Genomic DNA, 144,179 nt, shown 5'->3' on the forward strand with positions numbered 1-144,179 from the left:
GAGGCTGCCACAGCAGGAGTGAGTCACATATGCCTCGGAGAACTGTGGGTCCAATGCCCGAAAGTAGGTCCTCTCTGGTGGCTTACCATCATTAAAGGAGCCTAGGCTGGCTCCATTTTCAGCAGGGCCTACCTTACCCACCTCTGGCCTCTATAGGATTAAATGTCAGATTGGCAGCAACTCCCCAACCTCTTGTCCAAAGTGGAGGAGTGGGGAGACAGGAGGGGAAAGAGGCCAACTCCTACTGGTCTTAGCCCCAGTTGCTAGAAAAGTTCCACTGAAGCTGTTTGTGGTATGAGACAGGAGTTCTGAAATGACTTGAGACTGTAATGCTAATAACCCGATTAGACCACAAAATGGTGAACTGAAATAAATTTAACAGACGAGACTGGGGTTCACTGCCCCTAGTTCCTTCATGAGTTAGTTGGGAGTAGAAGATAGAATATCCCAGGTGGCATATATCAGGGAGTTTCTTTCACTTCATCAACAGTTAGAGCCCACAGGTAAGTGGAGACAGAAACACAGGTAGGTCCTGTGTCACTAACTCAAAACATAATATAATGACATTTTTACAGGCCAAGTTCCAGATGACAAAGTTTCAGAACTATATGTTAAGCAATCATAAACTAAGGAGAACTACTATGGAAAAAGTGCATGGGCAAATTTACTATATGGACTGTAGCAAATTCTTTTTGGCTACACAGGCGGCTTTCTCTATTACTCCCTACTTATGTGGGTTTTAGAAATAGGCACAGTCACTGCATACCTAAGTTTCATATAAGGAAAACTATCCCTAGAGACAGAACAACAAAGATAGAGCTCTAGCCTTTGAGAGGCAGATTTCCATTTCTGCACCAATCCTCTACATAAAGGGCATGGCCCACCTTGAGGGCACAGTTAGTAAATGGAGACTGCTTTTACTATGCTTTCATATTCAGATCTATTGATTTTTTTCAGGGGTTTTCCTGAGTTATTGTTAATTAGTGGTTTATTTCACCATGACTAGCCAAAGTAATGGATGAACAAATGTAAACATGCAAAGGTTTAGAAAAATAAATTAGGTTGGAGAGGAATTGTGTATTTACTTCTGCACATTTTCAAACTGCAAATGACATTCTGTATTTCCTAAGAGTGCAATCTGACAGTTTATCACCTCTTTTAGTTCCTGTGCATCTATTTCATCTCTAATGATACTATTAACGGGGGACTTATTTGTACTTACCAAAAATTATGACAATCATATCTATCCATTGACATTTAGGTGACTGCAGACAAATGGAGCTATAAAAAGCTTCAATTGCACAGTGCCTCATTGCCTAAGGGTAATTTCTGCTTTATTAGGCAGAGGTGCAAATGTGATGAAGAGGGTACTACAGACAATCTGTTAGGTTTCAAACTTGGGGAAAGTCCCAAGGGAATAGCTAAAATAGAAGCTTCTTTGATTCAATGAGGAAAGTCTTTACTAAACCTCTACTGTATGCCCAAATGATGGGAAAAAAAAAAAAAAGTTGAGTTAAATATTAAGCATGGACTTTACCCTACATGAACAGATAATACTTTATAGAAGAAAATGTCTACACATAAAACCATTAAAAATGAAAAACAGGATACGGTATAGGGATAAATGTCATATTGTGTAAATACACATGTATATATTTAAAACTAATTGATAATAACCAAAATGGAAATGGTCACTCTTTACCTGGCCTCATATCTGTGATATTACATAAACTTAAAAGTAGTGACAAATTAATGCAACTGCCTTCTTGAAATGTTATAAATACTGAGTTAAAATCAATTTTTCTATCCTCTGTGCTTTACATATACAATATACTTCTAAACTAGTCCAATCAGCCTAAAACCTCCAGAAGCAAACCTGTAGTCTGATAAAATCAAGTTTTCTGACTATGAAGGAGACTGCATATGAAGGAACTGTGGAAAGTGAAAGATTGGAGGGAATGGTGAAATTTAAATGAATTAGCATTTTGGTAGCATTAAATGTGAAATGTTGTATCTAAAAACCCTTCCTCTGAAGTTCTGCATTTCTTTTGGAAATCAAGACCACTTCTCAAAGTGAACTACATAAAAGAGGGATGTTTTGATTTTGCTTATACGATTTCACGAGAGTAAAAATTTTGAGAGTCCACAATTTTAAAGAATATTATTTCTCAGTGAATAAAAAAGCAGTAGTCACTCAAAGGGGTGGCAAGCTGCAGTTGTTTCTGGATAACTTTGTAGCCAGTTTTATCTGATGAAAGACAATCCAGACTCACACTTTCTCAGTCTGAGCTAATTTTTACTTTCTCACCTTTAGGAATGGAAACACACACTGCCCTGCATTTTGTTTTGTAATGCTTAGGTCTATCTCCAAAAGAGGCTACGAAGTGCTCTGTATCTCAGGTGTAGCACCAAGTATCTAGCACAGTATCTCCCACTGTTACGATTAAAAAAAAAAAAATTACCAAGAGCGAGCAATATTTCAAGTTTGTCAAAGAAGGTATACTGGGCCCAAGAAAACTAGGATTAGGCCAAGTCAAGTGGCAGATCAGGGAGTTCTACAACAAAAAAATGTTTCCCATGTGCAAAACTGAAGGCATGTCATTCTTCCTCAACTGGAAGAAACATTCTTTTAACAGGATCTCAATAGAAATTTATTAAACACAGTTATGCCTACAAAAGGAATTCTTCAAAGGAAGTAGACCACTATATAACAGGAGAGTTTTCTGTGTTTTTTCCATTACATGAATAATATGGTATTTTAAAACTTGCATCTTGCAGATTATGCTCTTTTTATGAAGGGTGACAATTAAGGCTTTCTTTCTGTGTTATCCTACCCTAAGGCATACATTAATTGCCTAAAAAGGCATAGCCTATTGAGTTCTTATTGCTCAAATAATATTCAATTATTTCAACTCAAATCTGTCATCATTAAACAATCACACCCATTATGGAGAACATAATGAAACCATTTGGAGTGGAAACCATTCTTAACCCCACAGTACCCCTTAAGTAAAGGGTTTTTGTGTCATAGAACACTTTCTACTTCATCTCATAATAAAATGTTAACACACTGTAAGAGTTATTTGTACATTGGCCTGGTGGGTATAAGCCATAGAATATATAATACAAGAAGTGGCTGTTCACAAGATTGAAAGACATGGAACTAGTCACTCAATGCACTTAATAATTCTAGGGTAAATTGCTCATTTGATAAAGCAGTTCTCTGCACCAAATCATAATGAAGAGTTCATCAGTCAACATTTAGAGTACTAGAAAAAAACATTCCTAAAGAGTGTCCACCATGTCCTATTTATCAGCCACACCTGCTAAACAGGACCTTATCTCTCAGGCATTATACACAAGACACACAAGGCAGCAGTAATGACAAATGTCAGTGAGGTCCCTCCATGTAAAAGATTATTTTACATGTGGTGCTCCCTCTTGAGGCTGGGAGCAAAATCACACACCATCTGCCTCCAAAGCCAGGGTTTCAAGTCAGATGTCAGAGGGTAAATTTGTCTTTGGGACATTGTGAGATGCAGGTGGTTAGTTGTCATTCCAAATATGCAAGACTATCTAAAATACTTCTGTACTGTCAGAAAAAAACATATTCTTTTCAGTTTTGAAAATACTTAAGTGTCCTCATTGGCATTTAACCTCAGACAGCTTTTACCTCAATCTGAAGTGCCATTCCTCAAACTGACAAAAGCCTCGGAGGGGATATTTTCTAAGTGTTAGCTTTAGGCTTCTGCTATTTAAGTTCATTTTGTAAATTTGACAAGGACACCCTGAGAGGATATAACTGCACAGAGAGGAAAGAAAAATACTTGTTTTTTGAATAAAGTATAACTTTGTCTCATTCTTTTGCTTGCTATGTAAGCTGAAATGGGCCCACATCCACTTACCTAAAGAAGTTGAAGCACTTCCTTCTACTATTGTTGCTCATTTCTGAGCTTAATAATGAGCCCAAGCAGGAGAGTTGCTTGGGGGAGGAAAATGAGCTACCTAAAGATGTAAACAACAAACAGCATACAATGCTTGGGTCCCACACACCATAAAGTCCTAGTCAGTTCTTCATACAATTTTATGACTGATCAGTTAAGAAAAAATGTTATTGAAATTTTCTGTGGGAAAATAACAAATTTAAATTATTAGAACACTGAGGAAGGTATATCTTGATTTAGGACTTCAATGCTCAGGTCTGTGCTAAAACCGTAACAGCCACTGACTAAACACATCTGGCAACCACCTAGGAGTCAGTCTGAGACATATAAAATACAATATTCATGCAGTTCTAGTTCATATTGCAAGTATGAAAATAAATAGTTCCTAGGCTTTCTTTTCTGGGAAAGAAACCTTCATATATTATCAATAAAACATTATGTGGTCCAGCTTGTGGATGTCTCAAATCTGCATGACGAATTAAGGGCTATTATATCAACATCATTTAACTTAAAGAGAAATATGTCTTACATTTACTTGGCAATTACCCTTTCATCTTTTCAATTATCTATATCATTAAAGAGAAAATGTGTACAAAATCCAACCTTAAAAAAATGTAGAGGGCTAGGAACATAGCTCAATGATAGTGCGCTTGTGTAGCATGCACAAGTCCCTGTGTTCAATCCTGAGTACTGTAAAAAAAATTATTCAGTTAACTAAAATATGTAGCAAATACTACCAAGTACTGTAAAAACAGAACTATAAGGATGAAAAAAGTCTTAGAATGTTATCTATTCCCTTAAGTTCCTGGTTTTCTTTAATGCAATAAATTGTTTCAATTCTCATTTTCAAAGTTTAACATTTTGCTGTTTCTTGAAAACCCTTTTAAAATTACAAAACATCAGTTTGTTCAGTATTATATCCCTAGCATCTTGAAGAGCATTTATCATATAGGATATTACAAGCTGATAACTCTGATCAACAAATCTCTCCGTAAATTACTGTCACAGCATAAGCAACATCCTTGTTTTCACTTAAGTCATGGGTATATGGCATCCTTTAAGTGAGAAAAGGAAATGTTATTTCCATAATTCAGATCCAGTTTGCTTGTAGCAAACGTAACTGAAGTACACTCATCTACAGATAAGGGAGCAGAGAGACATCTAGTGGATGGACTGAAGGACTAAGCTCAGAAACCACAACTGCTATTCCTACCTCTTGTCAAATGTCTTTGAAAAAAGTCATTTATCTTTTTGTGAAATCGGTCAAAGGGAAATAGTCACTTCGATTTCAAGAATACTACGATCCTAGTGATTAAATGAAAAATCTCCTAGTTGGGATCTAAGAAGTCATTTCCTTCTTAAAACAAATGTACAACTACTTTATTTATGCTTTCAGTACCTAAGAAATAATGTCTTAGTTTCAACTTTCCATTTTATAAGAAAAATAAGCAGAAGATAGTATTGCTCAGATCAAATAACCATATTTGAGATATACCAGGGGCAAGTGAATTCTTAGTCATACAACTAAAATGTAACCTGGACATGAAATCACTAGCAAATTATTTATCTTGAGGTTAAGATATAAAAGGGCTGACCCATTTTTTCTGAGGATCATCTTGAAAGTGATGAATTTTAAGACAGTTATAAATAGGTATGTAACTAGGATTATTTGCATTAAATGTGTGAACTATTTAAAAAATAGATGTACCCCTGCCTGTGTGTGTGTGTGTGTATATATATATACACACACACATATATACATATATATACACACACACATATATACATATATATACACACACAAAAAAAAAAGGTTTTTTTTTTTTTTTACATGTGTACACATTTTTTTAACAGGACTGTTAGAATCAGAAATACCAACTTTTTCCAGTTTTTTTTTTTTTTTTTTTTAAACAATACTGAGGACTCAACCCAGGACCTTGCCTTAACTAGGCAAGTGCTCTACCACTGAGCCACTGAGCTACATTCACAGTCTCCAAAAGGTCCTTACTAATCCAGATAACTTTATTTAAAACATTATATATTTTTATATATTTATATATATTATATATATGAGTATCTGCCAAATTCCAAGCATTGTATTTTCTAACATTATCACAAGCTGCATTTTTATTTGTAGCCTAAGAAAATGCTTTCCAGTTGTATTTTCTAACTTATTCACTGGAAAGTTATGCTTTCTGTATTCGTGAGATATTAAAAGAGGTACATAAATTCAGCAACAATTTGAAGATACATAGCCAAAATGTAAGACTCAAATATGCCCCTTGGCAGTTTGAGGTCCTACTGTCTGTTCTGTCAAGTGAATGTCCTTTATTAAGAGATCTGAGTCGCACAGGTCCAATCCAATCTCAGGCTCATTCACTCTTGGGCTCTGCTATTAATTAGTTCAGCACTTCAGCCTAGAACTATTGCATCACTTGTAACTTGATACCTCCTTTTAAGCAGCATCAAGTAAAATGTTATTAGCTCTCCCAAAAGAATAGCAAGAGACTAAGAAATGTTGCAAAACCAATTTTGGAAAAAAAATAAACATATGCTATCTGGAATAAATAAAACATAAAAATAATAGCCAATAAATACTATTCTGCCATTACTTATGTGGCCTTCAGCAAGTCACTTAAAATGTTGAGTGTCCCAACTGTAAAATGTGAGTTGGACTAGATGAAACTCTCAAAATTCTACAATGCTGTTTGTGTCAACTGTGTACACCTCATTTCAACTTTAAGTGAATCAATTTTAGTCTTTCAGACAATGTTTGAGGGTAGGAGATAGCCTCCAACCTTATCTCACACTCATTTTGAACTTCTTACTTCAAATGCTCATGTCTCCTCCAATTATTGTTATTCAGACTTATTTTTCCATACCTAAAACATCTTTTCTACCTATTTGCCATCTATCAAAACATTCATATTTCAAATAAGACATCAATCTTTTCCAGTAGAAACTTCCCTGTGAAGTGTTATAGTCATCTCATGAATAGATATGATATTCCAACTGTGCATTATGATGTGCATAAAAAAACTACACAAAATAAAGTTATTAACAAAAAAAAGTCAGGATGACCTAATAATCCTCCATTAATTTATATAGAATGTCAATGTTCTAAGGCAAAAAAGAAAAATTTGTAATAATTTAACTTTTTTATCAATGGGGCAACTTTAAGGAAATAAAGTACATTCAGAAAATTAAAAGTTTTAATTTCAATAAGAAAATTTTATTTTCTTCATCTATTCATTTGTCCAACACAGTAACTGAAATACTACTCTATATCAGGTAATATGTAAGGCATTTAAAAAAGCAAAGTAGATTTACTTTCTTCATCTACTGTTGGGGATAGTTAACGTTACTATTAAATTAGTAAAAATTTTGGAAGCACATAAAATGCTAATTTTAAACTATAGTCCCACTTTGTAACTTTCACCTTACCTCACTGGGTTTCTAACTGAAAACAACCACTATCGCCACCATTTTTATGAAGAGAAATTCTAAGCCTAGTAAGATATCTTAAAGACTATCTGCAAAATATTCTTCATTCCTGTGAGCGTCTTTTCTATTACATTAGCCTCTAAGCTCAGCAGCACATGTTTATTCATCTCATCTTCAATCTTCATGCCTGGATGTTTAAACCACAGTAGAAAGTCAATAAATGCCTCTGGGATTGGAAGCCTAAAACTTGATGCAAAATATAGACAGTATTATTGAGTTTTAGTGTTTTCATAAAAGTGAAATTTAACTTTCGTTCTACATTTTAATGTAATGTATAAAAATTAGTCACTAAAAAATGCAAAACAGTAAAAAATAATCATTTGCTAAATTAGGTAAAATAATACTTTTCTTCTAATTTGATTATTTTTAGTTTTTAGTTGCCTTTTTTCCTAAATCATTTTTTCTACTCCTGTTCCTCCTTTACTCCTCCTATGACCACTAAGTTATTACAATCCTAAACAAAAATATGCTTTAATTTTAGCTACCAAGTTTCAAATACATCAGTTAAACTAGATTATAGCATGAAGAAAACCTCAATCACCTATTTTAACTTTTTAAAAGATTTTATCAAGACCAAAAGAAACTATAGTAAAAATTCTAAAAAATCATGAGGAAGAGAGAGAAACATTTATAGAGTATTAAAGAATTATCAACAATTAGCAGCAAAAATTTTTCTCAAGTCTAAAAACTTCCTCTGGCCTCTAGCATATCTAAAAAGTCTTCATAAAGGTTAACTCAGATATGATACAGACCTAATACAAACACAAAATATTTTCAGGATTTGGTGTGAAAGTTCTATATAACTTCTTGATAACAACTGTCATTTGTCAACTATATACTAAGCGCTTTTACACCAATATATTCTTTTTAAAAAATTTCATTTATTTTTATTGTTACAGACTGTATTCTGATTCATTGTACATAAATGGGGTACAACTTTTCGTTTCTATGGTTGTACGTGATGTAGATTCATACCATTCATGTAATCATACATTGACATAGGGTAATGTCTGTCTCATTACACCAATATATTCTAAGACAGAACTTCAGTTTGAATGGGAGAATGTTTTACTCCTAGAATTTGCATTTATTTTAGGTTGTATTATTCTAGCTAATATATTTAGTGCCCAATAACCAACCTGAGGTGGAAATCTGGGTGCTAAAAGTTAAAGAAGAGACTTTAGAGAGCTAACCAAAGTACTGGTGCCCAGCAATTAACAACAACATAAGTTCAGGAAGCAGGGGTCACAGCAGACAAAATCAGAATAAGAAAAGCAGGAAGATGCTGCACTTTATTACTGGCAGATTAACCCAGAAGGAAGAGGAAGAAAAACATTCTTTACAATACTACAAATAAACAACTACTATACAAATAATTTCCTCAATAATTTAACAAAATATTCTTGGTACTCTTTTCAGTATTATCTGAAATAAAGTTCCTATTTATATAGATATATTCTCTAGGACTTCTGTGTAGCACTTAATCAATAAAGAACATAATGCCTTATTATCTCTACATGTCATATTATGTCTAAAGATATTTCTAGAAACATCTCCAAAAGCAGTTGTTATGATCTGTTTACATAGCTTTAAAAACAAACCAATAAGTCAAACTGGGAAACTAGAATAGACAACTGCTTTATCTCTTACCAGAAAAAAGGACAGATCAGAGTGATCACCTGCAAGATATGTCACGTATTAATTAGTGTTTAAGGGTTAAATGTAAAACTTGCTTACTTTTTTAAAAGCAGGCATCAAGTTTGAAAATAAGCATCTATTCAATTTCCCACTTGCTCAAAATTCTGCTGACTTAAAAAGAAGAAATTAATAACATCTTTACCACCACAAACGAAGCAATAGAGAAAGCTAGGTTATACTAGGTTATATTCTTACAACTCATAGAAACTATAACATAATCCAGAATAAAACTTCTATATATAAAAAGTCCCAGGAGTTCAAAGAATGTGTCCAAGATGATACAAATGTATTTGCCATGTTTTAAAACTCTCAATGTTAAAGGAGCTACATCATCAGTGAGTTTAATCAGAATAAAAATTCTGAAAAAAAATAAAAATTCTGATCACTGTCCTGTTTGGTGTTTTTCTAATGTCCCATGGCCATGAGGCTAGAAAATCAATCAGTATCATAGATTTTAGTTTATCTTAGCCGAACCTCTACAAATTTACAACTGAAGCTTCTGTAAGTTTAAGAGATTGTATACAATCATAGGGGAGATATTAAAACACACACACTAACACACAAACACATGAATACTGCTTTCTATCATTCTGTAGCTTACTCCTCTTTAAGAGCATAGCAAAGGAGACAACAAATAGGAAAGAAACAGGAAAGGTTGGGGTTTTCTTGTTCCTGCAAATAAGTTGAAGCCTAAAGGCAAGTTTTTGACCTTCAAGTTTTCATGTCAGTTAAAGACATCTGGTTTTGTAAACATGTCTTTCTAGCTTGAAATTACCTAACCATCCTAAGTAAAAATATTTATGACAATGCTAACAATAATTTACTGGGCCAGAAGACGAAATCTTAACTACTTATCATACTGTTCTGTATCAAAAGATTGCTGAAAAAGCAAAGTGTGAAACACTGTATACATTAAGTTCCTATTTGTGTAAAATAAACTATATTTATTTCTACATGCAAGAAAATTGTAAGGAAACAACATATTCCTAACAGTATAAGTAATGATAAGAAAATGACAGACTAGGGTGCGAAAGAAATTTATTTTCACTATCTACTCTGGTACTATTTCAATAGTGTTTTATGATGTCCATGAGATAATTTTTCAAGTAAAACAAAAATCTTTGATGCTAATTATGCTACAACTACTCTAAGACATATAGTCTATCCTTTACTCCTACAATGGTGAAAAAAATCAAGATTCAAATAAATGACTAATAAGATTTTAAAATTCAAGACTTATTCTAAATAAAAACTAGTGTCTATTCCCCAAGTCTGTTTTCATACTAAAAACAAGCAATAAAAACACTTTGTTCTTTAACTTTTGACAGAGGTATTCTAATCCTTTGTGTTTTATGAATAGTGGCATTCAATATTCACTGATATTGCTGCTTAAATTCTAAAAAAAGATTATTATAAATCTCCCATTTTACCCTTTTACAAATAAATGATAAACTTAAAATTCCCACAAAATTTTCTACCATATACATGACAGATATTTAAATGAAGCCCACTATTTCTATAGAAATAAAAAATTATATCAAATATTTAAACTCCAAGTACAATCACATTGTTTAAGGGAGGGAAAAAAAACATTAGAAAAGGTAATTCGATTTTAATTTATTTTCATCACTTTTTCTTCATGATCCAGATATTTTAAAATGCAAAGAAAATTAACTTTCCATGGTATATCAGGGACTGGCACTAAAAAAAAATTCAAACTGCAAATGAGTTATACAAATGAAAATATCAAATGGAGATCCAGTTATCAAAATGAAAGCATTCAACATATTAAAAGTTCACAATTATTTGTACAGAGCACATTAAAAAAGTCAGCTTGCTAATCAACTGTCGTGATTTTTAAAGAACTATCGCAGGTCTGAAGAAAATAGATTTATTAGTTAACTTATAAAGAGATTAAAGAGCCTGAAACAAGTATTAAAAAGAAATCTGTGCCTTTATTAGAATGTTATTGGCTTTAAATATACCAATTTTGGTAATCAAATTATTGTTTGGTTTTTTTCCTTTTTCCTTTAATAACAAATGACACTAGAGAATTGCAACACTGGTCCAACAGCCTTGTCTTTACTTTTCTTTTAAAGCAAGAAACAGAATGCGAGTAATCAGAAAGCACTAGCAGGCATCAGTTAATCCAAGATACTAGCTTCTTAGTTCCAAAAGCACTTGCAAAGAAAACCATTGGTGGGGGAAAGGGGGAAAGGGGGATGGAAGCAATTCATAATAACTGGAATCCCTGCATACACCAAGTCTTACGAGGCTTTTTGAATTTATCCTTTACTTGGTCATTTTTTCTTCCTCAAATACTACAGTTTTTCTTTGACTTTTTTCCTCAAAGTATAAAAAGTATGAAATATAAACAAGCTCTTGCATTGCACACTTGGAAGTGTACAATTCAAGCATTATAGAGCTATCTACATACCGATAAATCCCATCGAATCTTGGATAATTCAATAATATACAAAATATCAGGGCACAGAAAGAACTAAAACCCACTTCTTTTTGTTACACATAAGATTCAAATATTCAGTCTAAAGAAAAACAATCATTTTGGCTCTCTTCTACATCTGCATGTTGATACATTTATTAAAATATTCCTGTGTAATCATGTTTGGTCTTACTATTTCAAGTCAGGTTTAAAACCACAAAACCAGTCATCCAGACAAAACAGGTAATGAGAAAGATTATCTCTTCTCCACTTCCCTAACCCCAATAACAATGAAGCCAATTTTATGACATGACTCCAAACACTGGATTGTGACGACAAATGCTAGGTCCAATTTCTTCATAATCTTTTTTGGTGTGGCATACTTGGTAGAACTCAGGCTGAAAACAAAACAAAACAAAAAATGTTTAAAAAAAAATTAAAAATATACTAGTTTTCAATATGCTTTAAAATAGATGTTAAATCTAAAATGTTTATTAGTTCACAAATTCTAGAAATCTTGACTTAAAATCAGCTATAAGTCTATATCAAAATGGGAAGGGGGCATATAATACATGTTCTCCCATCATCCTAACACCTATTCCTCCTAGGACTTTCAAATTTCGGGGAACGGAAAGTTGATTCTCAAATGTCCAGTCTGCTCTGTTGAAGCTTTCTCACATTGTATTGAACCAACAGTTTAAAGCAGCAGTATCCACCTTCAGTATAAACTATTTCTAGTCATGCTATAAAAAGTTCGAGATCATCTTGCCTTTCTCACCCACAGTATGATAAAGAAAAATTGTTCCATGTTCTGTATTACTACTTTGCCAGTTACAAACCCAAATAGATCACATGGCATAACTGAAGATGAGTAAAATTAAGAAAGAAAATAACTGTTACCTCCTAATTTTAAATGGTTTTAAGTTCAAAGTTGTATAATTCTTCAATAATTTGGATGAAAACTCCTTCATTTTAATAGTTCATATACTACCAGTACAAAGCACCAATATATACTATGATATGAAATTAGAATAATTTTCAGGGAGCTTTAAAGACATTTTGATTTGAGGACAGGATTCTTAAAATAATTCTCTTTATTAAATTTAGAACATCATAATACCTAAGCAATGAAACAATGTCTACCTTATGTTTTTAAATATATCTTAAAAAAAAAAAAAATGACCTTCTAATGACTGAGGTTTAAAAGACTTCCCCTATGGATAAATCTTAAAATACAAGATAAAATGCTCACTTTAAAATAACATCAAGCAAGTTTAAAAAAAAAAAAACATTAAACTGAAATGACTTCCAGTTTTAAAAATACTATGTAACTATGTATACAATTTTTTAAATTTTCTGTTATATTTAGATAAAATTTAAAGGAATTTGCTTTGTTCTTAGGTTCGTCTATCTAAAAAAATTTATAAGTAAGCTTCATCTCACTCACCGTGGAAGCCAGCATTGATCCTCCAAACCAAACTGCATATCGCTGCATGTGGTGTGTGATAACTTGTACATCAATAGGTTTTGGCTAAAAAAACATAGCGAGATCATTTCAATAGAAAATTCAAGAAAGAATTTCTGTGTCATTTAACCTTAAATGTGCTATACAAAAATAATACTAAATTCAAGTTATACCTTATAAACCAGAAAAGAATAGATTAGTTATAAAAGGGAATAGATGAAAACACTGGTAAGAAACAAGGATGAAAACAGGATAGACTGGATGGAGAGGAAATAACAGTACACATTCTATACATTGTTTTTGAGCTCTTAATCATATATTTTATTTTTCTGAGTTATGTATTTTTGAAAAAATAATTAGGGTTAATAAAATGACTTTGTAAAAATCAAATAAATTCATTAATAGACATCAATATCTGTATCAACCTATATTCAGTAAATGAACCAATACTGACTTTAAGGTCACCTTTACAGCAACTTATTATACATTTTTTGAAGCACCCTTCTAGAAGAGTAGGGAGGTTTCAAACACAAAGAAATGATATATATTTTAAGAGATGGAAATGCTAATTCCCTGGATTTGATCTTATGCATTGCCCACATGTACTATATTGTCACAATGATATGTCCAATTCTTATCTTTCAATTAAAACTAAGACTTTAAATTACAATTAAAAAAACTGAAACTTTAAGAGGAGTGAAATTCATGGTGCACAACAAAGTATAACAGAAACAAATCAAGTCATTTTTAAAAACCAATCACACTGAAGTAAGGGAAAGAACAAACTCAAGTAACTTGTGAACATGGTATTTTATTCTATATCCTCAAGGTGGGGAGGGGGGAGCAAATATTGAACTCCAGTGAGAGTTTATGTTTCATAGTGGTATGGATGAACAATTTGGAAATTATTATATACATATTCCATATTTGAGCAAAAACATAAAATGTATTGTAGGTAACAGAAGTTAGGTTTTCCACTATCAGGGAAAGGTCTTACAAATGTGGAAAAGTAGAAAGAATAAACCCATTGGTATTCTGGAACTGAAGGACACATGAGGACACACACACACTAGTTCAGTCACTGAGGTTTAGATGTGACACCCTGGTAGCAGTGAGCATGCCCAGTGTTCATAGTTGGTTTCATAATAACATCCACTAAATAAGGGTGTCCTGCAGGAGGTAGGGAAGAGCTGATTTCAAGGCCAGAAAGAGAAACCATAAAAGGAAGGAAGGAAGGATGTGCACAAAACGTGGTGGGGCTATAACAAAAAAACAATAGTGTCATTTGACTGGCTCCTATTGTTTCAAACTGAGAAAATTTGAACATAAACATTAATGAACTAGTGATATGGTTTCATAATGCTATTAATGATAAAGTAATAAAGGGAGAAATCCAGTGTTCATACAAGTGGGGGTGGGCTCCTCCTTACAATAAAGTGGGACTAAAAAACAGAAGGAATGACAGAATTTGTGAAACACCATATAGCAACTGCCTCAGTAAAAACAATTTAGGAAAGAATCACAATGGATGCTAAAACCAGTCATTGAAAACTGGACGCAAAACAGGATAATTATATAGTCTGAAAGTGTCTCCCCATAAGATTATTGACTCATTAACTACCAAGTTTTCAATTCTGTACACATAATAAATATTTATACATTATTTCAAAGTTACCATAGGGGTATATTTGTTGCTCAATGTAAGTTTTTATAGGTGTTCCACATCCGGAACAATGGGACACAAAGGGTTTTAAATGGAGAGGAATAATAATAACTTCATACTAGAAACCTGGCAGACACAACTTTAACAAAATGACCAAACTTAACATATAGGACAAATAAATTCATGTGTCTACTGATACACTAAAAATGATACAATATCACCTCTGAAGTATTATTGCCAAAATCATGGGAAAACATCAAATAAACCCAAATTGAGGAACAATGTACAAAATAAATAAGTCTAGTCTTTAAAATTTTTAAGGTCATGAAAAACAACAAACACTAACTATTACACATCTAGAAGGGCATGATAATTAGTAAGACAATTTGTGAAACTTGCTTCATGTCTACATCTCGACTGTTCTTAGTATGATTCTCATGATTCTCAGTACAGAAAATTAAAAATATGCCCAAAAATTCATCAACCTTTATATAGTAGGTAGGCAGGCAGATAGATAGATAGATAGATAGATAGATAGATAGATAGATAGATAGATAGATAGATAGACAGACAGACAGACAGACAGACAGACATGCATGCATGCATGTTGAAGAGCAGGCAGATGGATGGATTGGTTGGTTGAGAAAGGGATGCAAAAACAAAATCAACATTTTAAAAATATATTATATGAGCAGACTGCCTGAACAGTAAAGTCATGCCATTATGGTGATGAAGCTCAAAACATACCTTTTACTATACTATAAGGGATAGGTTTATTGAAGATAATCCAAAGTTTAGGTGTTGAAAACAGCTGTTATGCAATTTTTCAATTAGGAGCAAACTTTAGAGTATTATATTTTACTTTTAAGTCATTTTTAATGTTTGTGATACTCTCAGATGAAATCCTCATTCTTGGTATTTGTCCACGTAGAATAAAGTATGTTTTATATAGCACCTTATCCTCTGAATCAATGTTCTGCTTCAATATTTAACAAGGACAACCAAAAATATTTACTGAAAACTTGTCTCAGAAATATAGAAAGCAGACATCTGAGAATTAAAAATTAACCTTTGATATTTTTACATCAATCCCAAAGGTCCAAAACAGGTAACAGAAAGTAAGTTGGGGGGAATCACTGATTTGATTGTACACTATAAGCTTGCTATGCAGAAACTAAAGTCAGTTTGTAAAAGTAAGCTTGACCACTCAAATAAGCATGTCTTGTAGCCTGCTACAAAGATATTTAAAATTCTCTGTGGCCAGGGATTTGGCTAAGTGGTAGAACTCTTGCTTAGCATGTGTGAGGTTTTGACTGGATTGCCACACTGTTCCTCTCTCCTCAAAATGTGGATCCATAATAAATTTAATTATGTTTGAAATATATATATGTATGTATATGTATTTCAAAGCTATAATTAAGAATATTTTCCAGAATTGCAGATAATATCCCAAAATAATCAAATAATCAAATCATATCAGAGACATGAATCTGTAGCATTAAATCCGTTACAATACCAGATACATTCCTCTTATCTTTCAAACTAAGAACAAAAGTTGGCAAGCCTTTACCATCCCCATTACAAAAATCAAAGTACCCACAAGCTTTCCACCATTGATTGAGAAAACTAACCTTTAATCTACCACCACTCAACTCCTCGCTTAATTTCAGCCTGGCATCTACAGTTCTTTTCAAATCTCTTTGCAAGCGACGTCCAAAGTCCCTGAACATGGTTGAACCTCCAGAGAGGACAATATTCTAAATTAGAAACAAATAAAAGGCCTTTATTAAACAAGAAAGCTAAAGATAAATGTTACTAAAATTCAACTGTATTCATTTTAAGAGAGGTGTTTAATATTCAACAATGAACAGAAAATTTAAAGTTTTTTAAAAATATGACTTTAAATATCAATTTTGCTATAAATACTGACCTTGTAGAGAGGACGTCTGACATCAATAGGACAATTCTGAATTACTTCATCTACAACTTCTGAGATAGGCTGCGTAAAGTCTGGATTAGCAAACTAAAAAATAAGTAAATTTGGATATATGAGAGAGATCAGATTATTACTGTAAATGTCACAACAAAAAAAGTATACCATTCAAAAACAAAGTCTTAGAAACTATAAATTCTGTTCTATAACAGATTCAAATAAACATGTTTAAAACAGATCACAGAAGAAATGCAAATAAATTAATGGCATTATATATCATTTCGTAACTATATTAAATATGTAAAAAGACGTACATACACAAAATGGTAAACCAAAGGGTAATTGGAACTCTTACATACTGTTAAAATACATACATCAATGTAAACACTATGCAAAACAATTTGGTAATAGCTAATAAAATTTTAAATGCACATAACTGCACTTCTTGGAACAAACCCTGGAGAAACTCCCACATGGACACTATTACCCAAGAACAGATTCACTGCAGACTTGCTTACAAAAGTGAAAACTGTTAAGTCCATCAACAGTAATGAAATAAATTGACAGTCTATTCTCATTATTTACAGATTGTGTATTTTTTAATTGGTCAACTTGCTAAAATTTACTTGTAACTCCAAAATCAATACATGAAGAGCTGTCATAATCATCTGTGCACAAGCACATGTGTAAAGCAGTTCAACTCAGCTGGCTCTAAATGTCATTTAAAGACAAGCTCACATGCAGGCAGAGAATGGTTTAGTTAATGATTACATGGAATGAGCAGAATCTTATTTTCCATGACTACATTTGTGACCTTGGACCACCTTTACTAACTTTTAGACTATGAAATCTTAAAGAGCTTTCAGTTTTTAAAACATTATGCTTTAATGATCCCATAGTGATATGTTAACAAGAGTACCTGGCATTTGTTCTAGTTTTAAAAAAAAAAGATATAAACAAATTATCAACAAATTTTAAAATTCTTATTGGTACATATTAATTATTCAAGAAAATATCAACAATCTGACAGAAAATGCTCTCTATGCTATTCATTTTAAAAATTTTATCCTATCAACTTATTAATACAGAACTTATAAATTCTCCACATTGCCCTATTCATCACACTCTTCAGTATTTACCTAAAATAGTGACACAAATACATACACAAACACAAATCAACCTTCCCAGAATTCTTTCCCTTCCTATAAGATAGTTTATGTGCCATACTATGAGCAAGTAAAAGGCAAAAATAGGACCCTCCATTCCTCTGACATACCTGCATATCCTTTCCAGTTTTTAATAAGGAATAAACATATGAAACAAAAACTTTACAGACCCTTTTAATATTCACATATCCTAGATCCACCCACAGAAAGTCTGATACAGAAAGAAATGAAGTGTGACTTGAGCATATCTTCAGAAAAAATTCAGTGTTGTGTTGCAGAAGCCCAAGAAAGAATCAGAACGGTATGTAATAAGGAAGCAATGAATATTTAAGTAAATAAAGGGAGGAAAACAATAAACCTATTGATAACAAATTTTTAGCTGTTATTCAATACTTAAATAAGCTCAACCTAGGGTCTCTAAAATATTTTTAGGCCTTTTCTTCCATCTTCAATGAAAGGGATCAGTCCTCCCCACAACTACTCCCTGAGCAGGTATAAAAAATTGCTGTTGAGAACATAAGAGGCTGCTAAGGAAGAAATATCTGTTCTCTCTAAAAAATTGTGAAGAATAGTGAACAAACACAAATAAACATAGTAGTACAACTATTTCCTATACTAAGAGAATTTAAAAGTTTAAAACTTGAGAATTTTAAAAGTTTAAAACTTTAAAAATTTTATTTCCTTTAAAAAAAAAATTAGGGCAGGCATGGTGATACACACCTGTAATCCCAGCAGCCTGGGAGGCTGAGGCAGGAGTACCACAAGTTCCAAGCCAGTCTTAGCAACTTAGCAAGACCCTAAGCAAATTAGCAAGATCCTCTCTCAAAAAATATTTTTTAAAAGGGTTAGGGATGTGGCAGTTCAGTGGTTAAGTGACTCTGGGTTTGATTTCTGGTACAAAGCGGCAGGCGGGGGGGGGGGGGGGGGGGGGGGGGGGGAAATGCCAAACCCATTCTTCCTTTTAGTATTTGTGATGAACTAAGCAGATTGAAGGTAAATGTCTAACTCTTTCATAATTTTATCTTCAGTGTACAAGTCCTGGACAGTTCACATGCCAGTACTTCCTTATAACCCAAAGAAAATACCAAATGAATCCTTTAAGTGATAAGGAAACTAGAATATAGAAGTATCTAAAATTATAAGAAAAAGAATCTTAAAACTCACTTGGGAAGTGACACAGTTCGTGTGATACAAAAAAATAGGTCTATTCTGGGAAAACAGAAAACTAAACATATATATCTAATTTTCTCTCTCAAAACTCTAGGAAAAAGAACTAGTAATTTTTATGAAGGCCAAAATCTAAATAGTATAAACAGAACAAAAAAATAGGAAATAGAGCAACAAAATTTGGTAAGCTGGGAAGCAGATGGACAAGATGTTGCATATCCTCCAAAACACTTAATAAACCATCAGTGATGTAAAAGAAGTCAAGGAGACATCATCAGTGATGTGAAACAAGAACTAAGCCATTTCACATCACAAATTCCTCCAAAGAACTGACAGCACCTGGTAGCCAGTGAAGTGAGGTGGTAGATGAAAGGCAGGGATAAAAATTGGGTTGAAAGTCTCTCTGAGAGATCATTAAAATCCCAGATTCTCTTAAAATAAGCTCACTAAATGCCTCCTCCTCATTCAAGGAAAAAAACTTAATTCTATTCTCTAAAGGGAAGAAAACTTTACCTTTAGAAGTATGTCTCACAACAGATGGGGTGGGTTTAAGTGAAGATATGCAGCCTACTGGGCGTGTGTACACACACACACACACACACACACACACACACACACACACACACAAGCTCTTTTCCTCTCTGTCTGCCAACTATTACCCTCTAGACAGGAGACTTCCCTGGGAACCCAGAAAGATTTAAACACACATACGGCATTCCCCTAAAGAAAAGGTTATAGTTGACAAGTACTACCTATATAGATAGCTCAGGTCTCCAGTCAAGACTTTAGTGTCCCTTCCTAAGTCAGTGTCATGCAAATGTCTCTACCACAAAAATAAGGTAACTGAAATAGAGAAAAAGTAACTTCGACATAAACTACGCAAAATGACAACTTGAAAAAAAGAACAACTGTGATTAATAGCCTCAGAGTGTCAGAACATGAATACCATGAAACAGGAACAAAGGAGCATAAAACAGTAGCAATAGTGGGGGCTGGGGAGGCTCTGAGAATTAAAATTGTTGCCAGAAAGGGGAGGAAAAAAAAAAAATCACTGGAAGGCTGAGTAGGTAAAGTTGTAGAAATCAACTTCAAAATGCTAGGGTACAATGGAAAGAGCCTACAAGTATATGCAGAAAAAAAAAATATTAAAAAATAAGTCCTATACAAAGCAATCAGAATTTTTTAACTTCAGGTCATACTAAAAAGCAATTACTCAATGGCTTCCTGAATCCTGAAGGAAAATTAGTTTCAATCTAGAATTCTATGCCCAAGCTATCAAGCAAGTATGAAGACAAAATAAATGCATATTAGACACGTAAGGTGTCTTAAAATTTTTCCTCTCCCATCCTCCTTTATCCGATACCTTTACTGGCAGAAAAATCTCTACCCAGAAAGTGAGAGTATGAATGAAAAAGACACAGGATGTAGAAAAAAGGGATCCAAAGAGAGAGAGGAAAAGGAATACTGGAGGAATGGTGAAGGAATATGAGGCTTTGTATCAACTGCAGAAGGAAGCAGGTTCAGACTGGGTTATAGCATGTATTCCAGAAACTAGATGAAAAAAACTCTGCTTCTGAATAGCCTGAGAAGATATTTCAAATCAAATGCAAAATGCCTAAAACCAAAAGTATTTGAATTGTAAAATAATCAAGCAGTTCACAGTATAGAGGCAATCACCAAAATAATCTCAATTAGGAAAGTTTAAAGTGGTTATTTCTAAGAATGAAAAATAAACATGCAAGGCGCTCCTAGTTTATGCTAAAATTAACTTAAGTAAGAATTAGGACTTATTTAAACAACAAGCATACACATAACTTATTTTAAAAAACAACTTCAGAAAAAGAGAAAAACATTTCTTATAGAAGAAATTACTTTTAGGCAAAGTAAAGCTATGGAGAATAAAATGTTTTAAAGTTTATTAAAAATTTAATGAAGGGAAAATGTATACCAAACAATATGGATTATTTAAATTAATGGGAAAATGATTAAGAAACCTTAGCAGCATGATAATCCAGTTAACTATCTGATTCCTAAACAACATGATACAACTAAAACACCTCATTTACATACCTAATGTTTCAAGGTTTTTAAGATAGTCAATATATTGTGTGCCATGTATAAATATGCAACAATGTATCCCACTAATCTATCCCACTATTATAATGCATCAATAAAAAATTAAATCTTAAAACTTTTAAAAAAGAGCCAAGACATTAAGCAAAGCTGATCTGTCAAAAGCAGTCCACTTAAATGCTTCATCCTTTGAAGCCCAGATTATCTCCTATCTTCTATACTGTTATCTATTTTTGTCATAATCCTATTCATCTGAGACTCTGACTCAGGACCTTCTGCAATTCTCTAATCCTTACCCTCAAGCTGAGGTTTTAGTATTTCTCCAACACGTCAACTATAACACAATCAATTTTTCTTAATTCAAGTGACCTTGAATCCACTTCTATTTTAAACACTCATATAGGAAAATGTGCCCTAACTTCCAACTCCATATACCTTCTTGAATCCCCCATAAAATAACAAGAGAATTAAAAGGAAAGGTCAATGTCCAAAGATAAAAGAGGAGGCAAAGAAACAAGGAATAAAACATTTCAATCTTTTTTAAAGTACAAAAAGGGAATGTTACAGCCTAATTGCTACTATGGAGGCAAAGTGATAAGAAGTGAACGGATTCACTAAAGCTCAGGAACTGAAGGTATAAGAAACCATACAAGCCAAGTGCAATGGCGCACACCTATATATCTTGTGAGGCTGAATCAGGAAGATTACAGGTTCAAAGCCAACATCAGCAATTTAGTGAGGCCCTAAGCAATTCAGCGAGAACCTGTCTCTAAATAAAACATTAAAAAGGACTGGCTCACTGGCAAAGCACCCCTGGGGTTCAATCCCTGGAACAAAAAATAAATAAATAGATAGATAGATAGATAGATAGATAGATAGATAGATAGATAGATAGATAGATAGATACAAAACAAAACAAAAAACCATACAAGTGAGACTTTTAAGAAAATTTAAAAATAAAAATTAATGAGTAGTAGTTTTCATATTACCAAAATAAAGACACTCAAGTCCTCTTCCAGACTTTGTATAACTAGGTACTGAAGTTCAACTTCAATGAATGAATGAATGAATGAATGAATGAATGAATGAACAGTAATAATAAGGCAAAAATTTGGAAAAAAGCTGAATTTTAAGAGATAGTCACATTTTACTACTTGGCTCAAAAGTGAAAAATTCAGATATAATACTATAAATACTATAAAATTATTTATTTACCTAATAACAATAATCTAACACAAGGAAGAGACTGAGGGAAAAAGAAAATCTACATAGAAATTAACTCACACAAAAGGAAACTAATAACCAATTAACACTGGTATATTAAAAAACAGAAATACTAGCAAAATATTTGGAAAATTGGAGGTAATTACCAAGAGTAATAGTTAAGTAAGCACTACTGAATATTCTGCAGAACACAAAGGAGTTAGACCAGCTTAAAATAGTTTTGGTTTAAACTTGTCAGTGTTACCTGACCTTTGAAACTACGTGCATACATCTTTTTAATTATTTTTTTTTAAGAAACTGCAAAGAAAATGTGTCATCTGAAACCTTAAAGCTCCAGTATACCAGTTTGAGAACAATTCCTTATCATTTTAGTGTTCACTCATTTGCTATCAATTTATAATTACGTCCGTCCATCATGATCTCTAATTCCTGCATGCATCCTTTATTACCTCTAATTCTATCTTCTAGATTCACTGTCATTCACTCTAACTCTGTCTTTCCTTTTGCTCTGTTTCCATACTGGCCCAGGAGAAAGGAACTATTACATGACTACAAGTCTGGGGTACCTAATCTCACTACAGTCAGTTTAAAAAAAAGGGGGGCGGGGCACCCTACTACTATTAATATGCATTCAAGTCACCCCACCCTCTCAATTCCCCTAAAAAGTGATTATGAACATTATTATTCTCTATAATCTCCAATTTTATGTCCAATCTCTTCTCCCAATCCATCATCTTGATTCCACTTCATGGAAAAAAATAAAACTATGAACTATAAATGATGTAATTCCTCAACAACCTACCACTCCTCTGAAGATCCCATTTCCACATTTTCCTGTACTCATATTTACTCCTTACCTCCTATTAATGGAGTAACCCCTTTTAAAACTCAAAACTATCCTCAGATTTATTTTTACAACTGACTTCTATACTAGTTCCCAGTAGCCACTATCCTTTTTGTTCAGTCACCTGCTCCCCAGAAAGTCCACACTGTTGATTTCTAAACCTTTATTAACTCTTAAGATGCAACAAGCTGACTCTCTCACACCACTTCACTGAAACTGCTCCTCTGGCATCACCAATAACCCAGATGCTGAAAAACGCAACATGCATTTCACAAGTGTCCTCTAACATTACTTCATGGAAACAAATGGCACTATTCAATCCCCCTCCTTAAAATATTCTCATTTTTATAACTATCATCCTCTCTGTCAATATTCTTTGAAGGTTCCTCTTACTCTACCTATCCATAAAGTGCTGGATTCAATAAGGTCAGATTCTTCACCTTTCAACTTTGCACCTCTCCTTGGCTAATCTCTTCCTTTGTGCCACATGTAGTGATAACTTCACCTCTATCCTCACCCCAAGACAATCACACCAATTCAAAACCTTTAGAATTCAAGTGCCAATTTTTAACACCTCTTTAAAGATGTGTATAATAAATTCATCTGTTTCTACTTCACCTACTTTTCCTCTTCAGCATTCGCAATTTCTTTGGATGGTACATCTAGCTGCTCAAGTTGGAAACCTCATAATCATCAAATTCTTCATATTCTTTCTCCTCTCACATCTAAGCGATTATTAAGTCATATTGACTCTTCTCTCACCTCTTTTCTCATTTTAATTGACCTACAGTCATTATTCATCTGAAAAACTGCAATAAACTCACCTTTTAACACAACTCATACCTCTGTTCCAATTCATCTAACCCAGTGCTGCCAGAGTAACCTTTCTCATATTGTACATTAATCTATGTAACTTCCATGCTGAAGATTTCTACATAACTATGAATTGAACAAACTCCCTTGAAGAATGTATTTGTCATTCACAATCTAGTCCACAAAATAGCTATCTGGATCCATCTCCTACCACTCTGTTCCTTTATACTTATTATTATCCAGCTTTTTCATATCCTAGGCCTCTGCTCAGCTTATCACCTCTGCCAGAAATATACATTCCTAACACATATGCCTGTTGAAATATCCATTCAACTGTTTAGCTGAATTCAATCAATTGTTACCTTTGAGAAATTGCCCTGAGTTTCCCAAGCAAACTTGGATACTCTCTACTCCTACACCCTCAAGACACATGCATTCATTAAAGCAACTATACCTATTTAAATAATTTATCTCATTCTTTGACTTAAATAAGTACAAAATAAATAATTTTTCATCTTTGAATACTCAATGATTAATGTCAGACCATAAAACTATATCCACTTAATATTGGCTAAGTGAATAAACACTTAAAATAATTATTCTTGATGCTGAATAAGCACTGTAGATAATATTAGTAGTTTTAATAAAGTTAAATTTCAGATACCAAATTATTAAATTTTTTTTTAACTATTAAAAGCACCTATTTCATTTTCTTAAGATAGTCTTTATGTTGTTAAGCATTCATGGAGAGAGACTTGCTACTAGTTAAATACTTCATGATAGTCAAGTGAAGATTCTTTGTATAACGGTCATTTTACCTTGGGGCAGTGTTTTCTAGAATCTCTCCCAACATTTTAAATGATTATAAATAATTTAAGAGCCTCCCCATTTCCTGTGTTCTTCCTTGAATCCCATAAGAGACAGAAGTTTTACTTTTCCAAATGTGTTTCAGAAAAAATAATTTTTTCCTTGAAAAATATTACTCACTATATTTTAGTATAGTAAACAAAGTTTCTGAGATTAATGCTCTCTGAATATCTTCCAGTTGATTTTCTGCTGAATATTTCAAAGCAATTCCATCTTCCAAAAAAACCTTACCTCTGGATGAAAAAAGATTTCAGGTCCCAAGAATCTCTCATAACCAACATCAATGGAAAATTCTTTCTTTGAAATAGCATTGATTCCAGTATACTGTTTAATCCACTTTGATCCATCTGTGTCATACTTGTTAAACTCTTTTACCAAATCTGGGCAGACATAACTATAGCGTTCCTTAAAAAAGCAAATAAAGAAACAAAATTAAGTCTTTTTCTATCGCTTTAGAGAAAGTAGAAAAGGATGGCATTTTATCAGTAAATGAAACTCAAATGAAAAAATAATTTCAGAAAATAAAATTAAGGAGTAGAAAAACTTTTGTTAGATTATTAGATGTGTAGTACTTTTAAACAGCTCATCTATATTTAATGACTTTACATATAAAAAGAATTAAGATTTGAAAGACTAAAGAGTCAAACTCTACTATATTAATGTTATCTCCTGAAAACATGCATTAAAGTCGCTCAACATTTTCTATTTCAATAATCAACTATGTTCTAGAAAACAAAACAAAGTATACAAAGAGAAAAATAACTAATAATTGCTACCATACAAATCAGTATAGATCTCTAATACCTATCTGGAACAAAACTGATTCTAAGTAAATGAACAAAGAAAAAAGGATGGAAATATGAATTACTGTTTTGCTATTATCTGCAAGACTGAATTATTGAATATTTGGTTATATGTCTTAAGTAAGTTTCCATCAAAAATATCTCATTTGAAATTAATAAACTCCTGACTAACAGCTTCATACTGTGATGGTTACTTTTAGGTGTCAACTCGACTGGATTTAATGATAAGCAGAGAATGGGTAAAGCATTGTTTCTTCATATCCATCTATGAGAGTATTTCCAGAGAAGACTGCTGTGTGAGCTGATAAACTGTGGGGAAGGTCTCTCCTCAGTGTGTCTGTGTTTGGGAAGTGGGTAGGGGTGCCACCATTCAGTTGGCAAGGGGCCCAGACAGAACTTAAAAGCAACGGAAAGGCAATTTCCCGTCTCTCCTCTTTCACCAGGACCCTATTCTCTTGCCTGAAGATATCAGACTCCAGGCTTTGGACTCCAGAACTTGCATTAGCAGCTTTTCTAGGTTTCCAAGGCTTTGAACTGGACTAAGAGTTACACCATCAGCTACTACGGTTCTGAGGCCTTTGGACTTGAACTGAGCCACACAACCAGCATCTAAGAGAACCCAGTTTGCAAATAGCCTGCTGTGGTACTTCTCAGGCTTCATAATCATGTGAGCTAATTCCATTAATAAATCCCCTCTCATGTTATCTGTATCCTATTGGTTTTCTCTAAAAAATCCTGAGTAATATTCATACATTTCAAATAATTTTACATATCAAGGATTCTATCAAAGACACAAACATTATTGTTAATAATTAAAAGACAAGTGAAAGAATACCACAAAAAGAAGGAAAACTTGATAATCTTATAGATGAAGTCTTTCTCCAAAACCTCAAGTGGGAATTAAAAGGTAATTATGCTCCTTAAAAAATATCCAGACTGAACATCAGTCTTCCCTGGGATAAACTTAAATCTCTAGTGGCTTTTTGTTTTGCTTTATTTTAATGTCACAGATTTTCCAAAGAAGTTGAAACAGTAGTTTTCACATTAATTTTTTTTATATATTAAGTTACCAACTCAGAGTAACTTTTGGAAGCCATTTAGTAATTTCTTTACAACCTAGGAAGCGGTTCATTCATCTTCATTTCTAAAATTTAAAAAGCAAGGAAAACTCTATAAACACACAAAGAGGCAAATAAATGAAGTTGTTTTTGTGAAGGCAGTTTTGCTTTTACATATTCAAACCACGTGACAGACTGAAATTTTATAGTTATATTGGCAAAGGAGAAATTTGAAAAGCAATGCTAAGTAATTTTTGATGGTATGCATGAAACACTGATATAATAAAGAATTATATACAAAGAAAATTAACAAAATACCTTACACAGCCTTCACATTTTTCTTCTGTTTTATACCTCTTGAGTCCAACAATGCATTTCATGTTGTAGCCCAAATCAATGACATCAAAATAATTTTAATAGTAGAAAACCATCAGGATTAAACCAAAGAATTCAGTGAATAAACTGAGATGTAACAACTTGAGTGAAATAATTATTCACTTTTAATAAAAGGAATAATCACAAAACTGTATGCTTAAGTCATTGGTTAAACATCTTACGTTAGTCCTCTCAAATGTGAAATAGGGAAATAATATGCAAAGAGTTGATAATCCTTAAAAATGTTCCTTGCATGAAATACAGGGAAAACAAATATAATTAAGAGTACTCATAACTGATTACAAAAAATTTGTTAAAGTACTGTTCCTCACTGAGAATTTCTTTCATGCTGTCATACACGTGATTTTAATTTTTAACCATATTATACTTCTGTTACTACAGGTTACCTTTACTGCCTTTGCAGTTTCCAGGGATTGCTCTGGAGGGATGCCTACTTCTCGGTCTCTCAGCAGCTGCTGAATAAAATATGTTATATCTCGTCCTGCGATTGGAATGTGTTTAATACAGCTGCCAATCACATACCCTTCAGCCTAGATGGGGGTGGAAAGATACCAAGTTTACTTTCAATGTCTTGAGAATTATTATAATCTAAAAAACAAACCATTAAAGACCAATTTCTCAAGTTAGTATATTTGCATTCTCAAGAAATGCTTTACCACAGAATTCTTCATCTAAGTATTCCTCAACTGCATTCATCCCACTATATCATAGAATTTATAATACTACACAGAAATTATGTGTACAAATGGGCAGAAACTTAGATTTATTCAATTGACAGTAGTTTATAATCATGATTTGAAATGAGTCAACATGGTTTAAACAGCAAACTGTATCAGAACATTTAATATATATAATAAATTCAGCAAACAATATTACATTATATCACAAAAATATTGATCATTAACTCAAGTAGACATTGTTTTCCTAATGAAGCATTCCATTCACAAGTCTGAGGTAGTCCACACAGTACTAAATTAGCTAAACTCCATAGAACAAATGCACAAATATACTGATATCATTCACAAATATAACGAAATGTTAACAAAAATTAAATTTCAGGAACAAAGAACATAAGGGACCTCTTTATCTGGTCATGATAGAATATTAGGGATCAGATTTATCCTTTCAATTTAAAAGAGAAAACTGAATAAAGTCTATTAAATACAGGTTTTCAGACATTAGACAACAAGCAGAATAGGGTAGTGACTCCTAAGAAAAGGGAAACAAGGTGAATGCTCTGCTAATGTCTGGGAGAGGAAGACCCACACAGAGCTTGATAATGTTAGGGATATGAAATTTAGAATTCAGGGAGGTCAAGGTGGCTAACGTTTGTCAGTCATGTTACCATACTTAAGGGAGTATCCCGTTTTAGATGGCTACTTAATCAGCATATTCACGTGAGAAAATCATCAAGGCCAAAGGAAAGGAGCAGAGAGAAGGACCTCCAGAACTCACAAATTACCAGAATAGTTCATGTTCCCACTAGCCAGAGTTTAAAGACATTCTCAAGCACAGGACATTAGTCTTCAGAAAGGTACTGCCTCAAAAACAGGGACAAATCAACCATATACAAAAAGCCTAATCTGGACTTACTTAAATGACATTTAAAAGGAACACCTGAAAGGACCAAACAGATTCCTAATAACTGAAAAAACACAGAAATATTCAAAGGATTCCAAAAATACTAGACCCAACCATGTAAACATGCAGTACATAATAAACAAATTATTAATATTCAAGGGAAGTGGGAAAATGAACACCTGCCCAAGAGAAAAACAAAATGATAAAAATGATATAACTGGTAGACAAAGCTGTTAAAAAGCTACTATATAACCCATATAATTAAGAAGGTCAATGGAAAGATTAACATGAAGAAGAAAGAAATGAAGGATATAAAAATACCCAAATAGAACATCTAAGGAAAAAAGCAACAGGTCTGAAATAAAAAATACATTACATGAGATTACATCAGATTACAATGAAGATAAAAGAATAGTGAATTTGAAGACATGGCAATAAAAACTATGTAATAAAAATGATTCAAAATAATCAAGGGGAAAAAAACAGGAAAAATGAACAGAGCATCAGTTAACTATGAGACACTGTCAATCAGCCTTCTATGCATATAATGTAACTGGAGTTCTTAAAGATAAGAGCTGGGCATGAGGGTACATGACTAAATCCCCAGCTATTTAGAAGGCTAAAGCAACAAGATCACAAGATCAAGCAAGGCCAGACTGGGTACTTATTGAGACCCATCTCAAAACAAAAACTAAAAGGGCTGGGAATATTGCTCAAAAGTACAGTACTTGCCCAGCATGGATTCAATGCCAGTATGCAAAAGAAGAGACAGAAAAATATGTGAAGAAATAATGAACACTTTCCAAATGTGAGCTGAGCGGAGTTTAAGATCAGTCTGGGAAGAAACAGTGAGACTCTGTCTCAAAAATGGAAAGAAAAAAGAAAAAAAGAAATGTTACAGGACATAGTTTAGGAAGAAGGAACAGTAGTAGATGGAAATCTGGGCTTTCACAAAGATATAAAGAATACTAGAAATGAGTAAATTAAAATGAGAAAATAAAAAAAAATTATCTTTTTTTCCTAAAATCTCTTTTAATGGTAATTGACTAGTTACTATGGGCTTAATTCTACCTTCCAACCACTTCAAATTCACGTTTAAATCCTAACCCCCAGTATTTCAGAACATGACTATATTTAAGGTCTTTAAAGAAGTCATTAAGTTAAAATGAAGTAATTAGGGTCATTTCCCCTAATAATATGAATCGGGTCCTTATAAGAAGAGATTAAGACATAGATACATGCAAGGGAAAAAGCATATGAAGATCAAAAAAAAAAAAAAAAAAAAAAAAAAAAAAGATGGCTATTTATGAGCATGAAGAGAGGCTAACTCTACCAAACACCTTGATCCTTGACCCTTGATACTGGCTTGATACTGGGGCTAACGTTTTGCAATCTATTTACGAAATTATACAAAGTACAACAAATTTAAGGTATGATATTTAAAGTTTTCTAAAAGTGATATTTATTCATAATTTAGCTTTAATGTGTTATTGCATGCTCTGTTCAGTAATTTCTAGCTATACTTACCACAGGAATAACATGAGTAACACCATCTCCACTGTCTATTACCGTACCAGTCAATGTCCGTTCTCCTACTTGTCTTGAGGTCCAGGATGCAGCTAAGGCAAGAACAGCCTTAAAAAAAAGAATTAAGACAGGTAAAAAATAAAAACAAAAACAAGAGTTATTAGGAAAAAGTAGTTAAATGGAGAACTTTATTCAACTTTATTAAATGTAGAATCTGTATAAAGAAAATACACAAATTTTACATTACACAATAAAATTACTTTCTTCATTTCACTGAGAAATGTACGGGTTTGGTTATGCTTTTAGGAGCATATTTATAAATTTTACAAATTTTAGTGAGTCATTTTTCTCCTAAAGTGAAAACGTAAGGAGCAGTAATGTGAACTACTATAGTTACTGAAGTGTTAGAACCTAAAATGCATTTACATGGGCTAGCCCCTTACAAACCACAAAGATACAAAGGATGTAATCATCCAACCACCAGAATTAGTCAGTATACAAATGGCTGTAAATAAGAACTGCTCTTAAAAACACCAGTTTCAATTTTGTTTAAATGCAGCATACATTTAGAACTCTGTAACATAGTTTTAAAAAAACAGTGCAATATTTACTAGTAAACAAACAACTATATTGTACCTCCCCCCCCCAAAAAAAAAGTGTGGGGGGGGGGAATGGAAATCAAAGATGACAAGATGCCATTTTTCTATTAAAACAAATCTTTGGCATAGCCAATACAAAACAATTCTTTTTTTAAAAAAAGTTCAAAAGTAAGAAATTATTCAAAGAATTAAAAAGGGTCTTCAACTCAAGATGGAATGCCTTACAATAAAATTCCTGATAAAGTATATATAACTCCTTAAATACTTTTAGCAATAGAGCATAAAAGGCAGCTCATTAACTTTATGGGTTGCATTAAAATTAAAAAGTTCTTTGCTATCCAAGCCAAAATAATTATACCAATAATTATCATTTATTGGTGCTATCTACCCTGGAGTAACAAAAACTCAGGTCTGATCTCAGGAAAAAGCAAAGTCAGACAGACCTCAGCTCACATCAACCATTTAACTCTGAATAAGCTACCTTTAAGTTTTAGGATTTTTGCCTCTACGAAAAATGGAAATACAAATAAATATAATTATTAAGGACCATGAATTAATATAAAGCACTTGTGATATGTCAGGTATTACATATGCTACAAAATTAATAAACAAGAGGAATGTTCTAATCCTGATGGGTGAGAGAAGGTATTTCATAAAGATATATAAACAAATTGTGATAAAATATTACAGGTGTTTAGAATAGACAAGATACAGAGGGGCACATTGAGTGAGTCATACCTAAAGGTAAGCCAATTTTAAAAAGACTATGATGGCCAGGCATGGTGATGCACGCCTGTCCCAGCAACCTGAGGGCCTGAGGCAAGAGGATCATGAATTTAAGGACAGCCTCAGCAACTTATAAGGCTCTTCTCAAAATAAAATTTAAAAACGGCTAGGGATGTACCTCAGAGGTAAAGTAGCCCTGTGTTCAATCCCTTGTAGTGCTTCCCCCCGCCAAAAAAAAATCCCAAAACCAAAAAGACCATGATAAACACATTACAAGGATAAGCAAACTGTAAAGTTTTAGGCATGGAGTATACATTTGACAAACATTAGTTTCCTTATTTTTATTCTATAAAAGTTCTTGAACTATCCAAAGACCATTAACTAACTTACTTTAATAATTCTCCTTTTCTGACTAAACAGCTCCACTTCCTATAATATTGTTTATAAATTAAATTCAGGAGAATTCTATGGTATGCTTCTAAGGTTATTTTTAAGCTTTCATTAAAAAAGGAAAAATTATGTTTTAGGAGCAGAGTAAACCAGATTAAAATTTAAAAGTCAAACTTAAAAAGATAGAATTTATTACCTGCACAGCAATGTACAAGCCTGGTACATTGAAGGACTCAAACATTATTTCAGCAGTATATTCCCTGTTTTCTGGAGTATTCAGTGGAGGTTCAGTCTATATTGAATTGGAAAACATTTTAAAGATATTAGGTGATTCTAATAACTTGATAGATATTTTTAAAATGATAAATAGTTTATTTCAAGCATTGTATTTAAAAGACAGTAAGCTTATGGGTACAAGACACAAAAACCCAAGGAAAACTAGAGAAAATTCAAACAAAATGTATGAAAATAATATGGCTAATCATACTTAAAAAAAACAAACACTGTATCACCCCACTCAAATGAATTTTAAAAATATTGAGAAAGAAGGTGGAAGGAGAAAGAGAATGAGGGGGGAAAGAGAAGAGGAAAGGTAAAGATAGTCTAATCAATCATCTTAACATGGTAATGACTGACCTCTAGGCAAACAAATACCAGGTACTTGTTAGCAGGGTGAATCCCCATCTAAGTAATGTTTTAAACAGAACACTTCTCCTGCTTTGCCTAAAAGTGTAGCAAATAAGCTAAGATTCCACAACTTAATAGCAGAACTTCCTGGGAAATGCTGTTATATAACCACTAGGTGTATCAAACAGAGATGGTTTACACAGCTCTCCTTTAAATTATGTAGACAGAATACATCACTCAGAAACCTCACAGATTGAGTGTAGATCAGAGGCAAGGATGAACTTGGGGAACAGCACTGGCAATCATGATCCTTGTGTTTACCTCATGGACCTCAGTTTGACACTTATACTTATGAGAATGATTTGACAATTCAAACCTTTGCAGTATCTCAAATATTTTAATGTGAAAAGCAAAACTTTCCAATTTAAGAAATAAGATGAATTCTCGATAAGGAGTGATTCCTTAAATTCAGAGTACAAATCACAAAAAATAATAGTGACAAACCTTGAATTAATTACAAATTAAATCTTTTTCTGTTCTGGAAGTTCACTATAAAGTAAAAAAGAAGTAGACTTTTTCCCATATGTAAAACCTTTAACAGGTAAACTCCTTGCTGTATTTAAACTCACATAGAAAAACTATGCAACTACATTCTAAAGTTTAAAGATAATTTTGTGATGAATACACACAAAATTAAGCAAACTAAAAAACGGAAAGTAGTTAAAATAATAAACTCCCCAAAAAAGAAAATTTCTATATAAAACAAAATATAATCAGAGAACATTACAAAGGAAAATAACCAAATAGCTAATAAACACATGAAAAAGTGTTCAACATCATTAGTCATCAGAAAAATGCAAATTAAAACCAAAATGAGAAGTATTATACACCCACAAGAATGGCTAAAATTAAAAAGACTGACACACCAAATGTTGGATAGAATGCAGAAGCAATCAGATCACCAACACATTGTTGGTGGGTGTGTTAAAAGGTACAACTCCTTAGAAAAAGTTCTAAGAGTATCCTATAAAACATGCACCTGACCTATGATACAGTTATTCCATATGTACATATTTACACAAGAAGTAAAAATACATGTTCACAAAAAGACTTGTAAAAGAATGTTCACAATAGCCAAATTGTAATAGTCAAAATCAAGAAACATGTTGAATGAAGGAAGTTTTATCAAAGACCATATCCTCTTTGATTCCATTTATGTGAAACTCAAATAAAGGCAAGATTAATCACAAACTGGAAGAGGGGAAAAAAAAGTTTGCCTCCAAGGTATAGGGGGTAAAAATTAAGAAAGGGCATGAGAAAACTTTCCAGGTTGTTAAGTCATGTTAGGTATCTTAATAAGGACCAAAGATAAATGCAGCTATCAAAACCAAAAGCGGAACAAACCATATCATACATCTACTTGTACTAGGAAGTTAGTATTTATTATAAAAAAATAAGAACAAGCACAAGACATAGATGAAATATGTTGTTTAAATTAATGAAATAACTATCAGGGAAAATTTTTAAAAATTAAATACATTTGCCTCTGAGAAATACATAAAGAGTTGAAAGATGTGTGAGAGAAAAGTGTTATTTCTTTGTTTTAGGTCTTATAAAGGCATTTGATGTTTTTAAGCTATGAACTTGATAAAATGAAAAAGGTTTAAAAATTATGAACAAACAAGGAAATGATAATCAGTCTATTTTTAAAATAGGAAAGTACCACAGGTTCATTAAAAAAAAAAAAGGAAAATACCTCAAGTTTCCAACATTTTTCTGAACATTACATACTGACCCATCATACAGATTATGTATTAATTATCAAAAGTTCTTCTTAAATGCCTATACTTTGGTTTTGGACATACTACTGCTCTACTGGAGCCTGTAACCAGATGGTCTTAAACATGACAGTTTAATAACAAAGGTTTTTAGACATGACAATTTAAAACAATAAAGTACATCCTGGTGACACAGGTATGACATAAATATTCCCAATGTTTCTTCAAAACTTTCACTAGTAAAATCAATAATTTGTACTTACCAAAAGAAAATAATGGTCTTCAGGTTCTGCCCTTAAATATTTAAAGATCACTTGCTCCATAAACCTTTCCATCAAGTCCCAATCTTCAACTATACCATGGCGAATTGGCCACTATTAAGACATGAAAACAAAAACAAAAAAAAAAAACCACAAATTATATTAAAAATTAATGAGACTATTAAAAATACTCTGGGGAATATTAGATTGTTAATGGGTATTAGTATATAGTTCCTTAGGTATGCTAATGATGCTGGATACAGATCATCCTTAGGAGGTAGATACTTAAGTATTTAGAGATAAATAAAATTTCTTCCATAATGTATATTCAGATGGTTCAATAAAAAAGTATATCAAATGTTAAAAAACGTTAAACCTAGACAAAGGTTGTTGTACTAGACTTTTCAGATTTTTTAATATTTTGTAATGGGAAAATTTAGTCCATTTAAAAATTAAGGCTATAAAAATCAGTTTATCATAATTTCTTCACTCCTGTTTAAGAGAAAATTCTTTAACAGGGTCTAACAACAATTACAACACTTTTTCCTGGTCTCCAACCTTCTCACTTCTTTCTACCTCTTCCTCCACATTCTACACACTTCAGGCTTGAATTAGTCTTGGCTTTAGTCTCCCTCAAACTTGAAAGCCTTCTTGTATTCTAGCCTCTCCACCTCAAAACAACTTTGCCTGCATAACTCACCTAGCAAATTTCTATTTCACTTTTTAAGCTCTAGTTTAACAGTGTACTTCTCAAGGGCTTTCCTGAATGCCCAAAATAGGTTATCTACTACTGTGATACACGCCTAGAACATCCTAGGCTTCATTTTCCTCACCTCCTCCATAAACTTTCAATAATTTCTTCAAAATCTCCCTTTCTACCACACTTCAAGTCATAGGAACAATTTTTCTTATTTATTAAAGTATTATCAGCACTAAGCAAAGTTGCAAAGATTTTTATACCTGGTAGTGATTCATTAATGAATAATGAGATAAAGGAAGAAAAGAAGTACGAAGAAGGAAAACTGCAAATTAGGCAAGAGCAATGTCAAAAAATAAGATGATAATGTTCAAAATAATGTTTACCTTTTGGAAGGGCTGAGGTGGTAATTGTGGGAATAGGCACAAGAAAAATTTCTGGATTGTTAGATTTGCTCTAGATCATGAACAGTTATGATTACAATCAGAAAATTCTTAAAACAATTATAAAAATACAACATACTTACATAATTTATGACTCAATGGAAGAGGGAAGGAAAAAAATAGGAAAGGAAGATAAAAAGAAGGGGGGGTAAAGAGCAGTACTTCTAGGGGACATAAGCTTCAAAATGGAGAAATGGTAGACTAAAATAAAAACAGGAGGGAAATATCTGTAGATGTGGCAAATGTTGAGATGAGAAGAAGTCAATCCCATTCAAGGCCCTGAAACCCAGTGACTATAGCAAAGTAAACACTGCCCAAGTAAACAGGTTAAGTTTCTCCCCTTTTTGGGTGCCCATGAGAGCAGAGTTAAATCATCAGGAAAGGAAGTCACAGAGAAGAAGAAATTTCCATTGTTAACTGGAAATGAAAGACAAAATAAATCAAAACATTCAATTGAAAGTCTCTAATAGAGGACTGGGGTTGTGGCTCGGTGGTAGAGTGCTTGCCTAGCATGGGTGAGGCACTGGGTTTGATTCTCAGCACCACATACAAATAAATGAATAAAATATATCTCTAAAAAATATGAAAAGAAAGTCTAATAGAGCAGAACATGCTGAAGACAGAATCTCAGAGGTGGAAGACAAAGTGGCAAGCCTTGAACATTCAGACAGAATTAAAAAAAACAAAGTAAGTAACCATTATCAGAATACACAAGAACTCCGGGACAACATTAAGAGACCAAATTTAAATATCACTGGAACTGAGAAGGATTGTGAGTAGCAAGTTAATCAAATGGATAACCTCTTCAGGGAAATAACAAAATTTTCTAAACCTTGAGACTAAGATGGAAATCCACACACAGGATGGATCCAGAAGCCCAAATAAACAACATCAAAAAAGAACTTCTCCATGACATAATATAATTAAAATACCTAATACAAAATAAGCAAGGATAGAATTTTAAAAGCCTCAAGAGAAAAACACAGGTCACATTTAGAGGCAAGTCAAGCAAAACCACTTTTGTTTTCTTGGCACAAACTCAGGAGGGCTTAGAATAATAAGTGTTTCAAGTCCTGATAGAAAATAACTGCCATTTGTTATATCTAGCAAAGCTATCCTTCAAAATCATAGGAGAAACAAAAATTTTCTAAGAAAATTAACTAACATCTCTCTATAACATGTAAGTGGGCTCAATTCTCCAATTAAAAGCCATAGGTTGGCATAATGGATTATAAAACAAGGCCCAACTACATTTTATTTGCAAGAGACTCTTCTGCTGAGAAAGAAATCAGGAAAATAATTGCATTCACGACAGAAACAAATAATAAAATACCTAGGAGTAAATCTAATCAAGGAGGTGAAAGAACTCTATAATGAAAAAAACTACAGAACTTTAAAGAAAGAAATTGAGGGCTGGGACTGTAGCTCAGTGGCAGAGCATTTGCCTAGCACATGTGAGGCACTGGGTTCGATCTTCAGCACCACAAAAAAACTAAACAAATAAAATAAAGGCATGCGGTCCCACCTAGAACTACAAAAAAATTTAAAAAGAAAAACATTGAAGAAGACCTCAGTAGATGGAAAGACCCCCCAAGTTCATAGACAGGCATAACCAATATTGTTAAAATGGCCACACTTCCAAAAGCAATATACAGATTCAATGTAATCCCCATCATAATACCAATTTCTTCACAGACCTAAACAGTACTAAAATTCAACTGGAACAATAAAAGAACCAGAATAATCAAAGCAATTTTAAGCAATGCTGAAGGTTTTACGCAATGCTGAAGGTATCACAATATCTGACTTCAAATTATACTACAGAGCTACAGTAAAAAAAAAAACTGCATGGTACTAACATAAAAACAGACATGCAGACCAATACTACAGAATAGATGACAAAGAGACAACCCAGTCATCTGATCCTTGACAAAGGTGCCAAAAACATACACTGGAGAAAAGATAGCCTTTTTAACAAATGGTGCTGGGAAAACTGGTTATTCATATGTAGAAGAATATGCTCAACCCCACTGCTCCCCCTTCACAAAAATCAGTGCAAAAATGGATCCAAGACGTAGGAATCAATCCAGAAACTATTCAACTTCTAGAAGAAAACATAGGGTCAACACCCCAGCATACAGGTACAGGCAACAACTTTCTTAAAAGGATCCCTAAACCTCAGGAAATAAATGGGATGGCATCAAATTAAAAAGCTTCTCCACAGCAAAGGAAACCACTAAGAATATGAAAAGAGAACCTCCATCTTTGTCAGTTACTCTTTGGACAGAGGATTAATATTTAGAATATAAAAAGAACTCAAAGAAACTTAACACCAAAAAACTAAATAACCCAATTAATAAATGGGAAAATAAATTAAGAAGATACTTCTAAAAACAATACAAATGTCCACCAAAATATGAAAATTTTAAGAAAACAATACCAAATATATGAAAACATGTTCAATTCATCTCACACCAATCAGAATGGCAGTCATTAAGTATACAAACAATAATAAATGCTGGAGAGATGTGAAGAAAATGGAATACTTTTGCACTATTGGTGGAATTGCAAATTAGCAAAATCACTATAGAAATTAACATGAAGGTTCCTCATAGAACTACCATATGACCCAGCGATACCACTCTCAGTATTTAAAAATAAAAACCAAAAGAATTAAAGTCATCATACTATAGTATTGCTTGCATATCCTTGATTATAGCAACACAATTCATAATAGCCAAACAATAAAACCAGCCTAGGTGTCCATCAATGAATGAATGAAAATGTGGTATATAAACACAATGGAGTTTTATTCAGTCATAAAGAAAAATGAAATTATGTCATTTTAAGGAAAATGGATGGAACTTGAGACCATTACATTCAGCAAAATAAACCAAACTCAAAAGATAAAACATCGTATGTTTTCTCTCATATGTAGAAGTTAAAGAAGAAAAAGGAAAAAAGGTGGAAAGGGACAGAGATCTCATGAAAATCAAAGGGTCATCAGTACAGGAAAAGAAACCAGTGGGTGGAGGAAGAGAAGGGGGAAGTGCTGGGGAGTGATATTAGTCAAATTATATTGTTATATAATGTGCATGTATGAATATGTAACAATGGATTCCATCATATGTACAACTATAATGCACCAATAAAAAAATGTGAAAAAAACAAATTTTTATAGGTAAGAAGATGAGATATTAGGTCTATAATACCTAATAAAAGTTAAATTCTAGAGGATAAATTTTTAAAAAAATGTTATTTATATAAATCACAGAAACATACCTTTGTTGCATATGTAGGTTTTTCTATTGCTTCATCACCAATGAAGAAGTCTAGGTCATCAACACCTTTCATGACCCTCCTTTGAGCTTGATCACCTACTTTTGCTGATTCCTTAATAGCAATACCTTTAAAATAAGTTATTTAAACATGTCAAGAAATTCATTTCCTTCAAATAATATAAGCTTTTACATTATACTTCTTTCATTATAAAGCGTTACAAAACAAAACATGACCTAGCATATATAAATTATCCAACTAATGCACAGAGGTCATGAGAAACATGCAACAAAATTCATTTTCCTCAATGAAATCACAAATTCCACTCAGAGACAAAATAAGTCTCAAATGTAAAAGCCAAAATCTGAAGTAGTAGTGTACTAATATTTGGGTTATAGTTTTAAAAACTATGTAAGATCCACTTTCATTCTTAATAAAATTATAATCCAAGTTCAGAAATTATAAACCAAGAATCAGAAATTAAAAGCAAAAAACACCAACAAATGAGAAGAAGAAAATTGCAGGGAGAAATTTTTTAAAACAAACTTTCTTCATATCCCCCCCCATTTCCTATTATTATCTAGTAATTTAAATATAATATAAATCTTTTAAACTTTGATCACATATACAAAGTACATTTCAGTTAATTTAGGTATAACTCCAAACCCCTTAAATTATTTCTGAAATCTAGCATATAGTTTCAAAAGTAAAAGCTGTTATGTGATTTTTAATTAAGTGATAAATTTCCAATCCTTCATGTTAAGCAGTTCTTGATTCAAAATAATTATCTGAATGCCCTTAAGTTGATGTGGCACTCTACTGTTACTTTCATTTAACAAATATATCCCTAAGAAAGTAAGTAAAAAATAACTGAAGGTAAAAAATTTAAATACACAGTCTACTCCCTCTAAATGTTAAAAGATTCTCTCTGGCAATATATTTATAATACACACAGAAATCCAGATGAATCACTATAAATGTCCTAGAACATAAAGACAGACAAAACAACTTTAAACCTTATCTATAGGTTTTCCAGATCAAATATTCATAGAGATAATGGCAATGTCTATGCTCTGATTATGAACACTGCACCTAAAACATTAACAAATGGGTGAGTAGGAAATTCGAAAATCAAAAACCCTCTTATGGTAGGCAAATGAATTTTTAACATGATGCAAGTGCTCATTAAGACAAACAATGAAACCTAAAAATGCTTATTTTGGCAGAGAAATGAAATAAAAAATGGATTCAATGGTGATAAAAAAAGATTCAAAAGTTGAAGATTATCCAGGCCTCCAACAAAGACTTAACCATTTGAAAACAAATGCAAAACCACATTTTGCAAAGATGGCAGCAACACTTCAGTAATCTTCTAAAATAAACTATGACAACAGTTTTATAAAATTACAAATTTAAAAACTGCATAATTAGCATTGTTATGGATTAAAAAAGATATGTTGAAGTCCTAACCAACGCCCCCACCGTATATCCCCATCATACTTGGAATGTGACTGTTTGAAAATAGGTTTTTTCAAGTTAAAATGAAGTTATTAGGACACAAATAAATAATGACAGACAAAACTACTTTAAACCTTATCTATAGGCTTTCCAGATCAAATATTCATAGAGATAATGGCAATGTCTATACACTGATTATGAACACTGAACACAGATACAAATTTGAATGTAGACATTGAAGATGATATAAAGACACAAAGCAAGAAAACAGGCATGTAACTAGTGACACATCAACCAGTTAAGGAGTGAAAAGTATTATCACCAAACATCAGAAGCCAGAAAAGGCAATGAGGGTTTCTCAACCCTAGTCTGTTAGCAAGAGCATGGCCCTACTGACATATGATTTTGTACTTCTGGATTTCTTAATAAGAAGTTTCTGTTGTTTTAAGTCACCCAATTTGGGGAACTTTTGTTACAGTAGCCCGAGGAAACTAACAAAAACAAACAATATTGTCTAACATTAAACTTATGTACTAGCTCCAGAAATGTATACATTAGTCAGCAAGAGAGCCAGTATCGGTCACTAAATTTTTAAAAGAGACCAAAAAAACAATGTATTGATATATAAAATGTGGAGAAAAGTGTAAAGAAAGGCAAATCTATCCTTCAGTACAAACAACAGGTATGAATAAAAGAGAAAACATAAAAGTACCACTAACCGACAACCATTAGATTCACATGAATCAACTATTTCATCAGTGTCACCTAAAATCCCCTCCACACATTTAAAAATTACTAGATATAAATAGTAGTTTAAATTCTCACATAACTGATTCCTAGAAAACGACATCAGAAAAACTCTTAAGTGCAAAAGTCAAATAGGTTTGTTTCTGGAAAATAAAAAATAAATACACACACACACATACACACATATACAAGCTCTATAGAATTTTCCCTTTTTTGGGGGGGTGGGGGGGTGGGGGGGGGTGCTAGGGATTGAACCCAGGGCCTTGTGCTTGAAAGGCAAGCACTCTACTAACTGAGCTACATCCCCAGCCCTTCAGTACAATTTTGACACTGTACTTCTTATATATCAAACATTTAAAAATACCTTACTACTCAATGACAAAACAGTTTAGTATCCAATTAAGACTAATGATCTAGTTTTGTGCAAGCCTAATAATTTTACCTTATTCTCAACTTCATTGACTTTATAGACTTAGGAAGCTTCCAGTACTCTGCATAATCATTTTTCCATTTCCTTATGTATATAAATGAACAATACAGGTTCATTGGATTAGACAAAGGGGAAAGAAGGGAAGGAGGATGGGAGTAAAAAAAACAGAATGAATTGAACAGAACTTTCATATATGAATACACAACCAGTATAACTCCACATCATGTACAATCAAAAGAATGGGAAGTTATTATACTCCAGGTATGAATAATATGTCAAAATACACTCTACTGTCATGTATATCTAAAAAGAACAAATTAAAAAAGAACAATACCAAAAAACATAAAAATTTTATCCTAAAAAACATTTAAACATAAAAGTATTACTATGAAAATTAGTGGCACTCTCAAAATTAAACAGCCTACGAGTTAGCAACATCAAGCAATGATTCAAAAGGTTTATCATCTGATGTGCAAAAGTCTTAATATGGCAGTTAGAGAAGTAAATCAGAACTGCTAGCTCTATAATGTACAAAAATGGGAATTATTTGAAAGTGAAAACTACGAAAGTATGTTCACTGAGGACAAGATACAATCTATGCTAATAAGAGCTCCAACAAATCAAATGTGAATTTTTTTAACTACTGAAAGATAGTTGACAGCAAAAGTGAGGTGAACAAAAGTAGGGAACAACAAAAACACTCCATAGACAATGTACAAGAACAGTATGGTTACAGGATATTAGAAAACAACTGAGGTTGAGATTTCTACAGGTAAGATGCCATCTTTATGCTGAAATATGGGAACTCACTGGAAATGTCAACAAGCACCAGTCTTGCACACAATAATGATATGTGCAAACCAAAGGATTGTCTTTGCATATGCATTATGGAAGAAGGACTATCTAATAACTAAGTATATTCACATACTAGCAACAGTGATTTCCTCAAAGCAGGAAACTATCAACTAGTTCATTTTTTTAATTTAATATTTAGATTTCATAAAGGGACAACTAAACAGAGCTGAAATAGAGTCAGAGATACAGAAATAGACTACATTTATGATCTAGCAAATCATGTTTTTAACAGAATGTCAAAACTGATTACTTCTTTTACTTTGATTATTAGAAAATCTTTAAATCAGTTAATTTATGGATTAAAATACTTACAGGAAGGGATGATAAATTGTGGTTCTGTATTTCCAGCATATCCTAGTTTTGTATACCTGCAAAACAAAAAGATTTATACAATTTCACTAATATATTAATAATTATAAATTTAATTCCATGTAACTGTTATGAAGTAAGATTTCACTGTAATTAATATACAGTTCATTTAATATCTCTGCTTTCAAGATTATAGCAAAATCATAAATTACCGTAGTTTTCTTTGTTGGGGCGAATGGATGGTATTGCTAGGGCTCAGGCCCATGGCTACTAGGAAAGCACTCCACCACTGAGCTATACCCCCAGCCCAAACGCCCATAGCATTTGAAGAAATTCCACTTCAAGAAACTGATTCTGTTGGGAGAAGTAGGGCACACCTACAATTCCAGTGACTCAAGAGGCAGAGGTGAGAGGACCACAAATATGAAACCAGCCTGGGCAACTCAGCAAGACCTTGTCTCAAAAATAAGTAAGTTAAGTAAGTAGGTAAGGAAGTAAAGGAAGTAAAGGAGGAAGGAAGGAAAGGAAGGAAAGGAAGGGAAGGAAGGAAGGAAGGAAGGAAGGAAGGAAGGAAGGAAGGAAGGAAGGAAGGAAGGAAGGAAGGGAGGGAGGGAGGGAGGGAGGGAGGGAGGGAGGGAGGGAGGGAGGGAGGGGAGGGGAGGGGAGGGCAGAGGAGGGGAGGGGAGGGGTATGTAGGTCAGTAGGATAGGACCCCTGTTTTCAATCCCCAGAAACAAAAATATGCATTTTTTAAAAACTGATCCTACAGGGATATCCGGTTCTGTGTGAAATAATATACAAGAAGATCATTTGCTACAATCTTTCTTACAACAGTAAGATTGGAAATGACAATCAAAGAAAAACGAGTTAAATATGCTGTTTATTCCATAGAATATTATGAAGCTATAAAGAGAGATGGAGGAAGCTTTTTATGTATTGATATATAACAATCTTCAAAATGTATTAACTGAATAAAAGCAAGGTACAGAACTATGTGTTAAGTAGGCTCCACTTATATAAAAGTAAAGGGGAAGGGAAAGAATATATTAAATACATGATTATCTAGACACAAAATATTTCTGAAAAAATATGAGATCAATAATTTGAGCTGTTTCCAGAGAAGGGAAGTAGGTGAGTGACAGATGAAATATTTTTATTGCATTTTAAATCACACCATTTGGATGTATAGCTATTTAAGAAATTATGACTTTTTTGATTCATTTTTTTCCACATTTTTATTCGTGCATTATAGTTGCACATAATGAGGGATTTGTTGTGACATATTCATACATACACACAATATAACAATATAATTTGGTCAATATCACTTCCCAGCATTTCCTCCACCTCCCCACCTCCCATTGCTTGGTCCCTTTCCTCTACTAATTTCCCTTTGATTTTTAGGAGATCCATGCCCACCTTTCTTTTCCTTTTTTCTTCTCTAGCTTCCTCATGTGAGAGAAAACATAATGACCATTGACCTTCTGAGTTTGACTTATTTCACTTAATATAATGGTCTCTACTTCCATTCAAAAAATAAATATAAAATTTAAATGTTCTGCCCACAGTAGATTCAGCCTATATTCTTATAATAACAAATTAAAAACAACAATGGATGATTACAAACTACAAAATCTGAGGTCTAACAAGCAGTCTATTTGGGGCTACTTAGGAAATAGCTGGATACTTATTGGCTATCTGGGAAAAACTACCATGAATAGGCTTTAAAGAGAAAGTAAGAATATTTTATATTATTCCATACTCAAACTCACTGCTAAATAGCAGGGAGGTAAATTGTTGTGATATTATTAGACTTATAATCTGCAGAATTTTTTTTCTAATATAAAAGGAAAATCTCCTTAAGCAATGAAGTTTAAGAAGTAAGTGCACCTATTGGTAGGTTTGTAAATGAGTACAACCACTATGCAAAGCAGTATGGAAGGTTCCCACAAGACTAGGAATGGGACCACCATATGACCCAGTTATATCATTCCTGCAGTATATTTGCCCAAAAGAATTTAAGTTGGCATACTATAGTGATACGTGCATACCCATGTCCATATAGCAGAACAATTCACTATAACCAAGCTATGGAATTAGCCTAGGTGTCCATCAATAGAAAAATGGATTTAAAAAATGTGATACACAACACAATGGAGTTTTATTCAGCCATTAAAAAAAAAAAAGAAATTATGTCATTTGCAGGAAAATGAATACAACTTGAGAGCATTGTGTTAAGCAAAATAAACTCAAGGGTTTTAAGTTTACTCTCATATGTGGAAGCTAGAAAGAAAAAAGGGGTAAAGGAGGAGAGGTCTCATGAAAATAGAAGAGAGCCCAGGAAAGTAGAAGAAAAACTCCAGGGGAGAGAGAGGAGAAGGAAAACAAGGGTACTGAGGAATGAAACTGACCAAATTACATGCACATTCAAATATGTCACAATAAATGCTATTCACTCATATTATGTATAATTATAGTGCTCCAATAAAAGAAATTTTTCTAAAAATAGAACTGAACATGTCAAATATATTACCACTAAAAATGAGAGGCAAACAAACTGTTCAAAATATGGCACTGCTCTACTGACTAAACTTTCAAAGGTTCCTTACTATCCATATTAAAAAAGTAATAGTAAGCGCTGGGGATGTAGCCCAGTGATAGAGTGTTTGACTAGCATGTGTAAGGTCCTGGGTTCAATTCCTAATACTGAAAATAAAATATAAGCAAAACTTATTTTCAAGGGAAACAAAAAAGTCTCGTTAATATTTGGTTCCTAACATTTCCAGCTGCCCTAGACACCACATTAGATTTTCTAGCCATACAAACTATTCAGAGTTTCTGAAGAGTCCAACTTATTTCATTCCATTGTGCCACCTATTAACACCATTACTTACGGGACATGCTTTCCTTACAACCTTGAATGCAACTGCTAAACCCTTACTCACCCTGCCAAATTCAGGTTAAATATCAACTGTCTTTATATGAAAACATTATTAACCACCCAAAATGGATGACTGCCTCTATCCTTATAGGTACAACTATTCTTTAATAATAATTCCTGAGTCTTAATGCTCTCATCAGTAAAACTACAAAAAGTTAATTTGAGATTGTTCAGAGTATTAAACAAAAGAATAAACTTAAGCATTTATCATAGCACCTGACAGAACACACAATAAATGTCAACTCTAATTATATTTTCCATCCTTTCTCTCCAAATTTTCCATTCCTTTCACAAAGGCCATGCAGATACTCTAAATCCTTATAGTTTTGATACAAATTATTATTTTTTTAATTTTGAGACATCTAATTGTTTTGCATAGACTGGCCTCAAACTCCTGATCCTTGTGCCTCATCCTCCCTTGTAGCTGAGAATACAGGCTCCTACCATGCCCAGCTACAAATTACCTCATTATCACAAGTCAATGTCAGTCTGTAGGATTCTCAGATCACAGTTTCTATATATTTTTAATACCCTTTCATTACCAAGTATTGTTTTATTCTTCCAACTCAGAATCTCTTATGAGTGCAAAGCCTTCGGTGTGGAAAATATAGAACTCCTATAATGGATGGAGGTCACCATGATTTAACAGCTCACACTCCAGCTGTCTGAAAAAATTAGAATTACTCAACTGCACAAAAATGACCATGAAATGTCATAAATAATCTGTTCCTACTGGATTCATTAAAACTAGCTGTAACCTAGCTGAAATAAGAGTGTAATCAAATTTAAAGAGTACCCAAAACAGTACAGGCCATAACAGGAAGAGGAGCTAACAATATACTTTGCTCCCAGTTGACAAATGGAACTGAATATATGATACCCAAGTGGATGCTTGGTTTTAAGACAAAACAATCTATGAGAAACAGAAACAAGTTTGTATTTCATTTTACAGGCAACAGAGCATAATTTCAAGATTTGGGAGTTAAGCAGTGATCTTCAGAAAGATGATTTTGTTCTCCTTTGTTTTGTAGGACTTCTAGAAGTGGAAGCACACAGTATCTCTAAACTGAACCCTCTCAAGAGTTTTCACAACATCAGATTCCTCCATGAAGTTTTTCTTGGTCATTTTAACTTATCAGATGTCCACTCTTTTCAATAAACTCTTCTCTCAACCACTTGCTAAACACATATACAAGCATAACAGTTGTTTTTATGTGTGTTAATACCACCTCCCAAATATGATAGCAAGGTATTTGAGAGACCATATTACAGTAGTAAATCTCTTAAGAAAAACCTCTATTTAAGTAATTCACCATATTGGATCAACATATTCCTAGTCCAATTCAAATTCCCTAGGTTGAGCATAATGGAGAAAGATCTAATGAATTTAATATAATCAATACATAATCAAAACAAACATGCTCTTCCCTAAAACCCAAAAAATAAATGCATACAGAACTTAACTGTATGGATATACCATGCCTCATTTAATCATTTCTAATGTATTATAAATTTGAGAGCAAATTAATTTTCTAATTTTGGGGAAATAACTGCCAAATATATTAACTAATATTTCTATTACCTTGGGTTTAAAATTTAAATAATGTTCCAAAAGAACAAAACTATGTAAAGTCTATGTATATGCTGATTATACAGACCATTAAATTATAGCACTTGATGATGACCACAGAATAATATTTTCACCCACTCTAAAGAATTAAAGAGGGGAAATGCCCTATATTACTTAATAAGTTGCTTAAGACTGCAAATACTACTTTGATTTCTGGCTTAAAGAAAAATGTTTGTGGTACAGAATATGATTTAACAAATAGAAAAAAATCATATCCTAAAATCTGAGTCTGAGGGCTCAACCTTCAAAAATCACACTTGCTCCAGCAGAGAGGGCACAAAAAATAGGAATATCACTTTCTAAAATCACTATTTACTTGATCAACAAACTCAAATTTTTTTTAAAAATTTAGTTTTTAAAATACTCATAAACAACCCTGCAAGTAAAAGTTCAGAGAATAAATATACATGTTTTAAGAATTAAAAAAGCAGAATAGGACTAAAGAAATCTCAAAAGAATTTTAATGTTCATTAAAAATACTTTGTGCTCACATACATGAAAAGATAAGAAGCATTTATGTAAAAGAAAGGAGGAATGAGAGGTGAAGAGCCTGGGAAAAGGTAAAGGAACTGCACAGCAGGGTCAAAAAGGACAAGCTGGGATAATACATCTCAAACCTGATCAGTGCACACAAAATATGATAATATTAAAAGACCACATTCAAATACACTGGGGGGAATGGGGTATAGCAACATAATCTTTGCTCTAAAACTTCATTTACAGATTTTTTTCATATTTCATGACTATAAGAAAAAGAAAATATAAATTAGGAAAAATATTAAATACTAAATGTGTTTAATACTTTCAAATAAAAGGTTTTCAAATGTAAACTAGCAGCCAGGAACAGTGGCACAAGCCTGTAATCCCAGTGGCTCCAAAGGCTGAGACAGGAGTTCAAAGTCAGCCTCAGCAATATAGTGAGGCTCTAAGCAACCCTGGAGACCCTTTATCTAAATAAAATATGAAAAAAGAGCTGGAGATGTGATTGAATAGGTTAAGTGCCCTCCCTGTTCAATACCAAAAAATAAATAAACTAGCTTCCATTAACCTAAAAACTATTGTTTTTTTTTTTTTTACTCTGGAAATAACTGCATATTATCCTCAATTAACATAGTTTTAAGAACTCTCGAAATTTTGAGTCGTAATAAAAAAGAAACTTTTTACAAGCAGTTGGTAAAAGAGTTTGTCACTTTTTCTCCAAAAATTTCTGTATCATAATTGTTATCTTGATATGTTGAACTCCTTAAACGGCAATTTAAGAATGTAATCACTTTCAACTAAAAATTTGTCTTTCATTGATGTACAAGATTAAATTTTTTGTAAGAATGAACAAATCAATCAAATGGTTTTCACGGTATTTCTCTAACATGCATATAGACTGCTCTCCTAGTCACAGTATCCTTCAGAATATAAACAAATGTTATGGTGAACCTGTTTCACCTTTACTTTTCTAAAATGAATTTTAATTTAAATTCATAAATCCTGTCACATTTTTGCACAGCCCTTGAGTTTTCTGTTTAGTTCTTGGTGTTCAAAAAAGTCATTTTTTAAAGTAACTTCAGAAGACTTATCTACCAGATTATACAACAAATCTGCAAAAAGGTATTCATTCAAAACCGCTTCCTCCCCTCACTCCCTCGTCTCCTGCAACTCCCTAAATTGTCTTCAGTAAAAACTTTTCCTTTGAATAGCTATACATACTTTGTTTTTTTAGTATCCTTTTATTATTTTATTTAGCACAAATGCCCACACAACTTTGCTTACAAAGGTATACAGAAAAAATTAAAATGTTAGTGAAATTTGTATTAAAAACTATGTACAATTAAATGTAGTTCACAGGGTACATCATTATGCTTCTCTCATCAGAGGACAATTACAGATGAGGTTATCCAGAAGAAAGTATAATACAGACATGTCCACTCATGCGTAAAATGATGTTGGTCTCCCTGAAGTTTATGCAGATGACTTTTACTTGTTATTGCACAGTGTGAATTTGTAGGGGAAAAAATAATACACTAACCCTTGGGTTTCATACAGGCAAATTAAGATTACATTCTTCAGGATGTTTTAGTAGCACTGGAATTGGCCATTCCCATTTTGAAAATACCAAGAAAAACAAATGGGAATGGCTATTACATACTTTGATCTCATTTCCTTCTATTAAGATTTTAAAATGGGATTAAAAGGCTTAGATTTTTAAATCTGTCATCTGGCTCTCCACATAACTGCATTTTGTAGAATTCAGACTTGGGACAAAGCTATTTACTCAAATCAATCTAAAAATTCATGCAATTTCCATCAAAATCCAGCAATGTTTTTCACAGAAATACAAAAATTCATCCTATGAATCATATGGAATCTCAAGGGACCCCAAATAGACAAAATAATCTTGAAAAAGAACAAATTTGGAGATTTCACACTTTCTGATTTCAAAACTTACTACAAAACAATATCCAAAACTGGCATTAAGGCAGACATATACACTAATGAACAGAAGAGAGCCCAGGCATAAACCCTCAGGTTTATCATCAAATGATTTAACAAGTGTATCACAGTTATTCAAATGAGGAAAGAACAGTCTTTTCAAAGAAAGGTGCTAGGGAGTGCAAAAGAATAAAGTTGAATCCTTACACCATATACGAAAATTAACTCAAAATGGACGAAAGGCCTATACACAACAGTTAAAACTATAAACAAAACTCGTAAAGGAGAAAACAGAGTGGAAAGCTTCATGAGACTGAATTTGTCTACATTTTCTTAAATAGGACAACAAAAGTAAAGGTAACAAAAGAAAAAAATAGATTAACTGGGTTTCATTAAAAACAAAGATACAAAGAACACAGTGCAAAGGTAACCATGGAATAGGAGAAAATATCTGCAAATCATGTATCAGAAAAAGCTGTATATACAACAACTGCAATTCAACAAAAAAGCCCAATTTTTTAGGTTTATATTTTTTCCACATTTTTATTGGTACTTTATAATTATATACAAGATAGTATTCACTGTTAATATATGTTTTTAAATTTTTTCAACTGTTATATATTTATACATGCACAGCATGCAACAATATAATTTTGGTCAATATCATTCCCCAGTATTTTCCCTTTCCCTCTCCTCCTCCCTCCCCAGACCCTTTCCTCCACTCCACTGGTATCCCTTCAATTTTCATGAGATTCCCCCACCATCTTTCTTTTTCCTTTTTCTCTCTAGCTTCCACATATGAGAGAAAACAGGATTCTTGACTTTTGCCTGACATAATGCTCTCAAGTTCCATCAATTTTCCCGCAAATGACATAATTTCATTATTTTTCATGAGACAGGTCTGATTTTAAAAATGGGCCAAGGACTTGAACAGTCATTTCTCTGAAGAAAATATACAAATGACCAATAAGTAAATGAAAAAATGCTCACTGTCACTAATAATTAAGAAAATGTAAATCAAAACCACAATGAGATACTCTTCACGCTAGCTAAAATGACTACTATCAAAAGCACATAAAGCAACAAATGTTGGTGACAAGATGAAGAAACTGGAATTCCTGTATGCTGTTACTGGTAAAGTAAAATGGTGCTGCTCCTGCAGAAAACAGTGTGGTGGTTCCTCAAAAAACAGAATTATCACATAATATAGCAATTCCACTTCTGGATACACACCCAAATAAATGAAATCAGGAACTTGAACAAGAAGTCGTATGCCCATATTCAACAGTATTCACAACAGAAAAAAGGTGGAAGTAATCCAAGTGTCCATCAACAGGGGAATGAGTAAATAAATTTGATATATACATCCAATAGAATATTATTCAGTCTTAAAAAGGAAAGAAATTCTGACACATACTACAACATGGGAGAACCTTGATGATATTAAGTGAAAAGCTACTCACAATGCACTACTATTATATTTTTCTATTTATATGAGGTTTGTGGGAAATTCAAATTATTTGAGACACAAGAATGACAATTACCAAGGAACTGAGGTGAATGAAAAGGAAGAGGAGTTACTGTTTAATGTTTCACTCTGCAAAGATGAAAAGGTTCTAGGGATGGATGGTAGTAATAGTTGTTATGAAGCAATGTAAGTATGCTTAAAAACTTCTAAATCATACATTTAAAAATTGTTAGGATGGTAAATGTTTATTTTATGCATAATTTGTCACAATAAAAAAGGCTATTTAAACTTGGTAGTAACCCAGAATAAGTAAAACTGGATATATATCACACATGTCAGAGCAGGGTAAATAGAACTGTATCAAATATAAGTTTTAAAAGAAAATGTGAGATAATTTCTAACCCTGGAGTGGGGGAGGCTTCCAGACTATAACTTAAAGACCAAACACTCCAGAAGATACAACTCTGTGAAAATTTAAAATTTCTTTTCAAAAAACCTCCAAAAATAACCAAAAGAAAAATGACCATCAGACAAAAATTATCTTCTCTGAGAGACAAAGTTAATTTCTTTACTATATAAAGAATACCTTAAAAGTTGAAGACTTTTAACTTCAACAGGAAAGGAAGAGAGGAAAGAAAGAAGTTAAGGCAAAATACACTAATTTGTTGAAAAAGAAGCAAATGGCTATTAAATGAAAAGATGCTCAACTCCATGGACTTAAAAAATACAAACTAAAAAAGTATACTGAGGTACTTTCACATATTCCCAATCAGAATGCAAAATGCTATGACCACTATGGGAAACACATACCATCTGGACCAGCTATTCTACCTCTAGGCATATTTCTAAGAAAAACATAAATATATATCCATGCCAATATGTATACCTATGTTCACAACAATATTCTTAAGATTCAATGGTGGCAGCACAAAAAGGTCTATCAACAAGAGAATGGATAAAGAAGGGTAGTTCATCCACATAAACCAAAATTACTTCACAAGTGAAAAACCAGGAAAATGTAACCCATTCTCCCAGGAAAAGACCTTCAACAGAAGACAATCTGAAAATGACCCAATGTTGGAATTTTACAGTGGTAAGCTCAGTTATGACTATTACAATGAAGTAAAGAAAAATATACTTGTATCTAATAATATAGAAAGCATCATTAGAAAAAAACAAAATTATAAAAAGAATGGAAATTCCTTAGGTGGAAAATGCAATATCATATATATATATGTGTGTATATGTATATACACATAGATGTGCATCTATAATATATGTAACATCTCTCTATATATACATATGATATTGTATGTGTGTGTATACAGACACACATATACATAAACATCACTGGATGAGATTATCAGCAGAACAGAGGTCATAAAGGAAAGAACCAATGAACTTCATGAAAAATCAATAGAAATTATCCAATCTGAAATGGGACAGGGGAGAGAACAGGGCCTCAGGGACTGAGCAAAGATAAAAAGTGACATCTTTTAGTCCCATAGGAAAAAGAAAGAAGAAACAATGCTTGAAAACTTTCACAGTTTAGTAAAAGAAATTTCTGTATTTAAGAGGCTTAAGAAAACCTAAGTCAGATAAATACAAAGAAAACCACAGGCATATTACATCAAATTACGGAAAATCAAAGATTTGTACTTTATACGTGGAATCTAAAATAGTTGAACTTAGAAAAACACTATAATGGCAGCTACTAGCAACTGGAAGGAAAGGGAAATAGATGCTAATCAGAATATAGACTTTCAGTTATAAGATGAACAGATTCTAGAGATCTAAGGCACAGTATGGTAACCATAGTTAATAATGATGGATTCATACTTGAAATTTGCTAATAGAGTAAATGTTAAGTGTTCTGACTGCACTCCACACATACTCAAATGTAAAAACATCAAGTAATGGACATGTTAGTTTGATTATGGAAATCATTTCACAAGGTTATTCTTACCTCAAAATACCATGATGTACTTCTTAAATATATATATTAAAAAAATAAATAGAAGGAAAAAAATGAAAAAAATCATTCCTTTGAACACATTTAAAGTTAATAGAGATTCCAACAAAATCAGTAAAGGTCTAATTCCTTAATAAATGGTATGTGTGTGTGGGGGGGTGTATTTTTACATTGCTTGAATTACATTTGTGTTGCCATGAAATAGCTCAAAAATATTTCCAAATTTATCTGTGTTGTTTAATGTCTACTCTAAGACAGGAAATCATATTTTGATTATCTTGAAATATCTCAACAATACAATCACATCAAATTTTTGGTGTCAATTATAAACAGGGAAATATAGTGTAAATAAATATAGTGTAAGTAAGTGTAAAGTGGAAATACATCAATAACAATGCTATTATAGAATAATATAATAATAATATAATAATATAATAATAAATATATAATAATATATATTATTATGGAATAATATAGCATGAACAGTTTTTCTCTTCTGGAAGAGAAACACAAGAAATAGTAAATAGCAGTTATCTCCAACTTACAGGATGAAGGGAAGGAAAAATTACGCTTTTTAAATTTACATCATTCTGCTTTAAATGTTCTAACCATGCAGGTGTACTACTACTTTTTCTTAATTAATTTCTGAATGGGTAACTGTGCCTATGATGAAAATTTTAACAGATAATTCACAAAAATATTACTAAAGGATAATTTTCCTTACCTTGCGCCTAGCACCTAGCCACCAAGTTACCAGCCCAATATTCAATTACAATTGGGTTTCTCATAGAGATATGTCATGCACAGACATAAATATACCTCATTTAGAACATGTCATTGGGCTTATCTAGGCAGTCAAATTAGGAATCTATTTTATTTCTTTACATTTCCCTATACTGAGGGGAAAAAAAAGTGTCATTTTCTAAATGACTTTAAAAAGGCACCATAAAATGAAAAAGACAAAGTTATCCTATGAAATTTTATGAAACCTGTAAGAACAATATAACATTTGGAGAAACTAAACTAAAAAAATGTTCTTCTCTACCCTATAGAGTCAAGTAAAATATACATATAAAGGTTCTGCGCTATTTCAGCAATGAAAAAAAAAACTACAATGTTGATTTTGGCTGGGGGTGGGGCTCAATAACTGCTTAGAGATGGGAATATAGAGAATTCAAAAAACACTTTTAAAGCTACCAAAGCTTTGATGACTCACATAACAGCAGTAGAAATGTTAAGTAGCGGGGCTGGGTTTGTGGCTCAGTGGTAGAGTGCTTGCCTAGCGTGTGGAAGGCACTGGGTTCAATTCTCAGCACCACATTAAAAAATCAATAAGTAAAAAGGTTCATCCGCAACTAAATATATACATGTATATGTATGTGTGTGTGTGTGTGTGTGTGTGTGTGTGTATAAACATATATATAAAAGAAATGTAATTAGGTTACATAAGAGGGGAGGCATGAACTGGAAGAAATGAATAGAAGATAAATGAGTTTTACACAAGAAATACTGAGTCTGTCACAATGGCAATTGACTCTAGGGATGGGGAAGGCGATTTGGAGATAGTCATCAATAATGCTCTCTTGCTCTTAAAAATCAAAGAGATGAAAGGAATAAGATAAAGTATTAGGCAGTAATTCTGATAAGAATAGCTGTTATATTATTCATTGTACATTTCTAAAAGAAAGAAATCCACTTACAGAAAAAGTGTTTTTAAGTAGAAAAACCAGTTACACTTGCAGTATAGACAGCACTGGCAAAACAAAACTGAATATTATTTTTAATTCTGCAAATTCGAATGTTTACTTATTAAAAGCATATAGTTGACAAAGAGTATTTTTACTTAATACAAGGGTTCATATTTCTTTTTGCTTTGCAAAAAAGTCTCCCAGCAAATAAATTATTTGAAGAAAGAAGGTCGTTAATATTAAATCACTAAATAGGAATAGAATCTTTTTTAAGAAAAATCCCGTATCAAAAATAAACTGGAGGACAAGCCTTGGTTTTCAAGATGGCGGCCTAGAGGGTGGCTGCATTTCATGTTGCTCCAGGACTCAGGATTCAAAAGAGGAGATATTGAGACACTTGGGACCAACTCAAAGCAGCCGGGTGAGTCTCTCCCATTGGGGAGGCGTCCCGGATGGGACAGTGGTCCCGGAACACAGGAAACTTTGTGAAGTAGAGCTGCCAGTGAGACGCCCCTCCCCCCTCTGGAGCAGTGAACTCGGACAACTAGGAGCGCCGAAAAGGAGGCCGCTCGGCACAGCGCTGGGACTCGGAGCAACCACTGGGGATCCGGCGGCTGCCCAGGGGAGGAGTGGCGAGGAGAGCTGTGTGGACTCAGGACACCGGGGCCTGCCCTGAGGAGGAGGAGGAGGAGCGTGGCCACTTGGATTCGGAGAGACTGCACCAGAGCTGCAGGCGGTTGCCAGAGGAGAAACTCCGCGGCGAGCTGTTTGGACTCAGAACGACGCTTCTGAACCCCGGGGCCTGCCCTGAGGACGAGGAGGAGGAAGAGGAACGCGGCCGATTGGATTCGGGGTGACTACACCAGAGCTTCAGGCGGTTGCCAGAGGAGAGGCTGCGTGGCGGGCTGTTTGGACTCGGACCACTTCTGAACCCCGGGGCCTGCTCGGAGGAGGAGGAGGAGAAGCGCGGCGGGTCCTTTGGACTCGCAGTGACTGCATTGGCGCTCCAGGCGGCTGCTCAGAGGAGAAGGCGAGTGGTGAGTTGTTTGGACTTAAAGGGACAGCGCCTGAACACAGGGGGGCTGCCTGGAGAGGAAGCGTGGTGAGTCGCTTGGTCTTGAGTGGCCGCACCAAGAGCTCGGGCGGTTGCCCATAGGACCCGTGCAGCGGGTCACGTGGATTCAGAGCCACCCAGAGCGACCACTCCTGAACACTCGGGGGGTTATCTGGAGGAGGAGGAGGAACGGGGAGGGTCACTTCGACTCGGAGTGATTGATTGCCCAGGGCTACGGGTGGTTGGTGGGAGGTGGAGGCACGCAGTGAGTTTCTTGGACTCCTAGTGACCGCACCGGAATAGTGGGCAGCTGTCTGGAGGAAGAGGCGTGTGGCGGGTCTCTGGGACTCAGAGAGATTGTACGGGGCCCCAGGTGGCTGCTCAGAGGAGGGGCCGCATAGCCAGGCAATTAGGGGCAGAGCAGGGTCCCAGGATCTAGGAGGCTTCTGGGTGGAAGAGCCGCACAGAGACAGGCTTAGGGCGGAGCAAAGGTTCCAGGCCTGAGGGCATATTCTCTGAGGAGGGGCAGCCTAAGGAGATTCATCTGCGAAGGATGAGGCTCCCAGGCCCAGGAGGTAGGGCCGGGCCCCTGAGAACTTTGCAGAGGAAGGCAGCCCAGCCCAGGCGGTAGCTGTAATTGAGGGGAACCTCTAGGAGGGTACTGACCAGCGAGACCTCCCCACCGGGTGAGTCTTCCCTGCCGGGTGAGGTTTCCCCACAAGGACGGTAAAACTAGAGACTCAGGCCCAAACAGGCCTTGCCTCAGCCCGCAGCCTAGGTCCCCTTTGGATGACCATTGGTCAACAAGTGGAGGCACCTCTGCCCACTAGCAGGGATTATACCCCTCCTGAAGGCCACCACTCCTAGAGAGGCAGCTTCCTTGTGGAGCTCCGCATTATCAACTTCCTCCAAGACTTCAGCCTACTGAAGGCTAAGGGGGGATATATAGAGAAATCTTCAGGGACATTGTAAGTCAATAGAGGAAATCTGCAATATCTCAGCGGTCAACTGATACCTGAACAATATGAGAAAACAAGGAAAGAAAATGCTGCAAACAAATCTAGATGTTACATCAATAAAACCCAATGACAGCATGGCAGAAGAAATGACAGAAAAGGAGTTCAGAATGTACATAATTAAAATGACAGAGAAGCAAACGATGAGATGAAAGAGCAAATGCAAGCATTGAATGATCGCACCAATCGACAGTTAAAAGAGCAAATACAGGAAGCAAAAGATCATTTCAATAAAGAGTTAGAGATATTGAAAAAAAACCAAACAGAAATCCTTGACATGAAAGAAACAATAAACCAAATTAAGAACTCCACAGAAAGCATATCCAATAGGATAGAACACCTGGAAGACAGAACCTCAGACATTGAAGACAAAATATTTAACCTTGAAAACAAAGTTGAACAAACAGAGAAGATGGTAAGAAATCATGAACAGAATCTACAAGAACTATGGGATATCATGAAAAGGCCAAATTTAAGAATTATTGGGATTGAGGAAGGCCTAGAGAAACAAGCCAAAGGAATGAACAATTTATTCAATGAAATAATATCAGAAAATTTCCCAAATCTGAAGAATGAAATGGAAAATCAAGATCAAGAGGCTTATAGGACTCCAAATACACAAAATTACAACAGACCCACACCAAGGCACATTATAATGAAAATACCTAACATACAAAATAAAGACAGAATTTTAAAGGCTGTGAGAGAAAAGAACCAAATTACATTCAGGGGGAAACCACTACGGATATCAGCAGACTTTTCAATCCAGACCCTAAAAGCTAGAAGGGCCTGGAACAACATTTTTCAAGCCCTGAAAGAAAATGGATGCCAACCAAGAATCTTATACCCAGCAAAACTTACCTTCAAATTTGACGATGAAATAAAATCCTTCCATGATAAACAAAAGCTAAAAGAATTTACAAAAAGAAAGCCAGCATTACAAAACATTCTCAGCAAAATATTCCATGAGGAAGAGATGAAAAACAAAGCAGCAAATCAGCAAAGGGAGGAATTATCCTAAAGGAATTGTCAAATAAAGGAGGAAACAAGTTGTGTCAAAGAAATAAATAAATAGAATTTAAAAAATGAACCAAATGACCGGGAAACCAAATCATATCTCTATAATAACCCTGAATGTTAATGGCCTGAATTCATCAATCAAAAGACATAGACTGGCAGATTGGATTAAAAAGAAAGATCCAACAATATGTTGCCTGCAAGAGACTCACCTCATAGAAAAAGATACCCATAGACTAAAGGTGAAAGGATGGGGAAAAACATACCATGCGCATGGACTCAGCAAAAAAGCTGGAGTATCCATCCTCATTGCCGATAGTGTGGACTTCAAGCCAAAGTTAGTCAGAAGGGATAAAGAAGGTCATTTCATACTGCTTAAGGGAAGCATAAATCAGCAAGATATAACAATCATAAACATCTATGCCCCAAACAGTGGCTCAGCCATGTATGTCAAACAAATCCTTCTCAATTTCAGAAACCAAATAGACCATAACACAATAATACTAGGTGATTTTAACACGCCTCTCTCACCACTGGACAGATCTTCCAGACAAAAATTGAACAAAGAAACCATAGATCTCAATAACACAATCAATAATTTAGACTTAACGGACATTTATAGAATATACCATCCAACCAAGAGCGAATACACTTTCTTCTCAGCAGTACATGGATCCTTCTCTAAAATAGACCATATATTATGCCACAAAGCTAATGTTAGCAAATACAAGAAGATAGAGACACTAGCATGTATTCTATCAGATCATAATGGATTGAAGTTAGAAATAAATGAAAGAGTAAAACACAGAAACTATTCCAACATCTGGAGATTAAACAATATGCTATTATATGATGAATGGATAACAGAAGATATTAGGAAGGAAATTAAAAAATTCTTAGAGGTAAATGAGAACAAAGAAACATCATATCAAAATCTCTGGGACACTATGAAAGCAGTACTTAGAGGGAAATTGATTTCATGGAGCGCATTTAATAAAAGAAGTAAAACTCAACAAATAAACGACCTAACGCTACAGCTCAAAGCCCTAGAAAAAGAAGAACAGACCAACACCAAAAGTAGTAGAAGACAGGAAATAGTTAAACTCAGAGCCGAAATCAATGAAATTGAAACAAAAGAAACAATACAAAAAATTGACAAAATAAATAGTTGGTTCTTCGAAAAAATAAACAAAATTGATAAACCTTTAGCCACACTAACAAAGAGAAGACGAAAGAAAACCCAAATCACTAAAATTCAGAATGAACAAGGAAATATCACAACAGACAGGATTGAAATACAAAACATAATTAGAAGCTATTTTGAAAATCTATACTCCAACAAAATAGAAAATTTCGAAGACATCAACAGGTTTCTAGAGACATATGAATTGCCTAAACTGAAGGAGGAGGACATAAACAATTTAAATAGACCAATTTCAAGTACTGAAATAGAAGAAGTCATCAAAAGCCTTCCAACAAAGAAAAGTCCGGGACCAGATGGGTTCTCAGCCGAGTTCTACAAAACCTTTAAAGAAGAGCTCATTCCAATACTTCTCAAAGTATTCCATAAAATAGAAGAGGAGGGAACCCTCCCAAACTCATTCTATGAAGCCAATATCACACTGATACCTAAACCAGACAGAGACTCATCAAGGAAAGAAAATTTCAGACCAATATCCTTAATGAACATCGACGCAAAAATTCTCAACAAAATTTTAGCAAATCGCATACAAAAACATATTAAAAAGATAGTGCACCATGATCAAGTGGGCTTCATCCCAGGTATGCAAGGTTGGTTCAACATCAGGAAATCAATAAACGTAATTCACCATATTAATAGACTTAAAGTCAAGAATCACATGATTATTTCAATAGATGCAGAAAAAGTATTTGATAAAATACAGCACCCCTTCATGCTCAAAACACTAGAAAAAATAGGGATAGTGGGAACATTCCTTAACATTGTAAAGGCCATCTATGCTAAGCCCATGGCTAATATCATTCTAAATGGTGAAAAACTGAAAGCATTCCCCCTAAAAACTGGAACAAGGCAGGGATGCCCTCTTTCACCACTTCTATTCAACATCGTTCTTGAGACTCTGGCCAGAGCAATTAGACAAACCAAAGAAATTAAAGGGATACGAATTGGAAAAGAAGAACTCAAACTATCCCTGTTCGCTGATGACATGATTATATATTTAGAGGAACCTGGAAATTCCACCAGAAAACTCTTAGAACTCATAAGTGAATTCAGTAAAGTAGCAGGTTACAAGATCAATGCCCATAAATCCAACGCATTTTTATACATAAGTGATGAATCTTCAGAAAGAGAAATTAGGAAAACTACCCCATTCACTATAGCCTCGAAAAAAATAAAATACTTGGGAATCAATCTCACAAAAGAGGTGAAAGACCTCTACAATGAGAACTATACAACACTAAAGAAAGAAATTAAAGAACACCTTAGAAGATGGAAAGATCTTCCATGTTCTTGGATAGGAAGAATTAATATTGTCAAAATGGCCATACTACCTAAAGTGCTATACAAATTCAATGCAATTCCAATTAAAATCCCAATGACGTACCTTACAGAAATAGAGCAAGCAATCATGAAATTCATCTGGAAGAATAAGAAACCCAGAATAGCTAAAGCAATCCTTAGCAGGAAGAGTGAAACAGGGGGTATTGCAATACCAGATCTTCAACTCTACTACAAAGCAATAGTAACAAAAACGGCATGGTATTGGTACCAAAATAGAAAGGTAGATCAATGGTACAGAATAGAGGACACGGACACAAACCCAAATAAATACAATTTTCTCATACTAGACAAAGGTGCCAAAAATATGCAATGGAGAAAAGATAGCCTCTTCAACAAATGGTGCTGGGAGAATTGGAAATCCATATGCAATAGAATGAAACTAAACCCATATCTCTCACCATGCACGAAACTAAACTCAAAATGGATTAAGGACCTCGGAATCAGACCAGAGACCCTGCATCTTATAGAAGAAAAAGTAGGTCCAAATCTTCACCTTATTGGTCTAGGATCAGAATTCCTTAACAGGACTCCCATAGCACAAGAAATAAAAGCTAGAATCAACCACTGGGATAGATTCAAACTAAAAAGCTTTCTCTCAGCAAAGGAAACTATCAGCAATGCGAAGAAAGAGCCTACAGAGTGGGAGAATATCTTTGCCAATCATACTTCAGATAGAGCGCTAATCTCCAGAATCTATAAAGAACTCAAAAAACTCTACACGAAGAATACAAATAACCCAATCAACAAATGGGCTAAGGAAATGAATAGACACTTCACAGAAGAAGATCAACAGGCAATCAACAAACATATGGAAAAATGTTCAACATCTCTAGTAATAAGAGAAATGCAAATCAAAACTACCCTAAGATTCCATCTCACCCCAATTAGAATGGCTATTATCAAGAATACGAGCAACAACAGGTGTTGGCGAGGATGTGGGGAGAAAGGTACACTCTTACATTGCTGGTGGGGCTGCAAATTAGTGCAGCCACTCTGGAAAGCAGTGTGGAGATTCCTTAGAAAACTCGGAATGGACCCTCTATTTGACCCAGCTATCCCACTCCTTGGCCTATACCCAAAGGACTTAAAATCAGCATACTACAGAGATACAGCCACATCAATGTTCATAGCTGCTCAATTCACAATAGCCAGACTGTGGAACCAACCTAGATGCCCTTCAATTGATGAGTGGATAAAGAAACTGTGGTATATATATACAATGGAATATTACTCAGCCATAAAGAATGATAAAATTATGGCATTTGCCGGCAAATGGATGAAATTGGAGAATATCATGCTAAGTGAGATAAGCCAATCTCAAAAAGCCAAGGGACGAATGATATCGCTAATAAGTGGAGGATGACACATAATGGGGGGGAGGGAAGGGTTAGTGTTAGGGTTAGAGTTAGGGTTAGGGAGGGGGGCAAGTATGGAGGAAGGAAGGACTGTATAGAGGGTAAAGAGGGGTGGGAGGGGTGGGGGGAAGGGAAAAAATAACAGAATGAATCAAACAACATTACTCTATGTAAATTTATGATTACACAAATGGTATGCCTTTGTGCCATGTACAAACAGAGAAACAACATGTATCCCATTTGTTTACAATAAAAAAAATAAAAATAAAAAAAAATAAAAAAAATAAAATAAATAAATAATAAAAAAAAAATAAAAATAAACTGGAATAAAAAGGTATAATAAAAATTATGCAAAGAAAAACAAATGTCATTACATGAAATATAACATATGCCACAAAAGCCTACAATAGGAGGAATAGCCATAGAATTTAACTTTCAATGTTTCAACAATTTTAAGTCATATATCAAAATGAAAGGTCTCAAAATTTAGAATGGAAGATATCTTAATGACTTAGCACAACCCAATTTCTAAAATTTAATATTGTACTGAAGTTCAAAGAATTCCACCCCAATATGAATGACCTTAACATATTATAAAAACAAATATCTAGTAAAATTTTTATGAAAGAGATGATTACCAAATTTTAAATGAAAATAAAGTTCCAATTAATTAAATTAATTCCAATATGCACTCCCATATTTAACGTTCAGCTTTGTCATCCTTTTCTTCATACTACACCAAAACTCGAATGGCAGTCTGGTGTTAAGAACTTTAGTAAGAATATAGTGAGTGTCCCAACATACAATGGTGCACACCTTTAATCCCAGCTTCTAGGGAGGCTAAGCAAGGAAGGAGGATTGAAAGTTACAGGCCAGATTCAGCAACTTAGAGACCTTGTGTCAAAATAATATAAGAATGGCTGGGGATGTAGCTCAGTGGCAGAGCACTTACCTAGCATGCATGGGGCCCCCAGTAGGCCTGACACACACACACACACACACACACACACACACACACACACACACACACACGTAGTAGCTGATTCCCAGGAAAATTTGCCAAGTAGAATAAGACAATATTCGCCATAAAAAGAAATACCAACTGCTTAAAAAAGTTGTCCCAATTCCCTCCAATATTTTCTTATTACACTGAAGTAAATGTTTAACCTGATAGAAAAAGACTACTGAGTGGAAGAACCTGGACTCTTCTGTGTCAACACCAATATTCTCCAGTTGTTTCAGGCCTAACCCTTAAAATCTGGGAGGAAATAAGTAGGTAATAAAGCACATAAGCCCTAGAATCAAAAAGACAAGTGAAATGCTTGTTCCACCACTGACTACCTATGATCATACACAAAGTCTATGATTGCAGAGATATGATCATAAACAGATTCACAATGTATAAGTAATGATACTAAAACTCTGAGGTTGTCATCAGAATTAAAAGAAATAAGAGTGGATGACACTAAATATTCAATAAAGATTTTCCTCCCCATATGATTTTTTTTACCTAGAGACCTCTTTATAACTTTCTGTCCATTCCTGTCATTATCCTTTCAAAAAATCTTTTTTGAAATGTTTCCCCAACCCTTTTGCTTCTACACCAATCCAACTACCGCTGCTAAACAAGAAGATTAAAGTAGTATCACATGCCCCATGAAAGAAGCCCATCACAAAAGGCCACAAATTGTATGATTTCATTTGTATGGGCAAATCCATAAACATGGAGATAAATTAGTGTTTGCTAAGGGTTGAGGGAAGAGGAAATGGAGATTAACTGTTAATGGGTATGAGGATTCTTTTGGAGTGATAAAAATGTACTAAAATGAACTGTGAAGATGACTGAACAGTCTTGTGAATGTACTAAAAACCACTCAATTACACACTTTTAAAGGCAAACTTTATAGTATGTGAATTATATTTCAAAAAAGCGGTTTAGGTAGACTAAAATAAAGTATTAATACAAAATAATACTGTATAAATTTAACTTTTATAATTCTTAATAAGATACACAACCTAAATTCATTTCCAAATCATTCTGCCCCATTTAAAATTCTTCTAAAATAAGACAAGATAAGTATAAATGAAATAACCTATTTCTATCCCACAGCTCCTAACAAATATCTCAATCCCAAGTAGGGCAATTTCCTAACTAAAACCTCATCCAAATATTATCAAACTCCTTCCTGACTTTGGTTCATAAATAAAATATTAATTAGGGTTTATTAAATACTACAAATGAGGCTATCAGAGAATGAACAAAAAATACAATTTCTGCCATCATGACACTTTTAATCTAACTCACACATTTTATAATGACATCTTCTTGTCCTTTTATCTATCATTTTCTATTTATTGGTTTTCCAAGGATCTGATCAAGTTCATCTCCTTCATAAACCATCTAAACATTATAGAGCTTATTTAACTTCCCCAATACTCATAAGCCATCCTTAATTATTTCACATGTATTAATTTCATCTCTAGAACTAAATGTCTCAAGTTTAAAATTATGCCTTAATTTTCTGTATATATGAGCACATCATTCAGCATAAAACTGAAGTGATGTGCTTCAATACTCCTGTGTGATAACTACAGATACCATTAATTGGTTTTAACATTATTATTTTGCTGTAAGTTTTATGCTATTTCCAATATTCATCAACACAAATAAATAGATGTTCTAATCTGTTTAAACATTGGGAAACTATGGTTCAGAGAAATAATTGCTTCAAAGAAATAGTAAAGCTAGATTCAAATTCAAGCATCAATCAAACTCCAAAATCAATGTTTCACTTTTGCACTGTCACCTTTAAGCACGAGTGGTTACTTCCAAAATAAAGCAACAGAAATAATCGACAGCATCATTTATCAAACTAGCTGGATGATCTTTGGAAAGCAATTTACACTCTCTGTGCTAGGTTTCTCATTTGTAAAAAGGGAAAACAGTACCTAGTTCATATGGTCAGGTATCTGAAGAATTAACATATGTGAAGCAACAGAAAAATGACAGCATATAGTACATGCTGTATTAACTATTGGTTATTATTTTTATCATCATAAATCACCAAAAAGAAGTCTAAAGATACGGTTCCTTCTCTCATAAGCCTGGTTTACAATAGATCATGGCTTTGTACTGCCTACAAGATAAATAAACAGAGTGAGTGCAGAATTAAAGAACTTTCAAACCTCTCTAACTCAGTTCCAATATATCTTACAAATTTAATTCAACTTCAGCACTTATTAAGCACCTACCATATATTAGGTTCTATCAATATTTCATTGTATCATATCATCGAACATTCCAGTCAAGGAACCACCTAGCATCCTCAAATACAACCTTTACTTTCCCCGTATCACTTTCTTTCCTCCCTCTGTTCATTTAATTAGTATATCAATCTTATTTCTACCTATCAATATTTTACTCATTCCTAAAGGTCTGCTTTGATTATTATCTACACCAGAAAGCTTTTTTCCATCTTCTTGGAAAATGATGATTTCCTTTCACACGATTCTAAAAGTTTAACCTTCAGAGCCATTTATGATATTGTCTAACATTATTTGTATATGTGTGAACTTCCTAACAGCAGGCACTATTTCCACTATATCTTTATGTTACTCAGCACCCATCAAAAGTACTCATTTATATTATCGATGCTTACTAGATATTTACTAAAGAATAATTTTTTCAAAACAAACTGGATGCAAAAACTATTTCTTCCCTTCCTAGTTTTATATATTTAGATAGATAAAAGATATTCCATTATCTTCTGAAAACAAAAATGAGTACAGCTCAAATTCTTTCAATCACAATTCTGACTTACTGAAGGAAAAAAAAACTTTATACAGTTAACCTATAATAAATAAAACAATATACTTATTTCCCAGCCCCACCTATAATTTTTTTCTGCCAAAATCTAACTCCCATTTCTACTCTGAGGGACCCACCACTGACTAAATCTTGGTAGGAGACAAAAACCACATAGTCCTATATAGAAGGAAACAGATACTAACCTATAACACTTAAGTCAGCTACTATGCAACACACAAGGCTGGGCATATGCCTGTAATCTCAGCTATTCTGGAAGTTGATTTATATCACATTTTTTCAATCCTTTCTTTTTTTTTTCTTTTTTCTCATAGTAATCTTGTGTTCGCTGTATCCAAAATTTCTACATAGTCACAAGTTACATTTTTCTTATTTCTTCTCAGTCTCCCATCAATTTTAAAACCTACTTTGGTTTTTTTTTAAAAATCAAAGTACTGTTTTGGCTTATCCTGAAACAAGATAGGCAGGCCATTCACAAACAAGACAAGAGCAATCAGGGAATACTTTTACCCCCAAAGTAATGATAGTAAACGCTAAAAAAGAATTCGTCCTCAAGAAGATGAATTTCCAAAATCTATACAGCAGCTTTCACTCCCTTTGAAGGGCATACTGGAAGCAATAATATTCCCAACTAGTCTTTTATATGAGTAACAAATTAACCACAAAAAGACCAAAAAGAAGACTCCGAAATTCCCTTTCCTTTGTTCCATCATCTACTTTTTCATTACAAAGACTTACCACAGAAAACACATAAGCTTTCACTAAAACTGTGTACTCTTTAGATAAAATACATCCAAGTAGGTCATGTACTCCAGTGATAACAATCTCCTTAATTCTATTTTAGAAATTATTCTAATAACTCATGTTTCCTCTAATCCATATAATCATTATTTTAAAGCCAAGTATCAAGTCCTCTGATTCTAATAAAGAAAAATTACCTTTTTCAAAGTGATCTAATTTCTATTTTCTGACTTTCATTTCTGTGTTTTATATGGTGAAAAATGACTCTTTATAACTCATCAGATTACATATTTTCAAATTGCAGCTTCAGAAATACATATGCCTTCATTTTGAAGTTACATATAACTTCTAAATATATCGTTCCTAAATTAAGTTGTCCTGAATTAATCAGGAAATACCAGTTTTATAACATTAGATACAATACATAACCTCACGGTATTGAAATGGCCAATAAAAAATTCTACATCATCGAGCCTGCATTTGTTACAGGTTAATCAAATCAATGACCTGATCACTAAAACCTCCCTATATATTTCATATTAGTACTAAATACGTAGCTCCCAAGATATTTATTTTTTAAAGTATGGATGTTTAAAATGAACACTCTTAAAAACTGGGTTAACAATTTAACCATCCCTGTTGAATACAATACATCCAACTAGAGACAGTATATAACAGTGAGCTCTGGAAAGAGACCACCTCAGAGTTTAAATTACTGACCTACTGCTTAAAAATACCTCAGTTTCCTCATCTTTAAAAGGATAATTAGGGCTGGGGTTGTAGTTCAGTGCTAGCACCTGTGAGGCACTGGGTTCGATCCTCGGCACCACATTAAAATAAAGGTATTGTGCCCATTTACAACTAAAAAAGTATTTAAAAAATTATAATTATATAATGGTATCCACTTCATAGGGTTTCTGAAAAAGTAATAGCTCAAAAACAAAACTTAATGTCAGGTGTAGTGTAGCACGCCTGTAATCCCAGCAGCTGGGGGCAGGTGGTGCTGAGGAAGGAGGACAGCAAATTCAAAATCAACCTTAGCAAAAAGGAGTGCTAAGCAACTCAGTGAGACCTAGTCTCTAAGTAAAATACAAAATAGGGCTGGGGATATAGTTAAGTGGTTGCATGCTCCCCCCGCCCCAGTTCAATCCCTGGTACCAAAAAACAAACAAAAACCAAGATTTACAAAGAGACTAAAAAATAGCTAATTTTATGTATCCCATTTAACATCTTTAAATAAAGGAAATCCAAAGATACAAATCTCTGAAACATTAACAAAGTATATTTTAAAAACCTAAAAATACAAAAGCATTTGCCCAGCATAGTGCCAAACCACCTGTAGTTCCATGGACTCAGAAGGTTGAGGCAGGAGGATCAAAAGTTGGAGGACAGTCCAAGGCATCTCAGTTAAACACCAAAACCCATGATTTTGCCAGGCACAGTAGTGCACACCTGTAATTCCAGCGGCTGGGGAGGTTGAGGCAGGATAGTGAGTTCAAAGCCAGTCTTAGCAACAGCAGTGAGGGACTAAGCAACTCAGTGAGACCCAGTCTCTTAACTAAAATATAAAATAGGGCTGGGGATGTGGCTCAGTGGTTCAGTGCCCCTGAGTTCAATCCCTGGCACCCTCCCCGCCACAACAATAACAACAACAACAACAAAAAAAAAAAAAACCCTGATTTCAATGCCCACTAGAGCAATCAATCAATAAATAAAGCATTCACTTTACAAAAGTAATTTGCCCTGGCATCTAGGCAGCACAAGTTTTTTTCTTCAAAGTCAATTTTTTTAACTTGGTTTAAAATGTTATACTGAAGACCATAAAATTTGTTTCTCATTTGTGCCAAACAATATTTCTCTAACAAAACAATAAAGACTCATGAATATTTTTACCACACCTCAACCAACACTACCTTAACTATCAATAACATATACTACTCAGGAGGCTGAGGCAGAGGATCACAAATTTCAGGGCAGTCTGGGCAACTTAGGAGCTATGGCTACAGCTCAATGGTAAAGCACCCCTAGGTTCAATCCCTGGAACCATGAAGGACAAAAAAAAAGGAAGAAATTAAAAAAAAAAAAAAAATGTATTATGTTAGTCCAACTACTAAGAGATTTCAACTACTATAATTCATAAAAAATTTTGAGAAAATTCAACAATAGTATCAGTTAATAACTAGACAGTTCTGAGACATTTCAACACTGAACCTATTTCATTTCTAAATGAAGAATGAATTAAATTACTTCTCAAAAGTGTTTCAGCTGTACAATTTTATATGAATTTTTCCCTAATTCACTAAAACAAGTTTCGCAAATATACATTAAATACTATTTTTGTGCTCCTAAAGTAAATGAATTTTTAAAATGCTTACAGAAGAAAAGCACATTATATTTAAGATAATTTCTAAAACTCAAGTAAGCAAATACTTGTTCTACTATTGCAGACCAATACGAAAACACAGTTAATATTTTTACTGTCTGAAACCCATCCTCAACTATAAAATCTTTAGCAACTTTAATTCCCTTTTCAGAACTTTTATCCTCCTACAGAAAAACCCTTATTCACACTAAATACAAAGACGGCATAAAGACACATTCTCTCAAGAATATTTCATTTTCACAAAAGGCAAGGAGCCTTCAAGCAAGGAGAAAATATTTATAGATGGACTATTCAGTGTCAGAACAGATAATATTCTTCTCAGGTATGTATGTGTTAGGAGCAGGTAGAAAAAAGGGTAAAAGACAAGATGCAGACTACATCTTCCTTTCTTGGTTGCAAGGAGTAGGTAAAACTAACAGGAATTGAAATGAACAGTTTGGGAAATTTTTTTGAAAAAATTATTTTGAAACAAAATTATTAAGTTACACAAAATGGTCCTTTAGAAAAATTATGTATCATTTTGCTTTAATACTAATAAATTATGCAAGTTATCTTTTGTCTTATGGTGTAAAGGACCACAGTTATAAAACAACCAACACACAAATCAGTACAAAAGTCATTTTAATCATTATCATACATTAAAGAAACAAATTTAAAACTTTAATCCAATAATATCACCTTATCTTTCATTGCTAAATAATTCATGAATAGTTTAAGTGCTCAGTAAGCTAAGCACCCATTGTTATACCATTACCATTACTTAACTGCTTTGTTCTTGCTTCTTTTTGCTTCTGGGTAATACAGATAGTGATTGTGGCTATTACAGATAGGTATTCTCAATAAAAAAAAAAAAAAAAGCTGTAAGTTCCAATAGACTTACAGGGGAGGATTCAAATACTTTTATTAATTAGTGGATCTTTGTTGCAGGGAACATATTGCTTGAAGCTACATTTTAGCCATTCCATATATCTGCCTATAGTCTAAGCATTTAACTGTTTCCACATGTTGAGGGAGATGGAGCATACTGGACAAGAGGAAGTTATCCCTACCTTAAACTAAATTTTCCTCCTGATTAAAAGATTTTGCCTCTTAGAAAATGGGATGAAATAGTGGACAGCATATGCTGATGACTCACCACAAGCCACATGTGCTCACTCATTGTGATGCTCAAGAAGCTGGATCACACATCCAGGATATTTTAAAAAAGGAACAAAGATATTCAATTTTTTCTGTTCTTTTCTCTTTGAATTCTCATTTTGTTAGCTTCAACATATAAATTATGATGATGATTCCCAAAACTCCATCTTCATTCCTGAAGTTCCTATATTTTTAACTTTCTCTAGGCATTTCCAACTGTAGACCATTACAGACTGAACAACAAATTCCAATTTTACTTAGCTTCTTAAAACCAATTCCCTTATTGGCCCAATCACTCAAGCTTACAATCTTAAAATCTTCATTGGTACCTATGTATAATTCAGGAATTGATGTCCAATTCCTGACTATACCTTCTTCCCAATCTCTCAAATCAGCAAAAATATTCCAGTGGTACAAAGAAATATGCACAGGCCAAGGACATAGGAGATAAGAAAATAAGCCGAAGACACTGTGTTCCTTTCCTTATGAACTTCAATTCAAAACAAGAGGGAGCCAACTGATTACAATTACAATATTACAATGTATTTATTGCTTTTATTATATGCCAGGCACTGTGTTGAAATACATATATGTATGTGTGTATGTGTGTGTGTGTGTGTGTGTATAGTTATAGTTATACCATGAAAAAAGTAAGATAGATATTAGGACCTCCAAATTAGATGTGAAAATTAAGACCTGCTGAGTTTGAAATGTACAAAACCACACAGTCGGTAAGTGATAGAGTTTGAACTCAGAAACAGTTGACTACAAAGTCTTTCCTAATCATAAACAAACAAAACAATGTACCTACCCTCCCCCAAAAAATATATATATAAAAGAAGCCAAGATTTTAATACTTCCTGCTCCATTCCAACCATTCATATCCTACTGCAGAATTTCTACAAAGCTGGTACTGAGTGGGCTGCTTAAGAATCATTAAGCAAGCCCTTTTAAAGGATGTTCTTAGACTTCACTGAGTCACTGGGGTATCTCTGATGCACAGTTTTTTTTAGATCCTATTTCTAATTCCTTTGTTCTCTCATTCGTTCACTTATTCATTTAATAAAGATGCGAGTTCCTAATATGAACCAAGCCCTATAACTTCATCCCAAATCTCTTGACCTTTGCTCCTTCTGCATTCGATTCTGGAAATATTCTTAAAAGCTCTAAGTTCAACATTCACTCCTCTACTTGAAGATTTTTTTATTTCCTATCAAGTACAATTCTCTTGCCATCAAAGCTTTGCTGACTTATAATACCTGGTACAGAGTAGGTTCCCACTAAATTTTGGTTTCTGTTTACAATACACAATCTAGATCTACATTACACAGTCCTCAGTTCATATGGTAGGTGAGCAGTATAACATATTATTCTAAAAGAGCTAAACACAAGCAGCTTCTACTCTTCCCCTTCCAAACCATAACATACATGTTTTTTCCTTCCATTCATCTATACAAATCCTTTAAAAAAAAAAACTCAAACCCAACATTCACTAAATCTTTCTTGACTTCTTGATCATAATCATCTCTTTTAACTTAGAGTCATGGGAATAACTACTACTATAGGAAAGTATGTATCCTAATATTTGATTAATTGTAGTTTTCTACCATCATCTAATTTTTTAATGCTATTAACTTTTGAGCAATGAAAATTCTTAAAAGCAGACTATTTTCATCACAATTTCACCAGACTTTCATCTAGTGACAATGTCACCAGACATTTTCATCAGAATTCCAAGAGTGAGGGCTGGGGAGATAGCTCAGTTGGTAGAGTGCTTGCCTTGCAAGCACAAGGCCCTGGGTTCAATCCCCAGCACCGCAAGAAAAAAAAAAAAAAAGAATTCCAAGAGTGACTGGCCTGCTACTATGTATATAGTAAGCTTTGATTTGACAATGCTCCTTTTTTTACTACCTTTACAAGACATTCTCAAGTTACTAACAATGCTTCATGTCTTTATAATATCATAAGTTAACTCCCCCACCAAAAAAATAAAAAATATCTGTATGATTCAAAATTGCCAAAGGCTTATCCTCTACATAAGAAGGATGTCACACTTACTTTATTTGCTACAATACATTAGGTAAGTAGCTTAACCTCTCTAAGCCTAAATTTTCTTGTCTATAAAACAGAAATAATACTTCTCAGGTTGATGTAAAAAAAAAGAAATGAGATAATATAAAGCATTTAGCACAGTGCCTGGCATAACTCTTGCTACTAGCTACTATTATTTCCTGAGGAACAAGAGTAAACTTTTCTAGAGATTAATAAGCAAGATATCAAAAAATGGTCTAGGAAGTCACATATTCAGAAAAAAATTAAGAAGGATTTTGCAAATTCAAAAGGCTAAGATTATTTTTATAAGATCATTTTCATCAGGAATAAAAAGAATTTACCAATTAAAATAAAGTAACATGTATAGTTCTAACAATGGGCTCAGGCATCCCCTTAGTGTAAAAGAAAGAACACAGTCTAAATACAAAACTTAGATGCAAGAAGCAGTTTAAACCACCTATTAACTAGATGACATTAACAAAGTAACTTAAATTCTCTAATCCTATTTTTACACTTGTAAAGTGAAGCAAAAATAGAAGGTAAGATAAATTAAAAGCCTGGTCACAAGTTTCTGCACTAGTGGACCTTTCCCTTCTATGCTTAAAAAACTCTGAACTGCGTTTAATAGGGCTGGAAGGTTCATTAGGCACAATATATACACAATCCAAAGTGAATATAGGTTTTTAACACAAAATTGGTGGGCTACTGGACAGGAAAGTTGAAAGATTTTAGCTACGTAAGAAAAGATATGGCCGGGCATGGTGGAGCAGGCCTGTAATCCCAGCATTTTGGGAGGCTGATGCAGGAGGATTGCGAGTTCAAAGCTAGTCTCAGCAACTTAGGGAGGCCCTAAAACAACTCAGTGAGACCCTGTCTAAATAAAATACAAAATAGGGCTGGGGATATGCCCCTGAGTTCAATCCCTTGTACCAAAATAAAAGAGAAAAGATACGACTTCTCACTAACACCAAGTTTGTTAGAGCAAACAGCATGAAAAACATAACTCATCAAGGAATACGAATTTTAATGAATGCATTTTGATTAATAAGATACAATGACTGTTTTTACCTTTGAAGATGGCTAGAAAATAGCATTATTATTAAACACTATGTATAGAACTCATGTAAGAAACATGAACTTCCCATGCACCCATCACACTCATTTCCAGTGCTCTCAAACAAGATCATTTTTATCTGTACTAAATTATGGAATGTGGTCACAGGATAAATTAAATAAGCTCTTTATCCACCAACTCCAACAAAATATTTATGCTTATATTTTACGACTACTAAGAAGTTTAAGTCAACTAGGGAAATCCCTTAATTCACTCTTCATCTGAATACATCTGAGACTATATTAAAGCTATTTTAACCTCTGCTATTATAATCAATGGAAATAATTTGCCAGTGCACTGTTTATTAGGAAAAAAGAAAATGCAAAAAAGGGAAAAGGAAATTCAAAGTTCAAAGCTCTGTAACCAAGGTACAATCATTAATACAAGTATATAAAGAGTTCTCTTACTTGACTTGAAAGCTAATAAAACTTGAGTGACAACAGGCAAAACAAAACAAAAACACCCCAGATAGGAATTTTTGCAAGCTTTAAAAATTTTCTTTTCTGATGTTTTAAAAATTGTTATTCTCATCACTGTAATTTAGTTTGTTTTTGTTTGGTGCTGGGGGTTGGACCCAGGGCCTCACGCATGCTAAACAAGTACTCTACCACTAAGTTATACTCACAGTCCCAGTAATTTAGATTTTAAGCAATCAGTTCTATTAGTGGGGACCTATGTGTCCAAATTTTATTCAGCAATGCTTTTCTAACACAGACCAAAAACGTGCAAAGATCTGGTATTGATATAAAGGAAGTATTCTTTCTAAATACTTTCCAAAATGAGTATTATCTTTCATGACTTGAGCCTAGGTGTTCTTTTACGCTGAATTTTGCTGGAGGATTCCTAATTTAAAGTTTTGGACTCAAGTTTCATGTTTTCTAATTCTTATAGTTTTTCTTATCTAAGACCACCAAATTTAATATGAATAAATGGCCACTTTTTTGGTACCTTTTTGCCTAAATTACATAATGAAATGAAAGAACAATCTGACATGTTCATTTTTCACTTACACTAAGTAGGTTACTGTAAACAGACCTGAGGAATGAATGTATTCTCTAAAGCATACAGGAATACACAAATTACAGTTACACAGATTGCATATATGGACCAGACTATTTTGGAATATAAAACTATTTTAGTATTATGCTTTGTAGACATTTACCTTGCACTCAATCTTCAGGATTTACCCTCTGTGTGCTAAAAAAAAGCCAAAAGTACGGAACTCCCGGAGCTTTTTGGTTTTTAGAAAAAAAACAAGTCCTTTGAGAACCAAAATAAATGAAACTCTGAACAGTAAATTTCAGATTGTGACAGTTGGTAAAAAATGGTGAGGGCAGGGGTCTCCTAATCAGTTTCATTCATATTGTAATGACTGTGCACTTAATCTTTCTTGTGTGAGGTGTGAACAAAGCAGCAAAATAATAAGGTACTAACTGAGTAATTAACATGGAAATATACCAGGTACAGATTGAACCCCTCTCCACTCCCAGTCACTCAGTATGTGTTTTAAATTCAAGGCTGCCCTTTCAGAAAAGAGGTAATTTAAGGACAGTTATGCTAGGTAAGATATCTAATGGACTAAAAAATAAACAAACCTCTTAAAAGAGAAAATGACGACAAAAGTAACATCCAACTTAAGATGCTACCACTTAATCTATTAGTGATAATAACATATTTTTGGTAATCAATGATTTCTATAACATTAAGTATTAATTATGTACCAGTATTTAGCACTTTAATACAACACACGTAAGAAGTCCTACTCACTCAAGCTAAATCTAATTTTAAAACTGACCCTAAAATAAAACTATTCAACAATTAGACTAAGAAGGGGAAAAGAGAAAAAAAAAAAAAAGTCCGGGTTCAGGGAGAAGATACTGTATTTAAAGAAATTAACTTTAATAAAATGTATACCAAAAAAAAAAAAAAAATACAAAGAAATTCCAAGGCTAAACTAACCTAGTGTTTTCCAGGAGAAAATAGCAAAAAGTCAGTTGCTTCCCTCTGCCAGTGTAGGAGTCTGGAAACTGCCACACTAACATAAAGTTATGAGAATGAAGATTAGAGAAATTTCACGTAAGAGTGAATAGTGAGGGAAAAATATCTTTTAATAAGGATAATACAGCAAGTAATAAAGGGGGCGGGGGCAATTTCCTCCATCCTTAAAAAACCCCGGAGCACTTTCGGGATCTAACATAAAGCTGTCATTCAACATTAAAAATATGGACAGTCTATTCTGAAGACAGTGTGTTCTCTCTAAAATGTCTACTAACATAAAAGGAACAACCACTTTAAAGTTATTCTTTAGGAAACTACAATCTACCAGAAGTAACAACTTGAAAAATTAAACATATTCCTTTATTCCTCTACACCTTCCTTCTGCCTTCACCGTGACTGAATGAATGTGTGCAACTTACTTTTTTACACGGTGCTATCCCTCTCCTCCCAGTGGGACACAAGAAAATTTTTAAGTTCAGATAAATTGATACCTAGCACATATAATTACCCTCTTCGCAACCTGTTTAATTTTGAAAGTTCTAACAAGATGTGTTCACGTTGGAAACGAAAAACTACCTTATAAGGCTATAAAAGACTGAAAGCAGGAAGCGGCTTTGACAAAACTAAGGAAGTTGCAGCGCGCTTGCTCACTAAGGGACTTTTTTGAGGCAAGAGAAGTAACACATGACACCTTTCTCTCTCGAATTAAAATGTGACTTGATTCACCCGTTAAAAACGCAGTGGGAGATGGAATTGACCGGGAGTGGAGTCGCGAAGAGGAGGTGGGTGGTTCAATGAAAGCCCCATTCTGGGTTCCCATTTTCAGAGTCCCGATTCTTCCCTTTCCCCACCCACACCCTGGGCAGTGTTGTCACAGCAATCTTGCAAAACCTACAAGGAGCGCTTCTCTTTTCTCGGTCCTCTGTCAGGCCAGTCCCCACGCTCATCCCCTGAGCCCCCAAGCCCACAGGCAGGAAGGGGCGCGGAGGGAAAGGAAAGCCAGGTGGGCCGGGCTCGGCGACCACCACCAGGGCGAACGCGAGCGCCGGGAGGCAGCAGCCCCACCTCTCCTCGCGCAGCGCAGCCCACCGCGGTGGGGGAAGGGCTGGGAGGGGTCGAGCCGAGGAAGCCGCTCCCGGGGGGTCCTCGGCCCCGCGCCCGGGTTCCAGCCGCAGGAGGGTGAAGCCAGGAGACCTGGGAGGCGCTGGCCCGGCCCCACCCCTTGCAAGCAGAGCCGCCGCACCATTCATCTCCCAGCCTCCTCCCTCCCCCGCCATTTTCCTTCCTCCGCCTCAGTTTCCCCACCCCAGCCGGTCAGCCCCCTTACCCCGTGCCACAGTCCACCACACAGGCCGGCAGCCGTCCCGCCATCTTCCTCCTCGCCTGCTGCTGCCGCCGCCGTCTGCTCCGTGCTGGTTGGGGCCAGGGACTGGCGGCAGGAGATGGGAACTATCTGACCATCCACAGCGGGGCCGCCCTCTCTGTCCGGGGGGGAGCTGGGAAGCTGAAGCAGTAGCAAGAAAGCAGCAGGCTGGGTCAGCGGCTACCACTTCCGCAACCCAGGCAGGCAAGCAGTCCCCGCCCTGCCCCGCCGCGGCCTCCTCCCCCCCCTCTCGCTTCCCTCCTCCTCACTCCTGCCCCCACCCTACAACTTCTTCCCCTCACGCCGCCTTTCCCCGGAAAGCCAAGATGGCCGCCGGTGCCGACGCCCGGGCCAGGCCAGGCCCAGGCCCCAAGCGCTCCCCCTTCCGGCTCTGACCGGGAGGGGCGAGGGAGCATGCGCAATGGGGCGCGGCCGCCAGCAACCGCTCCCGTCCAGACGTTAGTAGTGTCCACTTCGGGTTTTCCAGGAAGGTTGAGGAGGAGAAGTCAGTCCGAGCTTCCAGTTCTCCTTCTGAGGCTGCTAGGGGCTTTGGGGCTCAACCCTTAGTGTTAGTTTCAGTTACTCTTGTGCTAGGTTGAGGAAGAATGGAAACACTACCCGCAGCCACGAATGTCTTCTCCCCTACAGCCTAATTGGGAACGTAGTCAGCGGCATGTAACCATTCTTAGAACTTCAGTGGTTGCTTCTCTGGGTGCAAAAGACCTATATCAGAACGTGTGTGAGCAGTCGGGGGAACGGATGAACAAAGGCTTGCGGGTTGCTTGGCCTTTGTTCTGAGATTTTATTCAGTTACACTTTTTCCTTTTTACTTTAGGTTCTAGACTTCCCAGAAGGTAGGGCAGGACCGTGCCCCCAGGAAAGGCAAACCTAAAATTCCACGTAGTGTACACAAATAGACCTTTATTCAAGGCTTCTGGATAATGACAGAGATTCCCCCTCTGGAATAGTGAGATTCTACAATTAGGATAATACCAGAGATAAGTGGTGAGGAAAAAAAAAATTTTTTTTTTTAATTACAAACTGGAAAGCAATGGTTTTCAAACTAGTGTGCATCAAACCCCTCAGGAAGACTTGTTAAAACATGTTGCTGGGCCCCTTCCCCAGAGTTTTCTAATTAGTCTGAAATGGGGCCTGGGAATTTGCATTTCCAACAAGCACCTCAGTTCTCACTTTCGGAATATGGAAGATTAATATCTTTCCACCGGGTTTATCTTCTCATAAACCTTCCTGAGTCTACCAATGTGAGAATGTAATAAAAATACATTTTATAGGAAAGAGTGACTTTATTCAGTACAGGTCACAATACGGTGTTAAGCTAACCTGAGAGATGGAATGTAGGTTTTTTATTCACTCATTTGACAGACTACTGCTCACCTACTCTGTTAGGGCTGAGATTGTGCTGACCAAAATAATCACTGGGGTGTGAAATAGGTGTACTCAGAGTTTACCAATTAATGAAGAAACAAACAAATTGTCTTAAGAGCAATAGAGAACAGTGAAGAGGCCTGTGAGATATGGGAGAAGGGAGTTGGAGAGTGGAAGGGAGGTACAAGACAGGAAAAGCTATTCTGACCAAGTGATATTTAAAAGCTAAGGCCTAAATATGGTAGGAGGTAGGGGAAGGGTTGGAAAAGAAAGGGAACCCCCCAGAAAGAGGAATCAGCTGGCATCCAGAATTTGAGGGAGAACAAGCTTGGCTTCCACAAATTGAAAGAAGATCCAAGTGGTTAAGTTGAAAAGAGCCAGGGAAGATGAAATGGAAAGTCAAACCTGAAAGAAGAGGAAGAATCAAACAATGCAGGAATTTGTAGATGCTCTAAGCATTTTAAAGTTTATCCTAAAAGCAACTTGTAACCACCAGAAGAGTTTAGGCAAGAAAATGTTGTGACTGCTTAGTTGAGAATAGATCCTGCAGAATCCAGAGCGAATCATACATTGTGTGTTGAAGTTTGAGATAGATATATATGGAGGAGTCTCGGCACCATCGTCATGGATTAGTGTCCAGTGTATCCACAGTTAATCACACCAAAAAATCTTAAAGAGAAGACTTTTCTCAGAAGTTTTCTTCAGAGAAGTCAAACAGAACTTTTCCACATAAATCATTGTTGGTTTTCCCCCTGCATTTTAGAAGATGCTAGATGGTAATTCTTTGCTGTCACTTTCATTATCAAGTAGTTAGGGTCATTTGGGGAAGCGTATGTGTGAAAATGACTCTCACAGATGGTTGTGACTTTCCACAGGTAGAAAAATGGTTGTTTGCTGTAGTTACAGGTAGCTAAATCATGAATGAAGGCATTTACCAAAGAAGTACCAGGGACAGGTTAGGAACTTGAAGAGATCACTGGGAGCAGCCTACACTTGCCTTGGATAGTTGCCTGGAAATAGTTAAACCAAGGGTCAGAAACTTGAGTGCTTCCAGATCCAGGCTAGTAATGAGTGATGTGGGCCACAAGGAGGGTATGGTGATGTTGACAGGCCATACCCCAACAGAGGGCTGTTGCCTTTTGAGACTTTTGGGGTTTTGCCCCCACCAAAAGAAACCTGAAATCTGTATTTTCACTTTGATAATCCCAATGGCTTAAATGTGTCTTCCCAAAATCATGTGTTAGAAATTTAATCCCCATGCAGCAGTGTTAGGAAATGGGAACTTTAAAGAGATGATTAGGCCATAAGGGCACTACCAATTAATACCATTATTTCAAGAGTGGGATTCTTATAAAGGATGAGTTTGGCCCACTTCCTTCATTTTATCATCCATATGATGCCATCCACCATGTTATGACACAGCAAGAAATCCCATACCAGATGCCAGCTCCTTGATCTTGTACTTTACTGTCTCCAGAACAATGGTAAATAACTTGTTCTTTATAAATCGCTCAGTCTCTGGTGTTCAGTTAGAGCAGCACAAAACAGACTAAGACAGTAAATAATTCTTGTCTTCAAGATTTATTTGACTGTGGGCTGCCATTTTATAACTTTTAATTTTAGGGGCTATATATGGTTTAGTTGTATGTTGTCTTTAAAAACATGAGGAAACCTTTTATTACTGTTTATTTCACATAGTCAATACTGTTCTGTGTTTGTAAAGGCAAGAACTATTCAAAGCATTTGGAAGCTTCCAACACTTTTTCCTCATAATCTGTCTACCCAAACACTTTTCTTGCTTAAGATTCCTTTTACTTCCTGTTCACTGCATACCAAATTGGTCAGCCTCCTGTGCTACTGTGGCGGCCCAGTCTTCTTCAGCTGCAGAGGGCCTTCAGATACACATCTAACCAAAGCATTTCTGACCACCCTATTTGCATATACACCCTTCTTGTTCTCTCTTCTCCAAATATAGAAGAAGAGGATGTCAGGGTTAAGTGTCTTAGAGGTTATCTTGATAGGAATGAAAAGGAAAGCAATGGTGGACGTAAGGAGATTAACTATTCTGCATTCATTGCTCCCTAGTAGCACCCTAATTTCCTTTTATATCAGGTCAACTGAATGCTTGATTCTTAACAGTTTCAAGCCTGGTTCTCAACCTTTCAAGTACATGCAAGTCTTGCAAGGTCCTTCCAATAAATATCCTTTGGCCAGTTCTCAATCACTTGCATTGAATTTGAGAACTATAAATGATACAGAAACCTAGAGAGTTTAAATGATTTTCTCAATGTCTTAAAAGAAACTGAGAAACAGAACTCAGACCAAAACTCGGTTCTGATCCCTTTTCAGGATGATAATTATGACACAACAGTATTCTTTCATTTTGATAGATATACTAGTTACCAGTTACTCTAAGATTTTTTAGATTATTCCGGTGCTTTTAGCCAACTTAACAAATGTCTTTGGATCTTAAAAAGTATCCATGAAAATCATGTCACTCAGTCTCCAATATTTTAAAATAAAAAATATTCTTTTTTTTCAAGTTATGTTCTTATTACAGGAATGACTATTTGCAAATTAGTAGATCAATAAAACCCCCAGAGAGCATTGATGAAGAACAGACAAATTAACTGATGATATCGGGGTGTTATGATATAGCTATGAAGTGTCCCAAAAAAAACTTCTACATTAATACAGGAAGTGAAATGATGATTCAATTATGAGAACCATAACCTAATCAGTCCCTCCTAGTTTGAATGGGCTAACTGGGTGGTAACTGCAGGCAGGTAGTTTGTGGCTGGAGATATGTCACAGAAGACATGCCCTGGAAGGGTTCATCTTCCTAGCAGCTCCTCACCCCCACCCCATCTGCTTCCTCACTGCCAAGAATGGAGCAGCACTCTCCACCACACTCTTTTGCTGTGATGTTCTTCCTTACCTTGGGTCCAAAACAATGGAGTTGGCCCAGCATGGGCTGAACCTCTGAAACCATGAGCCCAAAATAAACTTTTCCTCCTCTTAGTGGTTCTTTTTAGGTTTTTTGATCACAGCAAAGTGGCCAAAACCTGGCAAACAGAAATTGGTACCAAGAGTGGGGTTGTTTCTGTGTAACTTACCATGTGCTCTAGAAGTCTTTGGAACTGGAATGCAGGAGGAGTTTGGAAAGGTTTGGATAGAAAAGCTTTAGAATGTTGTAGCAGACCTTAATGGGTGATTCTGATGGGAACTCAGAAGATCAGAATGCTTTTGAGTTTTCAGAGGGGAATGAGGATTCTATTGGGAATTAGACTATGGGCCACTCATGTTATATTCTCAAGTTTTTCGACCTCAGACAAATAACTTAGTATACAGAGAACACTGATTTTGGAATCAAGGGACTTGAGTATGAACTTTTTCACTTACTCTATTTCTTGATCTGTAAAATTTACAGTAAAACTTGAATTTATTTTAAAAGCATTATAAGTTATAGAATGATCAGAAGGAATATGGTTTAATTATAGAGTAATGACTCTTACTCATTACTTACACATATGGACTTAAACCTTCAAAACCTGTCCTCTTCACAGACATTATCTTAGGACTTATGTATTTACTTTTTTAATGCTACTATTGTACAAAATATTTTTAGATGCTCTCCTTCTTATTTACCTTCCTTTAATTCCTTTTTCATTGGCAGCAAGTTTTGACCCTTTGTTAGTAGATTTAATTTTTGGAACTAGCCAGAATAATTTCTTAGGTCAAAGTTCAGAAAATAAAATGATTGATTAACTAGGTACATGATTTTTGATCAAAAGCTTTGTGACTATAAATAAAACATTTTCATAATGTGACTTATAAACTGCCATCCATGGTTTTAAATTGAATTTCAGTGGCAACATCCTTGAGAACTACAGATTGAATTTTTGTGTCTCTACCAAATTTATCTGTTGAGATTCTAACTTCCAAGGTGATGATATTAGGAGAAGGAGCACCATTGGCTCTCTTCCCTTATGAATGAGATTAGTATCATTTGCAAGAGACACCCCCATCCCCAGAGATATCCCTTGTTTATTTTATTTTATTATATTGTATTCACAGGGCTAGGTTTTGAATCCAGGACCTCATACAAGTGAGGCAAGTACTCTATCACTGAGGTCCCCCACTCCCAGTTTCTTTTTAGGTTTTATTTTGAGTCAGGTTCTCACTAAATTGCCCAGGCTGGCCTTGAACTTAGTGATCCTTCCACCTCAAGCCTCCTGAGCACCTGGGATTACTAGCATGGGCTACCACTTAGGCTCTCTTACCCTTTCATCATGTGAAGGTACAATGAGAGGACAGCCATTTATGAACCAGGAAGCAGGCCCTCACCAGACACGGAATCTACCTGCACCCTGATATTAGACTTTGCAGCCTCCAGAACTGTGGGAGATACATTTCTGCTGTTTGTTGTAGCTGTTGTTGTTTGTTTCTTTGTAAGTGTATGACACTTTGTTGTAGCAGCCTGACACTAAGACACTAGGATAAAAAAATTCATTATATTTTGAGTTTCAATTGCATATGTTATAGTGTGATAATATCTATATAATGTTTGAAATGAACTGAGGTCTGTGGGATAAAACCCTAGTCGCTTCCCTCCAAAAAGAATGAATAGTTACTTAAAATGTGATTCAATTTGAAAGAAAATAAAAGACCCTCACACACAAAAAGACAAATACATTTCATTTCATATAGGAAACAAATCTCCAGTGTACAAGAAAATCCATAGTCTTTGTTGTGACCTACAAAGCCCTTCACCTTTTAGTGCTCACCTCCCTCTCCAGCCTAGCTAGAGTCTCCTCTTCTCCTTGATGCCTTTTTGCTGCTGTTTACAACACCAGACCATTGCCACCTGCGTATTCTCCCTGGACTCCCCTCCTCCATCATCACTTATTCTTGAGTCAGTCAAAATTCTTTCCTGGTCATCAAGTCTGATGGCCTCCCTCACTCTCCCCTGTCACCATATTTTAATTCTCGAGGGGAAATATTTATTTACTGGTTTATATGTTTATTGTCTGTTTCTCCCAGCTAGAAAATACACACACCAGAATTTGAAGAGATTTGAATTTATATTTGGTATATAAAAAGTACTCAATAAATATTTGTTGAGTAAGTGAATCAAATAACAAAAATAAAACTATAAATGTGTCAGAAAAAAATGTAGGGAAATGTTTGTATAAGCTCAAGGTGGGGAAGAAAGAAGTAACTCATAGTCACTGTTATATTTTGAATGTGAGGTGTCCCCCAAAAGCTCATGTGTGAGAAAATGCAAGAAGGTCCAGAGGAGAAATGATTGGGTTATAAGAGTCTTAATCCAATCAGTGATTTTATCCCCTGATAAGGATTAACTGAATGATAACTGAAGTACTAGGATGTGACTGGAGGAGGTGGGAATTGGGATGTGACTTCGGGCACATATTTGTTTCTGGCAAGTTAACTCTTTCTTGCTTCCTGATCAAGAGCTGTTTCTGAACTCTGCCATACTCTTCTGCCTCACCTCAGCCCTGAGGAATGTAGCCAACCTTCTATAGACTAAGACCACTGAAACCGTAAGCCCTCAAATACACTTGCCTCCTCTGCAATTGTTCTGTCAAATCTTTCAGTCATAGCAGTGAAAAACCTGACTAAAACAGTCACTAATGGCAAGATTTGGTTGCATAAACAATGATTTCTACTATCCAAGGATTTTTTTTTAATTACAGAAGAAAATATTTAAAGAGAAAAACTATCCAAGGCTGATAAGTGTATGGGAAAATGTACACATTAAGCATTGCTTAGTGTGTAAAATTATCATACTCTCCTGGAGAGTTATCCAGAAGTACCTATTAAAATGTAAAATCCACATGTATTAGAATGAGGAATCCCATTTTGGTAAATACAATAGAAATAAAAATACTGATGTTGAAAAGGGAAAATATTTTGATCATAAAGAATTATTTTAAAATCAGCATATTTAGAATGATTTCCTTGGTTCCAAGTACTACTAAGACCAGGTAACTCTCAAGAGCTCTCTTAAATCAGAAGACAAGGCTAGACCTTGAAGGGCAGCTAAAAGTCTTTTCCATATGTCTTCATTAACATAGACAATTGTAGTTGAGAATGATACTTATGCTTTCCCTCTTTAGTGCCTGAATTTTAGGTGCCAATGTACGTAGCTAAGAGACTATATTTTTCAAATCTCCTATATAGCTGGGTGTGACTACGTGATTAAATTACAGCCAATGAGATATAAGTAGAAGTAACCTATAGAATATATCTGTAAAGAAGTCTGATTCTCTTAGAAGTGCTATTACACTTTTTGCCCTCCACCCTTTCTTCCTTCCTGGAAGCACAGGTAAGGTGACTAGAGATCATAGCCATTGATGATTAACTGACCTTGAGACTAGAAAGCAGTTCAAAGGAAGGTAAACAAAAGGAGCATGTGTCCCTCATGACCATGGAGTGCCATATTAGCCATGGACTGTCCACCTCCAGACTTTTTTTACATGAGAGAAAAAATAACCTTCATTGTATAAGCCACTATAATTTGGCATTTTGGGTTATAAGCAGCTGAATCTAATTATAATTGATAATACCCTAATGTAATGTTAAATGCAAAAAAATAAGTCACTGTTATCTGAAGAATATAAATACAAATGTTTGTTTACAGGAAATGAGCCAGTAATTCAGGAGGATGGATTAGTAAAAATACATAAATAATAGATAATGGAGAGGACTTGTTATATTGGTGTTTTCAATCATAATGCCAGAAGGTGAATCCTGAACACCATAATCCTAAATGTCAAAATACCAAAAGATTAAAATCTCGAATGTTGACATTCTTAACACTGGGGGGTGGGGGGGCATAAAAGATCCATAAAAAGAGTAGGGAGAAAGGCAAATTCTGGGGAAGGGATTAGTGCATTGTTGGTGGTACACAGGATACTTACATCATGTAACAGAAGGAATGCCTCGTAATCTGATAAAGCATTATTTTTAATCTATCTTCTGTTTGCAGAAGTTGGGTGTGAGTCTGAATTGATGGAGGTGGAGAAAATCTGCCATAATTGAGGGCAGGCAACATTCAATCAGCCAGTACTGGAAAGACCAAGTACAGAAGGTGAATTGGTCTGTCTTTGGGAACTAAATTAGAGTTTTCTTCTGCTGCCTTGTATATCAGAACTTGAGGCTCCCCAGGCTTTGGACTCCAGGACATACATCAAGGATCCCTGAGTCCTCAATCTTTGAGGCACTAGCTAAAAGTTACACACACCATCAGATTCCCTGGTCCTGAGGCCTTTGGACTTGGACCAAGTCAAATCTACCAGGATCTTGGCTATTCAAACAATGGCATTAGTGGTTGATAACCCATCACATTTTTGATACATCTTGTCAAAAGACTTAGGTTGTCTGTCACAATATTTCAGATGACCATAGTTACAAAACTGGGTGCACACAATTATCAATCATAGTGTTATGCATTTGCATATTTTGCTTCTTGAATTATTTTTATACATATTGTTCATCTGCTCATAATTCTTATGCCTTTGTAACTGCCGTTAGTTCATGTTTGCAAAAATGGATGTTATTATTGCCTGTTATGTAAGGTGACTTGTGAAGGGTTGTCATGTTTTTATGTTTTTGAAATAAAAAACCCTTTCAAAATGTAAATGAATGTCTCTTTTAAAACTTTATTTTTTCCAGAATCACTTTTTCCTGATTTTGATTTTTCAAGAATGTAGACTTTAGGGATTCTGATCTTCAGAATTTCAACATGTGGGATTATGACATGTAGGATTATGTTTAGTATTATCATCCAAACCCGTTGAATTGGAAAGCCTATGCAGCATCAAATAATAGTATTACCATGAAGACATGTGAATTAAGACTTTCCATATTTTTGTGTTAAATTTATCCAGTATTCTGCAAACAAAACAATTTTCCAATCATATCTGGACTGTATCCACCAGTCTGTGACCTTTGATTTGTAGTATGAACTTTGGGAAAATGCACTAATGGAAGTGGACCATAGAGGAAGTGAGAAAGGAAGGGTGGCCCCTATGCATATGTATGTTTATAAGTGGTATAAGCATAGAGGTGATATGGAAGACTGGACAACAGACAATTGAAACTTAGAAAAATGAGATTGGAGAGATAAAATTATTAAATTTTTCATTTTAACTCTATTATCTTTCTTATTAAAATGAATATGTTGATTTTGTAACTTAAAAAATCTAATGAGGGCTCGGGATATGGCTCACTTGTGCAAGGCAAGCACAAGGCCCTGGGTTCGGTCCCCAGTACCAAAAAAAAAAAAAAAAACAAATCTAATGAGGTGGGGGAAATTGCTGAGAATGTGCACAGACTGCGAATTCAATGCAGATGCCACAACATAAACATAGGATAATTCAGCCTGAGCTAGTGTTATTTGTTTTAGGAGTAGACCACTAATAATAATAAGTATTAACATCTAAGTCTAGATTATACAGATTTGAGAAGGAACACACGAACAGTAAGTTGTAGTGACTTTCTATAATTGTGGATGAACTGAAAGTCACACATAAATATTGTGACCTTGCCTATTTGGAGAGAATAATATTCTAGGAAGTGGTTCCTTGATTTTTTTTTTCCCTACAGTTTGATACTGGGAATTGAGCCCAGGTGCACTTTACCACTAAGCTACATTCCCAGTCATTTTTTATTTTTTATTTTGAGACAGGATCTCACCAAACTACCAAGGCCATCCTTAAACTTGCAGTCCTCCTGCCTTAGCCTCCCAAATTGCTGGGATTATATGCATACTCAGCCCTTAATTATTTTTTAATAAAAGATAGGGATTTGGGAGGCTGAGGCAGGAGGATTGCAAGTTCAAGGCCAATCTCAACAATTTAGCAAGACCCTGTATCAAAGTAAAAATTAAAAGGACTGGGGATATAGTTCAGTAGTAAAGTGCTTCTGGGTTCAAATCTTTTTTTTTTTTTTTTTTTTTTGTTTATTTTTTATTCATTTATTTACAGGTCGTGCTGAGAATCGAACCCAGTGCCCACGGGTTCAAGTCTTAGGACTCAAATGAAAGATAAAAAGCAGTGCCTTCTTAGTTCTTTGAGATTACAATGTGACCCAATTTTCATTTAGTGTAACACAACCTGTTGATCTTATTAAAACTATTTCTGGGGGCTGGGGAGATAACTTAATTGGCCTCACAAATACAAGGCCCTGGGTTCAATCCCCAACACCACCAAAAAAACCCTAGTTCTGGTTTCATAGAAGCTTGGATTTTTAAATATTCATTGCCTTTTCCACACTTCTGTCTCAGGTATTGCCAATCTCTTCAAAATACATATTTAAAGAATGTTCAGTCTTCTCAATCTCAAACTGTGCAGTCAATTCAAAAAAAGAAATGGATTTTAAGTACATCTTTTTTGGCACATCTATTTTCATCTTTTGGTTAATTTGACAATTTGTGGCTGTTCTAATATATCTGTAACAATTCTCCCAATTATAGAAGAAGCTATTAATGACAATATGATAAATTAAAATTATTTGACTATTTTTATTTTATCCAAAATGAGGTTGATCAAATTTTCTCCTCCTTTCTTTCCCCAGCCTAGGCCCTAATGTACAGCCTGTGCCATGACTACATTTATGCTCAAGGAATGATGATCCTTAAATAGCAGCTGATTGATCTAACAGTGTATTAGTTAATATGCAGGAATATTTCAAAGAATAATAATTTTGCAAATGGGACATAACATTTCCCTGTTTTGGCAAATAAGGAAACTGAAGTACAGAAAAGTGTCTTAAGATTTCACAACAAGGGGCTAAAGTTGTGGCTTAGTGGTTGAGCTCTTGCATAGCATGTGTGAGGCACTGGGTTTGGTCCTCAGCACCACATGTAAATAAATGGAAAAAAAAAGGTTCATCAACAACTAAAAAAATATTGAAAAAAAAAATCTCACAACAAACTAGTGAAGTACTTCTACTTAAATATATTCCATAAGCTGTCTTTTTGAAGCCTTTCTTCATTTCTCAGTGAAGAAATGAAGGTAAAACCTACATTGAAAAATTCACTCTGTATTTCTGAATAATATCAAATTCAATGATGTTACCAAATGTGGTATGTTGTCTTAGACCTATGTTGAGAAAGGTAAGGAGTATACCTTTCTCAGTGCTCCCAAGAAAAATGGAGGGACTAACTCTCATTGACTGACTTGGATCAGATGTCCTTCCTGAGCAACTAACTCCACTTGGTCAAGCTTAAGTCATAAGCTCCACCCCTACCACCAGCCCTACCAAAAGGACCACAAGTACAGAAGGCAGAGAGGAGGTCACAAAAAGAAGATAAGTGTGTAGTACCCAAAAAAGAAATAATGAATATAAGGCAAGCAAAAACAAAGAAGTCTGTTAAAAATTCCATTTACTTCATTAGAAAAAAACAAAATTACCAACACCAAGGAAGAGGATACTGCAAAAGCAGAAAACAGAAATGTATTGAAAAAAATGACTGACTTTGAAAAAATGATGTAGTATATATGTTTATATCACTGGCCCATAAATGAACACAAAAGCAAAAGAAAAATAAAAACATTGGATACTTGCCAAACATTGCATTAATCTAAATGTTTCATGAGTCCATCAATCCTGTACTGGGAAAAGCAGTAATTACATTTTTCCAGCAGCGCTTGTGTATTTTGGTTTCTATGTCATCTCAAATGCTGATGAACTTGTGCTAGTTACACTTCATAGTATTTTATTGAAAGGTATATAATTATTCAGTTCATAAAGAAAAATGACCTCATATACAACCAATTCTTTATCATAATGTAACTAGCACTCTACTCTTTCATTTATCTGTTTGTTCATTCATTTATTTGTTATGTGCCAGTTATGAATCAGGAACAAGGGTGGACTCTTAGATTAAAGAGATGAGTAATTTGCAGCCCCGCCCTGGAAGAAGTCAAAGTGCAGTAAGGAAAACAGACAAGTAAAAACTGAAGTACACCGTGAGCAGGGGTACCTATAGTACTTTAGAAGCAGGAGATGACTCTTAGCTGAGAAATGAAGAAAGGCTTCAGAAAGACAGCTTACAGATTGCTTTCCAGCATGGGAAAGGAGGTGAAAGGCACTTAGGGAGGAAATAACATGTGGAATGGCAAGAACCCTGGGTATTTAAGGAAGGAATGACAACTCTGACAATGGTATAGGGTATATTCAGGGAACAAGACACATGAAACTTGTGTGCTAAGTCTGAACTTCAACTTGTAGTTCCAAAACCCTTGTTCCCCAAGTAGAACCAGGCTGCCAGTAAAGAGCCATCTGGAGAACTTGTTAAAAATACAGATTGCCCAAGTCCCACTTCTGGAATTTTGGTTCAGGAAGAATCACATAAAGAAATTTCCCTATTGATTCTGGAACACATACAAGTTTGGGAACCACTGTGTATGAGCAATAAGGATCCATCATAGCATATTGAGAAAGAGAATAACATATTTTGCAGTGCAAAGTTGCATTCGAGCAGGTAGAAGCAGGACAGAGAGAGACCTGATAGGAGAGCCGTTTGATAAATGACATCAGAAATGAGGAGCTCCTGCATCACAGTTGGGGGAGAGGGCACTGACAAGGAAACAAATGTTTAAGCATTTCTGAGAAATGAAATCCACAGGTCTAGACGTTGCCTTTGATGTGGGAAGCGAGGCAAGCTGGATTCTAGTTTGTAAAGTGTGCCCTTGAGAACTAGGAGTGAGTTGTAAGCAGAGGTGTGGCTGTGTATATCATAGCAAGGTTTTAGTTCAAGGTGGGAGTCTGAGTAGGAGCTTGCCATGGGGTGGGACTGGGCTAGCCAAGATCTGGGGACTCAGATCTGGAAAGTTGGAGGCTGGAGACTGACTGACCATTGCTCAGCTGGGAGGACCTCTGGCTTGTAATATTCATGGGTCCCTGCCAATAGTTAACTCTGTAGTTAGGTTTCTCTGTAATTTATATAACTCCCTGAAGCCAGGAACTATGTTTTATATGGTTCTTAATGCCTACCCTAGTTCCTGCACATATTTAATAGTTCCTGCACGTATTTAACGCTCACTAACGCTTTTTAAGTGAATGCATTTTATTAATTGCTTCAATAATTACAACTAAAACAGCCCCATTATATCTGAATAATTCTTTGGCCTCGTTTTTTGTGATAATTATATAAATTTGTGTTTCTGTAATTCTACGTGCTTCCATTATTACTTTCTAAGATGCATATTTTTGTGATGGATAAAAGAGTAAGCCAAATGTATTAATTTCTTCCAAACATTTGTTATTGGAAGATGCCTGTGTAATTAGTGAAATAGGCATCTCCTACAGGTTCTAATTTGGATTTCACCAAAAATTGCTTGATTAATAAAGAAATTATTTTTAAAACTTTCAAATGAATTAATTAAAGATGAGGAATAATTTTCAATTCAGTTATCCAAATAAGCTTGTATGGATCCAGAGAGATTATTTTAAAATAGTGTTATGATCACTTCTGAAGTATCTAGTTTATTCTTATGGTGCTACATGGAATAATAATAAAAGAGGCTCCTCAAGCACCAAAGCAGTCACTATTGTGAATGATAAAATAATATTGGGAAGAAAATTTAAGGCAGATTTTTCAGCTAATCACTCTTTGTATATATGCGTCAGTTCTGTTGACAGATTAAATGATTGCTTCTTTGTTTATTCCCCATTATCTTTGACTTCCTTGCACGTAAGTGCCCTCTGAGTACCAGACAGAAACATCCTATTTATTGAAATTTCAATCAACAGAAAATTCAAGTAGCTGTAAATTTTCTTTATAATTTCCTCTCATGAGAAAGAGCAATGACAAGTAAGGAATTTAGTATCAGCCATTCCAAATTACTATTTCCAAGCAGATATGGGAGTTTAGATCCCCCCATAAAAGAAGGGTAAAATGGCAAGGTTATTGGCAAAAACTAAGAAAAAAAGTTTTTTGATCTTTTTTGGATTCCCATATCATACATTTTAGGCTAGTTAGGTGGAATGATTTTTTACATGTACGTAATGTAAAAGTTTACTGACTTTGTTACTTCCCTGTGTGTGTTGACATTGTTTCTTTGATATAGCTTAATTTTCGTGAAAAGTTTATAGCTTTCCGTTTCCTCTTAGCTCCAGGAGATTGTTTTAAGTTTCTCATAATTTATGACATGTACATGTTAGTCCCATGGATTGACTCCACTGCTGCTTATAAAGCTTCACTTTGCATGCAGTGGCCACTGTATATCACTGACCTTGCCCAGCCACTGGGTTTGGTTTCTCTGACCTGCTTTCACTCAACATCACACTAACTTAACGTCCTGGTCATTTGCCTGTGTACTCCCAGATCCATTCATGCTTTGCCTTTTTCATGCTTTCTATATAGCATACAGTTGATTCTTTCTAGCTCTATTTTCTAAGCTCATTTGTCCGTGCCCCAAAGGAATTAAGACAATGAAAGATAAAATGGTAAAGTAGGACCATTGAACCATTGAGAGAAAGCCATGTATGTTCCTCACCTATCCACACAACCCCATTCCTCTCCACACATTAGTTTGATTTTGGCAGCTTCTTTACAAGGCTAATTTGCTCTGCAATTGTGGCTGAGGATTCTGTTAATCCTGCTCCAGAGATATTTTCAGCCCTAAAGATGGATGGTAGAAGCTTGCTGCTATTGCTGTTGTCTGAAGTGACCCCTTCTTCCTCAGTTTGACTTTCTAACCCTTCCAGTACCTTTGTAACTCGGTCCTAGTATTAAATGCCCTCAGCTGAACACCTGATTTCTGAAAGGACCCCATATCAGATACTGAAGTGAAAGTATCTGGCCAGTTGTTAGGCAAAGAATAAAATAATAATCATAATCACAGAAAGTAGGTATTGTAAGGCTTATATCCCATGATGTTTAGTGAAGAGATAACATTACTAATTAACATGTTATTGAAAACAGAACAAAGGAGACAGTCATTTAAGCCACTTCTTTAAAGCTACTTTTATTTAGTTCTTATCTTCATTCTTTAGCAATCTCCCCTCAGTGGAAGAACCATGGGAAATGGAAGAGAGTGTATAAGGAATGACGCCCACACTGAGCCCAAAATAGTACCAAGTGGATTTGCCTTAACAGCAACAACAAAAAAGGTAATCATCACGAGACTAGAATGCATTCCCCACTGCTGGCTCTCTGAAGACCCCTGCTGCGTTCCCACCAGAAACTCTCTCTCGCTCCATCTGCAATAACTTGATCTTTCCATGATACAAAGGCATGTAATAAGTCAAATAATGTTACCAAGTCATATAATAAGTTAAACTTATTACAAGGAAGAGTCCAGGACAGTTGCCTCTGGTCTAGATGGCCCAGGAGTGACCTGTGCTTTGAAAAACCTGTGCTCTACAAAAGATTGACCTGGGGCAGGTTTTGGTTCATCATGTCTAATTTCTTGGCCAATCCTTTCTGGTATTGTTGAATAGGAATAGAACTATTCTTTAACAACTAAGGACCTTGTTGCTCTAACAAAGTACCACAAACTGGATGGCTTAAGTGACACAAATTTATTGTTTGACAGTATGGGAACCTAGAAGTCTGAACTCAAAGTGGGATCTGTCTTCTCTGAGGAATGTGAAGGGGAATCTTCCCATGCTTTTTCCCTAGCTTCTGGAAGCTGGCTGGCAATCTTCGGTGTGCCTGGACTGCCACTGTATCATCCCAGTCTCTGCCTTCATCTTCGCCTGTTATTCTTCCTGTGGGTGTGTCCATATCGTATTTGAATTTCCCCTTATGAAAGTCAGGTACAGTAGTGTGCACTTGGGAGTATGAGGCAGGAGAATTACTTAAGCCCAGGATTTTGAGACCAACCTGGGAAACATAATGAAAACTTGTCTCAAAAAAAAAAAAAAAAAAAATCCTCTTGTTATAAAGATGCCAGTCACATTAGATTAGTGCTCATCCTAATGACCTCTTTTTAACTAGATTACTTTAGTAAATATGGTATCATCTCCAAATAAGGTCACATTTGGAGGTACAAGGGGTTAGAATTTCATTACATCCTTTTAGTGGGGGACACAATTCAGCCCCATGACTAGCCATTTATACAAATAAGCTCACTATTTCTGAACTCTTTTTCCCCATATTCATCTACTCATTTTTCTCCACCATTGTGCTTTGCCAGATCTAAGGTCAGGAAAATACAAGTGGTAGAAAAGTGGTAGAGCACTTGTCTAGCACACATGAGGCCCTGGGTTCAAACCTTAGCACTCGTTCACACTGAGATATAAATGACCAAGGCTGCCTTTGTTTATTTATAACATATAATGGTGTACGAGGCTATAAAGCAATGATATGAAAGTGATAAATTTTAATGTGTTGTCCCTCCTAAAAATATCTGAATTTTAATAAGTTACAAGGAATGATACTTATTCCTTATTATAACAGAAATGATAGCAAATTTGGGGATTATGAGTAAAACTTTCTATGAAATTCTTGATATTTATGATAATTAACATAAAAACTGCCTTTTCTTTTAATGGCAAAATAAAGTTGAGTTCCAGGTTGATCATACAATGATATGCACTCATAATTTTTTTTTCTCTCTCTCTCTTTTAAGCCAAAGATGGAATTCACAACATTACACATGAAATACACACTCTACCACTGAGCAACACCCCCATCCCCTGCCCTCTATTTTTTTGAGATGAAGTATCATCATGTTGCCCAGGCTGGTCTCAGGCCTCTGGGCACAAGCCATCCTCTTGCCTCAGCTTCTAGGGTAGCTAGGACTACAGGTGCATGCCACCACATCCTGTACGCTCATAATACTCAGTTGAAGATTTACATAAATTTGTTCTTTAACACTAATAAAATATAGAACTATTCCTGAAGGGAATCCAAACGTGGTAGCTATGGACATATCATGAGTATTATTTCATAAGTGGTTCAGAGACTATGAAATAAGCAAAATAATGTAATCACACAAACCAAGAATGGCTTCCTTTAAGGTCCAAGTCCTTCAAAAATGCACTTAGGAGTCACATTTAAATCACATGAACCTAAGAACTAAAATGCAGGACTGGGGCTGTAGCTCAGTGGTAGAGCACTTGTCCAGCACACGTGAGGCACTGGGTTCAAACCTTAGCACCACCTAAAAATAAATAAATAAAAGTATTGTATCCATCTACAACTAAAAAAAGATTTTTTAAAAAAAGAACTGCAATGCAAGACTTGAAAAACTTGACTTCATGTGATATGTTCTTAAAATACAGTCATTTTCCATACTCATGGCAGTTATATTCTATAGTCACTTTGAACACTGACTTAGCACATATTGAACCATTTGCTGCTAGGGATCATACAGGGTTAGGTTCCTACAAGATTCTAGTCACATTTTTATTAACCAAGCACATAATGTTGTTTTAGGTGTTTCTGTTTACAGATGCTTTATTTAATATATATTATTAATTCATTAACATTGAACTTACAGGTGATAGCATTATAAGTTATGCCTAAATGAAGCTTATCTAGCACATATTTTTCTCCATAAGGCCCATCAAAATCTTCTTGTGGTTAGGATCACTAGACAGCACTTGGCACTATGGTTAAGGGCCACATTAAACAACGAAATTACCACCAAAAGAAAAAAATGTGAAAAATATGACACTTGTATAAGAATAGAAAGGATATACTAATCTACAATCTGAAGGTTAAAACAAGGAATCAGACTGTGGCCTCGTTCAAACTCAGCCACAAACACGAATGATCAGGAATTCAAAACTTTTTCCACTCTGCATGTGTCTACAAATGATTGAAAGGTGCTGCAGGTATTGATTTTGGTATTACAAATAAATTTTAGAGTAGGAGCATTTATAATACTGAAGCATGAATAATGAGGATTGACTGTACTTCACCCTTTTATTGCCCATCAGACAAAAAAAGGGGAGGGGCTTTATTTGCCTGGTAAAATAGGTTATTTACATTTACAATTCTTATTTGTGATGTGAGACCTCAAAGAATGTTAGATAAGTATAATTAATATTGAAACCCTGACCTTGGACAGGGGGACTGGATTTCTATGTCTCAGCTTCTTGTTCAAAAACTGACATTCTTGGAACATATCTTTATCTATATATCTTTATCTATACACACAGGTTTTTAAAAGATATTTTTAGAACTTAGAGAACAACTCTCATATTTAAATATGCTTCAACATCAGGAAAATAGATAAGAAATAGTACTCCATGAAGATATAGAATAGATTATGAAATTTTTAAAATTATATTTCTTTTCACACATTTTGATTTTTGAACCATGAGAATGTATTCAAAATAATTCAAGTTGAAGAGGAATATGGAGGGGGAGGGGACAAAGGGAAGAGGAAGGAGAAAAGAAAGAGACCTCTTAACAGGCATTTCATGTTTTGTACAATAGAGGGCAGATATTTTAAAATCAGATCTATAGATGGTATCTATATACTATACTATATATGCTATAACCACTAAACCAAAAAAGTGTACATATTTGTATATCATATAAATTATATCCTTATATTTTTATAAATCATGTACTTATTAAGCACTTAATAAATATCAGGGACAGTTGCTAGTATATTATTCTTTTATCTTACTCTCATGAACTATCAGTGGACTCACATGAAGTTGCCAATATTCAACCATTTTTACCTACAAAAAACGTCTCTCTCTTATGGTCAACCTAATATTAATGTCCCCATTTAATGATGAGGAAAAAAGCTGAGACTACCCACTGACACACACAGTTGACAAAGAGATTTTTGACCTGAACCCAGGGTTCCTCATTTCACTGAGTAGTAGGGATGAATTTCAAGCTGTAAAAGTAAACACACGATCCAGGCATGGCATGGTGGTACATGCCTGAAATCCCAGCTACTTTGGAGGCTGAAGCAGGAGGGTCAAAAGTCCAAGGTCAGCCTGAAAAATTTACCTCGACCTTTTCTGGAAATCTGATGACAAGGGCTAGGGGTGTGGCTAAGTGATAGACTACTTATCTATCTGGCAGGTAGGAGGCTTTGGGTTCAGTAAACAGTACCACACACAAAAAAGCAAATGTATAGCTTTATTTTTTCCTATTTGTGATCTAAATTCCACCATGTGGTAGAAACTTGACATCAGTTAAATTGAGATTTTCTCCCCTCATCACTTCCCACCCATTCTGGAGTGTCTAGGTGGTGCCTCATGCCCACATCTGGTTTTTTTCAGGTGTTCCTTTTGCCCCAAGTACTTCTTGATGACAGGCAATGGAGGTATATCTTATAGACCATCTTCTTGGAAATTGCTAAGGCTCTCCTGGATCTAGACAATTGTCTAGTCTCAGGAAGGAGAAAAATCTGGCCCTGACTTACTATTATTATATACCACAAACTTTGAGTCTCTTCAAGGCATTGTCTTTAAATTTCAGAAGCTTAATTTGGGGTTTTCAAAAGATTCTTCTCTGAAATGCTTCTCTGTTATGGTTTCAAAGTTTATTGTGACATGTAAAAAAAAAATCAGGAATCAAGTCTGTGTTTTCTTTTAGTCCTTCCTTGAGGCAATAAGGCAATAAAGGGAAAATAGCTAGTCACTGTAATAGTGAAAATGAGGGGAAGGGAAGAAATAACAAGAAAGAACACAGGACAGGAGAGGGAAAACAATGGTTAATGTTCAAAATACTGTCCTGCCACATACATTTTTTGTTCCTTTCTTAATACAGCTTCTCAGGTAATTCTCAAATTAGAGAGTGTCTAGAAATTATTTAAAATAGTTACTTAAAATGCACAGACCTCACTTTCTTTGGAGAACTCTGGACTAATGGAAACAGGCTAATCTATAAGGTTAGTTAATGTCATTTATGAACAAGTCTAAGGTAAAGTCAGAGTTTGTGATTTTACAAAACAGAAGGAAATAGTTCAAGCAGATGAACCAGAAATTTTTTCCACATTTTTTATTGGTGCATTATAGTTGTACATAATGGTGGAATTTGTTCTTACATATTTGTACTTTCACACACTATAACAATATAATTTGACCAGTATCACTCCCTAGCACTTCCCACCACCTCCCTTCTATCTCCAAATCCCTTTCCTCTTTTCTACTGATCTCCCTCTGATTTTCTGAGACAACCCCACCTTTCTTTTCCTTTTTCCTCTCCAGCTTCCACATATGAAAGAAAACATTTAATCCTCGACCTTCTGAGTTTGGCTTATTTTGCTTAATATAAAGGTCTCAAGTTCCATATATTTCCCCGAAAATAACATAATTCCATTTTTCTTTATGACAGAATAAAACTCCATTGTGTACATATACCACATTTTCCATTCATCCATTGATAGGCACATAGGCTGGTTCCATAGTTTAGCTATTGTGAACTATGTTGCTGTAAACATGTGCATGCATGTATCACTATAGTATAATGACTTTAATTCTTTAGGATAGATATCAAGGAGACTTATTGCTGGATCATATGATGAATCTATGCCTAGTCTTCTGAGGAACATCCATACCGATCTGCACAGTGTTAGTACTAACTTACCATTCACCAACAATGTAGGGGTACTCCTTTTTCTCCACATCTTTCCAGCATTTATTATTGTTTGTATTTTTCTTTTTCTTTTCTTTTCTTTCTTTCTTTCTTTCTTTCTTTCTTTCTTTCTTTCTTTCTTTCTTTCTTTCTTTCTCTCTCTCTCTCTCTCTCTCTCTCTCTCTCTCTCTCTCTCTCTCTCTCTCTCTCTCTCTCTTTCTTTCTTTCTTTCTTTTTTTTTTGGTACTGGGGATTCAACCCAGGGGCACTTTACCTCTGAGCTACATCTCCAGTTCTTTTAATTTTAATTTTTATTTTAAGACAGGGTCTCATTTAGTTGCTGAGTCTAGCCTTGAAATTGCAATCCTCCTGCCTCAGCCTCCCAAGCCACTGGGATTACAGGCATGCCCCACCACGTATGGGGTTATTGTTTATGTTCTTGGTAACTGCCATTCTGAGTAGGGTGAAATGAATTCTCAGTGTAGCATCTCCCTAATGGCTAATAATTTCTAATATTTTTTTATATATGAAACTGAAATTTATTTTTCCATCAAGAATTGAATTAATAATCTAGCCCTGTTGAAACAGCAAAGCCCATTGGGACTATAGCTCTGTGGCCGGTTTTCTTGGCCTGTGTATAGCAGTTTCAGATGTGGTGCTGAGCCATTTGTAACCAAGACTCTTGTGAGTCAGAGTTCCATCAAAATGGCCTGCCATCTGGGTGTTATGTGCATGTCTATAGTCCCAGCTACTCAGGAGGCCAAGGAAGGAAAATTGCTTGAACTGAGAGTTCAAGACCAGCCTGAACAACATAGAGAAGAAAACAAAACAAAAATGGAATAGCAGATCAAAGGAGAGTCAAGCAAAGTGTACTGCTATGCTACATGTAGATTGCAAAGGAAAGGAAGGAACTGGGGAAACAGTATAATTAGAAACATTTTAAGCTCTTTAGAGGGAAGAACAGCAAAATATTCTATATTTGGAATTGTCGTGGCAACTTGAAGTTCTAAGGTGGTAGGGATAACAGAACAAAGAGAAGGGAAGAATAAAAGAAGGCTTAGACATCAAGGGAAGAAATTTGATCAGATAGCTTAACAAATCAAAGAAACTATCCTAGGACAAAAGATAGTAAAACATCTCTCCCAAGTAGAACAAAGAGAGATGCGATCCGAGAAATAAAAATGAGAGGACATGGAGAGGGATTTAGCAGGGCAGAAAGAACTCAGATGGAAACAGATTGAATATCTGCAGGAGATAAAATAAAAATTGATTTTTTTAGGTAAAAATATTTCACAAGTACAAAATCTCTAGGCAGTTATTAGTGTTTAATTTAGATTACACAACTTTGACATGTTCACCATATATCTTTCTAAAAAACAAAACAAAACAAAACCTTTAAAAGTGCTACCTACCCAGCCTTCCTGGACGCAGTTCAAGGAAGGATTATGGAGCCTCATATAGTCTCAGAGAATTTCCTCTTTTGGAGTTCAATTTTATTTTTTACCTGATCCTGCCAAACTGAGAAAATAAACATGAGTTGTTTCTTCCATAAGAAATAACTTCTCAAAACCACTCCAGTTCTTAACAAAGAGGCAAAAATAGCAATGTTTGAAGTTTGTCTGGTAACAACTTTCTTTTTATACAAATAATCCCTCCAGTTGTATAGCACTTTATACTTTTAAAAAAATACTGTCAGATGCATTACCTTATTTGAATTTCAGTGAATTCTAACATAAAAGGAATTTTCTATATCATGTGTTTTTATGTACTGCTATTTCCACTATCAAAACCAATAAAATGTTTGACATGGATAATTCGTTTTTTAAAATCTCAATACTCTCAACCTTTCACTGTTCTCTCTTTTACTTTTTCCCCTTCTCTATTTATAACTAGAGAGCATTTTATGCTGCTGCTCAGTTTTCTTGATTCTGCCAAAATTACTCAGCAGAGTAACATTCTAAGACCTAGAAAAAGTTTTAGTGGTGATAAATATCTGGCCCACTATGTTAAAACCAGCTCTCCAGGTCATTCACTGGTAGTTGGAGAGTAACCATAGGCTGACTCTGTGGAAGGTCATTAGGGGCTATCAACCAGTTTTAAAACCAGACCCAGCTTGGATTCAAAGCCTGGATTTACCATTTAATAACTATGTGGTGTCCTCCATAAACAATGACATCCATTTAACCTCACTTGTAAAGTTTCTAGGTGCAGGAGAGTTCCTACCATACAGTGGGCTTTGAATGAGTGTCATGTCTCACAGAGGGAAGACTTTAAGAGAAGAGTCACCCACGGTTTAGGAGACAAGGACTGGACCATATCTTCTTGATGAAAGTGGAGATAGGAACTCCTTGGACCCTGGGGCACTTGTGTGCCCTGCTAAACTCTGACCAGCTACCAAGCCTGCTGAAACCAGACAACCTCTGACAACAAAATAGACAACACACTTGGGCTAGTCATAAGGCACCTGCAAACCATAGTCTCAAATTGTCCTCAGACGTGCACAGCAGATGGCCCTAATTAGCCGTAGGATTATGCAATGGCAAACCCAGACATTGCTAGCCAATTAATATCACTCAGACATTTCATTTTCCTAATATGGGATAGAGAGTTTTGAGTGCTTTGGCAAACAAAAAGCATACCCCTTTGCTCTAAGTCTCACTCCAGAGAGTTTCCTAGACCTGTGCCTATTTCTGGGCCAGGTTCCCCACTTGGCAATAAAGCTTTTCCACTCATTCTCAAACTGAGGTCTCTAGTACTCATTATTTTTCTTTAACAGCATATGGAAAGAATTTATTTCTTAGCCTTGGAGGAAGATACATGGCAATTATTCCCCTATGGGAGAAAATAAAAGAAAGCCCCAGTGAACTTGCCATGATAGCTGCTGATGCTCTGCATCAAAGAAGAGTACAAAGCTGTAAGAACAGTGACAAGGTAGGAATAAATTGCTTCATCAGGACAAGTGATCTCTCTGATTGGCCTGGTTCAATGTCAGGGAAGCTATACTGAGTATTTACATTGGCCAAAACTACACTGGAATTCAAAAAATTGGGTGTGGTGGTACACAAATATAATCCCAGTGATTCAAGAGGTTGAGGCAGGAGGATCGCAAGTTTGAGACCAACTCTGGCAACTTAGTCAAAATAAAATATAAAAAGGGTTGAAGGATTAGCTCAGTGGTAGGGTGCCCTTGGGTTCAATCTCCAGTACTGCCAAAAGAAATAAAACATGCCTAAAGGGGAAAGAAAGAATGAAACACATAATGTAAACACATAGTGATATTGATTAATGCTGAAAAAGACCCAAAATGAAAAGCACTCTCGGGGAGTTCTCTGGTGAGTGGTCAACTCTCACTGTGGAATAAGAAAGAAGGCTTCACACAGGGGGAATACTGATGCTGACTAGGATCTTCATGCTGTTTCCAGCAAGTAGTTATTATTGAAAATGAAATAAATTATGGAGTTCATTGACAATTTAAATTTGTCCTAAATCTTCTATTATTAATCTTTCCAGTTTATACATAAATGCTCATTTCACAAATGTGTATGTATTTATGATATGTATCTACACATGTTTATGGATGTGTATGAATTTATGTATACATAAATATACATGTGTGTATACATATGTATGTATATGTGCATATGAAATACTGTGCTTTTGTGACTTGCTTCTGCTTCTCTAGTGTAGTTCCAGTGTTTAAATGCTTGAAGCTATTTTTTTCTGCTATATATTGTAGATACACATGGTGATTTCTTTTGCATAAACTGAAACTTGAATCCCTCTCCATTATACACTTGTGAGCTATAAAATATCATTTTGATCAATGATGGACTATATATGCTGGTGGCTTTACATACTCTGTGTATACCAGTAAAGTTTGTGTAGATATGTTCTATGATGTTTGCATAATAACAAAATTGCCTACTGACACATTTCTAAGAACACATTCCCATTGTTAAGTGACTCGTGACTACATATATGTGTGTATGCATATATATACTTCCTTTTACATTAAGTCCAATACTACCTTCCTTTCTTCTTTTGTAAGACTTCCATCTTTACTTTTCACTCTGTATTTTGTCATGCTTGTTTTATAGTTGGCCAGCATCAACCATTTTGAGGCTCAGCAATGTGCACCAGAATCCCTGGAAAAGAGAGCACTGGAGAGGCCCAGTGTTGTGGTCTTTCATGTAGCCCTATTGCTACTTTCAAGGCTTCATGCAATTCAGCAACTTGCAAGTAGGTTTACATTTTGAAAAGTGCTTCTGTTTTTACTGAAAGGAGGTGCTTTATGTGCAGCATTGCTTTCTTGTTAGCTCTTAGGAGCACTGTTGCTTAATGATATGTTTGCTGGAGCTCTCTGCTTCAAACTGCCTAATGCTGTCCCTTCTTCAGCTGTCTGAGTCAAGCTGATCCAAGGAGAAGGGATTTATCCTGCTCACTTTACCTCACCAGGAAGAAAGTTCGAAGTAGGGTCACCTGAAAAAGTTTCCCTGACAAGGACGAAGGCTATTTTCTGTGCTGTTCCAGGAAGCACCCTCCCCAGCTGCTGAGATTAAGTAGCAGAAATTTACCTATTCATCATTAGAAGCCCACGCTTTGGTAGTGGAGCAGCCCTGCTGGAAGCTTGTCTCACATCTCTTCTATTATGCAGGCCACAAAAGCACTTTTCAAACTGTAATGCATCATACAAGAACAGCGTATTATTGCAATTATAGTAGAAAAGGCAACCCATTAATGACTTAAGTCTCCCAGGGTGTGGTGGTGCCTGCCTGCGGTCCCAGCTACCAAGGAGGCTGAGGCAGGAGAATGGTTTGAGTGCAGGACTTCAAGACAAGCTTGGGGAACATGGTAAGACCACATCTGAGGAAAAAAAAAAAAAACAAAAAACAAACTTAAAGAGTAAGTCTCTCTGCACAAATCACATACATCCCTTTTTACTTTACCACCATATATGTGAATGACTCTGGGCTTAACTTGTTCTGAGTACATATGTATTTTGATTATTATCTAGCATTTTTATCATTTACAAATGTCTTCAGATTTAAAGGGAAAAAAATTTCCATAAGCAGAATTGTCTACCTACTATGTAGAGCTAAAACATATACTATTAATCTACAAGAAATAAGAACTAATTCTGTCAAATCAACTGGCTCCTAAAGGTACCTTCCAAATTCCCCATGTTTATCTTTCCTCTTTTAAATTTTTTATATTCTAATTTTTCCTTAGCATCCCCTTCCCATTTATGCTGAAAATACCTGTTGTTCTAATAGCAGTATAATTTATAATTGTAGGCATCTGACACAGTATCAAATGGTAATATTCACTAATGAATGGAATTGTGCCAATGAAACTTAAATTTTCATTGTGGCATACCAAATTGTGTATTACACTAAGATTGAAACAAGGTAAACATTGTATATGAACTCCCTGCCCCACTGTGTGTGTGTTGGTGGGGGAAATTGGGGGGGGGGCAGATAAAATTGGGAAGAAATATGAAGAAACAAAAAAAACTATTGTACAGCGATGTGGGAATTATCAGTGACTTAAAAAATAATCCTTTGTAAAAAATTTAAAGTCAGGCTGGGGATGTAGCTCAGTGTAGAGCACTTGCCTAGCACAAGTGAGGCCTTTGGTTCCATCCCCAGCACAGACCTCACCTCAAAAAAAATTAAAGTCCATTTAATAATAAAGAAAAATGAACGCCTTTCGGTTTCTATGTTTATGCCATTGAGTTTCCCTTTGTCTTGCATCTTCTGCCTTTTCACTTTCTTTCGTGATTCTTGCCCCTGCTCCTCTTGTGTGTGCTTAAGTGTTTGAATGTAAGAAGACATCTGCTTCTATTATTTTTCCTGGCTACACATTCTGCATAAACTACAAGTGGCGTCAGTATGCAAATACTGGTTGCTTCTTTCTTTATGGTTCTTCTTTCTGATGTATGATCTGCACAGTTAAGCACTGTAAATGAGCCTTGAGTCACATTCCCTGATTCTCTCTTTCAGGTTCCCTGGTCAGTAGGATGAGGAAAATGAAAGACAATATCCTCCTCACCTTCAGCCTTTCATTCCTTTGCACAAATGGCTCAATCTGAAATCTGTCCTGGGGCAGAATTAAAAACAGTTTTCCTAATCCCCTCCTCTGGTGTGTCCCATAATTCCCCTTAAGCCAGAAAATTATTCTCTTTGCCCTTTTACAGTATACTTTGTGCCTTGTGAGTCATGCTTCAGGAAATTCTTGCTTGCTTTGCAGTAAGATTAAAAACCCCGAAGAATTTAGAAATATTAGTGCTCCTCAATTCCCAGTAGCTTCCATTTTAGTTTTGAAAATGCCATTGTTGGTATACCATGTTTATGGAGGCCAAATTATGTCAAAATATAAAATCTTGTGATAGAATAATAAATAGTGAGTTAACATGGGAGACTATGATATAATAATAAACATTGAAGTAAAAGAAAGTCTGTAATACATGAGGTGTTAATAAATAATAAATTCTTTTTTTTAAAGAGGAGCAAATATGTTATAATATTAAGAATTTAAAAAGTTGAGTGGTGGGTGGATATGTGTTCCTTTGTTAATTTCTACTATTGCTTGCATATCTGAGTTTTTTCACAATTTTTTAAAAATATCATTGTTTCAACTTCCTATTGCATTTTGCTGACCATTTGAACTATTTTACATATACCATTGAAATCTTACAGAAAATAGCAATGAGGGAAGTTTGGAAGGGAAAGGAGCGGGAACCTTTACAAAGCAGGGAGTTGAGAGGATCAAGTTGCAGCTAACAGAACAGTAAACAAAGGTGTATAAATTACAGAAGTTACAAAGAAGAACAAAAGTAAGTGAGTTACCTAAATGACAATAGAGGAACTAAAAGTGAGACACCCATCCTGGGAGGGAGGAGGGTGTAAGTGAACTAAGCTCTCATCTAACAGAATAGGAAGGAAGTTCACAGATGAGATAAAGTCTGATAAATAAAGAAGTGGCAATATGACTGTATTATTTAGAGATAGGGAAGTAACCACTCAGAAGAATTTTTTTAAAAAACTGTTATAAAGCTAGACTTAGTCTAGAGTTTTAGTGGAAGGCAAAAGGGTGTTGTAGAGACAAGAAGTAGCAGCAAACTATCCTTACCTTTCACGATAAACTTCAGCATCATTGCTTTGTTTTTGGAATGGTGTGCCTCAACTACATTTTTTTTTTTTTTTTTTTGGTACCAGGGATTGAACCCCCAAAGGAGCTTAACTAACCACTGAACCACATCCCCAGCCCTTATTTATATCTTACTTAGAGACAAGTTCTCGCTGAGTTGCTTAGGGTCTTGCTAAATTGCTGAGGTTGACTTTGAACTTGGTGATCTGCCTCAGCCTCCTGAGCCACTGGGATTACAGGTATGCATCATCACCATGCTCTACCTGAACTACATTTTGATTTAAAAAAAAGAAGAAGAAGAAAGAAAAAGAAAAAGAAAAAATAATTTTAAAGGGGTCGTATATAGTTCAGTGGTTAGAGTGATTGCTCAGCATATGTGACGCCATGTGTTCAGTCCCCAGCATTGGAGAGGAGGAAAACACACACACACACACACACACACACACACACACACACACACAATCAATAATGCAATAGTGAGACTATGGGACCCAAGAAAATAACTTACTCCTTTCTTTAACACTCCAACCAAATTACTATTCACTTCCTGAGCTGTGTTGCGTGATAGCTAATAAGTTATGAACCTCTTCATCTTTTAGTTGGTATCCTGGAATTACCTTTCATTTGCTTTCCTCTCTGTTTCTTTTCTTTCTCTTATTTTTTGCTGTCTGCAAACATTTTAAAAATGATTTCTCTATACTTAAATTTGAAGATGACTGTTTTCTTCTATGGGAAGCTTATTTCTCCTACAATCAACTAGGTTTAAAGAGCCTATGACAAATACATAGAGACAGAAAAATAGAGTCTGGGGCCAAGGGAGGAGAAATGGACAGTAACTGCTAATGGGTTGCCATTGTCTTTTAGGAAAGGGTGATGAAAATGTTTTGGAATTCAAGAATGGTGATGGTTACATGTCTTGTGAATATATTAAAATTCACAGAATTGTGTACTTTAAGGAAATTAATTTTATGTTATGTGGAATATCCTAATATAAAATACCTATAAAAATATTGCAAGGAAATAAACTAAAATCACGCTTATTGCGTTAATACTGTGGGTATTTTTTCTACCTTCTACTTTCCTAAAATTTGGTAATGTGATAATAATTTCATAATTTAAGAAATATCATAAAGTAACATCATTAGCCTTAATGTACAGTATCATCTTCAAGCACCTAATTTTTCCTCTTAGTTCCATGACACTTTTTATTCTCATACATGCTAGAATGCAAAATTGTTCACATTGTAATCTGTTTTCCTTATAATTTGGGTTTTTGTATTATGTTGAGAAAGTATTTCACTATGTGGATGTTATCAAATCATTTCTGTGAATTTCATTCCTAGTAATTTTAGAATTTGGGGTGTGTGTGTGTGTGTGTGTATTGAATCTAGGGCCTCACACATGCTAAATACTTGTGTTACCACTGAGCTACACCCTCAGCCCTACAATTTGCTTTTTTGTTAAAAAATTTTTTGAGTCCTTGATCTTTCTGGAATATAGCTTGTTATATGGTGTTAGAATTAATGTTACTTTTCTAATAAATTAGTTGTCAAATCTATTTATTTTAAATATTAATTTAGTATGCTACCTTTGCGGATACACATGCATGCATATAAAATGTTCTCTAAATTTTCTAGTATATTCCATTGATTTATTGCTTATTGCTAAGCCAGTATATGCTGTTAATTTTGAGTTTAGTTGGACAAATCTTAGAATAGATATTCTTGAAAAATCTTTTAAATGAATAAACAAAAAAATTCCACAAATAAATAAATAAAACTGACATCAAAGATACTAAGTGACTTGCACAAATGGATGTTATTTAAAGCTAGAATTCAGAGAATAATTTCAGTATCTCAAGCTTAGTCATTTATTCATTTTCTTTAACAGATTTTTATTAAGCATCTACCTATTGTATGCCAGAGACTGTTCTACCTTCTGAGGATCTAGCAGTGAAGAGAATATGTAAGTCTATGTCCCTCATGGAACCTAATACATATTCAAAATTATTATTTATTTTCAAATAGATGTATTCTCCATATAACTCTGCTAACTTTTCCAGTTTTTGAGAAATAATTTTTTAGTTATTACTTCAGTATAATCAGAAGAATTAGAATCCTGCACTATATATTTCATAGGCTCTTTTTCTTGTACATACTTTTTTTTTAAATCTCTATAGTTTCATTTCTCTTTTTTAAATATCTAAGTTTGGTTTCAGAAAACTTCATTGTAGGAGAATTCATTGTTATAGAACTTAGGCCTTTATGATGAAAATTAGTTCAGGGAAATCAAGTTCACCATTAAAGCAAATAATATATATATATTCCTTAGATATTTATTTAAATAAAACAGTACATCTGGCACATAGTCTGCTTCTAAAATTAGTGATTAATGTCCATTTACCCTTTCTTTGGGGAACTTTCTAGAAGTTCTCTTTTATGCCATTTCAGCAAGAAGCATGATGATTTTATTTTATAAGACATAATATTCATGATGAATCTTTTTTTTTTCTGTTCATTCTGATCACTACATTACAGATTTTTTAACTTGAAGTAGTTATATTCACTATCTACTCTCAAAAAGATCCAAAGAAAAAGAATAATTAGATAGGAGTTAATGGAAATACATGTTTGATGAAGTTATACAGATCTGTTTCAGATCTAGTTCGGCCACATAATGTGTGACCTTGAGCAAGAAAGGTGACTGTAATTTAGGTTTTTCCATCCATGAACTAATGAGAATAATAGTAGCTGGCTATTAGTTCATTTTGTGGTGCTATAACATAACACTGTAGGTACTATATAAGGGATAGAAATTTATTTCTCACAGTTCCGTAGGCTAGGAAGTCAAAGGTCAAGGCACCAGCACGCTTGGTGTCTGGAGAGGGTCTGATTTCCTCTTCCAAGATGGCACCTTGAATTCTGCACCTACCAGAAGGAAGAGATGCTGTTCCTTACACAGCAGAAAAGCAGGAACAGAGAGAACCTACTCCCACAGGCCCTTTTATAGCAATATTGATCCATTCGTGATCTAAACACCTCCTATTAGGCCCTACCTCCCAAAGCTGTTGCATTGGGCATTAAACTTCAAACATGAAATTGGAGGGAATCAAAAGATTCAAACTATAGCAGCCTGCTTCATGGGATTGTTGAAAAACATGAAATGAGCTAGAACATGTAATATCAATAGCCCAATACTTAGTGATAATACATGTTAAATAAATGTTAGTCAATATATTATTATCGAGATGTTCATTAAGATCATTTCACTACAAAGAAGACGGCTTCATTTGTGAGATGGGAGTAGGGATATTGTGAGCATACTCATGAAAATAAGGACTTTAGGATCTTCCTTGGACATCAGGAGAAGCTATTGAATCAGGCATTTTGGGCACTGAAAATCGCTTAGGAACTAGAAACAGCCAGAGACTCGTCACTGATCTGAGTCATTCTTGCCTCCGTGGCCAGCTCAGGAATACCATGAGCGAGGTGACTCAGCATGCCTCCATCTGTGCCACATCATTCCTATTCTTCTAATTAACTTCTCAACTTTTCTATGAATGTCTTTCATTTTTGCTTACCTATAACTTCTGTTTGTTCATAACTGCTTATTCTTCCTTTCTGATAACTTGGAAATTTCGAATTATTCAGTCAGTTCTACTCAAATTTCCAGGAGATAGTGTATTTTTGTCTCTATAGTATGCCTACTTTTTAAACCACCTCACAGGCCATAAGCCCATCTAAACACTGGTCACTTTTGGGTCATGAGTATGTTCCTGGTTCCAGTCAGTCAGGTGGAAGAACTAGAGGCTAGGGGTTAGGGGAGGTAGGCAAAGTCATGTCAAATATGTCATGTAAAACATGGCTGCCTTCTCAGGTAAGGTAGTCAGCTTCACATTTTCCCCCGGAAGGAGCTGTGGTGGTGATTGGATTGTCCATAAGCTACACCTTGGTGAACTATATCAAATCTATTCAACAAAGCTGCCAAGGACTGTCTCACTCTTTCCTCCTCTGTTCAAAAGTGTTTTTTATTAGTCTTGTGGTTTTAAAGTGAAGTAATCTAACTTGTTCTAATTTATGCAAAAATGGGAATTTTACTGGCTCAAAAGATCCAGGAAAGAATTAAAAAGCAAATACCCAAATCCAGTCTTTCTTCTTTCATAATTTTGTTTCTTATTTTAAAATTATACCCTGTTTCTTTTCTTCTGATCCCCATAAACTGTGACTCTAAATTTGAATGACACAATGCCTGCTAATGAATGATCTGATCTGCTTCAGGCTCACATAGCACTTGGTTCATATGTGTTATGGCTTGTTTTCACTCCTCAAGTCTTTCTTTGAATTCCTTAAACTTCCTCAGTGTCTTAATGTTTTACTTCCTTTAATCTCAGAATCTTTCCCTTTCCATTTCTTCTGTCTTCAATAGCTTAGGCAACTCCATGGTTCTTTTCTTTGAGCTCCACTTCCATTGATTTCCCTGGAGGTCTTTCCTCCTACTTCTTCCTTGCCTCTTTGTTATTGAGTTCATTATGTTTTCTACTCTATTGCCTCAAGACAAGGATACCTCTGTTGCTGTATCCTTGTATTGTTTTTCTTTCCTCAGCAAAATTTCATCTTCTCAATCATTTGTCCTTCTTCTTATTCATTTCTTTTTAATCTCCATAATTTCCTGAAATTATCTTCATGTCTTTTTCTGATTTTTTCTGTTACCCCCCTTTTATTCTTCTCTTTCTCACAATAGAATTAGTTAATTTCCCTGTATTTAAAAGGGGACTATCACCAGATACTGCCTGTATGAGTTTGCTAAGGCTGCTATGACAAAGTACTACCATCTGGGTAGCTAAAACAATAGAAATTCATTTTCCTCACTATTCTGAAGGCTAAAAGTACAAGATCAAGGTATCAACAGGGTTGTTTTTATCTGAGGCCTTTCTTTATCTTGTAGATGGTCATCTTGATCTTGTCTTTATATCCTCACATGATCTCTCTGTATAAGGCTGTGTCCTACTTTGTACTTCTCAGGAGGACACGAGTCGTTTTTAATTAAGGCCCCCACTAATGACTTCATTTAATTTTATTATCTCTTTAGAGACCCTAACTTTAAGTCATATCTAAGACTTCGCCATCAGTATGTCAAGGGCTACTGTTCTTCTTCTCTAGGTAGTTTTCTGATTCAAAAACCCCACAGTAGGCTGGGGATATAGCTCAGATAGCTCAGTTGGTAGAGTGTTTGCCTCACATGCGTAAGGCACTGGGTTCAATCCCTAGCATCACAGAAAAAAAAAAAAAAAAAAAAGGCCCACAGTGATTTGGTCCTTCTAGAACTTATATAGGAATTATTATTCTTATCACTCTTAGTTAATAAGCCATATATCCAGATGTGTCATAGCATCTGTTGTTTTACCATATGAAATTATTATGGGTGATTTATTACTAATTTATTATTTCTGTTTTATCTCCCAAATAAGGTAAGGTGAAGATGAACCCACGTGTTCAACTAAAACTCCATAATATTTGGTTCACCACTTCACATGCGTACATTCTCAGTGTAAAACTTTGAAAACTTAGTCAATGTTCTACAACTTTAGATTTTCCTACATTCAAACCATTTGAAAGTTGCCACCAAATAATGTTTTTCGGTCAATTACTGGAGATGTGTTTTTGTTGTTTTTTGGCTGGGTCGGGGAGGTACCTGTTCTATAAGGTTCATAAGAACTCAACCAGGTAAGACTAGGGCAGTGGTGGAATACATTTGATTAGGGTCAACTAAGATTAGCAGTATAACTCATAAGACTAGGAAGTGTTTATGATTTTGTTATGAGGTAATCCCCCCAAACTCCTGTGTTTCTGCAGGAATATTCAGAAGTAAAATGATTGAATTGTAAGAATTGTAACTTAACCAACTGGCCCATCCTAGTTTGAGTAGACTAGCTGGGTGGTAACTGTAGGCAGACGGGGTATGACTGCAGAAGGTGGGCCCCTGGGGCATGCCCTGGAAGGGTACATCTCGTTCGGGGGCTCCTTTCTGCCCCCTGTCTTTCTGCTGCTTCCTTGCTGCTACAAGGGGAGAATCTTTCCACCACTAGGCCCCTTCCCCCATGATGTGCTGCCTCACCTTGGGCCCAGAGCAATGAACCCAGCTATCTATGGACTGCGATTTCTGAAACTGTGAGTCGCAAATAAATTTTCCTCCTCTAAGTTTTTACTGGGTATTATGTTCACAGTGATGGGAAAGCTAACTTAAAATAGAGGGGTCTGTTCAGGGAAAGGTCTTTAATAAGACAGTGGTCAGGGAGCAGGTAAGGGTATCAATTAGATTGGTGAGGTGAGTATGGAGCCACAGCACATTCCCAAGTTGCAAGTCTGGCTTCTATTGGTGGAATAGGGAAAAACGCATCACTCAGGGGACAGCACGTGGATGAATCTGAGAAACTGCCTATCACTCATCTTGTGCAGGAACCCTTTTTCCTGAATGCTTCATGTCAGGGTCCATTGGTTGATACAATGACCTGTGGACAAGGTTTCATCCTGCTTATGGGGGAAAACATGTAGAAAGCAGTGTTTATTTGATCCAAGGGACCTTCTACCACTGATCTTTACATCCCTAGCCATTTTTATTTTTTATTTTGATACAGGATCTCTTAAGTTGCCCATGCTGTCTTCAAACTTGTAAATCCTTCTGCCTCACTCTCCTGAGTAGCTGGGATTACAGTACTGTGCTACCAGCGCCTAGCTTCCACTGGCTCCTTGATCTTGGACTTCCCATCTTTCATAACTGTTAGCAATAAATTTCTGGTCGTTCATAAACTACCCAGTCTAAGGAACTTCGTTGTAGCAGCCCACTAGAATAAAACAGTGACCAAGGTTCCTGCTTTCTTGCTGTCAGCTAGTACCACTATAATCCCATCTCACATATGTAAAAAACTGAGGCATAGTCATACAACCATAAGTAGAAGAACTAGTGTGAATTGCCCAGTATCTTGATTCCAAACTCAGTGCCCTAATGATCTCTACCAGCATAATGATTGGCTTTTAACCCTAAAGCTGTTGAGCAATTGGAGAGTTGTGTGTTTGAGGTTTTTCAGGTAAGTAGTATTCCATTTAGTCCTCTTGACTGAAACAAATTCATCTTTGCAGATAACTATTAAGGAACCAGAGTACCTCTACTTTTATTTCTTTCTTCATTGAGCTATAATGTGATCATTTAATTTTATTTGCATTAAAAATTGGAGACTTCTGCCTATAAATAAATGGTTTGCAAATACTTTGGACAGTTGTAGATAAGGAGTACCAGGCTTTGAAGACACACAGGCCGTATTTGAGTCCCAGAGCACTGCCACATAACTCAAAGTAACCTTGGATGAGTTGCACAAGCTTCTGAATTTCATTTTCCTTATCAGCATATGGTGGAAAACATGATGCTGAGCTTGGAGGTGGTAATGAACTCAAGGTCATTGCTATATTCCCCAGTCCCTGGCACATAGAGTTAGCTCACAACACATTTGGTGATGAGTTAATTCTTATATGGAAACTGTCAAACATAGCAACTACTTAATAAGAGGGAGTTCCTGAAGTTTTTTTCCTTTTTGTATCACATTCAATGCTACATGTATTCAAATTTCCAGAAAAAGATAATTGGGAGAGTGTTCGATTTGTATAGGGACTGTGAGAGATGTCCAAGAGAACTTCATTTGACCAATAAATTTTATAATTTTTGCAAGGAAAATATATTCATATGTTAACTGTTTCAATTGGAAAAACCCAAAAATTTATCAAATAAATTAGAAGCGTCCCTAATACACCCCACAAATGATTTCTCCACCAGCTTGGGGTTTGTGTGTAATCAGCTTTAAGCACTGTGATCAAAAACCTGACAAGAACAAGTTAGAGGAGGAAAAGTTTATTTTGGTCTCACAATTTTAGAGGTTCAGTCCATAATCAGTTGACTTCATTGCTGATAGACAGAAGATGAGGTAGAAGGGTGTGGCAGAAGAAAACTGCTCAGCTTGTGGCAGCCAGTGGGGTGGGGTGTGGGAGGGTTAGGGGTGATGTCAGGAACCAGATATAATTCCTGAGGGCACCTACCCCAGTGACCTACTTCCTCTAGTCAGGTCTTACCTCCTTTCCTACCCACAGTTACCACCCAGTAATCCATTCACATTATTAGTCTATCAAATGGATTAAACCATTGATTAGGTTTGAGATCTCATGATCTAATCATTTACCTCTGGACATTCCTTCCTGCCATTGTCTATCACATGAGCTTTTGGGGAAACCATATCCAAACCTTAACAGGTATTATTGTGATTTTATTCTTGTAATTCTGTCCATATCCAGATATATATTTTTATATATAAAACAATCATTCATTTTCCATCTTGAATTAAATGACTTTTCCATGCAAATAAGCTGTCATGAATCACATAGCCTATTTCTGCTGGAGAAATCAATCTATCTATCTCTTTATCCATAAAATCTTCTTATTCAGCGCTGCCTCACCCTGTAATTTAAACACCCCTTATCTTATCATATTCAGAAATGTTCAGATTAAATTTATTGAAGCCTTTTATCTTATCTCATTGTGAAAGACTCTGGTTACCACATCTCTTTTTCTAAGTGGTGCACACATAGTGTTGTATGCAGGCTTGGGCATAGAGTGACCTCTTAATTTCTGCTGCCTCAGAGTTCTTCTGTTTTACAACCATCAGTCAAAAGATTGTCTGCTGAAAGCAACGACATCTGGACCTGACTTGACCTAGTGTCTTCTTGCTGTCAGATGTAGACTCTTCAGCTCCTTTAGTAGAAGATAAACTCCTAAGAGTGGAGCCTAAGTCTTCAAACTGTTCACATCTCTTTCTCACAACAGTGCTTCTGGCTCATACTGAAAATGTTTCTCTTGGAAGAATGAAACTGGAGTTTTGTATCTTGTATTGAAAAATTAAAAAACAAAACAAGACAAAACAAAACAAAGCAAAAACCTACAATTGATTCAGTCCCCTTTTTATCTGCAAAAAAATAGAGTTTGTGGTCAGAAGCAACTTCCCACTTTTTATGACAATGCTTTCCAATTGGCTACTAATTTTCATGATTATTTCTAACCTCTGATCAAGATCTAAAAAAGGTTAATATTTGACTTCTCTGGGCCAGGTACTTAAGCCTGTTTTAAATTCTACCCTGGGGACAACCTTTTGTTGTTTTCCCTCTGTTAATTTGACTCAAACTTAAAAAAAAAAATTTTTTAGTTGTAGATGGACACAATATCTTTAGTTTATTTATTTACTTTTATGTGGTGCTGAGGATTAAACCCAGTGCCTCACACATGCTAGTAAGTGCTCTTACCACTGAGCCACACACCCCAGCCCCTTACACTTTTTTAACATCTCCATGTGTTGTTACGGAATATACTTATTTTATAGTTAATTTTCATGGCAAGTAAATCCTTATTTGGGGACATCTTATTGGAGATATTTCAATATCTTATCCAGAGTTTTATTTACTAATTTTTTTTTTTTTTTTTTTTTTTGAGGAGGCAAGGGCGGTTATTGTTTAGTGTAAAGACCTTTGACTTGAAATTAGACTTAGGTTTCTAATTCTTGCTTTGCCATTTAGTAGTTGTATGGTTATGGAGTACTTTTTCACTTTTCTGAGTCTCATTTTCTCATCTAGAAAATTAGAAGAAAAAAAGAAAATTGCCCAAATAACTATATAAAGATTAAATAAGAAAATGATGTTAAGAAAGTCTAGAAAACAAAAATAATGAGACTTGTTCCTGCTTTTACTGTGTATGCATACATCGGTGTGTGTTTTCTTATGCCATCTCTATTATTTAATATGCAAACCACAGTAAGTTATAAGTTATAAGTTACTGGTAGTATCTATGCTTTTGATGTTAATCGGTCAATCAGCAAGTTAGTAGCATTTTCTCCACTACCGGATACTCTGAGGAACTCAGAATACGGTACAAATGTATTATTAAAGGAAATATTTGTAGGGACTATACATCAATATGTAACGAACAAGGACTGTTACAAAGTTAGAATGGCAAGGTTCACAGCGTAAACTGTAGATTAGTGGTTCTCCACCAGGACACACTCCAGGATGGTGATCATAGAGTACATGCCCTCTCCCATTAAAGCTCAGTTTCTGATCCAACAGGATTGGAAGAGAGTGTAGCATACAATGGAGATAGCTCTGGCATTCAAGTCATTTTTGAAGTAGTAAATTATAGCAAATTTTAGGCTTTCTACTGTCTATCAATACATATGATTAGCTAAGGTTGAGAAATGGGTCAGAAAAATGGCGTTTAAAACCAAAGATCATAAATAAATGCCTGCAAGATCAGGTTGATAAAGGGGTGAGGCGAGTCAATGTGAGAACCCACAACCCACAGGAAGCTGTTTGGAACACTTGGCTGCACAGAAGCAAACACACAACACAACACCTTTTAAAATATGCATGTACTCCCTTGCTCCAGCAAATTGCAGGACCCAGCATTACCAATTCCTCTAGCATCTCAAAAGACAGAAATCTGAAATTTTATGTGAAACGTCTGGATTTTAATATTGATTCAAATAATTTCAAAACGGTAGAGACAAATACACATCTGCCATTTACAAGAGCTACAGGTTATCAGTTAGTGAATAAACTTACGTACTAAATTTGATTGTGTCCCTTGTAACTAAAAACTTTTTTTTGTTTTTGTTTTGAAATTCTAGGGATTGAACCCAAGAACCTCACACACTAGGTAGTCAAGTGCTCTACCACGGAGCTACAATCCCAAGGCCTTTTAATTTTATTTGAGGCAGGAGCTATCTAGGTTTCCTAGGGTGGCCTCAAACTTGCCTCCTCCTGCCTGTCTTCCCTAGTAGGTGGGATTAGGGGCAGATGCCATGCCATCACACCTGGCAAAAAACGTGCAGTCCAAAGCACAATTTAAGAAATTATAGACATATATTCAAAATGTCTAAATTCATATATAGCTTCTTTCTTTCGGAAAAAAGTAAACATAAATGAATATCCTCACATTTCCCTTGGGCACCCTAATAGATCCACGTGGATGTACAGCAGTGTGGAGAGCTCAGCTTAGACCTGGGTGCTGTGGGGTTGGAGGCAGTGGGGACCTAGAGAAGTGAAAGTCAGTCCTCGCTCCTGCTCTCTCCCCACGGCACTCAAGTTCCCAGTTCCCTCCCCACAAAGCAGCTGCTATAAATAGTTGGGGTTTTTCTGTTCTGTGAAAAATAGCAAGCCCTTGTCTCCCTCACTTACCAATTTCTTCCTTTGAAGAGGTATCAGTTTCAAAGAGTGTATATTTTTCACTATTTACAAATTTATTCAAAAGAATTTTATTAGTAGCCACTATGCATGTCAGGACCTGCTGTAGGGGTTTGGGGATACTTGTATTCATAAACAGGACAAATTTGACTGCCCTCATGGTACTTACATTCGGTGAAGTGAGAGAACCAAGAAACTAACAAATAATAATATGTGCTTAATGGCAAGCGTTAATAAGTGCTTGGAAGGAAAAATAAATCAATGAGTTAACAAGAATGACAGGTAGGTAGAGTGTGGGGAAGGACATGCAGAAAAGAGACCTAGGCAAGAGAGCCGAGGGGAGGGTTCATCCTGACAAATGCCTGGGGAAAGCACTGCAGGTTGTGGGTCATGAGTTGCAAAGTCCCTGAGGGTAAGAATGCACTGGAAGTAGGTGAGGCAGAGGTCAGAACCTGATCACATGAAGGGTATGGGGATCCTGCTAGGACGCTGGTTTTACTGGATGTGTTGGGGAAAAAAATAAAGCAAACAAACAAACAAACAAAACACCTGTAAGGATATTGAACAGAAGGGGCAATGTGATTTATTTATTTTTAACTGGGTTACCTGGACTGCTGTGTGGAGGCTAGACTTGGTCTGGATCCATGACATTGATCTCTTTTTTTCATTTTTTCTTTTGCATTTATGTTTAACTATATTAATATGCGCATAGTTTCAAAGCCAAATAGTTCTCCACGACTTACTATGAAAGCAGGAAACTCACTCTTACACCTCCACACCTACCTCTTCTTCCTTTGGAGACTCCAGTTCATTTCCTTTACCTAGTTGTTTTGGTATTGTCTCATTTCCCAGGATAGCATTCTGGAACTGCTACTTCTTAACTTTCTCAGTTCAGGTGATGGTCTTTGATTTTCCACTTGGAAGAGGACTAGAAGCTTAGGACTCAGTAGTTGAGTCAGGTGTAGAATTCTGACTTGTTAATTGTATTCCTTCAGAATTTGAAAATCTTTTTGGTTTGCTTTGTAGCTTTCAATGATGAAGTTAAAAATCAATCTTTGTCAAGGGATGATGAAACTACCACGGAATATATGAAATAAAAAGAAAGCTGCATTTACTGCTTCTCATACTATAGGAGAGCCATGCTGTCCAGGCACAGTCTTTCTGGGCAGAGTAAACATGCTGAGTCAGTCCTGGAGATTCTAGGAAACATGGAGTTCAGGGACTGTGTGGACTTACAACAGCTTCAGTGTGTTGCCATCATCTTTGGAGTTGCAGCTTCTTGGTTGATCAGTCACATTCAGAGGTATGATTTAGTGGAGTGAGCCCATCCCTGACAGGTTGACTTTCTCTTTTCTTTTCTTTTTTTTTTCCCCTTTCTTATTTATTTATTTTTTGTTGACTTAAAAAAATTAAATATTATTTTAATTGTACCAATTTACTGGGTAACAGTGTGACAATTTGATAATTGATACAATGTGTACCTGATAAAATCAGAGCTGTTATATTTGCCACCTCATATTTTTAAGACATTTTAATTGACACATAGTAATTGGTACATATTTACAGGGTACGGTGTGATATTTTAATACATATATATAAACTTGTACTGATCAAATCAGGGTAATTACATTTCCATCTCCTTATTATTACTTTCTGTTTGAAGCCTTCAGCTCCCTTTGTCTAGTTATTCATAAAACATATGGTAGGTTATTATTAACTATAGCCACCTTTAAAGAACAGAGCATATTACTACCATCTAACTATTTGGGTGCTCACCTTCCCTAGCCTCTAGTAATCACTATTGTACATTCTGATTTTTAAAACATCCTCAGATGAGAGCTGGTTGACTTTCAGAAACAAGGGCTTAACACTGATTAGTCAGCTTGCAAAACCATGTTCAATGAAGTGCATTGCTATTAATCAATTAAATTTGCTTAAATCCAGTTTTGATGTCTACAATTTTTATCATGACTCTAGGTTATAATTTTTTCTAAATTTTCAGAACATTTTTATTCTTCCTAATTGCTGATTCTGTGTATATGACCTGGATATTATTTTTTTCTTTCTTATAATCTTGCAGAATCTTCTCTTTGCCTTAATGTTTGAAATTTCACAATGTTGTGCATTAACCAGAGAATGTTTTCACTTGGTAAAGTTTTCAGTCTAGAAATTCAAACCATTTACTCTCTCCTCCTCTCCATTTTCTCTATGTTTTCTGGCTATATTTCTAATGTTAAAATTGACCAATTACTTGTCTTAATTTTTTATCATATACATATTACATTCCCTTCTTGTTGGGAAAATTCCTCAACTTTATGCTCAGATTTCCACTGAAATTTTTTATTCCATTAAGTATTTCATTTCCAAAACCTTGATGTTTTCAAAGTGCACCATTTCTTTTTTGTTTATCTGTGGATAGAATACTGTTCTTGTTTCATGGTTGTAATGGTTTCTCTTTGTGAGGTTTTTGGTATTTATTTTATCTTTATATCCTTACTATTACATTATATTTTATTTTCTATCTTAGAGGTAGAGACTTTTTGATATTTTGTAGGCTTTATATCTGATAACACGTAATAGTGCTTTACTCCAAACAGTCTGAAAATTCTTGAGGATATGTTAGTCAGGATGTTCTACTGTACACTTCACTGTGAGAGCATCAGCGTGGGCTGTTCAATGCAGTAACCTCCAGTATCATATCATTCCAATGTCAGGTCTTTTATTATGCACAAGCCACATTTCCCAAAGATAACTGCCACTGTCCTGCCTAGGGGTTGGTTGAAGGTCTGTCTTTTCATGTCCGGAGCTACAACAGGAAAAGACAGATGTGGTAAGTGGTTCTCCGAAGCTAATATGTGTGAATTCATTCCATCCCCTATTTGTGGTAAAGTTTCTGCACTCTTAGTTGCCTTGGTTTCTTCCATTGCATCTATCTTATGCCATTCTGAAGATAAACCATCACTCTTCTGCCAATTAAGGAAAGAACACTTTCAGCATGGATATGGGGCAATGGGGGGATCTAGGGAGTCAATCCCTTCCAAAAGTAGACATGCTACCAACGTTCCTGATTTAGCTGATTTTCATTTTACCTAACTTTCACAGGGATATGGTGAAATTAGTTTCCTATTCTTCAAATATCCTATAAGTCAGATGAATTCTTAATTTTTTCTGCTACCTGAGCGGATTCCTATTGTTTTTTTCAGATCTACTCTCTCTATCACTGTGTAATCATTGGTCTTCCAGTTTCCAAAATTGTCTCTTCTCTTCTAGATAGCTCTGTATTTATTGAGTTTAAACTTTAAGGGCTGGGGAGATAGCTCAGCTGGTAGAGTGTTTGCCTTGAAAGCACAAGGCCCCGAGTTTGATCCCCAGTACTGAAAAAAAAAAAAAAAAACTTTAAAATATTTCTTTGCTGGAAGATTTAGTGGAGTTTCTCAAAGGCCAGAAAATAGAAGTGTACATGAGATCTTCTATGAGATCTTCTATTTTTACACAGAATTTGCTTTTCATTTTCTACTTATGTGAAGGGTGTTAATGGCTTCATAATTGAAAACTCATAATTTATTTGTGATAGATCTAAAACTGGTCAATGACAGCTCTAATTGCAATAGGCTTAAAATACCTTCCTCCTAAGAAACACAGAGAAGGAAAGGGAAAGTAATTTGGCATTAACCCAGGAAGAGGAATACCCAATTATAAGTCAAGATTAATATGCCTGGGAATATTCTTCTCAAGCATTTGCATGCCCTTGCTAAGATGCAGATTGTATAACAACCTTAATGAGAAAATTCCTAAGCCTGTGCAAACTTGAGGGAGAGGCGTAGTCATGCATAATCTCACACTAAAATCTACCAAGGCAATGAACACTATGCAATTCACAATTTCAGTTTTTCTTTCCACATGGTAGCTCGAAGCTGGAAACATATGTGCTCATGAATCTTTGTCAAATTAATCACTTCCCCCTGTTGCATCAAAAACTTAATACAGGCTTCTAAATAACCAGCTGCTGTGGTAATCTGTTTACTAATCATATGATAAATCGCAGCCCAGGTAAGTTGCTGTTGTTCCATAAGTTACTGTTGCTTGGTAATTGCAGTCTTGTTTTCCAGACTGCTCACCTGCCGCCTTTTAGGGATGGCTGGCTTCCATACCCACAGCCAACCCAGACAATGACACACTGTAATGCCACAAAGTCAAAATAAACAGGATGGTACATATAGTCAGCTATTCCTAGTCAACTCTTCCATCTCCCTCTGAAATATCTCCTTTCTCTTTGTCTGAAACTATGATCTATTTTCCTACTCCAATAGCTCAGGTGGGGGTAGTAGATCAGGGGATACAAAGTTGTGTATATATAGGATGAACAAGTCTAAAAATCTAATTTGGAGATCTAAGGAACAACTGAGGACTAGAGGTAATAAAATCATACGGTATATGGAATTCATGGTAAATGAACAGATTGAGCTGCTCTTACCACAAAAACAAGCAAAAAGCGTAGCTAAGATAATGGATATGTTTATTTGCTTTACTATGGTAACCTTTTTATTCTCTATATGTATCCTATAACATCAGATTGTATACCTTAAATATAACAGTGAAATTTATTGTACTGGAAGATAACATAAAACAACTCACACATAACGGAGTCTTAATAGGAAAGCTTGATATCTCACCCCAGACCCAAGCCTTCTCTCCTTTAACCATATCTTAATTAGTAATAATAAAAACATATATTGAACAATGATTTAGATACATCTTTTAGTAAAGAGAATTGAGTCATTTTAACACATGCTGCCAGGGGATGTAAGAGGATGGAAGTGAGAAAAGACCACTGGGAGACTATTTTCAAGAAGTGGCAGAGTTGAGGGAAGCTTTTCTTTTCTTTCTTTTTTATATGCTGGTAGATTAACTCTAAAACCTCTCTCTCCTTCCCTGACTTTCCTCTTGACCTCCCTTCCCATGTTTACAATTGTGATTTGGACATCTCTGCTATACATTTTCAGACTGGTGAATGTATCATCCCTCTCCCCAGTCTTTAGGATCTGTTGTCCTTAATCTTGTACCTGATGCTACCACTTTCCCAAACATCCACCCCAGAAATTTAGCCACCTCCTGGCAGTGACTCCATCTCTTTCCTACTAACACCTTTTGTTCTAAGAACAGAACCCGACCCATCCTAGCCATGCAGTACATATTTTCTTTAATGATTTTCTGACTTCTTCCTCCTTCTAATTCTGTATCCCTTTCTTTTATTTCTCTCCCTCTTCTTTTTTTTCTTAGCTTTGTTACACCTTCCCAAATCCATTCTCTTCCTTCAATTTCTGATGTGACTGGTTCTTTGGCCACTCATCAGAAGAAGCAGCAGGAGGGCAGCAACCCTGAGAGTTAAATTATAACTGATCCCATGATGGTGTTTCACAAATCCCACATTAAAGACAAAATGTTTCTAGTCAGCAAGAACAGGGAGACCTGACTGCAATGTTCTTAATACTGTTAACATAACTGAGAAAGAATGTGTGGCTCAGATGGGGCACTGGAATGCAGAAAACACATCCCAGGTTAATGCCAGCAGCCAAGTTTGTTCAGGATGCCTCCCTGTCACGAGTATGTTGTTGCATTAACTGCTCTAGAACCAAACCTAACCCACCTCTCAATTTCTGGCAATCCCACACTGTCCTGTCTATTATTCAGGTTCACAATGTAAAAATGTTTTACTCTCTTCTCTACTTTTACTTGATTCAGCCTTTTTAAATGCTTACTCTTCCTTGGTCTCTTTAACAAAACAAACAAAAACTCTTCTTTCCTCCCACCCAACCATAATTTATCAGGCGCTCATTAAAACACAACCACATTAGTCCTTTAATTAGATCCCTTTGCTTCTTCCTGGCCTTCCTCAGAGTCCTGTCCATTGCCACCAGATTTCTCAGCCTGGTGCTACCCTTCATTATGTAACGACTTAAGACCCAGCAGCCATAAAGATCCCCTTGGCCTTTCCATCCTGGTATTTAAAACAGGCACCACTTTCTACTTTCCCTGTGTCCCTGACCCAGCCTCTGACAAACACCACTGTAGGGTTCAGGCAGGTGGAGTTTCTTGCTTTCCCCTGAAAAGATTATACTCACAGTAGCCACTCCCACCATCAGACTTTGCCCTCAGGGTACTCATGCCAGAGCCATACTTCAAAGTCCCTTTTCCTCCTTAAATCCTGGCTGACATCCCTGCTTTACACTGATTCCCTCCCTGGCTTTCTTTAGGCTCAAGAAATTGAGGAGAGATGAATTTACCATGAAGCTAATGAGACTCACACTTGAGGGTCCTTTTCTTCTGCAACTCCCTTGAAAACTGAGGAAGTAACTTTTATTTATAATCTTGCATTTTCTTTTCTTAGAGAAGGTTCTCCAAATTATAAAACTCTTGAGTGCCTTATAAGCAAGATTCACCCTTAAAAGTAGACATTTAATTATATTCTTTTCTTGAAGTATTTTCTAATTTACTAATTATAATAAACTTGTTTTCTTAACTATGAGTTTCCTGCTGTATTATGTTGTATAGTACATAGTTTGGTTGTGGTGGTGTCCCAAACACCTCTGTCCAAAATAACTTCTGCCATAACCTAAATGAATGAACTTTGGGCAAGTTTTATTATTTAACTTTGTTAAATATTCACCTCAGTTATGTTAAATGGGAATGATTACAGTGAAAACCACATTCCCCCAACCCACGCTTTTTGGAGGCCCAAGGTATCACCTTTGCCTTCATGGGTCCCCTTTTCCACTTTAAAAGAAAATGCTTATATACCACAGACACACATAGTTGTTACTGTGTTGGTATAAAGACTAATATAATTCAGGAGGGATTATAGTCCTTTTTTCCCTTTTCTGATTCTAAAGGAAAACTAAAACATTTTGCTGAGCCCCTTAAAATACCTAAACCCTATGCATTGTTCCTATTGAAGCTAATGGATAAATTGACCCTGATTCAAGTTTCCACACAGAGAATTTCTAGTAAATAACAAATGAATCATATGCACACACTTGGAGCTTCATGGTGAATAACAGAATATAAAGGGCTTATAAATTGATTAAAATATAGCATATTTACACTAAACTAGTTTTTAATAATGGAAGCTAAGAATCAGAGATATCACTTCTTCGTAATATAATATGAATTGAAGGACACCCATGTTTGCAGACTTGGTATCTACCCTATAGTATTTTCAAGCATTTATCACCAGCTGACTAGGTGCTCAGATGCCTCAAACTGGGACCTTCCTGGCAGAGGTTCTTAAATACTAGATTCACAGATTTCATTCAAAAGATTCTGACTCAGGGGCTCTCGATGGGGATTTGAAAATATGTACTTTTTCAAAAATATTACTCCCAACATGATTTTGAAGAGTAGCTAAATTTGTTGGAAAACCATGACATCATAGACAAACCAGTTCAGGTCAGTGTCAACTGAAAAGGGGGCATACAGGGACTTCAGCTAACTTTTTCCCAAATGTTGTTAATAGCCATCCCCACTCATTGCATATAAAATAGTGTGACTGTATGCAAATTCAAGACAAGGTTCCTAGCTCTCCCTTCCCAACCAGATTGCTTTTTAGTAAAGTCATTCTGGAATAGCCAGAAGTGATACATACATATATATGTATATATCAAGGAACTTGCAGGATACATACAAGCCCAAACCAGGGGAGCATACATTAAGGACCAAATAAGCATTTTCAACATTGAGCATTCTTTCAGAAAAGAAACCAATCACTGTATGTTGGTTGTCTGAAGAGGCCTCACAGTGAAGTGATATTGAAGAGTGACTTGAATTGAATCATGGAAAAATTTGAACCCTAGGATATATTGTGATAGGAAATCTCAAAAAGCCAAAGGACGAATGATATCGCTAATAAGTGGAGGATGACACATAATGGGGGGGAGAGAAGGGTTAGTGTTAGGGTTAGAGTTAGGGTTAGGGAGGGGGGGCAAGTATGGAGGAAGGAAGTACTGTATAGAGGGTAAGAGGGGTGGGAGGGGTGGGGGGAAGGGAAAAAATAACAGAATGAATCAAACAACATTACTCTATGTAATTTATGATTACACAAATGGTATGCCTTTACGCCATGTACAAACAAGAAACAACATGTATCCCATTTGTTTACAATAAAAAAAAAAAATGTCAAAAAAAAAAAAAAAGGATGATGGACTGGGGGTCAGGGGGTCAATGAATAAAACTGTCTTTGCCGTTCACTAACTGGGTATTTTTGAAAATAAAAATATAAAAAATATAAACTGATGTCTTCTCGTCTAAACAAAAGAAATCTGGCATGAGAATATTAATGATTGGGAAAATATAATTTAAGGCCAAAAGCATTATTAAGAATAAAAAGGGCCAGGTGAACTGATACATACCTATAGTTATATCTACTCAGGAGGCTGAAGCTGGAAGGTCACTTGAGCACAAGAAACATGCTCTTAAAAAAAAAGAAGAAAGAAGGATACAATACTATGATAAGGACTATTTAGGTCTTATCATCTGTCGGGAGGATATATCAAATTGTATTTGTGTGCTCTCAGAAAACAAAATAAAAATGACAAATGGTAGTCCACAAACTGGGAGAATTAACACATTTCTATCAGATAATGATGGATCAGGCATTAAAACATTATTACAAATAAAGAGTAACTTATTTGAACAATAACAAGGGGAATATGAAGCACAGAGCAATGAAGTAATTTGTCCAATGTCATGGAATAAGTGATAGATTTGGGATTTAAACCCAAGAAATCTGTTTCAATCGTCAGTCCTCCACTAAAGAGACATTTAGAAAGGTACAGCTTTAAATTCATCTCCATAAAAATGAAATATTAAAGGTAAGCCAATTGGACCTTCAATATTTAACTCAAGAAGTTAAAGAAAGAATAAATTCCCCAAAGAAGAAAAAGTTAAAAATAACAATAGAGACATACAAGAACAAAAATCAATACCAAAAGCTGGTACTTTGAAAACATAATAAAATTGACAACCTCCTTAAAATATGTGAGGGCTGTGGGTGTACCTCAGGGGTAGAGTGCTTGTCTAGCACGCGCAAGGCCCTGCATTCTGTCCCCAGCACTGCAAAGGTGTGTGTGGGGGTTGGGGGTAGATAGTCAATGGAGAGGAAATTCACAGAGAACAAAAATATGAAACAGACGAATGAAGAAGTTGGCATAGCCAGAGATACTGTAGAGATTTTTAATATTATAAATGAATACTATGAAGATTTTGTTTGCCAATACATTTGGAAATTTAAAGGAACTATATTATTTTCTAGAAAAACAAAAATTACCAGTTTGTCAAGAAATAAAAACCCAGTAGAACAATACTCAATAAAGAAATGAAGGTTGGTGAAGAATCTCCCAACTCCTCTTTCTATTTACAAAGACAGAAAGTATAGACAATTTTACAGTGTATAGTAACAAATCATTAAAGAAATAATAATTCAAAGTTTTCAGATTTAAAAAGTAAAGATAAAGAGAGAGAGGAACAAAGTCAGGCAGCTTATTTCACAAGGTTCAATTACTTTGATGCCACGAGGAAATAAGAGCAATACAAGAAAAGAGGATTAATTATGGAAAACTGAATAACACGATATTAGGGAACAGGGCTAATGTCTGGGTCCCAGTGGAATCTGTTGCCACATGGAAGTGGAAAAGGGGCAGATGAAATCTTAATTGCTGGGTCCTCCTCTCTACCTCATTTTTTCCACTCATGGATAGTCATTCCCCCAAATGCAACTATAATTATTTTAATGAGTTTTTAAAAATGATCTGAGGAAATGGTGTTCATGTCCCAGTATCATTACCATTGAGACTTTACAGTTCTTCTAGATCTTGGGTAGGATGGGACATATTCAACATGGCCATGAGTATGACCTCCTTGGCTTACCATCCAATCAATACCATACAGGTAATCTAATACTACTAGGTTATGAAAATACACAAGAATTTTATTAGGAACTCTTGGTTCCAATATCCATCTATAGTAAGTCTTCAACTAGATCAGCTCCTGCTCAACAGGACTGCTCTTGGTGTCAGTGGACTTGTCCTTAGTTACATTCCTTAGTATTTCCATTTTTTATAGTCAGCAATTGGCGAAATAGGAAGTTCACAAAAAGATACTTGTGGGTGTCAGTTGTTGGCATCTGTCTTTATTTTTAAATTAATTAACATTTGTATGTTTTTATGCTGTGAAGAAAAAGGCCCTTTGTAACAGAAGACTCTACTTCATAAGGTTTAGCTCTTCCAACTTGTTAGTTAACACTCTGGTTGGTAAACATTTTAAGAGCTGTCTCTATAAAATCTGTATAATTATATAACTTTGGCTGTTGGCACATGGAGGGTGACATTTAGTATTCATTACTCAATTAAGGTCAATTTATTACTCAAGAAACGTTTTGTATTCAGAAGGGGTTGGATTCAAATCTTGGTCCCAAGAGCAAATGGTCTGTAAATAAGCACACCCAGTTGTTAATAGAGATTTTCTCTGGTGTGGGGCACTGGAGGAGGCTGGGGCACTCCGCTTTTACTTTATTCTTTTCTGAATTATTTTAATTTGTTGTACTGAGAATGTCTAACTTTTGTAAATTGAAAAGAAAAACAGGGAAAAGAAGAAAAGAGAAAAAAGACCAATTCTATGATGTGTTAACCTTCCCGTTTCTCTATGCAGGTTACTTACAATGTAAATGCTATATAAATACGCTGTATTGTTTAGAGAATGATGACAAGCGAACGTCTGTATATGTTCAGTACAGACTCAGTTTTTTCAAATGTTTCTCATCCACTGTTGGTTGAATCCATGGATGCAGAATCCATAGATATGAAGATCCATCTGTATCACAATTTACTCAGTCATAATATGGAGAATTTAAGGGATTATTATGAGGATTACATGAGATAATGAATATAAGTTACTTAGTTCTTTGCCTGATACAAATTTGGCACCCAATAAATGTTAGCTATTATTAACAATATTTAATTCAACATCTGGCATGTAGTAAGGGTTCAATAAATGGCAAGTAGTTTTTAAAAAAATCATAGGTATTCTTGCTACCTATATTTTTAAAATGAATTTTGCATATTCTTTTTAAGTTTTCGTTTTTTTTTTTGCAGTTGGTTTGACCTCTATATAAAAAAAATTCACTTCTAAGCAATTATCCTATAGAGATGTTTACATATGTGTTAAATGACTCTAAGAAATTGTGTGCTTGCTGCACACTGACTATAAGGACAGAGTTTTGAAACACTATTCATGACCATTACTATTGAAAGGCTTGAAGTAAAATATGATGTACTCATATAAGAGAATAAAATGGACACAGTAACTAAATATTCTTTTCTGCAACATTCTAAATAAAGGAAAAAATTAGAGAAAAAAGTAAAGTGCAGAATATTAGGTAGAATAGCCCTCATATGGGGAAAACATAAGTTTATATGCTTGTGTATGCTTTATTTTATACACACCTATTATATTTATATGTACATATACATATTGAAAGCACCCAGAAAAAACCACTCTGGATGCAGGAACTCACGCAAGAGATTTATTAAGCGGACAGGTGAGTGTCTGCCCACAGGGTGAGAGAGAGAGAGAGAGACAAAATGACAGAGAGAGGAGAGAGAAGAGAGAGAGAGAGAGAGAGAGAGAGAGAGGAGAGAAACAGAGTGAGAATGAGTGAGAGAGAAATAGAGAGAGCAAGAGCGAGAGTGAGAGAGAGAGACAGTGAGTGAGAGAGAGAGAAAGAGAGAAAATGGTGGGGGAGCTATTCTTAAGTAGTGGAATTTCTCGGGCTAATAACAACGGACCAATGGCTGGCGAGGAGGTTCGCGGGCTAACAATCTGGACCAATGACTTGACTAGGAAGTTCTTGGGCTAGCAATCTAGGTTGTAAAATGGTGTGAGGGAGGAGAATAATGGCAGCAGCAAAATAACAGATCTGATGCCAATATATACATATTTGCATATTTCTGTATGTTTAGATACTGTTATGGTTTATATCTGAAATGTTCCCCAATGAATCATATGTTGAATGCTTGGTGCCCAGTGCAGCAATGTTCAGAGATAGGGTTTTGGTGAAGTGATTGGATTATGAGCATTCTAAGCTCATCAATGAATTAATCCATTGTTAGATTCATAGCTGAATGGACTATTGGAAGTTGGAGGAAATTTTAGGATGTAGAACTTAATTGAAGAGAGTGTCTTGGGCAGGGGCATGTCCTTGGGGATTATATCATGTCCCTGGCCTGTTTATTATTTTTTTTCTCTATCTCTGCTTCCTGGCTTCTAAGAGGCAAACAGCTTTTCTCTATCATGCCCTTCGTCATGATGTTTCTGCCTTACAGGAGTCAGCATTGGAGTCAGCTAAACTTGGACTAAAAGTTCTGAAATGATGTGTCAAAATAAACCCTTCCTCTTTTGAGTTGTTTTTTTCCTCAGGTATTTTGCCACAGTAATGAAAAACTGACCAAAGCGCACACAGACACACACACACACGCACACACGCACACACACACGCACACACGCACACACACACACACACACACACATGCACTGATAAGCATATTTATTTGTAAATGCATAGAATAGCTCTAGTCAATGATAAAAATTGTTGAGAAGACTGTTGTCCCTTCAGAGAAGGGACTGAGATGTTGGGAGATGGGATGAGGTGAAGGAGACTCAGTTACCTTGGTCTACAGTTTTGTGTTTTTCATATTTCATGTAATATACAGATATGACCTATTGAAAAAACTGAAAGAATGAAGACAGTGTAGACTGTTGGAGAACCCATATGAAATCAATAGAGAGGAGTGAGCATTTGTTAATAACATGAGTACAAGCAGATGGAGAAAGAACTTGTACTGAACAATTCTCCAAATATAGAAATAATATTTTTTTTCTTCTTCTTCTTCCTCTCCAAAGGCAGAAGAACAACGGGACTGGAAGCTGGAGAAAGTCAGATAAACATGGTGTGCTTAAAAATCTGTTTCTAGATCAATCGTTAACTTTTTATGGAATGAGAATTACTGTTTGATCCATTTCTTCTTTTTGCAAAACAAAGGTAAAGTGACTAATTTTATGATACGTTGTCTTAATCCATTTTTTTGTTGCTAATAAACATTATACCCAAGATTGGATGAGTTATAAAGAAAAGAGATTTATTTTGGTTAACAGTTCTGGTTCAAGATGGAGGGACTACATCTGGTGGTAGTCTTCTTGGAGAGTCCGAGGCAGTGCAGGGCATCACATGACCAGAGACAAGGAAGAATGTGAGAGACCTAGCTGTTATTGGTTTGGAAGGAGGCTTTCACCCAAAAGCTCCTGTGTTAATGCAGGACTTCTCAGAGGCAAAATAATTAGATTATAAGGACTATAACCTAATGGATTAATCCTAGTTCTAATTATCTGGGTGGTAACTGTAGGCAGGTGGGGTGTGACTGGAGGAGGTGGGTCACTGGGATCATGCCTTGGAAAGGTTCATTTTCCCATGTCCCCTTCCCCTTCTTTCTCTTTGCTTTCTGGCCACCATGAGCAGAACAGTACTCCTCCACTATACCCTTCCACCATGATGATCTCATGTTTGGCTCAGGTCAATGGATGCAGCCAACTATGGACTAAACATCTGAGACTGTGAGCCCAAAATAAACTTGCTTCCTCTAAGTAGTTCTTGTTGGATATTTTGGTCACACTGATGCAAAAAACCAGTAATACCCTAGCCAAACTGGATTTTACAGCAGATCCACTTTCAATATAATCCATTAACACAGTAATACATCAGTTCCATGAATGGATTAATCTCTTTGTGAGGGCAAAGCCCTAATCTCCTCTAACAGATCTCACCTGGTCCCACCTCTTAATATCTCATAATGGGGATTCAATTTCAACATGAGTTTCAGAGAGGAAATCATAGCACATGTTAATTATATTTCAATTTAAAAAATTAATTAATTTCCAAGAAATCGAGAATGATGATATAATCATAGCATGGAATACTGCTTAGCAAGAAAAATAAGTAAGTGTTGAGGCTGTGGGTGTAATTCTGTGGTAGAGTGTGTGCTTGGCATGTCTTAGGCTCTGAGTTCAAGCCTCAGCACTAAAAGGAAAAATAATTTTAAAAAAGGAAAAAGAAAAAAGAAAGTGGTGAGGTACACAATACCTTGGAGGAGTCACAAAAGCATTATGCTAATTGAAAGATGCTAGTTTCCAAAGACTACATACTTTAAGATTCCATTTATAACATTCTCAAGGAAAAAACTACAGTGAGGAAGAAAAGACAGTGGTTTTCAGGGACCCGGAGTGGGCAATTAGAAACGGATAACAAGAGGAAGATTTTGAAAGGTGATAGAATTGTTCTGTATCCTTTTCACAGTGGTAGTTACATGAATCCATTCATGTATCAAAATTAATAGAACTGTGCATCAAGAAAATCAAATCTAGCCAGGTGCAGTGGTGCACATCTGTAATTCCAGCTGCTTAGGGAGACTGAGGCAGGACGATCACAAATTTGAGACCAGTCTGGGCAATTTAGTGAGACTGCCTCAAAATTTTAAAAAGTGTGTGTGTGTGGTTGGAGGTGGGGCATGGAGGGGATTGCTGAGGATGTACTCAGTGGTGAAGCATCCCTGGATTCAATCCCCAGTACTGAAGCAAAAAGTAAATTTATCTACTATATAATAATTTTTAAATAAAATAATTTTAAAAATTAAAAATAGCTGGGCACAGTGGCACATTGCCTGTAATCCCAGCAGCTTGAGAGGTTGAGGCAGAGGATCTCAAATTTAAAGCCAGTCCTTAAGCAACTCAGTGAGACTCTGTCTCAAAATAAAAAATAAAAAGGGTTGGGGATGTGGCTCAGTGGCTAAGAAGTCCTGGGTTCAATTTCTAGTACCAGAAAAAAAACACCAAACAACAACAAAAAATAAATAAATAAAAATAAGACAAAAAGGAGTCCACAATTTTGGCATTTAGGTTTTTCTTCCACAATAAGCATCAACAAGGTTTTGCTGCCTTGGCCATATTGTCCTATTCTCTGTTAACATAATAACAACCCTTCCCATACATCTCTCAGAAAGAATGAGGAAGTAATTCCAGCTCATCTGTACAGTAATACAGTGCTAAATACAGTAAGGACCCTTTTGTGTAAAAGGTCAAGCCAACTATAGACTGTAGATTGTCATGACACACCCAGTCACATTCTGTTACAGTTCATTGTCCATGCCCTGAGTGCTGAATGAGGATATCTCAATGCAAGTCAAGAGCCAGGGATCCCCGGGTCTCAGGAGATCTGGGAAGCAATTCCAGTTCACATTCCTCCCCATGTGGCTTAGCAACTTCATGTCTCTCAAGGGTAGAGAGGAAAGTCAGGTCCAACAGGCTTTCTGAGGACAAGTTGTAAAATACCAGAGGTCACCTTTGTTCCTGGTGATGACACTAAATAAGTAATTGTTGACTTGAAATATTATACATCCCTACTACCCCATACTTAAGCAGTCATAAGTTAACTGTCTTACTGGAGATGCAGAATGGAGCAAAACACCTACCTATCATTCATTTATTTTCCCTGCTGGTATTTTTACAAAACCTGCTCATTTTATTTTATGCATTTGTCCTAGACTTTATTCCCAATAACCCTAGAAAAAGGCATTTGTCATAGGGAACTATGGACTGATGGTTTGAATCATCCATCCATTCTGAGGAAAAGGTCATACAAGGTACTTGCTTGTTGGAAGCAAGAGCTGTAGAGCCAGAAGTCTTGAATTTGAATCCCAGTTCTAAAAATACATCAGCTGGGTGACTTTAGGTAAGTAACTAAGTCCATGTAAGTTGCATACATTAAAAGGAATTCATTGAACTGGTGATAAGATTAAATCCAATAATGTATATAAGGTAGCTTATATTAGGTGTGATGCTTAACATGCATTCAGGAGATGGCAACTATTTTCATCTGACAGGGCATTAATGTTATTTTCTTGTATAGGAACATAAGGAGGTGCAAGAGTCCATGAAGATGGTTTAAGTCCCCTTTGGTTTTCAGTTCCTCTACTCTGCCTTGGGCGACCTGAAACATAACTCTGATAAACTCATTCTGTTTTTCTGCCAGGTTAAAATCCCGTTCCCTTCAGTCCTTCGCTGACCTGCCAATCATTCTAGTAAATGAATCATCATAGAGATGTTAATGACTGACTTCTTTACTTTAAAACTGGTACCTTTAGAAGTGTGTTTAGGGCTGGGCCCCCGTGTGAGGTGGCCACCTTGCCGTAGGGAATGCTTGGGCAGGCTGTTGAAGGTACCTTCTTGTGCTTCAGAGTCCTCGTGCATAGTGAGGGTGCCTACCTTTGTGCTCCCTTCCTTACCTCTGCAATCCCTCCCAGATCAGAGTGGAACAGGGTTCATTAAAGCTTTATAGGTATAGTGCCAATAAAGAACTTCAGGAGCCAGCCCTTGTCTGAAGAAGAATCATTCATTAGTGAAGATCTACTGTACGCTCTGGGAGCCTATACACAGCCATGGTTTCCATTGGTGTTTAATATTTAGTGCTTCTTCATAATCTTTGAGCTGCTCTCTTGTCATTTTTAGGAAGACAAGGGGGAAAGTCCTATGAATATTTACTTTTTTGCCACATAATATATTTACTATTTGACTTGAAAGTTTGAGTTTTGTGTTTCTTATATAAATTATGAAGAAAAAAATTAAAACCATCACTGCTGCTTTCAGACCAGACATATTTTGTTGTGCAACAATGCATTATGTACAAGAACATCATGAAAGTTGGAAATGTTAGTTCTAGAAGAGTTTGGTACAACACAATGATAACACAGTATTTAAAATGGAGATATAAGGGCTGAGGGTAGAGCTCAGTAGTAAGCACTTACCTAGCATGTACAAGGTTCTGCGTTCAATCCCCAGTGCCAATTAAAAGAAAAAAAAATGAAACTATGAATAGAAAAAAGCATCCATAAGTCCCCAGTATCTTGGTATATGTTATGTTAGATAGCAAGGGGAAATTAAGGTTGCAGATGGAATTAAGATTTCTCATGAGCTAACTTGAAGAAAAAGACATTATTCTGGATTATCTGAATGGGTCAAATATTATCACAAGAATTCTTTAAATTAGAGAAGGAGGAAGAGATTTGAAAATATTACACTGCTGAATCTGAAGATGGAGGAAAGGACCACGAGTCAAGGAATATAGAACTTGGAAAAGAAAATGGCAAGGAACCAGTTTCTCCCCAGCCTCCAGAAGGGTCGTACTAACACCTTGATTTTACTTTAGTGAGACGCAACTCAGACTTGTGATCCTCAGTACTGTAGGATAATAAACTTATGTTGTTATAAGTGACTGTTTGTGCTAATTTGTTACAGCACCAATAAGAAACTAATACCCAACAACTGAGAACTTATGTCAATAAAGATAATACAAATATGAAAATACTTATAATTATAAATGTAATTAGCAAGTGCTTAGTAGACAAAGGTCAAAGAGCTTTCTGCCCAGTAGAGTCCAGATGCTGCCTGGTGATGGACTTTACATGGAAATTATGGCAAATTACATTATACATTGTCTAATATTTCTCGCAACCCCATGAAGTAGTGACTATTTCTCATTTATAAAAGAGGAAGCATGAGTATTTCAGTTGGAGAGCATGTGCACTATGTTCTGAGATTAGTCAAATAGAGAGGAAACAGATTCAGTTAAGTTGCTGAAAACACTATAGCTAGTTAATTGACAAAACTGGAATTTGAAACATGCATTGACTATCTGTATCCATAGCCCATATCATATTTTCAGTTACTGAGAAATTTTTCCTCCCTAAGAGAACTGAGCATTCAGGGAAGGGAACAGTCAATTCTCATTAAGGGGTGTTAGGAAAGTTTCATGGGTGGAGTAGGAATTAAGTTGGATCTTCGCACAGCCAGTTCTTCAGCTCTGTGTCTTGACCTTCTTTTCTTTATTTACTGAACTCCATGTTTAGTGGCTTTCTGTCTATTTTCTTTATTCTGAAAGTGCAGGTTTTATATACTGACCCAACCCCCCATGCCTACCACCAAATATCGGTCTACTTTTGTTCACCTACTTTTTAATTATCCTTGATAGTTCAAAGTTCACCTTTTATGAAAGCTTTTTTCCCGATATCCCTAGTTATGTTACATCTCCTCAAAGTATGTTCTTGTATCTATTTAGATAGCTTTTCATAGTCCTAATTACCATGTTATCCATGCAATTATTAGTTTGATGTTTATCTCTCCTGTTAGACTGTCACTCACCACACAGTCACAGCAACAACAATACTGGACACACAGGAGATTCTCAGTTTACATTTGATGAAGAGTTGGGAGTGCTGAAACTATTCAGTATTTATGGAGAGGAACTCAAAATCAAGATCATCAGAATTATCAGAACTTAAAAGGCCCAAAACCCCTGTATTAGTCAACTTTGTGTAGCTGTGACCAAAATACCTACCAAGAAGCATTTAGAGGAGGGAACATTCTTTTGGGGCTCATGGTTTTAGAGGTTTAGGACATGGCCAGCAGACTCCATCTTGGGCTGGTAGTGAAACAGGACATCATGGCAGTAGGGTGTGGCAGGGGAAAGCTGCTCACCTCCTGGCAGCCAGGAAGTCAAGAGAAAGAGACTGGAAGGGGTCAGGCCCCACAGGGAAAATGCACCCTTCTAGGGCTTGCCTCTTCTGACCCACTGCCCCCAACCACAACCCAACTGCCTACTGTTACCACCCAGTTAGTCCATTCAAACTAGGATGTACTTACTAGGTTACAGCCCTCTCAATCCAATCATTTTGCTTCCTGCATCACCATAAGAACTTTGGGGGACATCTCATATCTAAACTGTACTAGCTTCCATTTTAAAAGAACAAACAAGCAGCAGGAACAACCCTCCTCTTTTCCATATTCATTTGCAAATACTACTTTATCATTCTCTATTTCTCCAAGGCTTAATTTCTTGAGAAGAGGTCTTAAATTCTCAGCTCAGACTTTCTCACTTCTCATTTATAATTTAATCCATCATACTTGACTTTGCCTTCATCTTCTACTGAAATTGTGTTGCCAAAGGTCACCAATTACTCCCTTGTAGACTAAATCCAATGACCATTTCTCAGTTCTTCACTTACAGACCTCTGAGAATGTAGCATTGACACTCTTTACTCTTCTGTCCTGGAATATTGGCATCTACCCTTGATCTTGTGACCCCACACTCTGATGCATCTTCTCCACTTCCATATTTGTATTCAGTTTCATTAGTCAACACTCTCTCTGCCTGCCCTCTAAATGACAGTATTTATCATGATAGGCCCTCTTCTTCTTTTGCATACTTTTTTGCAATATCATCTACAGTCACCACTTCAAGGAGAAAGCGTATATCGATGACTCCCAATGTTTTGCTCTTGAGTCTCAGAACTCTTTATTTACTTTGAGACCTTTACCTCTTTACTTGGTTGTTTCACAAACACTTTTGTCTTAAACTCTGATATTGCTTCCCCCCGCCCCCCACACACTGCTTGAGAGTACTGGGGATTGAACCCAGGGGCGCTCTGCCACTGAACTACATCCTCAGTCCATTTTTTTTTTTTACTTTGAGACAGGATCTCACTCAAGTTGTCCAGGCTAGTCTTGAACATGTGATCCTCCTGCCTCAGACTCTGGAGTTACTGGAATTTCAGATGTGAGACACCATGTCTGGCCTGATAATGCAATTTGAGTGCAAAGACTTTATCAGGAAACATTCTAAGAGAATGGGAAATGAGATAGAAAAATAAGGAAAACCAAGAAAAAGTGTGTTCATGAGCAGACTGTCGCTGTTGGCAATGGGGACTGAGGCTCACTGGAGACTGAAACACATGTAGAACATGCCTTGGACACTAAAGCTAGGGTATTTATCTATTGCTTTCCGTCCCTCAGGATTATGTTCACTCCTGGGGCATTAGCTGTTTGAAACTCTAGTTCTGACTATGTCTGTTCTAAAATCAAGCTCAAGCTAGTGCTCTATGATTGACCTCAGGCAGAGAGATTTGGAAGCCATCTTCACACACGAACTGTCTGCAGGCAAACTCAATGGTAGATGGAGGGAATATAAGAGGGTCACCAACAGTATCTACTACACATCTCAAATCAACATGTCCCAGGCTGAGTGCAAGAGCTTAACCTTTAAGTCTGCTCCTCTACCTGGGTTTTCTGTCTCAATGAACAACACCACTATCGACCTAGCGTCCAAACCAGAAACTTGAGTGATCTTAGTGTCATGATAGATTCCTCCCTTTCTCACATCATCTATATCATATCTCTCACCAGGTCCTATAAATTCTATCTTTTCTCAAATATACCTATCTTATGCATTCCACTGCTAATACATAATTGCAGGCAGCCACCATCTCACCTGGAAGACTATACAGTTCCCTCACTGGTCTTTCTGTTTCCTGTCTTTGTCCCAATCCATTAGTAACAGAGAAATCAGAGGCTTCCAGAAGCATACATTTGATCATCTCTGCTAAAATTTCTTCTTTCCTTGGGGATAGAGGCCACATCCTGACAGGTTTATCTAGACAATCTATATGAACTTTTACTTGCTTACCCCTTCAACCTCATACCTTGTCCCTTTCCTGTCTATTTCCTAAAAAAAATATGTCCCTCCCTCATTAAAAATAGTTAACTCTGTAGTTAGGTTTCTCTGTAATTTATATAACTCCCTGAAGCCAGGAACTATGTTTTATATGGTTCTTAATGCCTACCCTAGTTCCTGCACATATTTAATAGTTCCTGCACGTATTTAACGCTCACTAACGCTTTTTAAGTGAATGCATTTTATTAATTGCTTCAATAATTACAACTAAAACAGCCCCATTATATCTGAATAATTCTTTGGCCTCGTTTTTTGTGATAATTATATAAATTTGTGTTTCTGTAATTCTACGTGCTTCCATTATTACTTTCTAAGATGCATATTTTTGTGATGGATAAAAGAGTAAGCCAAATGTATTAATTTCTTCCAAACATTTGTTATTGGAAGATGCCTGTGTAATTAGTGAAATAGGCATCTCCTACAGGTTCTAATTTGGATTTCACCAAAAATTGCTTGATTAATAAAGAAATTATTTTTAAAACTTTCAAATGAATTAATTAAAGATGAGGAATAATTTTCAATTCAGTTATCCAAATAAGCTTGTATGGATCCAGAGAGATTATTTTAAAATAGTGTTATGATCACTTCTGAAGTATCTAGTTTATTCTTATGGTGCTACATGGAATAATAATAAAAGAGGCTCCTCAAGCACCAAAGCAGTCACTATTGTGAATGATAAAATAATATTGGGAAGAAAATTTAAGGCAGATTTTTCAGCTAATCACTCTTTGTATATATGCGTCAGTTCTGTTGACAGATTAAATGATTGCTTCTTTGTTTATTCCCCATTATCTTTGACTTCCTTGCACGTAAGTGCCCTCTGAGTACCAGACAGAAACATCCTATTTATTGAAATTTCAATCAACAGAAAATTCAAGTAGCTGTAAATTTTCTTTATAATTTCCTCTCATGAGAAAGAGCAATGACAAGTAAGGAATTTAGTATCAGCCATTCCAAATTACTATTTCCAAGCAGATATGGGAGTTTAGATCCCCCCATAAAAGAAGGGTAAAATGGCAAGGTTATTGGCAAAAAAAGAAAAAAAGTTTTTTGATCTTTTTTGGATTCCCATATCATACATTTTAGGCTAGTTAGGTGGAATGATTTTTTACATGTACGTAATGTAAAAGTTTACTGACTTTGTTACTTCCCTGTGTTGTTGACATTGTTTCTTTGATATAGCTTAATTTTCGTGAAAAGTTTATAGCTTTCCGTTTCCTCTTAGCTCCAGGAGATTGTTTTAAGTTTCTCATAATTTATGACATGTACATGTTAGTCCCATGGATTGACTCCACTGCTGCTTATAAAGCTTCACTTTGCATGCAGTGGCCACTGTATATCACTGACCTTGCCCAGCCACTGGGTTTGGTTTCTCTGACCTGCTTTCACTCAACATCACACTAACTTAACGTCCTGGTCATTTGCCTGTGTACTCCCAGATCCATTCATGCTTTGCCTTTTTCATGCTTTCTATATAGCATACAGTTGATTCTTTCTAGCTCTATTTTCTAAGCTCATTTGTCCGTGCCCCAAAGGAATTAAGACAATGAAAGATAAAATGGTAAAGTAGGACCATTGAACCATTGAGAGAAAGCCATGTATGTTCCTCACCTATCCACACAACCCCATTCCTCTCCACACATTAGTTTGATTTTGGCAGCTTCTTTACAAGGCTAATTTGCTCTGCAATTGTGGCTGAGGATTCTGTTAATCCTGCTCCAGAGATATTTTCAGCCCTAAAGATGGATGGTAGAAGCTTGCTGCTATTGCTGTTGTCTGAAGTGACCCCTTCTTCCTCAGTTTGACTTTCTAACCCTTCCAGTACCTTTGTAACTCGGTCCTAGTATTAAATGCCCTCAGCTGAACACCTGATTTCTGAAAGGACCCCATATCAGATACTGAAGTGAAAGTATCTGGCCAGTTGTTAGGCAAAGAATAAAATAATAATCATAATCACAGAAAGTAGGTATTGTAAGGCTTATATCCCATGATGTTTAGTGAAGAGATAACATTACTAATTAACATGTTATTGAAAACAGAACAAAGGAGACAGTCATTTAAGCCACTTCTTTAAAGCTACTTTTATTTAGTTCTTATCTTCATTCTTTAGCAATCTCCCCTCAGTGGAAGAACCATGGGAAATGGAAGAGAGTGTATAAGGAATGACGCCCACACTGAGCCCAAATAGTACCAAGTGGATTTGCCTTAACAGCAACAACAAAAAAGGTAATCATCACGAGACTAGAATGCATTCCCCACTGCTGGCTCTCTGAAGACCCCTGCTGCGTTCCCACCAGAAACTCTCTCTCGCTCCATCTGCAATAACTTGATCTTTCCATGATACAAAGGCATGTAATAAGTCAAATAATGTTACCAAGTCATATAAGTTAAACTTATTACAAGGAAGAGTCCAGGACAGTTGCCTCTGGTCTAGATGGCCCAGGAGTGACCTGTGCTTTGAAAAACCTGTGCTCTACAAAAGATTGACCTGGGGCAGGTTTTGGTTCATCATGTCTAATTTCTTGGCCAATCCTTTCTGGTATTGTTGAATAGGAATAGAACTATTCTTTAACAACTAAGGACCTTGTTGCTCTAACAAAGTACCACAAACTGGATGGCTTAAGTGACACAAATTTATTGTTTGACAGTATGGGAACCTAGAAGTCTGAACTCAAAGTGGGATCTGTCTTCTCTGAGGAATGTGAAGGGGAATCTTCCCATGCTTTTTCCCTAGCTTCTGGAAGCTGGCTGGCAATCTTCGGTGTGCCTGGACTGCCACTGTATCATCCCAGTCTCTGCCTTCATCTTCGCCTGTTATTCTTCCTGTGGGTGTGTCCATATCGTATTTGAATTTCCCCTTATGAAAGTCAGGTACAGTAGTGTGCACTTGGGAGTATGAGGCAGGAGGAATTACTTAAGCCCAGGATTTTGAGACCAACCTGGGAAACATAATGAAAACTTGTCTCAAAAAAAAAAAAAAAAAAATCCTCTTGTTATAAAAGATGCCAGTCACATTAGATTAGTGCTCATCCTAATGACCTCTTTTTAACTAGATTACTTTAGTAAATATGGTATCATCTCCAAATAAGGTTCACATTTGGAGGTACAAGGGGTTAGAATTTCATTACATCCTTTTAGTGGGGGACCACAATTCAGCCCCATGACTAGCCATTTATACAAATAAGCTCACTATTTCTGAACTCTTTTTCCCCATATTCATCTACTCATTTTTCTCCACCATTGTGCTTTGCCAGATCTAAGGTCAGGAAAATACAAGTGGTAGAAAGTGGTAGAGCACTTGTCTAGCACACATGAGGCCCTGGGTTCAAAACCTTAGCACCGTTCACACTGAGATATAAATGACCAAGGCTGCCTTTGTTTATTTATAACATATAATGGTGTACGAGGCTATAAAGCAATGATATGAAAGTGATAAATTTTAATGTGTTGTCCCTCCTAAAAATATCTGAATTTTAATAAGTTACAAGGAATGATACTTATTCCTTATTATAACAGAAATGATAGCAAATTTGGGGATTATGAGTAAAAACTTTCTATGAAATCTTGATATTTATGATAATTAACATAAAAACTGCCTTTCTTTTTAATGCAAAATAAAGTTGAGTTCCAGGTTGATCATACAATGATATGCACTCATAATTTTTTTTTCTCTCTCTCTCTTTTAAGCCAAAGATGGAATTCACAACATTACACATGAAATACACACTCTACCACTGAGCAACACCCCCATCCCCTGCCCTCTATTTTTTTGAGATGAAGTATCATCATGTTGCCCAGGCTGGTCTCAGGCCTCTGGGCACAAGCCATCCTCTTGCCTCAGCTTCTAGGGTAGCTAGGACTACAGGTGCATGCCACCACATCCTGTACGCTCATAATACTCAGTTGAAGATTTACATAAATTTGTTCTTTAACACTAATAAAATATAGAACTATTCCTGAAGGGAATCCAAACGTGGTAGCTATGGACATATCATGAGTATTATTTCATAAGTGGTTCAGAGACTATGAAATAAGCAAAATAATGTAATCACACAAACCAAGAATGGCTTCCGTTAAGGTCCAAGTCCTTCAAAAATGCACTTAGGAGTCACATTTAAATCACATGAACCTAAGAACTAAAATGCAGGACTGGGGCTGTAGCTCAGTGGTAGAGCACTTGTCCAGCACACGTGAGGCACTGGGTTCAAACCTTAGCACCACCTAAAAATAAATAAATAAAAGTATTGTATCCATCTACAACTAAAAAAAGATTTTTTAAAAAAGAACTGCAATGCAAGACTTGAAAAACTTGACTTCATGTGATATGTTCTTAAAATACAGTCATTTTCCATACTCATGGCAGTTATATTCTATAGTCACTTTGAACACTGACTTAGCACATATTGAACCATTTGCTGCTAGGGATCATACAGGGTTAGGTTCCTACAAGATTCTAGTCACATTTTTATTAACCAAGCACATAATGTTGTTTTAGGTGTTTCTGTTTACAGATGCTTTATTTAATATATATTATTAATTCATTAACATTGAACTTACAGGTGATAGCATTATAAGTTATGCCTAAATGAAGCTTATCTAGCACATATTTTTCTCCATAAGGCCCATCAAAATCTTCTTGTGGTTAGGATCACTAGACAGCACTTGGCACTATGGTTAAGGGCCACATTAAACAACGAAATTACCACCAAAAGAAAAAAATGTGAAAATATGACACTTGTATAAGAATAGAAAGGATATACTAATCTACAATCTGAAGGTTTTAAAACAAGGAATCAGACTGTGGCCTCGTTCAAACTCAGCCACAAACACGAATGATCAGGAATTCAAAACTTTTTCCACTCTGCATGTGTCTACAAATGATTGAAAGGTGCTGCAGGTATTGATTTTGGTATTACAAATAAATTTTAGAGTAGGAGCATTTATAATACTGAAGCATGAATAATGAGGATTGACTGTACTTCACCCTTTTATTGCCCATCAGACAAAAAAGGGGAGGGGCTTTATTTGCCTGGTAAAATAGGTTATTTACATTTACAATTCTTATTTGTGATGTGAGACCTCAAAGAATGTTAGATAAGTATAATTAATATTGAAACCCTGACCTTGGACAGGGGGACTGGATTTCTATGTCTCAGCTTCTTGTTCAAAAACTGACATTCTTGGAACATATCTTTATCTATATATCTTTATCTATACACACAGGTTTTTAAAAGATATTTTTAGAACTTAGAGAACAACTCTCATATTTAAATATGCTTCAACATCAGGAAAATAGATAAGAAATAGTACTCCATGAAGATATAGAATAGATTATGAAATTTTTAAAATTATATTTCTTTTCACACATTTTGATTTTGAACCATGAGAATGTATTCAAAATAATTCAAGTTGAAGAGGAATATGGAGGGGGAGGGGACAAAGGGAAGAGGAAGGAGAAAAGAAAGAGACCTCTTAACAGGCATTTCATGTTTTGTACAATAGAGGGCAGATATTTTAAAATCAGATCTATAGATGGTATCTATATACTATACTATATATGCTATAACCACTAAACCAAAAAAGTGTACATATTTGTATATCATATAAATTATATCCTTATATTTTTATAAATCATGTACTTATTAAGCACTTAATAAATATCAGGGACAGTTGCTAGTATATTATTCTTTTATCTTACTCTCATGAACTATCAGTGGACTCACATGAAGTTGCCAATATTCAACCATTTTTACCTACAAAAAACGTCTCTCTCTTATGGTCAACCTAATATTAATGTCCCCATTTAATGATGAGGAAAAAAGCTGAGACTACCCACTGACACACACAGTTGACAAAGAGATTTTTGACCTGAACCCAGGGTTCCTCATTTCACTGAGTAGTAGGGATGAATTTCAAGCTGTAAAAGTAAACACACGATCCAGGCATGGCATGGTGGTACATGCCTGAAATCCCAGCTACTTTGGAGGCTGAAGCAGGAGGGTCAAAAGTCCAAGGTCAGCCTGAAAAATTTACCTCGACCTTTTCTGGAAATCTGATGACAAGGGCTAGGGTGTGGCTAAGTGATAGACTACTTATCTATCTGGCAGGTAGGAGGCTTTGGGTTCAGTAGTAAACAGTACCACACACAAAAAGCAAATGTATAGCTTTATTTTTTCCTATTTGTGATCTAAATTCCACCATGTGGTTAGAAACTTGACATCAGTTAAATTGAGATTTTTCTCCCCTCATCACTTCCCACCCATTCTGGAGTGTCTAGGTGGTTTGCCTCATGCCCACATCTGGTTTTTTTCAGGTGTTCCTTTTGCCCCAAGTACTTCTTGATGACAGGCAATGGAGGTATATCTTATAGACCATCTTCTTGGAAATTGCTAAGGCTCTCCTGGATCTAGACAATTGTCTAGTCTCAGGAAGGAGAAAAATCTGGCCCTGACTTACTATTATTATATACCACAAACTTTGAGTCTCTTCAAGGCATTGTCTTTAAATTTCAGAAGCTTAATTTGGGGTTTTCAAAAGATTCTTCTCTGAAATGCTTCTCTGTTATGGTTTCAAAGTTATTGTGACATGTAAAAAAAAATCAGGAATCAAGTCTGTGTTTTCTTTTAGTCCTTCCTTGAGGCAATAAGGCAATAAAGGGAAAATAGCTAGTCACTGTAATAGTGAAAATGAGGGGAAGGGAAGAAATAACAAGAAAGAACACAGGACAGGAGAGGGAAAACAATGGTTAATGTTCAAAATACTGTCCTGCCACATACATTTTTTGTTCCTTCTTAATACAGCTTCTCAGGTAATTCTCAAATTAGAGAGTGTCTAGAAATTATTTAAAATAGTTACTTAAAATGCACAGACCTCACTTTCTTTGGAGAACTCTGGACTAATGGAAACAGGCTAATCTATAAGGTTAGTTAATGTCATTTATGAACAAGTCTAAGGTAAAGTCAGAGTTTGTGATTTTACAAAACAGAAGGAAATAGTTCAAGCAGATGAACCAGAAATTTTTTCCACATTTTTTATTGGTGCATTATAGTTGTACATAATGGTGGAATTTGTTCTTACATATTTGTACTTTCACACACTATAACAATATAATTTGACAGTATCACTCCCTAGCACTTCCCACCACCTCCCTTCTATCTCCACATCCCTTTCCTCTTTTCTACTGATCTCCCTCTGATTTCTGAGACAACCCCACCTTTCCTTTTCCTTTTTCCTCTCCAGCTTCCACATATGAAAGAAAACATTTAATCCCGACCTTCTGAGTTTGGCTTATTTTGCTTAATATAAGGTCTCAAGTTCCATATATTTCCCGAAAATAACATAATTCCATTTTTCTTTATGACAGAATAAAACTCCATTGTGTACATATACCACATTTTCCATTCATCCATTGATAGGCACATAGGCTGGTTCCATAGTGTAGCTATGTGAACTATGTTGCTGTAAACATGTGCATGCATGTATCACTATAGTATAATGACTTTAATTCTTTAGGATAGATATCAAGGAGACTTATTGCTGGATCATATGATGAATCTATGCCTAGTCTTCTGAGGAACAATCCATACCGATCTGCACAGTGTTAGTACTAACTTACCATTCACCAACAATGTAGGGGTACTCCTTTTTCCCACATCTTTCCAGCATTTATTATGTTTGTATTTTTCTTTTTCTTTTC

The 144,179-nt window shown here is 35.5% G+C and overlaps 1 protein-coding gene across 2 annotated transcripts; it reads right to left on the bottom strand.

Moving 5' to 3' along the window:
* Positions 1-10,747: 10,747 nt before the first annotated feature.
* On the bottom strand, positions 10,748-76,856 carry ACTR3 (actin related protein 3). Of its 2 annotated transcripts, XM_079133612.1 has the most exons (13): positions 76,770-76,856; positions 76,453-76,629; positions 42,771-42,826; positions 38,972-39,096; positions 34,553-34,663; positions 32,081-32,176; positions 30,170-30,277; positions 27,448-27,591; positions 25,036-25,209; positions 16,648-16,740; positions 16,349-16,474; positions 13,037-13,120; positions 10,748-11,987 (listed from the first exon to the last, which is right to left on the bottom strand). In XM_079133612.1, exons 2-13 carry the CDS (start codon positions 76,494-76,496, stop codon positions 11,892-11,894), a joined length of 1,257 nt encoding a protein of 418 aa, XP_078989738.1. In that variant the 5' UTR covers positions 76,497-76,629; positions 76,770-76,856; the 3' UTR covers positions 10,748-11,891. The 2 variants fall into 2 exon arrangements, with proteins under 2 accessions (XP_078989738.1, XP_078989737.1); XM_079133611.1 differs by lacking the exon at positions 76,770-76,856 and having other exon boundaries at positions 76,453-76,725.
* Between the last annotated feature and the right edge of the window lie 67,323 nt (positions 76,857-144,179).

Source organism: Sciurus vulgaris, assembly GCF_902686455.1.
Source record: "Sciurus vulgaris genome assembly, chromosome: 3".
NCBI classification, from domain to species: domain Eukaryota; kingdom Metazoa; phylum Chordata; class Mammalia; order Rodentia; family Sciuridae; genus Sciurus; species Sciurus vulgaris.

Excerpts from the sequence above, each read along its gene's own strand:
- ACTR3 (XM_079133612.1), bottom strand. The coding sequence starts at position 76,496 with ATGGCGGGACGGCTGCCGGCCTGTGTGGTGGACTGTGGCACGGG. Across the intron at positions 42,827-76,452 it reads GTGGTGGACTGTGGCACGGG|GTATACAAAACTAGGATATG; the intron begins GTAAGGGGGCTG and ends TTTGTTTTGCAG. Across the intron at positions 27,592-30,169 it reads TTACTCATGTTATTCCTGTG|GCTGAAGGGTATGTGATTGG; the intron begins GTAAGTATAGCT and ends ACCCCCATCTAG.